The following is a 144,179-nucleotide window of genomic DNA, read 5'->3' on the forward strand; positions in this document are numbered from 1 at the left end:
TGTCAATCAATGCTCACTGAGGACTGTGACAGGAGGAAACGACTACTTCTTTCTTGGTTATTGACGTGTTGCATCTAACTTGAATAGGTGCATATTTGTACATATATGTACATGTTTTATTTTATTACTTACTTATAATAGCAAAATTAAATTGCAATAGCTGGCGTTCAACCCATAGAGGGCAGTCACTCTGACATTTTACAACTAAAAACGCTAAATTTAAATATGTAGACTAAAATGCAAAGTGTGGGAGTAGGCTCAATAAACTACATTACTACATACCTAATCATATATGTATTCAGCAGAAAAGAAAAGTGCTTTTAGGCTGTACTTACAGTTATAGTTCTGGGACTTTAGAGCCTCTCGTCTTATTCTATGACTTTAAATCTTGACTTATTTCCTTAGTGACTCACAGATGTTGAAAGTTCAAAACAGAAGTTGCAGAAGTTGATGCTGCGGAAATCCTCAAAGTTGATCCCATCCCACAGTGTCCAGCTCATTCCGGCTTGAGTCATGTGTAAACCAGCTCAAGGACGTGGAGCAGACAGAGTATCGATCTGCAGGATTTCCTTCATCCACTCAAAGCTGCATCGTCATCATCTCTGGGCCGCTGTTGTGAAGTTGCACATGCAAAAATAAACAGCAACGTTTTGTAAACATTTAGCAACAAACCACGTTTAAAAATGTATGTGAATTTTTTTTATGTTACTTTTGACCAGATTTACAGTAATTTGTGATATTTACTTTTCTCATAGAAATATAATGTCAATGATAAATCTAAATCTAAATGTTGACTTTAAATGTTAAATGTAAATCTTAAAATCTAAATCTAAATGTAAAATCTAAATGTAAAATCTAAATGTCACGGGTGAAAGTAAATATTTTGCTAATGTGCAAATTCACCCGAAGTACAAAAATCAAAGCTCACCTGTGACTTTTAGGGCCTATACTACGAAGCTAGATGACCTCTTATTGCACGAACTTCCGATATTTAATCAGTGTGTGCTGTTCTACAAAGCTGGCTAACATCTTACGGAGCTAAACCACCATGGAAACTTAGGCTGGACACCTAACCTGTTTATGACCAGGATTTGTTCTGGCTATGGACCTTAGAAAACGACCTAACCAATAAAAGGTCAGGTCAGGTGTTCATTGTGTCAACACGTCTCTGTGGCCATACTGCAAGGGAAGGGGCGGAGTACATCACCAAAATTGAATCACCTGTTCCTTGTTCCATTATCAATATTTCCTGAAAATTTCATCAAAATCCGTTCATAACTTTTCAAGTTACCAGTGTTTAACAAGAGTTCCACAGTGTGGATGGGGAAAGGTATGGGATGTACATATCTATATATTTTTTTTTCTGGTAGCCAGAACAACACCAAAATTGAATCACCTGTTCCTTGTCCTATAGTAATAGTAATCGTGTACAGACAGACAGCGTTGCACTGCATTAGCTTATAGCATTAACATTAGCATTAGCAATAACATAGGACAATCTCAGTACAAATGTAAACTCAGTCCATGGCACCATATTGAGTTTGTAACCGTACTAAGTTTGTAAGACTTTTTTTTTTTTTTTAAGCCCACAGTGTAGGCCCTTAGATTTAACATTTAAGATTTATATTTAACATTTAGGTATGATATTTAGATTTATATGCAACATTTAAGATTTAAATATAACTTTTAAGGTTTACATTTAACATTTAGATTTTTAGTGTAACATTTAAGATGTACATGTAACAATTAAGATTTACATTTAACATTTAGAAATTACATTTAGATTTAAATGTTACATTTAGATTTAGAATTAACATTGACATTATATTTTTTATGAGGAAAGTACATATCACAAATTGCTATAAATGTGGTCAAAAGTAACATTAAAAAAATTCACAAACGGTGATGGTTGGTGGGTTTTTTTTTCTCACCACCATCACCATCATCATCATCATCATCATCACCATCATCATCATCATCATCACCATCATCATCATCATGGTGATGACAGAGGCGTGGACCCTTCGTGCTACTGTCTCCTCCCACATGGACTGTCCTGAGTCTGTGGATCAGATTCGAACTACAAACAACTCTCATCCAGGTCTCAATGTAGACGCGGACGCACCAAGTTTTGCACATATTTCACGTGTTTAGTGTCGCGTGCTGAAGTTGCCATCGCGCACAGAGATGAGATGCGAACGGAAGACAACGCGCACAGGTTGTAGGTGAGGCTCACGCACGGATCCCACGCGCACGCTCAGCTTTGACTATACGGAGGACAGAGGATGAAGTCCAGGAGTCAGGACCACAGTTTGTCGGACTCCAGGGAGATGGACAGGTCCTTCGATCCACTCACAGGTAACAATAACTAGCGAGTTTCAACTTATATAACATATTCTATTTAGGCGATATTGAAAATTACAATATATATATATATATATATATATATATATATATATATATATGTATATGTATATGTATATATATATATATATATATATATATATATATATATATATATATATATATATATATATATATATATATATATATATGATTATCTTTCTGGTAAGACTTCATTTGAAATAAAATGATCAATATTTATATTGTATATTGCCATTTTGATAATAAAAATATCAAAATATAACTTTTGGTCCATATCACCCAGCCCTACTAGGTCACTGGTGAAAGGGTTACTTACCTCTGGTTCATTCATTCATTCATTCATTCATTCATTCATCTATTCATCTATTCATCTATTCATCTACTCACTCACTCACTCACTCACTCACTCACTCACTCACTCACTCACTCACTCACTCACTCACTCATTCATCCATTCATCCATTCATCCATCTATTCATTCATTAGTTTATTCATCCATTCATCCATCCATCCATCCATCCATCCATCACAACACGTGTGACAAACTCAAGGCCCGGGGGCCAAATCCGGCCCTTCAGAGCATCCGATTCGGCCCGCAGGAGAAAACCTGATTCATTGTGTAAATTGCCATGTAATTCAGTTGTAAATTTTTCTCAAATTATTGCACAAAATCTCCCCAAATTAAATAAAAAAAAAAATCGGTCAACAAAAGAAAAATAAAATGACATCTAAGTGTCTGTCACTTATTGCTTGGATATTGTTGATGCCTTCCATACTTTATGTCTAACTTATAACTGAAAGTGCATAGTTGGGAACATTATTGTTGAAATTGTTTGTTTTTCCGCCTAAAACCTGAGGTCCATATTTGGCCCTTGAACTGAAATGAGTTTGACACCCCTACAGTACAATGACACTTACTTTAAGTCACGTCTTCAAAATTTATATTGTGTAAAAGAAACTTTATGGGGGGGGGGGGGGGGGGGGGGGGTGGAAAAAGACTATAGAGGAATTTACTTTGGGAAAACATGCAAACAGTTTTTTTTTGTTGTTGTTAAAAAAAAAAAAAAAAGTAGCATAGAGGCAAACCATATAGCTTGACCTTTCACGAGACAGCAGTGCTAACCCATCTACCAAATTCATTCAAATTTCATTAATTCCATTTACATGGTTGTTGAAAACATGATACAGCTCTTAAAGTCTCAATATTTTTTGTTTTTGGTCTCCGTGAAGTCCAAAAACACACAAAATCTTTTCTTTTAGCAAGTGTGTGACTTAAAGTTATACATTAAAAACAAAACAGTGTGACTTGGAAAAACAGAACAGTGTATGGCAGGAGGATACCTCGGAAAAATTGAAAGTGGGAAAATAATCCTCTGTGGGTTTTTTTATTGTATTTTTGTTTTTTCAGTTTGAATAAGGATGTTGTGCACTGTATCATCCATCTGTTTATCCATTAATATGATTTAAGGCAGTATATAAAAGTCACCACTGGCCAAAGCCATTTTTTAGAAGCAGCATCACAACTGAGTGGTTCATGCAAACATTTAGCATTTTTACTTTCAGTCTGCTCTGCTGTCATTAGGATGACTGATATCAACTAGGGCTGGGTGATATGGACCAAAACTTATATCTGGATACTTTTTCTCAACAAGGCGATAGACAATATTAATCTCAATATTTCTAACTCAATAAAGTCTTACCAGAAAGACAATTCTTGGTTAAATTTGATGATTTATTAGCAAACAACTGCACAATATGTGCCACTTTGGCTTTTTCTCCTTTAAGGGACAGCACGTGTGAGTGAGTTCTGTAGTGTGGCTTGTTTAGTGGTAGATTTGGGATAAGCTTTTCATGTTGTTCTGACAAGTACCAAAATCAATAACTCCTAAAACGAGTATTTTATTAGAAATTAAGGTATAAAATAAAGATTTATTGTGATAGGCCATATTGTAATTTTCAATATCTCCAAATCAGAAATCTCGACATATTTTGACTCTTGATATATCGCCCAGACGCCCAGTGGAGGAGAAAAGTGAGCAAGCAAAACAGAATTAGTCACCGAAAATTAAACGTGGTTCCATGTGTGATCAGTGACGTTCTTTTATTTCATTGAACTTGAAAGACGTTTATTTTTTTCATGCAAACAATCCTCCTCCACCTCCATTACACACATGCTTCTGCTTTGTGTGCACATTCTTTAAATAGAAGCTTATCCCTAAAAATAACTCAAGAAATAAGTACAAATATCCAGTCAGTCAGTCATCACTCGTACAGTAGTTCAACGCTTAAAAAAAAACACTGCATCAACACTGAGGCATCACTTCAAAGGACAAGAACAAATCCTTTGATGAAAAGTGACGCAGTATGAGGCGCAAAAACTGGACCAGCTGAAAAAAAATGCTGACAGATTAAATACGATGACGTCCCACAAACAAGGCTACAAATATGTGTCGTAAATAATGACAATGCATGACTTTGACATCCAGGTATTGTTGTTAAAAGTCTGTGTTAATGCAATGATCAGAGGTGTAAAAAGTACTGATAGAGTACTCAAGTAGAAGTACTGATACTTGATTAAAATTGCACTCAAGTACAAGTAAATGTAAATCCTACATAAAATACTCAAGTAAAAAGTAGCTCAATTAAATAATACTCAAAGTAAAGTGCTTTGAGATGACTATTTAATGTAATTTGCACTGTATGAATAAAGTTGAGCTGAATTGAAAAGGTTAATACTTACTTTCACCCCCCCTCGTTTAATAATAATACATTTTTTTAATCATTTCAATAAAAAACATTTTTTCAATAAAAAACCAAAAATATTTGAAACCCAATTAATTGCATTTGAACATTTTTTTTTCTTTGATTGAAAATGTTTTTTTTTTTTTTTTTTATTGAATCTCATTTTATTTTATTTTATTTTTTCTGAGTCATATTTTATTCAATCAATGTACCTGCTGTTGTTTTTATGCTGTAAAGTGTCTTTGAGTGTCTCGAAAAGGGCTTTTGAATATAATGTATTATTATTATTATAAAAGTTTTTTTTTGATTGAATAATAAAGATCCAAAATCTCCCTCAATAGCACCCTTGCATACAGTAAACACATCATGTATAAAAAGGTAGGCAAAGTTTACATTGGATTATGATACTTTCGCCTTATACCTACTGTATGTTCTGGCAATGCTCTGAGAAAATAACCTGCATTACATTTAATCCGCTTGGTCAGCCATGATGTGCTGCATTTGATTGTTGTCTGGTCATTTCATTTTTTGTAGTTTCACAATGTCCGTTGATCATTTTAAAACAAAAAAAATAATAATTTACTGAGCAACGGTTGGGTGTAGAAATGTAAAAAATTACTTTACTTCTTTTAAAATGTACTTAAGGTACAAGTACAATTACTGATTTAGAAATATACTCCAAAAAGTACAAGTACCCATAAAAGCAACTGAATTACAGTAACATGTACTAAATGTAATCCTGATTTAAGGATATCACTGCAGTGTATCATCCTCTGATAGCAGAGAAGGACTTTTAAATGTTCTCAATGCTTTACTGTGTGAATAATGATTATAAAAGAGGATCAAATGACCTTAAGTAAGAAATATGAAGCCTAGGCTTTGTCTTCTACTGGGAGACTATTCCTCCACCTCTCTGTTCTGTGTGTATGGTAATAGAATTCAAGTGCCAGCTTTGGCACAAAAGGAATCTGATGTAACACATTTAAAAATGATATGATACAAGGAGACAAGATGTATCGACCTGATATAAGATTAACTGATGTTAAGAGTGAGATCAGACAAGGTATAACAGAATATGACTGCATAGAAGAAGACATCTTGAGATAAGATTAAAAAAAATAAAAAATCTTGGAAGGAGAAAATATATGATAAGACAAAGTAAGAAAAAGTACAAAAAAGTAGAAAAGAGAGGATAAGAAAATACTGTTTAATAGGGCTGGACGATATGGACCAAAACTCATATCTCAATATTTTTTCTCAAAATGGCGATATATGATATAAATCTCCATATGAAGTCAGACTAAAGAAACTATTCTGGATTATATTTGCTGATGCAAAATGCTACACAGGCACATTTATGAACAAACAACTGCACAATATGTGCCACTTTTGGCTTTTTCTCCTCTAAAGCCCTATTTGTACTGGATTAGTTTTACCTCGGGACCACATGCGATGTTTAATAATTGCGGAGAATGTCTGTGAAGTTAATACCATGCGAATCGGCCATGTCAGTCATTTGTAAAGTAAAAAATTACCCGGCAAATTACCTACTATATTCTGATGCACGCCGAGCTCCTGTGATAATACTAACCCAATGCAAATAGGCATCTGTGATTTTAACAGAAATGGGCGGGATCTGATGAGTGATTACACATTGTTCTGTTTCCGGGACAAACGTTTATTTACTTTTGGCCAAGAATGTTGTTTGTTCACCCGAAATATCGATTCATTTTAAGGTTTCTTCTTGCGTCCAGTGCCTACTTTTCTTCTTAGCGCCCGCCGTGTTGAAAATAATGTGAGCGAATGTTACGCAACACACAGCGCGTTGACATCATATCCGGGAGATATCTGTAAATTTCAGCAAAATCTCAGGCTTCGGTTATCCCGTGCGAATGCGTCACATAAAAAGCAGAAGTAATAATACTTATCCCGTGCGAATGGGACTCAAGGGACAGCACGTGTGAGTGAGTTCTGTAGTGTGGATGTTTAGGGGAAGGTGTGGGTTAGGATGCACTCAGAAATCCATCTAACTGTGCATTTTATGCTGATCTGAGCAGTAGCGAAAGCAGCGACTCCTAAAACTAGTATTTTAATACAAAATAAAATATAAAAAATATAAGCATCATTATAGGCATTATTGTCGTTTTCTTTATTGCTAGAATAGAAAACTTGATATATCTTCAATCTCGATATATTGCCCAGCCCTACTGTTTAATCTTTCAATTCAATGTGAATTTTCAATAAAGCTTTAGCCCAGGCCTCTATACGCTTAAACTGTAATCTGGGTGAAGCCTGTTTAGAAGATGAATGAATGATTTACCACAGATTAATACAGGGAAGAAAAAAACACGTTGCAGGGGCTTACCATTGTTGAAAACCAGTCAACAAGCACCAGAATAATCCCCAGAATAAAAAAAAAACCCTAAAAAGGAACTATAGGAACATTTTCCAACAGTTTTTAATCATTTGTTAAATCTGTCCAAGTACCCCCTGCAATGTGCTTATGCACCCCTAGGGGTACACGTGCCCCAGTTTGGGAACCACTGTATTAGAATAAACTCTTAAAATATCCATAGCTGTTTATCTGATATTCTGGTATAGGTGTTATCTGTGCAGCAGAATTATTTTGTGTATTATGTAATAAAAATCCTTTTATTTATGATGTCCAAGATAAAAAAAAAAATTAAAAAAATGACAGATATAATCCCTGTGACGCTCACTATGGGAGGAGAAAGATTCTAAAATGTTTTTAGGATTTTAGGACTTTCAGGATTTTTCCAATCAGTGTTAGTCTATTTAATTTGAATTAATTTAATTTTATGCAATTTAATGAAATTAAATTTAACTTGATTTAATGCAATTTAATTTAATTCAATTTAATGCAATTTGATGGAATTAAATTAAATGAAATGTTTAATTTAATTTAAAGGGGGAGAATTAGACAAGTTTTTAAGAATTTGAAGATGCGAGATACTGTTTTGTTGTTATTTCTTGATGTTATTTTATTTTTATTTCAAACTGTTTTTAAGTTGTCATTTACATGATCGAAATAAATAAACAAATCAAAAGAAATCAAATAAAAAAATTACATTTTATTTAGTTTTTTATCATCAAAAAATTTAATTTTATTTAATTTTATGCAATTTAATCTAATTTAATGTAATGCCATTTAATGCAATTCAATTTAATTTAATTTAAAGGGGTAGTATTATTAGATAAGTTTATACTTCTTCCCACTCCTTTTTGTTCATGTAAACTGAGATGCTTATGAATTTGAAGATGCAAGATACTGTTTTGTTGTTATTTCTTTATGTTAATTTAATTTATTTTATTTTAATTTATTATCTGTTTTTAAGTTGTCATTTCCATGATCAAAATAGATAAATCAATCAAAAATAAATCAAATCAAAATCAAATTTAGTTTAATTTAATTACATAGCACCAAATGCCGTGAACCCAGTGTAGGATTTTACCTTCAAGTATTAGTGTTGATCATTTCTATATCAGGATTTCTACACGTGTCATATACTGTATCTGCATATTGTGACCCATCAAGAACATGGAATTTACTAGTCACCTAAAGGTGTGCTGTGGTATCTGACAGAGATATATCAACAGCAGATCCAGCAGCCATTCTGGAAGGTGTGAGATGCCTCTAGAGAGCATCGTTGCCAGATATGGCAGCGATCAGGGAATACTGATGGCACTACATGTGAAAGTAATGTTTCACAGCCTCAAGTCTCCACAGCCTTGATTTTCTCCCCACGGTGCATTTCAGTGCTATGTGAAGTGATGCACATGCATTATTGACACACTGGGATGCACTGCACTTCTCAACCCTCTTGATTAGAACTAACTTCAGTTTATGCCTCCCAATGTCCTGCTTTGGAGAAACATCAGTTTTTATTCAGTTCTTACTTTAATCCAGGGGTGTCAAACTATTTTAGCTCAGGGGCCAAATACAGACCAGTTTTACCGCATGGGCACCACAGATTTTTGGATGTAAATGAACGTGCCCTCGTTTGCATTTCCATATATAAATGATATATAAATGATAAAGTATGTGAGTATATCAGTCCCTGCAGGATCTTCACTTAGATTTCCCTGATTTTGGGAATTTGGGGAAATTTTTTGTGAAATAATTTGAAGAAAATTTGCCCGATTTTGGAAAAACTTAGTTATTTCAACAATTTGAGATTAAAAATAACTGCTGTCTTGTGATATAAGAACTGGAAAACTGAACTCTGCAAATAATGTGGGTTTTAATTGAATTTGTGTATTTGGAGGTGCTGAAATATTTACAACTGAATTAGTTAGAAATTTAGAAAATGTTTCATGTTCTATCATAGTTGCTTTCTCAAGCGGGCCAAATTTGGATGCTCTAAAGGGCCGGATTGGCCCCCCCGGACCTTGAGTTTGACACGTGTGCTTTAATGAGTCATTTAACTGGTTTTCGATTTCATTCCACAAAGCAATTTTGACATTTGTTAAAATATTGTCAGTGTGAGTAAATGAGTGGGTGTGTATGAATAATTGTGAGTAGTTTAGTGAGACTAATCCACTGCTGCCCTCTGCTGGTGAAAACCCATCTTTGCGCTCCAAAGTGTCTTCCTCACAGAGCTTTAGTTTCTTCCTCAATCAGTGCCTGCCCTAAGCCATTTAGCGCCCAAAGCAAGATTTTAAGAGGCTCCCTTTTACATCACAGTAAATTACGCCGCTCATTTAGATTACCTCTAAAAAAAACCTTAATACCTTTGTCTCTGATCAGTTCTTTCATTTTTAGAAAACATGAACATCAAAAATAAAAATACAACTAATAAATACAAACTAAACATAGCATAGATGATAAGCCAGAAATAAAAAACTAAGCAAGTCACATAGTTTCCTTATTGTCATTTAAATAAAACTATTAGACATTTGTTATATGGAAGTTTGAACGTGGATATAAGAAAACTTTAAATATATATAAGAAAAGTCTGAATATACTGTAAATGGACTTGATTTTATATAGCGCTTTATCACCACACTGAAGCAGTCTCAAAGCGCTTTTACATATCAGCTCATTCACCCAATCACTCTCACATTCACACACCAGTGGGACAGGACTGCCATGCAAGGCGCTAGTCGACCACTGGGAGCAACTTAGGGTTCAGTGTCTTGCCCAAGAACACTTCGACACATAGTCAGTTACTGGGATCGAACCCCCAACCTCTCGAGCAGAAGACGACCCACTACCACCTGAGCCACAGTCGCCCTGTATATTATATATACTTAGACTTTTCTTATAAATATTCAAACTTCCATATACTGTATAAACACTGAACAAAAATATAAATGCAACACTTTTGTTTTTGCTCTCATTTTTCATGAGCTAAACTCAAAGATCTAGAACATTTTCTATATACACAAAAGCAAAAGACCAATTTCTCACAAATATTGCTCATATATCTGTCTAATCTGTCACAATGAAAGGCCACCCTGAAATGTGGAGAAAACCAGTCAGTATTTGGTGTGACCACCATTTGCCTCACACAGTGCAACACATCTCCTTCACATAGAGTTGATCAGGTTGTTGATTGTGGTCTGTGGAATGTTGGTCCACTCCTCTTCAATTGCTGTGTGAAGTTGCTGGATATTGGCAGGAACTGGAACACACACCGATCCAGAACATCTCAAACATGCTCAATGGGTGACATGTTCAGTGAGTATCCTGGCCATTCAAGAACTGGGATGTTTTCAGCTTCCAGATCTTTGCAACATGGGGCCGTGCATTATCATGCTGCAACATGAGGTGATGGTCACGGATAAATGGCACAACAATGGGCCTCAGGATCTCGATAAGCAACGCGCCCAAGGACGACGGCCGCATCCCCGGCCACCCAGACCACTAAGGGAACCCTGCAAGTAGCCCCACCAGACCACCCACCAAGCCCCCAAGCGCCCTAGATCACTCTTCATCAATGTTGCTCGCACGATTAGCCTTAGTTAATTGTGCTAGCCCCCCGGGGGCCCCAGTCAGACATCATACTGGTATGCAGCGTGCACAGCCTCAAAGCGGCGGTGCCGCAAACTCCAGCCCCTGCAGGCCACTGCCCAAGCAAGGACCACCCCACGCCACACCAGCAGGCATGCAAGGGCATGGCTGAGCCCACTGGACTCTGAGGGCTCCCCCCCGGCACCGGATACCCCAAAGGGTGAGCCTCCGGGCAAGGCCCCTCATGGAGAGCCCCCCCATGCCCATGAACTGGCCACCATCCAGCAGGAGACGGCGCAATGACAGAAGCCCAGGCCCCGCCACCCATGGGACAGCACACGCCATGAGGTGATGGCCTCCACCGCAAGAGGGAGGCACACCAATGGCACACACCTGGTGTGGTGCAGCAGCCCCCAGCCAAGGGTGCCCGTCCCACCCATTGGCCCACAGACAGCGAGACGGACCCAACAGGCGATCGACAGCACCCCCAGTCACTGGAACTCCATGTAGGAGGCCTGTCTGATGTGAGCCCGGCCCGTCAATAGAGCGGGCCACCAAAGAGGGTAGATAGCACTGACAGGTATGCAGCACTGCGGGCCCCAGGGACTCGCCAAGCAGCACGGCCGGAAACCCACCCCGTGGTACTATACCAGCCCCACAAAGCACTGCGGCACCCCCCACTCCCCAGGCACAGCGTGGCGCCAGCAACACACCCCAGCGGTGCAGAGGGTAACCCCCGCCGCAAGCCGGCCCCAAGAGGCCCGCCCGGCCGCAACAGGGAGCAACTGTGCAGCAGAAACCGCACCAGCAGGACTTACATATATATATATATATATATATATATATATATATATATATATATATATATATATATATTCAGACTTTTTATTCATAATTGCCTAAACGGTGTGTGTGTATATATATATATATATATATATATATATACATATACATATATACATATACATATACATATACATATATATATATATACATATACATATACATATATATATACATATACATATACATATATATATATATATATATAGATACTGTCGTGTGGGAAGTTAGTTTGTGTTCCATTTGCTCATTGGTTCCAGTATGACATCATAATGACTTGGAGATTTTAGAACCCTGAAGAAAAAAGTACCTTCAGTGTCTCAGTCACTCTATATTGCTGCTGCAGTAGGAAGCTTTTGCTGAAGGCTGCTACACACACTGTTTAGAACTTTAAACAAAACTTACAGGACTGTTATTCCAGCTATTCACATCCTATGACGAGATGGTGAGATATGGACAACCCAGGGCTTGTATGCCTGCACCAGTTACAGACCCAAATGTTTGGAGGGAGCTGGAATACCTGCGTAAAGAAAATGCTTCCTTGAAAGCAATCCAACAGTCAGAGAGGGTCAAATTTGCGACTGAAAAGAGTGCTCTTGCGAAAGAAATTAGCTCCCTTAAAGAAAATCTAGAAAAGCAACGGCAGGTAAAAGAGAAATATATTGCTAAGGACAATGCACGAAAGTCAGAACTGGACCGTGTACGCCTGTATGCGGATCCTACTGCGTCGGCCTATGCAGGCTTGGGCTCTCGCGTCTACCACTCCATTAAGCATATGAACCTGAAGATGCTGCAGAAGGAGCATGAGAGACTCAAAATGACCTATGTGGTCGGTCTGGGTGACCTTAGGGATGAACTGGAAGCAGAAAGAGCTAAAGTGTGGAATCTCCAGGGTAAACTGAAGAGAAGTGATTTTAAACATAGGCACATTAATCATCCTTATCAACCCAACATTATCAAGCAGCTTAGAACTAACGTGGAGTTTCTCCAAAAAGAAAATGAGTCTGCACTAGAAGAAGTACAGATCCTGAAAACTCGGCTTGCTGCTCAGCAGGCGGTTAACGTTAAGCTCAGCACAAAGCTACATGAAGAGAAAAGCCGTGTTCATCACCAGGGGAAAGCAACTTGAGTCCAGGGCTAGTCCTCGGTATCATCAGGTGGAGAAAACCTCTGAGGGGATTCCTTTAGATTAGGGCTTGTCCAAATGTCGGGTGCACCTCCACTGGGGGGCGACAGAGTTGTTCAGGGGAGGCGTGACATGCAAGAAAAAAAACCAGGGACCGAACAGCAAACTTTCATACGTAATAAGTAACACGAGTTATTACTTCATTGGCCATGCAATATACAGAGTGCCTGTAAACACAGTCATAATCAATGAAGAGTGCGTGAGTGTTATATAGCCCAAAGTCCCAAAGCTGCAATCATAAGGACGTGGAGTGCTATGCTATGTTAAAGATATTGTGGGCAATGTTTTTTTTGGCTTCAACTTCCGGGTGGATCATCTTAACTCTTGGTCCTCCTAATTTCATCATTCTGATGATATGTTTACGTAAGGCCGACGTACGTGCTCATCGGGTCCTTTGAAAATAGATTTTCACTTATCGATGGCGAGTCTGACATAGTGGGAAAAGTGCAAATGTGACTTGTTAGTTTTCTGTTTTTCCTAAATTTGCAAAAATATAAAAAAAAATAAAAATAAAAATCACACAATCATTATGGGTTATTTTGTGTAGAATTTTGAGGAAGGAACTTAATACAATTTGGAATAAGGCTGAAACATAACAAAATGCGGAAAAAGTTTGGTGCTGTGACTTCCAGCTGTCCCCAAACTAAGGGTTTCCACCAGGTGCTCTTGGTTTTCTCCCAGATTACAATATGATTCTAAAAAATGCTCACTTTAGCCCTTTTATTTTATTCCATTCTTCCCTTAATTCACACATTGTTCCTCATTTCTGGTCCTGGCCTATGACTGTCTCCTTTGCCACGTATTCTTCTCTGTTTTTTTTCACAAGGCTTTCTGGCTGTAGGAGAGAATCAGTGTGTGCTTTAAATAGACTTTAATAGAATAGACTTTAAAGTTCTGCTGCTGGTGTATAAATCTGTGAATGGGTTTGGTCCAGAACACATCAGTGACTTGTTAGTCAGGTATGAACCCAGCAGGTCTCTCAGATCTATGGACACAGGTCAGATAGTGGAGCCCAGAGTTCACAGTAAACATGGTGATGCTGCTTTTAGTTGTTATGCTGCAAAGAAGTGGAACAAACTGCCAGAAGAGCTGAAGTCAGCATCTAATGTGAACATTTTTAAATCAAAGTTAAAGGCACTTTTTTTCTCTACTGCATATTAGAGATGTAACGATTAATCGTAAGGCAGTTACAAATCGATTCATAGGTATCAAGGTTCACATCGATGCTGTGAAAATTGAATCGCAGTACTTTATTTAAACAGCAGAGGGCGCTATCCAGAGGTGTTGGCGGCGGGCGTAATCTGCTAATACTTTCTTTCTGGCCGCCTTCTACTCTTAAATATGTTCATAAATGATTCCTTACCCCTTTAGCACCGAAAGAATATCTGTAATGTTACGTGAATATCTGTACAGTCACGTTTTTCTATTAGCTCTGTCTGCTAGCATAGCATCTCTTCTTCACTGCAAGATATCTGCATGCCAACCGACCACTGGGTTACCAGCGCCCTCTGCTGGTCCAAACAAATATATGACGCATATACAATGCAGACTGTTTTTTTTTTTTTTTTTTTTTTTTAAAGTCCAATTGTTAAGGCACAAAATACATTTTAAGTTGCACTTTTAAAAAGAAAAAGAACTATTATGCAGTTTTGTATTGTTTACTATAGAACCATAATTTAAATTAATAGGCTTCTTCTTCATTTGTATTATTCTTTTATTTATTTCATTCAAGATTTATTTTTAGTTAAATTGCATTGTTTAAATAAAGGAATATTTTTCAGTCATTTATGTACAGTCCCATTTTGTAAAATAAATCGTGAGAGAATCGTATCGTGAATCGAATCGTATTGGGAGTTGAGTGAATCGTTACATCCCTACTGCGTATGATTGAGAGAGAGATTTATGGTCATGTTGTTGATGTAATGTGTTTGTTGATGATTTGAATTGATTTTACTGATGATTTTAAATGTTCTTATTGATTTTAAACAATTGAATGTTTTATCATGTAAAGCACATTGAGTTTCCTTGTGTATGAAATGCGCTATAGAAATAAATTTGCCTTGAGTTGTCACCTGATACTATCTGTGAGCCCTGCCATAAACTTACAGTGTTTCCCTCATGGCAACCAATCCACAGTCAGCTAAGGCAGTATAAACCAGTGTTTCTCAAATGGGGATACGTTGATGGCACTACAGGGGGTACTTGAGAAAGAGAGTGGAAAATTAATAAATAAAAGCATTAAAAAAAATGGGCTTTCATAATGTTTACTTTTAGTTAAATATGATATTCATAATAATGATAATGGAAATTATTTTGATTTGAACATGAACTAAAAACACAAGAGTCAATCTTGCTCACTCACTCGACAAGAGATGACTGGAAATGAGAACAACTAAAAATAAATCCATTCAGGAGGCACTAAATACTGTTTAATTTTAATTATTTACATAACAAAATCTTTTAATTCAATTCAATTCAACTTTATTTATATAGTGCAAATTACAACAAAGTCATCTCAAAGCGCTTAACAAAATAGAGTCCATAATAAGAAAGAAAGAACCCAACAAGATCCATGTGAACAAGCGTTTAGCAACAGTGGGAAGAAAAAATCCCCCTTTTTTGTAGGAAGAAATCTCCAGCAGAACCAGGTTCAGAGGTGGCAGCCATCTGCTTCGACTGGTTGGGGTTAGTGAACAGAATAGGATAGGATAGTCCATCCGAGTGTTCCAGAGTTGAGACGCGAACCATCGATCAGGAACCGCCTGCTCCAGCATCAAGACTGAAACTGAAAGAGGGCAAGGAGAAGGCACAGACTGTAGGAAAAACATGATACACTATGATACACTGTCTTCTCTTCTGCTTCTCAACGAAAGTAGTCGCACTCTCCGTTTCTCCCTCCCTTCCGCCCTTATCTCTCCCTGCTGCTGCTTTGTCTGGTCCTGTGAGTCTAACAAGAGCCTCTCTCTGCAACTCATCCAAAACTGGAATAATGGAATTAATTAGTTGTCCTGTTCTCCTACCCGCCTGGACCCTCTCCCCCAGCCCACCTCCTACCCAACTTTACCCACGTGCATGGTCTTGTGTTCTTTGACTGTTTTCTGCCTAAATTTACGTTTGCGGAAGCATTTTTTCCCCCTGGTTTTACACTGCCTTCTCTGTTTAGGGAAATCAGTTTCAAACAGGCCATTTTTCCCCTCACCTCTCCTCCTGTTTTTTTTTTCTATCCCTTTTTCACCTAAATATGAGGGCGCCGCAAATGGCTGCTCCGGTGTGTTGATGTGTGTTCTTTTGCTGCAACTACTACACTCGTTCCTAGTGTTTAGGTTAACAATAAACGTCGGCATCCTTTATGCTCTAAAATGCTACCACTACAGACGAGGTTTTGTCTTGTACTGGTTGCACGTAATGATATATGGGGTGGACATCAGTGTAAATGGTGTGAAGCAGTGCGAGCAGTATGATGGGTTATGCAACGAGGTATAGAAGTGGGGGGTTGTCTACAACCCGGCACAACTGTATCTGACTGGACATCATCCCATTGTAGCCCATTAGAGCTCTGTGTAGATCTGTGGATCGTATTTGAATATAATGTTAGTGTTATACTATATAATCTTTGTTTTTCATTCCTATTTTTAGGGATTAGGGCTTTGTTCCTTGTGGTTAGGTTAATGCTATTATACAGTATAAGCTTTAGTAAATAAGTAGGTTTTGAGTTTAGCCTTAAAGGTGGAGAGAGTAGCAGCCTCTCGTACTAAGACTGGGAGCTGGTTCCAAAGGCGAGGAGCTTGGTAGTTGAACGCTCTGCCTTCTGTTCTACTTCTAGACACTTTAGAAATTTCCAGAAGACCAGCAAACTGAGAGCAGAGTGTTCTGCCCGGACGATAGGGCACTAACACACAGGAGCTTGATCATGTAGAGCTTTGTAGGCAAACAGGAGGATTTTAAACTCTATTCTAGATTTTACAGGAAGCCAATACTGGAGAATTATGCTCTCTCCTGTTTGTACCTGTTAGTATTCTGGCTGCAGCATTCTGAATTAACTGGAGACTTTTTAGTGAATTACTGGAACATCCTGAGAGTAGGGGGCTACAATAATCTAATCTAGATGTAACAAATGCATAGATTCAGCATCACTTTGGGTCAAGATATTCCTTAGTTTAGAGATATTACCGAGGTGGAAGAAGGCTGTCCTTGTGATTTGTTTAATATGAGAGTTAAAGGATAAGTCAGTATCAAAGATAATCACTAAGGTTTTTTACTGTGGTGCTGTGTGACAGAGTAATGCCATCCAGAGACACTATCTGCTCTGATAATTTCTCTCTAAGGTGTTTTGGACCAAATAAAATGACTTTGGTTTTATCCTGATTAAGAAGGAGAAAGTTATGGCTCATCCAGGATGTGATGTCTTTAAGACAGGCCTGGAGTTTTAATAACTGATGAGTTTCATCTGATTTCATTGACAAATAGAGCTGTGTATCATCTGCATAGCGATGTAAATGTATATTATGTTCTCTGATAATCTTACCTAGTGGAAGCATACAGTATATAATGTAAATAGTATTGGTCCCAAAACTGAACCTTGTGGAACTCCATGATTAACTCTGGCGTGCGCTGAGGAGAGATTATTAACATGAACAAAGTGGGCCTGTCTGATAGGTAGGATTTAAACCAACATAGCGCCGTTTCTTTAATCCCAAAAACACTTTCCAGTCTCTGCAGCAGTAGATGATGATCCACTGTATCAAAGGCTGCACTGAGATCTAAGAGCAACAGAACTGACACCAACCCTCTGTCTGAGGCTAAGAGGAGATCATTGGTTACTTTTACTAAGGTAGTCTCTGTGCTGTGATGGGCTCTAAAGTCAGGCTTTAAAATGTGTGTTATTACTCATTCATTCCATCATGATGCTCTATAGTGGTTTTTCACAGTATTCTGAGCAAATGTTGTAGTCGGGTACTTGGACTCACAAATAAGTGAAAGGGGTACTTACAGAGTGAGTTCAAGTGTGTTCAATGTTTACACAACGTCAGTAGCTTCAGCTGTCTCTAATCTTTGCTCTGATTTGTTGTTGCCAGGCAACGCTGCATCCAAGCCAATCAAGAAGACGATAAAGCAGCGTTTCCTGAAGCTGCTGCCCTGCTTTCACTCCAGTTCTGGCTCTTCAGTTAATCAAGGTAGCAAGAGTCAGGAAACAGATTAAAATGGGTCTCATGAACTACAGCTGGTGACTTTCTGTGTGCAGGAAGCATCACGGATGAGAGTGACCTGGCAACAGTGAGCTACAGACCAGAGAGACTCGACCGACTCGTGCAGCAGACCAATTTCAGCAAGAAAGAGCTGCAAGTGCTTTACCGCTCATTCAAAAACGTCAGTTTAAGAGTTTTCAACCTCGTTCCATTGTTATTCAGGAATCCAGTTTCATTTCAAGTTCAACAATTATTGTTGCTGCAGATGGGATTGGATGCATAGACTGGGCTGAATCTGGCCCGTAACTTTAACTTTGACACCTGATCAAATCCTTTCAGAGTCCATCAGTAAATCCTAATGTGCCTCCTGAACAGGGCCGGCTGTAGGTCATTCGGTGCCCTAGGCAAGAGTGGACTTTGTCCCCCTCAAATAAATAAATAAAAATAAGTAAAGTTGTTTTGTTTTGTTTTTTAAGTCTATACACATTGTATACACCATAATGCAATTCTGCAACACAACAAACCTTTAAAAAAAAATACAACCAATTTAAAAAATTAGAATAATACACTATAATACAAAATAACACCTACAGGCATAGTGCAAATGTCCTGAGGGAAGAACAACAACAATGGCGCAAAATCTAAAAGCAATCCAAAACAGTGCACTCAAAAGTTTAAACGAAATATAAAAGCTTCAGTGCAAGACAATTTCTACTTTCCGGTTTGGTTTTACGAGTAAGTAACAAAAAGAATCAATCAACAACACTACTTCATACCCAAATACAAAATAAATTTAAAAAAAAAGTGGTTTGGAGTTTGAGTTACTTGAGTTGAGTTAGTATTGGACACTGGATTGAGTCACCTTTTAACCTGTCTCTCTAAAGTTGGGCTAGATGAATCGAATTGTTTTTTATTATTATTATTATTATTATTATTATTATTATTATGATTTAATCAAAGGCTAATAGCATTTATAAAATAAAGGAAACAAATTGAAAGTTTTCACTTAGCCACTGAAACAAGCTTGGGTACTCCAATCTTTTACCTGTTCACATCCATGGAGTGGAGAAAATGTTCACATCACTGCCTGATGCTTCTCACCTACAAGTGTCATGATGATCTCTTCATCTCTTCGCAGTCATTATCTGAAAGTGTGTTTGTCAATCAAACCTACTGTTGATCCATGTCTGATTCCTGCAGGAGTGTCCCAGTGGAACGGTGAATGAGGAGACTTTTAAGAGCATCTACTCACAGTTCTTCCCTCAGGGAGGTCAGTGACACTGACTTTTGGCTATGCATAATTAACTTATGATAACTGGTCAGTTTGACCCATGTCTTAAATCAGCTGTAAAATACACTAAGAAATGTCATCTATCGTCCAATTTGTTTCTCATCTCTTGTTACCTTGATCTGAAACATATTTTAATAATTGTTAACTACGTACAGTATGTGTAGGCCATAGAACTATAACATGGTTCCCCAGTTTTACGTTTCATTAAATTGTAAATAACAGTTTATTTATATTTTTTATCGTACAAAGTAAATTATCTGAACTCAGTTACAATTCAATTATGAATATAACAGCTAAAGCTTTTTTCAATTACAATACTAACTACAACATTTGCATTTCCTGAAGAAAATGCACGTGAGGGTGAAATCAGCATTAATTAGCATTAGCAATAATTTTCATTAGCATTAGCTCGCATTAGCATTGGCTAATATTATTTTTTAGCATTAGCTATCATCAGCATAAACATTAACTAGCTTTAGCATAGCATTAGCATAACATTAGATTTAACTAGCATTAGCGTTAACCTAGCAATAACATTGACCTAGCATTAGTACAAACCTAGCATTAGCACAAAACTAGCATTAACATTAGCCTAGCATTAGCATTAGCAATAACATTAGCCTAACATTGACATTAAACTTGGATTAGCTAAGCATTAACCTAGCATTAGCACCGATCTAGCAATAGCTGAATGTTAGCAATAAGGTTGAAAAAGGCTGAAATGGGTTGAAGGTTGAATGGCCAAAATCTGTTGAAGAATGGCTTGAGATGAAGGGCTTGAAAGTTGAAAAAGCTGAACTTTAAAGTTACAAATTCTAAAAGTATAAGCATAAATCTTGTGGACTTTTAAAAACAATTTTGGTAGCTTATTTGTCAAAATTGGACAAACGGTGTAGGAGGAGTTAGCAACGACGGAAGAAAAAACGGATGACAATAGTGAGGCTGCTTCATTGGTTCCGGTCATATCTTACTGATCGGACCGAGTGTGTGGTCCTTGGTGATGCAAAATCCCAGTTGCAGCAGGTCACAAGTGGAGTGCCCCAGGGGTCCGTTCTTGGTCCGGTGCTGTTCAACATATATATGCTCCCAATAGGCAACATCATCTCCAAATACGGACTTTCATTTCACAGCTATGCAGACGATATTCAGCTTTATATCCGGACGGACTCTATATCCTTCCCCTCAGCCACACCACCTGCCCTCTCACTGTGCCTGGAGGAGATAGAGGCGTGGATGACAGAAAACTTTCTTCAGCTCAACAGCTCAAAAACAGAAGTTATCCTTATTGGCTTCCCTCACCAGATTCAATTGACCTCTATCACCAGTATTTCATTTCTCTGCCAGAACACCACAGTTTCTCCCATAATCACCAACCTGGGTGTCAAAATGGATCATCAGCTATCATTTGTCCCACACATTCAACACCTCATTAAAATAGAGGCCCTTCCCTCTCTCTTGCTGATGCAGAAAGGTTGATTCACAAGTTCATCTCCTCCAGGCTGGACTATTGCAATGCACTCATCGGGATCTCTGGCAGGTATTTGCAAAAGCTCCAGCTCATTCAGAACAGTGCTGTCAGAGTCCTGATGAGGGTGCGGAAATACGACAGCATCACTCCTGTACTTCACACCCTGCACTGGCTTCCAATCCAACAACTCATCCACTACAAAATCTGCCTCCTCACTCACCAATGCATTCATGGATCTGCACCTCAGTACCTCAATGATCTCCTGACCATCCACACACCATCACGATGCCTCTGAAGCGCTAACAGCTTTCGCCTCCATTGCCCCAGGACTATGGGGAAAACCATGGGTGACAGGGCTTTTCGGTCATCGGCGTCCAGGCTCTGGAACACCCTGCCTGACCACCTTAGGGCTCCACAGTCTGTAGATTGTTTTTAGCCTTTTTATCTTGATTGTTCTTTGTTTGATTTTATATTACTGTTCTCACTCCCTGTAGCACTTTGAAATTTGTGTACAAATGTAAAGTGCGTTACAAATGAAATGCATTATTATTATAATTATTATTACATCATAATTGTAATTAATTATAAACTACACAATTACAATTATATATTACCCCAACCCTGCTCTGAGTGCTCTTATCTTATTCATGATCTCATTATTCCAGATTCCAGTTCATATGCACACTTCCTGTTTGACACCTTTGACATACACAGCAATGGATCGGTCAGCTTTGAGGTGAGATCACTTTCTGCTCACCAAACAAACAATATATCATTTTCATGTTTAAACGTTTACTCCCCTCAGTAAGGCACAACTCTAATACTGATGAATAGTTTCCTATTCGTGCTTCAGGACTTTGTTATAAATCTCTCCATCATTCTGAGAGGCTCCGTCACCGAGAAGCTCAACTGGACCTTTAACCTTTACGATCGCAACAAAGACGGCTGCATCACCAAAGAGGTACCGGTATCCCATCCCATCCCATCCCATCCCATCCCCCACCAAGTTTCATGTCACTCCCTGCTTTCTTTCTGTTCTGTGTTTGTTCAGGAGATGACAAACATTATCCACTCCATCTATGATATGATGGGGAAATACACATGCCCCTCCATGAAGGACAACGCCCCGGCAGAGCACGTGGACAGCTTCTTTCAGGTAAAACTCAAGCAGTTACACAACAGCAGCATTAGCAACTGGAGGCCCCGGGGGCCCCTCGGACTCCTTTTGTGCGACTTTTAAAGTATACGCATAAAATGACTGCAAAAATCCACAAAATGAGTCCAAAAAAACACAAAATGATTCCAAAAAACACAGAATATGTTCAAAAATACTCAAGGTGACAACAAAAACACACAAAAGACCAAAATAAAGAAATAAAATGTACTCAAACGATACACAAACTAACTACAAAATACACAAAAAAGTACAAAACAGAAAAACACACAATTTGAAAACTAAAATATACAAAATATCAATAACTACAACAAAAATAGACAAAAATGAAGATAGAAATACACAAAATGACAGTTTATGCAAAATTGAGGTAAAAATACACAAAATGACTCTAAAAACACACAAAACCACAACAAACACACAAAATGAGAAATGATATACAAAACAACAAAAACCCTTTGTACTCTGGCCCCTGCTGTGATAAAAGTTGCCCATCCCTGCACTAAAGTACATCAATGCCCACAACTGAAAAAAATCTAACTTACTCAAACAACACAAAAGATGACTAAAATAATAACAGAAAAATGTACAAAACAACAAAAACCACACAAGATGAAAACAAAGCTATACAAAATTACAATAATTACAACTGCCTGTTATTTTCTTAGTTAATAAATGTAGCTATACTTCAAGCCTGTTCATATTTAATTTAATTTGAATTGAATTAATTGGTGTTTTTGTTTTTAAAAAAAGAATTGTACATTTTGACAAAGCTTTTATTTTATACAGATTCATTTGTGGAAAATAAATTAAGTTCCAGTTGTGCAATATTTTGTTTCTTTCTTTTTAAGTTTACACATGAGATGCAAGATTTACAGTATTACCATAAATAAATGTGTGGGGTGAAAGTAACTAGTAACTTTAACTTTGAGTACTTTTTAATTGAGCTACTTTTTACTTGGACTGGAGTATTTTCTGTATGAGTTACTTGTACTTGAGTACAATTTCAATCAAGAAACAGTATTTCTACTTAAGTAGAATATATCAATACTCTTGACTCCATGGCTATAAGTAAGAGTGCGTTTGTTTTTAAGAAAATGGACAGAAACAACGATGGAGTGGTCACAGTGGAAGAGTTCCTGGAGTCGTGTCAGAAGGTGAGCTAAACCGCAATCGTCTTAACTCACCACCACAGCGCTCCAGAACTTCTCCTTTGTGTTTTTATCCAGGACGAGAACATCATGCAGTCAATGCAAATGTTTGATCATGTGATCTGAACACTGACAGAGATACAAGTTTTCCCTCCTTGAGGAACTCCTCTGAATTCCCAGCTCCCAGCCTGAGGGTTGCTGGTTCCGAACCGGGTGGTGCCAGGTTCCAAAGGTTTGGACTTGAGGAAACATGAACCTCCCCAAGTTTTTTTGTTAATAAAAACACGTTAGTGAAGAACATGAGCACAAGAAGAGAAATGATGCTGGACGGCGACTGAGTTTGTGTAGATGACCTTGGATCGTGAACGAGTGAGGCTTTAGAATGAGTCTGAACGTAAAGAAGTTCAAGATCAGGGGTGTCAAACTCATTTTAATTCAGGGGCCACAGATTCTATGTGGGGAAATTAGTTATTTCAACATTATTGGACCCTAGATTGCACTTCTACTTATACATAAAATAGAAAATATGTAAGAAACCAACAATATCCAAGCAAAAAGTGACAGATATCAGCCCCAACAGGATCTTCACTTTAGATTTCCTAGATTGTGACCAATTTCTATTTAATCAAGGGAAATGTAAAAATTTTGTAAGAATTTTGAGTTTTCCAACAGTTTAACATTAAAAATGACTGCCATCATGCGATATACTGTAAGCACTGTGAGCCCCTGCAAATATTATTGAGTTCTATTTATACAATGATTCATGTTTTCACTCATTTTTTACTTTCTCCTGCGGGCCGAATTGGACGCTCCAAAGAGCCGGATATGGACCCCGAGCCATGAGTTTGACGCTTGTTCAAGATGAACAAACAGTTCAACCTGTGACCATGTGTTCACTTCATAAATGTCAACTGTTCCAATAGTGCATGTCTTAGAGTTTGTCGTTAAATGGAAAGCCTGGATTTGCAAATATGCGGAACAAATGTGAAAACACTCAAAATGTTGTACACACACCTTTACACTGTAGCAATGATATAAACATGGCATCAGTCTTTAAAGGCATCACCACTCACATATCATGTGTTCATTTAATTCAGGGGTATCAAACTCATTGCAGTTCACGGACCAGTGTAATCTCAAGTGGGGTGCAGATTATAGGCGGGAAAAACTAGTAATTTCAACATTAATGTCAAAATGTAAGAACAAGAAACAAAGTATGTAAAGCACCAACAATGTCCAGCAATAAGTGACAGATATCAGTCACTGAAGGAGCTTTGCTTAAATTTTTCGTGATCAATATTTATTTAATTTGGGAAATTTTTGTGGAATAAATTCAGGAAAATTGCAAGATATTTGAAAATTTGGAAATTCTGACAGCCATCATGTGATACATTGGGAAACTGAGAGCCCTGAAAATATTGTTGCGTTTCATTGGATGTATGTATTTGGTTTGGAGGAGACACAATGTGATTCATGGTTTCACTAATTTTTATTTTCTCCTGCAAATGGGCTGCTCTAAAAGGCCGTATTTGGCCCACAGACCTCAAGTTTGACACATATGATGTAGTGTTTTGCGTGCATGATGGACCTGATTTGCCCCCTATTGACAACCTTAATATGGAATCAAATAAAAAATTTGCTATGCAACAAGACTATAGTATAAACAGTTTAATCAGATTTAGTGTATATTTTGTACTTTCTCATTTAATTTTAATGTCCCTAATGAATGCATGTTCAACATTGAAATCTGGGGTTTATTATTATCATAATATACTTTTAAATGCTACTTACTGCCACCTACTGACTTGAGAGGGTATTACTCTGCCTGTCACTCCTCGTTAGAAAAACTATTACAGGAAAATAATGAAACTGTTCCAACTATAATTTAATGGAATTAAACTATTTTACTCCAACAGATAACTCATGACCTCTGGCACAAAAACAACAACAAAAAGACACTAAATGAGTCCAAAAAAACAAACAAAATGTTAACAAAGCTCATTTAAACGACTACAAAAACACAGTAAATGACAAGAAAATACAAAAAGAAACACACAAAATTACAATAAAAATGCACTAAAGGACTCAAAAAACCCATGAAATGACAAGAAAATACGAAAATGAGTCCAAAAACACACAAATGACTCCCATAACACACGAAATGAAGGGAAAAAAATCCAACCCAAATGCCTCTAAAAACACAAATTGATAACGAAAATACAGAAAAGTCTAAAAACAAACATCTGTTGATCTTAACTGGAAAAAATCAGAGCCAATTTTATCTAATCTGAGGTGGATTTGACATTAAATGAGCCAATCAGGAGTTATCTAGAATTTAAGAGTTATTTTTACAAAAGTGAAATTAAAACTAAATTCAGTTTTGATCAAAGGACTAAAACTGTGCCAACATTGAAATTTACGCTCAAAATAATCACTGATGGGAGTGGAAACACTTTGACCTGCATTAAACTGCAATCCCTGCGAAATCTGAAGGTTGAAATTTTTCTCATCAAACTCAAGACACGGGAAAAGGTTTAATATATTCTTTATTTTTATTAAACAAAATTTCAGTAAAAACTCTTATTAAAGTAGAAAGACAAATTTCCCAGTCAGTAGTTTCGCTGCTGCATCGGTAAATGTGTGTTGACTAATGATTCTCACAATCCGCTGGACACATTCGTCACACCACTCGCACACAATTCAACTCTTTTTTTTTTTAAAAATTTGGTCTATAATCAAAGACATCCGTGTTAATATTTCCCAGTAAATGTGAATCTTTTTCCAGAAAATATCTTACAAAAAAGGTGAAACTTAAAAAAAAAAGAAAGACAGAATCACCCTGATGGCGGGCTGGAGAAGCATTCATGAGGTCGAAAATCTCCCACTCATGATAAAAAGGTTTAAATGGATTTTTTTTTTTAAGTATGAATGAATAAATGAATGCATAAAACCCAAAAAAACATGATGTTTATAATGTGTTTTGGACATTTCTGAGCCTAAACTGCTGTGACTTTAAAACACTTTAATGAAAATGATCCTAGTCACATCTCCTACTTATTATAACATTGTTTGAATTGTCATATCAACAGAAATTAAATAATCCATCAAAATGAATGCATATTTTAAAAGCAGGCTCACAATCTGATCTAACGTTATCTTTAAAAGTCAGGCGGACACCAAGACACCTCCCCTTTTTCCCCGTTTGTTCACTCCCATTAAACTACAGCCTCAGCAGGAGCGAGCAGAGCAAACAGTAGTTTGTGTTACAAAGGCGTAAAGCAGAGCGGTGAGAAGGTGCACGAGGAGCTCCTCTGGTAGTGTTTACAACTATCTTCTTTTTGTTTCTTTTTTCTTAAAAATAAAAATACAGTGAGAAAGCAGAAGCTCAACTCTTATCATAAAAGTCAAATCTCTTTGGCATAGATTACCCACCCGACAGCGCACGCGCACACACACACACGCACACTCTCTCTCATGCACGCCTTCTAACAGAAACCTACAAGCAACGTCAGCGGAAACAAGTTCAGGCAATAAAAACAAAAAGTGGAGCCCTGTTAAGGTTATGAGTCCCATACTCGGTGATAATTGTATATCTTACATCAGGCGGCGAGCAGAAGGAATAAATTCTCCTCCTCCTCTTTGTCCTGTTACACCTTTCTCTGCTTCTTCTGCTTTCCTATAAAAAACAAACAAACAAATAAACAAAACTTCATTAAATAACAACAGGTGTTTGTTCTACTGATGTTCTCAACAAAAATCTGATTGTGCTTCGATCTCGTTTTTTAATCTGTGGTGTTAAACTCATTTTAGTTCAGGGACCAAATATGAAGCAGTTTTATCTCAAGTGGGCCACAGATTTTATCCAGATTGAGTAATTTCAACATTATTGTGTCCTAGTTAGCATTTCTATGTATACATAAATTACAAAATATGTAAGAAACCGACCATATCTAAGCAATAGGTAATAAATACAGGATCTTCACTTTAAATTTCCTACATTTTATGATCAATTTTTATATAACTTAGAGAAATATGTAATAATTTCAGAAAAATCAAAGGATTTGGTAAGAATTTTGAGTATTTTCCAAATGTTTAACAATGAAAATGACTAATCATGCAATATAAGTGCCGGGAAAACTGTGAGCCCTGCAAATATTGTTATGTTTCTTCTACACAATGATTCATGTTTTCTCTGTCATTTTCACTTTCTCCTGCAGGCCGAATTGGATGCTCCAAAAGACCAGATTTGGCACGTGTCATAGTTTGACACGTGTTTTAAATTAACTTACTGCTAAATCTGGCGCAACGTTTGTTCAGATACAAAATGTCTTTATTAGGGGTGGGACGATACACCGAGATCACAATACAATAATATGCAATAGCATATTTATGGAAAGAAAAAAAAATAGCAATGATTTCATTATACTGGTGGGTCGGGATCCAAAAGTGAACCCCTGGTCTAAATGTGTTCCTGTATTCTTGATACTTTGCTCACTTTACTGTTGTTTTCTAATCAGGTTCCTTTGTTTTTATGTTGCCTGTGATGTAAAAATGGGACATTACACAGCCCGTCCGCCTGTACTAACCTTTAGTATGGATCGGAGTACATTTGTCTGTCGTAGTTCATGCTGGATGGGAAATCCTCCTGCATCATGTTTCCATCCATGCCGTCCATTGGATTGTCTCCTCCATATACTCCGTAGCCTGTGAAACCAGCATCTAACTCTGCAACACACAATGCTTTGGTTTAAAGACTACTTTGTACTTTTACTGCCTCTGTTGGAGATACAAATGTATCTTTTCCTCACATTTCGAGCATATTTTCAGGAGATTGTGGTCAGGGAGAGAGGTGCTGCTAATCTTTTAAAAAATCTCAGAAACAAAACATATTCCAACCATGTAAGGCAAAAAAAAGAAGTGGAGGAATTAAAGCTGAAGAGGAGCAGACTGATAAGGGAATGAACTCCATGGAGTGCAAGACTCTGCAGTAATAGTTGAGAGGTGAAGCCCGGTCATTTGGGCAAAGGATTATAAAATAAAATAATGATAATGGTTCCACATTGAAGGTGGTGAAAACTAAAGAAGATAATCTAAATCAGAGTCCTTCTTTATGGTGTCTGTATCATCTAAAATAGCTTTTTGTGTTACACGGAGGTTAAAGAGTTAATGGGCACAGCTTGGGGGTGCACTGTGGTGGACTCATCCAGGAATGTGCTGTACATGCACAGTTCACACACAGATACTCACCATCAGGGTAAGGACCATCCATGGGGACACTGTTGTGGGCCTGCAGGGAGGAAGCAACAGGACAAAGGTCAAAAAAGCATTTAAACACTAATATTTTAGCTGATTATTAGATGTGGAGCAGTGATGATAAGAATGGGATTTCGTTTTTGCAACATGTTTAATACTTCTCTAGATTAAAGATAAGAAATTAATTATCTCATCCAATAATAATGTGTCTTTGATTTCTCATCTATTTGCTTTTAACCTAAAAGATGAGATACTGGACTGATGAAGTAGTGAGCTGCGACAGACATAAGGCCTTAGGTCTAATTTTTTGCAGACCCCAAAACTAATCTCTCAAAAATTGTAATTCAAGAAGTGGGAAGGAATATGAAGTCTAAAAAACACACAAAATAACTCCAAAATCACAAAAAAAAAAAAGAAAGTCACAGCACAATGCACAACATGTCAACAAAAGTACACAAGTTAACAATACACAAAATGATAAAAGACGCACAAATGAACTACTAAAACAGAAAAAAATGACACAAAATGCCAACAAAATCACTGTAAAATACACATACAACAAAAAAACAGAAAAGGTCTCCAAAAACACCTTTGCTCTTTCGGGTAGAAATGAATGCTCAGATCGTTCACTATTTTAAATGATGACATGAATGTCTACAATGTGGCCATTGGAACAGACAATCAACATTTCTGTAGCCCACGCTGTGATAAAAGCTGCCCATTAATGATATACAATGGTAATATTGATATTTAAAATATGCATTTGAGGCACTAATAAGGCATGGGATTTAAATTTGGTGAAGTAATGAATAGATTCAAAGGCATATGAATTGAATAAAAGCCATAATGTTGACTTATAGGAAAGGACATAGTGTATGTGCAGAGAGAGGAGCAACAGGCTCACCATTTCCCAGGCAGCAGGGTCATGCTTGAACAGCGAGTGTGTCAACTCCACGGACACTCGCTTCTTGTAGTCAGAGTTTTTATCCTCAGAAATGCGGAAGAGCACAGCTGCAGCATAAGTAGCTGGAAAAAAGAGAAAGGGATGAAGCAGCAACTTTAGGAATGTGGAACAGAAGATTTACTGAAGTCTCAGAGGAGTTGCAGACTTCAAAGGTTCAGATAAGACCAGCTCATTTCTTCCCTTTATGCCTCACACACTGCCATAAAAAGCATAGTGGGGTTACAGGCATGCATGTCAAGCATCTGCAGTTTTATATGGAACATAATATATTTTACAGCTTTGAAAGTAGACAGTGAGGCTCGTGGTGAGTATGTGCTGACTGTACTTTTACATTGAAAGAAGCTACCGTATTCTCCGGAGTATAAGTCACACTGGACTACAACTCTCATTTATTTAGAATCTTATTTTAGAGAATCCAAGACCAAGAAGAGACATTTCATCTGGAAAGACTCTTAGTTTAAACTTTCTTCCGGCTCCTCGGCTGCATATTTTACTACCAGCAGTTTGTAATCTGTAGAAAAGGATTTTATTTCAGTCTTTCTTGGTTGTCTTTGACTCAATGGCTGTGTTCGAAATCGCATTCTAATGTACTACTATAGTATGGAAAGATGGAGTATGCAAGAAATACCCGGATGTATACTATATCGGGACATTTCTGAAGTATGCACAGTGGGCACACTAGTCATACTCAACCGCCCCACGATGCATTGTGAGTGGATCGTAAAATCGTTTTGGGACCGGCTTCAAGCTAAAAGTCAAACATTCCTTTTTCAAAATAAAAGCATCTCTTCTCATCTAACATTATTTTTTTTTAACCCTTTTGTAAATAGGGCTCTTGTTTTGAAGTTTTGTCAGTAGCACATACACGGGTCTCAGAAAATCTCCAAAATGTTGGAATGAAATGTGTTTCCGTGAGTTTTGTGTTGATTTTCTACTTGGTCACTTTCTCACTTTAAAGGTTTTCAGAACTTTCAAAGGTGGAGAATCAACAGAGATATTTAGACTCAGTGTGCTTCAGGTTTGTATCGTTGTAGGTTTGAAATGCATCTTGGGAAACTCGGAAGTATACTTCAGTGGGAATGGTCATCATCCTTATCCTAACCATACTTATAGTATATAGTAGACAGTATATACTCATTGAGTGAATAGTCTATAGTACGTATGGAATTTCGAACACAGCCAATGTTTCTGTAATTTTTTTTCTGTGTGCATACAGTTGTCATAAGCTTAGCGCGCCTTCTCACGGCTGTAGACGTCTTTGGTTCTTGTCAGTCAGTAAGAATTAACATTTTAAAACATGTTAAATTAGGTATATATTTTGATATATATAAGTTAAGTCACAGGACCAGCCAAAAATATGAAAAAAGTGTGACTCATAGCCTGGAAAATACAGTAATCTCTGCACACTATCAGGAAGTCGTACCGATGCCCTCGTTGTTGGAATGGAGCAGCTCCATCAGAGGAGCCGACGCCCCCTCGCTGTCAATGATCTCAGCTGATGGTTTGTCCAGTGCCAGCTCACACAGGGCGCCTGCAGCCACACGCTTCACATTGTCCACTGGAGAGTAGAGCAGCTGCAGGTCAGAGGACAAACAAACAAAACGAGTTAAGAATGAAGTGGTTACAAACACAATTGGCCACATGATAGTTCAGGCGAGATTCATTTTGTCTTCTTTTTGAACGGTATGCTCGTCGAAACATGTCGGGAGATTAAAATTTCCTGAGAAACCTTGTTTGAATAAACAAAACCTCAACTTAACCAACAATTGGTCACGTTTACATGAGAGCTTTAATTACCCTTTAATCCTCTTTAAACTGACCTTGTAAACACTTAAACACTTATTTCTAAATTAAACTGAAAATCCAAATTAAGTCGCTGGTTTATTCTGATTTTAATTCCGAATGAAATCATTTCTTGATCTCGAACATTTAATTTCGGTCGTTCTGCACATGATCGTCCTGTTGCGATGACGTGCTAGTGATGACAAAATCCAGGATGGCTGACAGGACTGGAGAGGAGACAATTAATTTAATAAGAGCATTAGAAGACAGGGATATAATAAAAAGAGTGGATGGACGGAAGCATAGCATTACGGACATTCACACGGTGTTATTACACACGGACATCGGAAAACAGGAAAACAGGCTTCATCAGGGGCATAGTACGGCCTTCTGCCTCCTTTCTCCTCCTTAGTGGACCAAAGTGAAACAGTGTGTTATTGTCGAGCTGCTGCATCAACACTACACTCAATTATGTTGGACTACCGAAAGCACCGACTTTCGACTTGGTCTTACTTGGACAGATATTACTAAAGAGGCTCGTTCTCAACCTATTTTCGACCCTTGATCAAGCGGAAAAGCTGTTACTCCTTACTGGCTGAAGTCTTGGTTATGTAGCCATTTTATTTGTAATTTTTTTTTAATATTCTCGTTATTGTAATAACATTTATTCTTATTCATGTGTTTTCATGTTTTTCGTTTTGTTGTTTCCTTTCTCCTCCCACATTATGCTTTTGTGATACACGCTTGCTTATTTTTGCATTATGTGGGTGGGTTATAATTTTTGCTTTTTCTTGCCTGTACTGTTTAAAAGCTGGTAATTGATGTAAATGTTTCTTGCTTTTTGTCTTTAAATTGAAAAATAATAAAGATATTAAATAAAAAAAATCTACACAAAATAAAACTGAAAATAGTTCTCATGTGGTCTTCTATGTTGTAGCCGAAAAGAAAAGGTTTATGTGTTATTCACACGAATACGTCACATTCACCCCCTGTCCAATCAGAACCCTTCCCAACCCCCAGACCTAAAGCGGAATTGAATAATGCCAAATAAACCTGTTTTTCATGTAAACCTCAATTTGTGATTACTATTTCTATGTAAACACAAAGCAGAACAATTACATTCTGAATAATTTAATTCATAATAGTTAATTCCTAATTAAAAAAAACATTATGTAACCGTGACGAGCGTCTGCCGTTGGTCACCTGGACAAAGAGAGGGATCGTCTGTAAGTTGGCGATCTCTGCTCTGTTGACGGGATCTCTGGCTAGGATGTGCAGAGCTCCTGTGCAGCCCTCCACGATCTCCTCCATCCTCACTCCATCCTTAGAGCAAAAACCACTGGATTACTTCCCAACGGTGAACAAAGTGACCAGTGAGCAGCTGGGATCAACCCGTACCTGGTATGTCTGCTGGTTAGAGGAGCCGTGTTTCTGTGCATCCTGGTGGGCTTTGAGCAGAAGGTTGGTCAGACGTGGGGGGGCCCCGGCGTCCCTCAGAGGGGCCTGGTTCTCCGGGCACAGAGCCAGGTTACGGATCAGACCAACCACCGCCTTAGGGATGGGGAAAAAGTGGTCAGATTAACTTGGACGTCTTCAGTGGACAACATTCCTGTAGCTACTTTCTTCTAATGACACCTGCTGTTTAAGACCCTCTCCATAGAAAAGCACTTATTAGTTTGCTCTTGAGCTTTTTCTGTCACACACGACTTCAAAGGAATGAAAAGTTCTTTGAAAACTTTAGTCATAAAAGATCTTTTTTCGAACCAACAGTCCAACATCAAGTGAAATACACTTTACATTGATATTCAAACCAAATTGTGGTTTAAAATAAATAATTTCCTTCAACCTAACGTTGGGTTTAATGTCACAGCTTTAAAAAATATTGTTTTTGTCTTCCTGCTTCATTTTAATCAAAGTTACCATAACTTGTGCCAAACTAATAATTCACCCATAACCCAAACATGCATCTCATTAAGGCGATATAAAATGGATTGATCGACCATTGTTTGGTTGGTGATAATGACGCAGAAAGCGTGACCTTTATTTCTAAATGTTAAATTTAAATGTCCAATTAACACATATAGGACAATAAAAAAAAAAACAGACTTGAACCAGAGGTCAGCGCTGGTTGTAATAAATGACGAGACCAAGCCAATGACATAGTGTCAGAGTGGACTGGGTTAGTTTACCCAGCACATGTAAAATAATAAACCTTTCTGATTTCATTCATCCTGATGTAGAGTGTGAGGTTTGGTAATTTTTCCTGTAAAATAAGTGAGTGTGAGCTCGAACACTGACGGATGTAAAAAACAGCACAACTGAATCAAACTGAATGCTCAATCTAAATGGTTAGGAAACCAAATATTGTTCATTTTCTATTTAAAAACGAAATGGTCAAAAACTGAGATGTGCTTTTACTACTGATGTTTATTGATTTTTAAGTTTGCTTGTTAGCAGGACTACGTCAAAGTACTGAATGGATTTTGACAAAGCTTTAACCAAAGACAGACCTAACGCCATGGAAGATTCAATTAAATTTTGGAGGTGTTCAAAATCAATATAGCGATTGTGGATTAGCTTGAAAAAAAAAAAAAATCCTCATCTCTCATCATTGATAAAATTCTAAAAATGTATATCGTATCTCAGTTTGTAACTGACCGATCGGACTCAGTTATGTCGGGTTGGTTCCTCAATTACCCTTCTAAGATTCATCAAAATCAGATCTGGATTACGCATTTTATTGCGATTTATTTAAAAAATCGTCATTAACAGGGACAGGAGTTTCTTCCAAGCCTTTGAAGTTTGAATAATCATGGTGCCATGATCAGGATTTTTTTGTGATTTATTTAAAGAAATCGTCATTAATCATTGATCCAGTAACTACCAATATCTGTCAAAGAGGAAATTTATGTGCACTATGTATTTTTACCTTGATGACAGGCCAGTAGTAGGGTTGGTTGAGCAGTTTGACAATGGCAGGGATGCCATAATGTCTCCTCACTGCGTTCTGAGCCACCTCAGCCTGCTGGTGGCGAGATGTCAGGTGGCGAAGTGCACACACTGCAGGTTCTGTCACGTCTGCTTTCTCCCCTGCTCTCAGTATGGCGTGGATCAGTGCCTCCACGCCGTTGTTTTGGGTGACCAGGGACTTGTTGTGGGCGTTGTTACATGTGAGGTTAGAAAGGATGCCTGTAGCACAGGTGAGCATGTTGACGTCATCGGAGCTCAGCAAACCCACAAGTATCTGCAGCAGGCCGTCCATGCCCTCCTAAAAAATGACAGACAAACACTTTAAGGAAGGGGTGGTCTGGGATAAAAAATCCGCCCTAGCATTTTCTGTCCAGACCAGCCCGCTACATTATCAGAGGACACCATGGCAGTGATGCTCAACATGTGGCTTTTTATGTCTTAATTTTAATTATTATTCCTCCAGAAAACAATAAAAGGGAGAAACTTTTCCTTTGTCCCATTTTTGCCCCTTTTTAAAAAGTTTTGACACTTTTTTTAGACTTTGGCTATTTTTTGCCAATAAATACCCCTTTTTTGTCCATTTTTTGCAAGTTCTTTTTAACACTTATTATTTTGGCCACTTTTCATCCCAATGAGCTAACTTTTGCCCAATAAATACTACTACTTTTTCCTTTTTGCCTACATTTCTATCTCTTTTGTTCCTCATTTTTGCCCTTTTTCACTACTGTTTGCCACATTTTGCTAATTAAAGCTATACTCTTTGCCATTACATGCCACCTGGTTCCTCTTTATTTGCCCATTTTTGGCCACTCATGACTGCTTTTGGCCAATTTTAGTCACTTTACACTCTTTTCTTGCCACGTTTTTGCTACTTTTAGACCATTTTTGGCCACCTGTTACCATGTCTGCTTCCACTCGCTCGTCAAAAAAAAATAAACGTAGCGGACCGGCCCGGCCCACCACAACGATGCCCTGTATGCAGTCCAGTCCACTACTGCTTTAAGGATGAATTTGTTGCGTCCAACGCTGAGGGACAGGATAGAAATACAGACAAAAACAAAAAGAGTTACCTGCTTAGTTGCAGCGTCGGACAAATTCCTGAGTGTCCACATGCAGTTCTGCTGCAGGCGCTGACTGCTGCCTGAGAGGTGCATTCCCAGGGCCTGCATCCCACCTGCAGGAAACAGAGCAGTAATCACCACCAGCACTCAGCAACATCTCATAAATCAAGCTGCAGTTCACAAGATGACAATCCACCACAGAAAGCTGCCACACCTGCGTGACTGTCTATTGCACACAGGTGCGTGCGCGTGTATGTGTGTGTGCTTTAACAGAAATCACAGATCACATACCAGCCTCCACAATGGCAGGTTTGTTGCTGGGACACACAGAGAGGACTTTAAGCACCCGGCTGGTGGTCCACAGCAGCTTCTCGTAGTTGTTGTTTCTCATGATGTGGACCAGAGCTTCAGGGCCGCCGTTGGCCAGGATGATCAACTGGTGTTATGAAAAAGTGAAGTCATTAAAATGCAAAGAAAAAAAATTATTATAGAATAGAGTGACTTTATTGATCCCGCAGTGAGAAAATTTACTGTCATTGCAGCTCAGATAAAGTGCAAAGAGGAAAAAAAAGAAAAACAGAAGGCAACACAGAATACCCAAAACACACCCAAAAATAGTGCAATGAAGGAGATAAAATAATATATGCATATATATATTTATAGGCAGGGGCAAGAAGAGAATTATTCTTTAGTTCCTTTGACTAGAAAAAAAAAACAAAAAACATTTGATGACATAACCGTCCAAGTACATGAACATAGGTTTTTTTTTTTCCTCAATATTCTCAGTAAACAACCACACCCATGCCCTCACCATGTAGCACCTGAACAGCTCTGTTCACATGACACACCCAAAACCGAGTGAAACTCATGCACACACAAGCAGAAGAACTTGAACAAGCTCACAATGCAAAACTTCCCCTCTGGAGGGCGCGCATACACGTGCGCACACACACACACACACACACACACACATACACACACACCTTGCTCTCCTGGTTGCCATACGACAACAGTTGCAGGCAGTCTGTGGTGATGGCCAGAAACTTTGGGTTGCTCTTCTTCAGCAGAGGAACCATTCTCTGCAAACCGTCTGCCAGACGCACGGCCATCTTAGCTCCCTCCTGGTGCAGCAGCAGGTTGTGCAGTGTTGTGATGGCGTAGAAAAGCACGGACTCCATGGGAGAGCTAAACAGAAATTAAAAAACAAAACAAAAACTTCACTCTTATTCTTTTCAGTTTGATTCCCCTCCCCCCGCGTAGTATAGGGCCTCATAGATCAATGAATCGAACATCATTTACTATAAAAAGAAAGGACAAAAGTTTGAAATTGCTGTAAGTAAGTATCTGTTTTACGTAGGATAGGCTGAAAGGATCTTTGTTTTGTTTAAAAACAATACTCATGAGTAAATACATGTTTTACAGAAAGTAAAAGTATTTTTCTTATTTTGCACTATGGTTACATCATTTTCAGCTTCATCTTATGTCTGCATTTGACAGCAGGCCAACATGATAGAGTATGAGAATAATTCCAGATGTTATGACACTAGATGATCTCTGCTATGAGTGTGTGTGTGTGTGGGGGAAACATTAGAATTGGTTTTGGCCAAATTATTTATAAACTATTGTCAGATCAGATATCGGCCAAAAAGCCAATATTGTCCATCCCTAGTATCCCGCTGAAACACACTGGAAAATCCATGCACTGCACACTAATGGAGAACAAGAGTAAGAACCTGAGTTATTTTGTCACTTATGAAAACTACCAATGATATACATCATTGACAGACTTTGTTGTTTTCTCCCAATACAATAAATACAAGATATCCAGTCATGTTCCAAATGTTTGTCTTTCGTTCATACCTGAGCATGCGAACAAGCGCAGGGATTCCTCCAGACTTGAAGATGGAGAGCAGGCCTTCCCTCTGATGGGACAGGTTGTGGAGAATGCTGGCCGTGGCCTTCGCCGTTTCCATGTCACTCGTGTTCTGCATGGCACGCACCACCGCCGCCACCATCTGTGGTGACTGCATCAGAGCGCGGCGAGCCGCCTCCTTTCGCGTCAGCTGGTTGACGATCTGTGCAGCTTTGCAGACGACCGTCTGATAGAAGAGGAAGTTTAGACCAGTAGACTCCAAGCATGCGCTAACTAAGCTACCACAGTAAAGGTTTTGGATGAAGATGAAACTTGTTAAATAGGTCAATGTATAGGGATTTCACCGCATGATATTTCATAAAATGGGCATCATCTGGCATAGTTTGCATGAATATAATGATGGAAATAAATATAGAAATATTTTGAAATCTTATACAGGACTAAAATATAATTAAAATAGGGCAGAATATATATATATATATATACATATATATATTTTAATAGACAGTAATTTTAAAGCTTCATGGTCAGACAGTCGTACCACGTGATATTTTTACAGTTTGAATAACAGAATAAATTACAGAAGTAATTTAGTAAGTAACTTTAAAAAAAAAAAAAAAAAAAATCAAATATACAGTACTAACTAAGTACATATTTGGTATCTTTTTATGCATTTAAACCTGTTTTTAATCAAAAGAAATGCAGTTGGACAGAATATTTAGGCGTGACCCATATATCATCAGAAAACAAACAGAGCTGTAGCACCAAGTTAAAAAAAAGTGAATAATTAGGGGAAGTTAAAGTTTATCCATCACCTCTCATCTTAAATTAGTCTACTATTACACATCTCATACATTGTCCTACCCTGACTCCCTCTTCCCTGTTCCTTTCCCCCTCAGCAAGGTGTAACATTGCCTTCTCTTTTTATATTCTCCATTTAATAAAGTATTTCTTACCCTTCCTTAGGGAGGGCTAGTGACAATTATGCAATAAAAAAAAGTTTTTAATTGCAATAATAAAACATGCACTGCCGTCACAAAAACATTGCACTACGTACAGCGTTGACCTTCGACAGCATGTTTAGACAAGGTAAAAAAAAAAGGAAAACAAAACAAAATCAGATGAATGGTTCTGATAGGGAGATCCTCACCTGGTCTTCATCATTGAGCAGTTTGGTGAGCTCGGGCACGGCGCGTGTAGCCAGCTCAGCGTCGTCCTGGTAGTTGATGAGGTGGATGATGGCCATCTTGAGCATCTGCGAAGGCTCGGCCAGTCGCTGGACGTTGGTCATTTGGGACGGGTCCGTTTGAGTGGACAGGATGGTGGCGCCCTCCTCCAGCGTCTCTGGGAACAGCGCCGCCTGCACGCGCTGCTTCCTGGTCAAGGCGTAGGTCTCCATGTCTAATTGGATGCAATGCAGCGATGATGATGTTGAACAGTTAGCAATGTCCTTAAGCGGAGTTATAATTACAGTTTTCCCAAATTAAATTGGAAAAAAGACAATTCTTAATATAATGTACATAATACAGAAATATTTTAAGTGCCATAAAACACAGTGACTGTGTACAAGTTATTTTTGGCGCTCGAGTCATGTGACTTGGTTGTTCTTCTGTTGCAATTCTTCTTCTTCACAATGTAAACGGTGAAGCGACACTGCTCCCAGCAGTTCATGTATGGTACTGCAGCAAAAATGAAGCAGAAAGTGGCCGCCGGCCTGATTTCATCACTAATTTATAACATCAATCCAAAAATGAAGATTTTTAATGACACGGTCAGCCTCACAGAGCTAAAAAAGTAAGAAGAAATCAGGGTGGAGCTGCTTTCTTCTTGTAAATAGATCATTATATTTTATTTTCTTTACAGCAGTTTTGCTTTGTACTAAAAGCTGGGATTTATTGGATTTTTGAATGTCCGGAAGATTTTGAGACCATATATATATGAATTCAGTAAGACATGGCATTGCTTTAAAGTCGCCATTTTCTTTCCCAAGTTTGACAAAATGATTGGCTGTTTGCTGTCACATCGCTTAAGGAGAGATAAGTTCAGGTCGCATCATTTACATTGTTTTAATGTAATCTAGTCGCATTCAGTGTGAAAACACCTTAAGAATGGTTTATATGGATAAAAACAGAAGATTCTAATCTTTCTGTATATGATACTAGTGATATACTGCTGCTTGAGAATCATTTAATCATTTAAGAGCCTGAATGAGTGAGAAGATGCCTTTTGACCCATATTGGGCACGATGGACATTATGATGTGTCAACATTATCAATTATGTTACTAATCATTTTTTCATTATTGTATATGTTACACACATTGTGGTTGGGGTGGGGCTGAACTCACCGGGGTCAGCGCCGGAGGTGACGGTGGTGGTCATGGTGTAGTGCTTGGTGGTGTACTCGCCGTCCCCTTCTCTGACTGTTGGCGCTGCAGACTGAATGCCTGAGTCAATGTCGTACATCGTCTCCTGCCACTCCTTCACCTTCTCAATATTAGCCACTGCCGCACACAAAAGGCACAAACCATTACATACAAACTGCACTAAAACCTCTGAAAATTAAACGAATGGATTAATGGGATTTAGTCATTTTAATAAAACGCTTTCTTTGACCAAATGAGTGGACTCGGGATTTATGATCCATAAATAAAGTAAATGTTTTCAGGTATCATTTGTAACCACCACTAAAATTGATGTACTATTTTCGCTTTTAAATGCCATTAAAAAACAAAAACAATTAGATTTTTTTTTTTTTTTTTTTTTTACATCACTGTGATATATTTAATTTGAAATAAATTATTAAATTAGCTTTTTTTTTCCATTGAGGTGTTTCCTTTTTTTTCCTTTGGAATCAATTAGTTTTCCAGCTTGTCTTTTGTAGTTCATGTTTTACAGGCTTGAGGAAGTGACCTCAATGCAAATGCACTGAAACAATAGTTGGAAGTAGGAAAGCTCAAAATTTATGAAGCTGCTCGGTAAACTGTTTGAAGAATGTGCTTAAACAAAGTTAAATATCACATAAAACGTAAATATAACAAAGGTACAGAGTCTGGATTGTGAAAGATAAAGAGATAATAATAAGTGACTCACTGGACATGGTGATCCTTGTCGCCCACTTTTAAAGCAACAATGGAGAAGACCTGAAAAACACAAACCAAGACAAACATGTGTCAAACTCAAGGCCCGACGGCCATTCAGAGCATTTAATTCAGCCCGCAGGAGAAAGTAAAAATGACAGAAAATAATGAATCATTGTGTCAATTACAAAATAAATAAATAAGCAAATATTTCAGTATCTCCTAATTCACAAATTCAAGGAAACTCCACAATATTTGCAAGGGATTGCAATGTTCCCATCCTTTAATTACACTACTGCAGTAATCTTTATGCGCAAATTATAAAAAAAATAAAACTGTACATTTTTCTAAAACCCTGCGATTTCTGATAAATAATCTTACAAAATTCCTCTAAAAAATTAAGCAAAACATTGATATTAGAAGTGAAGATCTTGTAGAAAATGGTATCTGTCATTTACATGTGAAAATGCAAACTATAATAGGGCAAAACAATGTTAAGATTGTTTTTTTTTCACCTAAAGTCTCAGGTGTACTTGAGATCAAACTAGTCTGTGTTTGGCCCCTTTATGAAAATGAGAATAAATCTACATTGCATTGCACACTCTGCTCTTTCTAATGAATATGATATAATTCCAGAACACTTATTAGCTGTTCAGAGTGTGCTGATAAGGACAAACTAAGAATGTGACCTTAATGCTCATTGACACAAGGCAGAGGCTCTGAGGGAAAAAGTGCAGAGCGACAGCTGTAAGTGAGAAATGCTGAGCAGCCAGAATGACCTTTCACCCCGAGGCCCCGCCCATAAAGCCGTGGGAGAGGCTCACAGCGACCGTACAAACCTGCTCGTCAGGGTTTTGGCTGTTAAAGTGTGTGAATGTGTGTGTGTGTGTATAAGTTGGTTTAGTTATTGTGCTCCCAATGAAAGAATAACGCAGATAACGCAAAGTGTGGGAAACACAAAATTTAAGTTCCGTCTTTTCTCCTTTGTTTTGGTCTAATTTTTATTTGTAATGATTATTAAAGTGTCCACGTCTAACAGATTCTGACATGGGAATCATTTTATTTTACAATTTTATGCAATATGTATGTACACATGCATTTTTTTTTTTTTTCTTGTCAGCACATGCTGTCAAAGGTCAACACTACAAGAAGTTCAATCTTTTTTTAGGCAGGAATGCATTTTATTTTTTTGTTATTGCAATTAAATAAATTACATTATTTTATTGCATAATTGTGACCATCATCAGCCCTCCCTAAGGAAGGGTAAGAAACACATTATTAAAGGGAGAATATGAAAAGAGAGTGCAGTGTTACACCTAGGTGAGGGGGTGGGGGGGAGGTGGAGGGGGAAGAGAGCAGGGAGGAGCCATTCAGGGAAGAGAAATGGAAGGGTGGGGAAGAGTTGATTACTGTAAAGTGAGATGTGAAGTTGTAGGCGTGAGGCTTAACTATAATGGTGGTGGCTGTGGGCAGAGGGAAGGAGTGAGTGGTAATACCTGAAACAGGTATTTGGGATCAACGTGTCTAAAGTTAAGCCCACTACAAGTTTTATCCCACAGTCCAAGGCATGCTAGTGCATCGTAGACCGATGTATGTGCAAGAAACTGCCACTGTAAACCCAAGCGCTGCCCCGGACGCAGCCAGAATAGCAGAAAGAGCGGGGGCCAGCGAGCCCAGGCAACCCCCCCCCCCGGCCGAGCAGTACACATGCATATTTGACACAGGTATCATTACCTTAAAAGAAAATAATGGCTGAAACTACATCAAAAGACTTTGGTATAAATGTAACAACAAAATCACTGTGTGCAAAACAAATGTTACATTTTGGATATCAATCTCATAAATATAACTTTTTGAACTTTCTGACTTTCTTTCTCTATATTGTCAATAATGTTTGTTGTCAAATCTGACAGCAATCAATTAATTAGCGGACCATTTATTTTAAATTAGTCAATCAATTGGATCACAAATTAATTATTTGGGATAATTTGGGATTTTCCGAAGATTTTAAGATGTAGTTTAGAATAAATAAAAAAAACATTGTGTTAAAGCGCACAAAAAACAACAAGCTTGCAAAATAATTTTAACTTTGTACCTGAGGAATGAACGACTGTGTACGCATCATTTAAAGTTGTATAAATGAATACCATTAAAGCATCATCGACATAAGCCTATGTTATACGCGTGTAAAGGCAACACTGACATGTCCTTATATCTTATTTATTGGGAAGTCATGGGACAATCTTTCTCGTTCTATAAACACTGTATACACTATAAATAGAAGCTCAGCGATAATAATCTCATGATACGTACGCAACAAAAGCTCACACGAGCTTCACACAAACATCGGAAGCAGCTCCAACACATCCTTGTGTTTTCCGTGGTAAAGAATAAAATACTATTGGAGAAAATGTGGAAAAAGGACTATAAAAACCTAAATAAAGAGGAAAATTGAAGAAAACCAATGTATTTTTATCTGTTTTTATCTTGTTCTGTACAGTATTCTTGGGTGACCTGAAAGGCTTTTTTTTTTTTTTTAAATTGAATGTATTATTATTATTATAAAAACTGCACAGGAATCAACAACATGTCGTCACATTTGGCTGAACATGGCTTTTTCCAATGAATTGTATTTTTGATTAAAAAAAACATTTTTACAAGTCTTTTCAACATCCAATCCCACATAAAATTATCCTTTTCTTCTTCTAAACTAATTTCCTGAATGACACCAAGCCAGTGAAACTACTAACCTTTCATTCCCTGAAAGATGTTTTTTTTCCCCTCATTGGCACAGTTTGAATTTATTTCCCCACCTAAATCCCTTGGGCACAAAGAAACCTGCATTCAGAGTCACAGCCTGTGACATACAACCAATGGCATTGCTACAAAGCTCTCACTGTTCTGATTACGCGTGGTTTTTTTCAGATGCTCCACTGTTACGGGATTCTTCGCTGGGAACGTTGCTGGGGTACGAGTGTGTGCACGGTTGCACATGCGCTGGAGAAATAAGGCGTGTGAGGTGGAAAGGGAAGGGAGGGGACGAGTGAGTGCTGTGAACCAATCCACGTCAAGAACAAGAATATGTAAATCAAGAGAGGGAAGCGTTGAAGCAGCTGTTTATGGCTCATAGGCAACTCTTCCGCCTCATAAAACAAGTCACGACTGCAAACAATCTGCAGCAGTGAAATAAATAAGCTGTTTACTTCTGCATGTACACCGATACAAGGAAATGAGAGGGACCGAATAATGCCTTCAATACTGGAATCCAGTTTAAGTGGCACAGGTATTTATTTGGTACTTAAATGAACAACGTTCAACCTGTCAACATGACAGAACATGCAGGTCTTGTATGCACCACTCCCTCATCCATTTACCCTCAAGCTCTGGGAGAAGACTGAGTCTCTCAACTGCCTCAGTTTGTCCAATGTCAACGGCAAACTTAGTGCTTTTCTGTGTCTTACTGAAGCTTTAGCATAACAATATACTGTATAATTAAACATCTGACCAAAGCAAAAATGTTTGCAGGCAATTTGATCTCAGAGGCTTTTTGACAACCTTCAAAATATTTATGTTCTCCTTTTTTTTTTTTTTTTTTTTTTTTTTAAAAAAGAAAAGTGTTTACTGGTCCAGGGGTACAGCCTCCATGCATTGCCACAAATTACACATGCAGAGCCCCCACATGTAGCCTCAGGCAGAGGAAAAAATCTCTTTAAATTAAAAAAAAAAAAAAAAACTGTTTGTGCTTGCAGATATACACCACTTTACACACAATCACACTGACTCATGAGACAGCAGAGAAACCACTGTTGATCCCATCATGCCACACTGAAGGTGGGGCCTCTGTATGAATACAAAAAGAAATGCCTATTTGCATAATAGGTGTCAGCAAAATGTCCATAAACTACTACCAAGTCTGTAGAATGTACATCATTGTTTGTTTAATTTATTTTAATACCTCCACCAAGAAGGTGATTTCATTTCAACTTTATTTCAGACCAATTCGGTCCATATAAAAGAGGTAAAAATAAGAATAAATACAATATATGCACAAAGGGCACACTTGTTTAAAACATATACAAACATTACCACTTATGCTTCCTATAATAGGAGGAATAGCTTGTTTCACTTAATGTAGGCTCAACCAAGGCCAGGATTAACCCATTTTTCTGACTTAGATATCCTCAACATAAATTTAAACATAACATTTCTGAGCACAGCATAAAATGTTGGAACATTATTCCTGACTTTTTCATTATTTAATATTTTCACCAGCGTTTATCTATTTACTGACTTTGACAAAAACATTTTTTAACCTAAAATAGACCCAAAACCATGGTAAATTCCATTAGATTTTGGAGAAGATCAGGATCAATATACTTTTTCTGGATCAGTTTGAAAAATCAAGAAATCCCATTAGTAATGATTGTCGAAATTTAAAAAAATGTTTGTAATAGACCAATCGTTATGAAATGTATGTCGGGTTGGTTCCTTTGATACTAACCGAGTTGATTACGCATTTCATTAAAATAAATTCTAAAAAAAAATGGTGGCGCTCATACATTTGGAAGTATTGTACTTTTATTGATGGGGATAGAAGTTTATTGGTGCCATGATTAACATCACTGATCCAGATTATGCAAATATCTGGAAATGAGAAAATCTGGTGCTTGGCAGAGATTTGTGTTCTCTCTGAGTGCTTTTGTTTCAAATATATTTATTTATTCATTCACCACTTTGTCATTTACCGGTACATACTGCTGGACCTGACCTCATTTTCTTCAAGTAAAGCAGTTAAGATACTAGGCTAACCAGTGTTAGCACACAGAGACAACTAGAAATTACATTTTGAAAGACTTTGTGAGGAAAGTTTATTTTGCCCACTTAGCACATTAAATGTTCATCCCTATATTCAAAGAAAAGTATAGTTGTGTTGTGTGACCATTATGTTAAATCTGATCATTGAAGTCTTCGTTCACAAAAATGTGTCCATGTAACAAGTAGTATTATTTACTTCACTGGTCAGAGGTCATAATGTTAAGAATGTGCAATGCCAGTGTGATATTTTTAAAATCTCACACATCATGTCACACTATAAATATATACTTTCCCTAAAATGGTGGTTTACTTTTTTTGATAAGCAATAAACTTTGTTTTAACTTTGAATATCAAAGTGAAACCCTATCAGGGGACACTTATTATCATGGTTGAAATGATCCTCCATTTTAAAATGAGTCTTTGAATAAAGAATAGTGAACATCATTGACACTGAATGCGGTTGATGGGAGTTTGAGTCTGAAGCAAACACACCCTCGCCCACCACACATAACTTTCCTGTTCTTTGTAAATCAGAGACAGTGTTTGTATAGTCTTTGTTTTGCTGGGCGAGGCAGCGAGTTCAGCCAACTAATGCAACGCTGGGACACACCCGCTCATCACCTAGGTTACCAAAAAGCCTACCCGGGCACTCGCGTACTGTACAGTATGTATGTGTGTGTTTGTGCTGACCCGTCGGTTGATAAGAGCTGCTCTCACTGTTAACTCTTCTCCCATCGGTGCAGGAGACAGCAGTTCAAAAGAAAACCACCACCATAGGGTTCTTTGTTTGAATAGAAAGCATGAGTGAAAACTCAAGTTTGAACGAAAAGTAGAAGCCATTTGTTACTGCAGGACCATTAGACAGCGTTGTCAAACTGCAAGTAAAGCACAGAAAAGGATCAACACAATGTGGGTATGCTCTAGGGATGCAACGGTACAGTTTTCCCACGGTTTGGTATGCTTCCCGGTTTTTGGGCCACGGTAACGGTACGGTTACGGCAATCACAATATTGAGGGAAAATAAAATTGCAATTTTATTTTCAAAAATCCTTCAGCCCTGTGTATATATATATATATATATATACACACACACACACAACACAACTTCATACATGCATATACGCAGACACACATATAAACAAACATACACACATATACATAAACATACATATATACATGCACACTAGTGATGCAGGCTACCCGCGGGGCAGTGCGGGTGAAGAAATTATCAATTAATCTCGGTTTGGGTTGGGGCGAGTAATTTTTTTTAACTGAAAGTATAGGTATCTGCTATTTTACGACTGTCCGTGAATGCATCGCAGCTGTGAACCAATGCTGATTGGTGGTGCAGCGTGCACATGCCTCGCGGCATATATATATACATACACACATACACACATATATTAGGCCTGAACAATTTTGGAAAATAATCTAATTGCAATTTTTCCTCAATATTGCAATTACCGAACCGTGGGAAAACTGTACCGTTGCATCCCTACTAACCAATCAGTGAAAACTATGAATTAGTTTGTTCTCGATGTATCACTGTTTCTTCTAAACAGAACCACACAAATTAGTCACAGCGGAAAATGAATTGCCTGAGAGCAAAATTATTTTCAGGCACAAAACAACTGCTCTCCATGATTTGTGTGGCAAATGTTGGGTGCACTGCCACTGATTCTAAAAGAGATGATTGAAATGGTATCATGCCCTGTGATGGACTGGCACCCTTTCTGGGGTGTACCCCCACCTAGCACCGTTTAAAAGCTGGCAATAGACACTAAAGAGGAAGGTTAAAAGATGAATGAATGAACTGTGCTTTCTTTAAGGGTAAATCTAATGCTGATCTATCAACAATTGATAATTAATAATTTCTAGTACTAGCGTCTGATTTTCAGTGATCCCAGAAAACAGACAGAAAGAATGGAATTCACGTTCTAAGACCTGACCCGTTTACTTTTCTCTCTTTTTATTTAAAACTGGATCCCAAAATGACACCGACATGCCTTACATGCATGTTTTGCGACAATATCACACATTTACACGCTATTCATCACTGTAAAATGTGAGATTGAATGACTATAAAGCGTGACAAAGTGAAAAATATGTCCAAAGATTCTGTTCAAAATCTTATATTACATGTTAAGGTTTGACTAGTGATCATGTTATCCTGTGTTTGACAATGAATGCAGAGCTTGATCTGAAGTGTGTTTTTAATGTGTTGTGATGAACAAGAGGTGTAGATGATTACATCTACGCTGCATTCAATTCTGTAAAGGCACTGGTACAAAGACAGGTTAATCTGATGGTGTTCTAGTTGAACTGGTGATGAGTTTACCTGGTGAAACATGATGGCAGAAGCAATTAAAGGTTTCATGAACAATGAGTTTACGTCAATTGAACAACGTTAGGCATACTGCTAGTCCCTGAGCCACCTGTTAAACAGAAAAATTATCATGAAAATGTGTAAATTGGTAATTTACGTAGCATGTATGATTTAGGAGAGTTTAATAGCCAGTAAAGTCAACTAAACAGGAAAAGATGATGAAACAGTAACAAAACTAAATAGTTTACCGTGATGCAGAAATGGGTAAACACTGAAATGGAATTTGACATCACTAAACTTCTGTGATAATTATGAATGTTAAATGAAAAATTAGATATTCTCATGATTGTGTCATTACTACTCCAGTCCAGTTGGTGGCAGCATTAAAGTCATTTGGTGACCTCCAATGAAAAGCAATAGCAAATGTTGTTATATGTTATTGGGTAGTTTTGATTGTAGTTGCAGTTGAATTTAAATCAAAAGTCAAATAGTTTCTTGTGGTGAGTCTGCTGAGATGTTTTTAGTTTTTCAGTGAGAAATCACCTGTTATATCTCCAACTCTGCTATCAGGGATTATATGGCGTTAAGTGTCTGACTAGACTTTGCTCTTTTCCAGTTAATCAGTGATGCACTTGTTCCCTCTCACTGTACTTTGCTCTACTGTTGTGTCTCTACCAACCATTCATTCATTCATCGACCCACCCAGAGTTTCACTCGCTAACACGAACTCCGTGCTTCAACAAAACACATAATAAACACCAGTCACCTCCCACTTTGCTGTTGGGCAACAGCCTCTGACTTCAGGAGGCTTCCTTAAAAAAAAGTGTAAAACAAGGAATGTGAAGCAGGGAAAGCTGCCAGAACGAGTTGTAACAGAACCGATGAGGCAGATTATATTCAGCTACGGACTCTCAAATACTAGTGTGACATTTCACACTGGCATATTACATTCAGACTGCGCTGCATGCTAAAGTAAATTCTGCGCAGGGGGGGAAAAAAGTGCAGCTGAATGTTGGTCCAAAAAAAAAAAAAAAAAACAAGCTCACTGACGAGTCAAACAAATTTGTCTTTGAACTAATCAGTTTTTAGTATATAAAATATTTTAAAATACAACTTTGTTAATGATATCTGCTGAGAAGTCACTGGCAGAATAAACTGATTCAGCGTGAAGACAAAATTATTGGTGGCTGTATGTATCTGACATAGAGCTAAAAGGGTTCTAAGTGTGAACTGTGGAAAAGCCAAATGTCCAGTGCTGAGAAACAACAAACATGTGAAGAAGTTTTAGTTTGAAATAGATTTTGAAAATAACATTTTCTTTTTGGGCAATTAAAGCAATAAAAAAAATTAAAAAATGCAGAAAAGGTAATGGTTTTGGAATGAAGAATGGATTTAATGCTCCGTGAGCATGAGTGTGTGTATAACCGCTGTAACAAGGTAACTTTACATTACACAGACATTCACTCAGAGGCGTGTTACAGAGTGAGGTGAGGCTCTCAGAACAGGGTGTGGTAGCCACAGGGTGTGAGGTTGTATGAGTGCATTGCTTCAGGGTGAATACACCTAATAGTGGCAGGAGCCCAAATGTAGTCCCCACTTGTCACGCTGCCTCGTCTTCTAATGATAACTGGTAAATTTGCACATTCTAATTAAAAAAATAAAAATAAATGCGACCAAGCCAGATTTGACTTTGCTTGTCTAAGCTCTTCTTTGTAGCACAGCAGGACTGAATGAGGTCAGGAAGGGGGGTGGGGTGGGGTTGGTGGGTTTTATTCTGGAGAAGCTGAGATGAACTCGTCATATTCAAGTGGCTGCAAACATACCGCAAACATACCGCACAGTGTTTGTGCTCATTTGTTAACCTGGCTTGTCTATTTGACAAGTAAAAAAGGGTGTAAATAAGGTTTCACAGACCAACATGAAAAATATTAAGGATGTAGATGAAGTATCAAACTCAGGGAACACTTTTCAACCTATTAACCAAATTCCATTAACTTTTCATTATGGGCCACATGTTAAAAAAGGAGAGCATGTGTTTGTGACAAAACCGTGTTGTCATAGAAAGTAAAAGATTAAGATGGCCTCGCTTTTTTAGCCCACTTTTAAAGTAGCCATGTTACACAGAATAGATCCATCATTGATGAATATCAGATGAGTATGAATACCAAGTGTGCAGTTTAGTCCATGTCTCTACTTAAATATTTCCATATTCATAAACACTTGCAGAGTGAAACACAGAGCTAAAAATTATACCATTCCCAACTCTATTTGTTATATCCTCCTAAATTTAACAGCATGGACTAAAAAAAATATTTCAAGAAAAGACCAAATACTCCCATCATATCCACTTATACAATACTTGACTTGCTTCCAACTCTGACTTAGTCACCAATCGTCCTAATACCAACTTTTTACAAATGTCAGTCTTTTTTAGAGCTTTTCACTTATGGAACAAATTGCCTAGGGACCTGAAAGATGTGTCAACTTTATGCATATTTAAAAAATGCTTTAAAATCATATTTTTACCAATCTTAATGTATATATAATGCATTTTTTTTATGTATCTGTTGATGTAATGAAACTGTGACTTGATGTACCGTTCTATGTAATTTTTCTGCACATTTTTAACAGTTTTCTTTTTCGTTCTTACATGTACTAGAATCTTTTTTATGGAACAAATAAACAAAGACTCAAGTCAACTCATTTGCTGACCATAGAATAATAAATGTAAAAACATGAGCAAAACATAATTAAACAATAAGATATCCTTACATTTTCTGAATATATATTGAAAATTATGGTCTTTTTTAACCAGAATTTTAGTGGACATTTTCATTTTATTATGAGTTTAAATAGATAATTAAAAAAATAGTACTGTGAATTATTTCAGCCATTACAAACGAACAACTGCTTTTTTAAAGAAAATGATAACTACACAATTTCTGACAGATGCTATTATCTAATATTTAGGGTCAAAAGCAAACGAAGCAGATTATTTCCGCACACCTCTGTAAAGCTTCCTGCACCATCTGGACAGATCAACTTTTTGACATTCGGGCCATCAACCACCACCACCACACACACAAGCTGACATATATATTATGTCTCCTGACACGCAACCCACACGATTCTCATTATAAACGGTTTCCCAGATGACTTTACCAGGCACCCTGCACTAAAGAAATCCTCCTGACAGCGTCAATCCAGCTGAGCCCTGAATACTTCCACTCGGCATCTTTCCTCCACACACTCGAGGTTCAGCCGCTCCACCGGGACACCTTAACGCGTCCACTCACCCCGCTAGGAGTCCTCAAACCGCATGTCTGTCAGTCTACGTTTGTGCAAGTGAATTTGTTACAGCATAGTGATGGCAGCCGCTCAAGTTAGTGGGAGAGCTGTTGGCGATAAATCAATAGGAGAGGAAGTGAAGTGGTGCACAGCTAATGGATATTTTTGTGGTGGGGACAGAAAGTGATGGTCAACATCATCTGACTCACTGGTACTGCGGGACATTCTGGCCATGATACATACATACAGAGGGCATGATTACAACTACAAACTACGAAAAGTGGACATGTGCGGCCCTGAGTCAAATTTTGTAAGGCCCCCAAAACAAACCCTCCAAAAATTGTAAATCAAGAAGTTGGAAGGAGTACGTAGCCCAACATAACATAGAAAACAACTAAAAAAACTACAGAAATACCCCAAATCACTCATTAAACACAAAAAATGACAGACACCTAAAACAACACATACTGTATACAAAAAGACTCTAAAACATACAAAATGACAACAAAATACAGAAAATAACCGCAAAAACACACAAATCAACAACAAAAATACAGAAAATAACTGCAAAAACACGCAAATCAACAACAAAAATTCAGAAAATTACAGAAAAACAGACAAAATGAGAACAAAAGCAAACAAAATGACAACAAAAAAACTCCCACAATAAAAAAAAATTACAAAAAATGATCCCCAAAACACAAAAAATTATGAATAACCAACAACAAAACCACATCAAAATGACAAGACAAAACTCTTTGTTTCACTTCAAAGTCAACTGATTAAAACGGCAGCAGGTTGGCGACAAGCTCTTGATTTTTCTATTGATCCACTGCAGCCACATTAATGAGTTAATTTAGGCCACTGGACACAGCGTGCTGGCTGCAAACTGGTGTACAGCTCCCTTTTCCCCCATCTCTCTATGGGACTGCAAATTAGAGGAAATGTGAGTCGTCTCAGAGGAGGTTTGAGTGCAGACCAGAATCAGATTACAAAAGAGAGAAAAATGATAAAAGCGGAGAAAATTAGCAAAACAGGAAAAGAAAGAGGGTGTTCCCATCAAGCAATAAACACTCATTTGCACAGTCTGATCAAAGTTCACAACATCTAGGATGACACACTGAGCAGATCCAACATGGGTTTAAATTCAATCTCCTCCACCTCGTATCAACTACTTACAGTTAAAAGGCGAGGGTTTCCCATAGAAGTCAAAATGATTATTTCCTCTTCTTGTGTTGCTTCACTGTTGGAAGGAAGAGGAAGAACTAATTCTGGGGATAGCACACAGTTACTGTGTTTTGGAGAAGAGAGGAAGAGAGTGGATGCATTGTCCCATTGACTGCTGCCAGAATGAAAAGGAAACCACTCAAGTGTCCCCACTGAATGCACCCACAAAGACCAAAGCACAGCAAGATGGCTCTGTGTGTTCCACAGCCAAGTTTGGATGGAGCAGCTCTTAAAACTCTATCTTAAGGCCTGGCGGAAGGGTTCTTCCTCACCTTCCAAAGAAACGCTTCAGTGTGTGTCTGAGCACTGAGATGATGTGACAGATGATTAATTTTTCAGGAAGATTAGAGACATGGAGTGGAAGGGAGAGCCTGAGCGTGTAAACACACTGAAGGGACCTCGTCTTTATGAAAACAAAAAGATACAGTAAGTCCAAAACCGTAAAGCCTGCCTTCTAATAAGTGCTTTTTTGACAAGTTTGTTTCAAATATAATCTTGTCAAAAACACATAAAAAGTCAACTTGAAAATATGAACACTAACCTAACAAAGAGCCACAAATGTCTAACCACATGTGCTACTTATTGTTTCAGGGCAACAAGATTGCACAACTCTAAAACTGAGGAAGCATGAAATCGTTTAAAACAAACCACGTTTCTAAATGTGTGTAAATCTGAATCCTCTGGTAGCTTTAAAGCTCTCTGTGCACCGACTATCAAACGAGTCGAGCTGGCCTGGCCATGTGATTTGTCTCTCAGCCACACCCTGACCATCGTCATCAAACTCTCAGACAGAGGTGGAATTAAGAGACGGGGAAGAGAGGGAATAAACACACAACACTAGCCCGAAAACAAGTCGGGTAAAAGCCAGCAGTAAAAAGAAAGTTTTGAAAGCCAGAGTCAAGCTTGACCTTATGTTGATATTCTGTCAGTAAAGAAAAGACCATCAAAAGTTCTTCAAGATGAAAACAAGACACAAGCCACATTCAGGTGTTTCCATGAGACTGTGAGCACTTTAAGGAGGGATGACTCTGTAAGACAACCAACTTGAATAGGTGCATATCGCCAGCTACTGTACATGTTTTATTTCATTAGAATCCCCCTCACATTCCCATTCAATCGATAAAGAAAAAAAACTGTTAGGCCGGTCACACTTAAAGAAAGGAACATTTTCTTGCCTTGTGTAACGACGAGGTGACGTTACTTATGGACTGTTACACTTACGAACTGTTGTAATTTAAATGCATTCATTCTGTTCAGTAGAGAGTGGAATGGAGATTGAAGTACACTGTGCTTGTGGTGCAAACTAAAAAATAAACAGATAAAACTGATGCATCAAAACCTGGAGCCTGGTTTCCTTATTGACTGCCTCCACTGCTACGGTTGATCCTTGACACCTTGCTTTCTATGAGGGAAGTAAATAATTAACTCGAGGGGCCGTTCTGGACCGTTTGGTTCAGCCAAGCCTCATCATCCTTCCTCGACCAACATTTTACCAGCATATGCTGATATAATCACCATTTTAACTCATTATGCTTCAGATAAACAGAATTTACTGCATTTACTTAACACATTAGATCTGATCTTTTCAAGCAAATTACCAACTTTGTTTGAGGATAAAGGGAGATCTGTCTGTCTGGTGGCTTCAGGGATGATTTAATCTGCATGGGCCTTGATGACAATATTGTTTTATGAGATTTTTTCTTGATGTGAACACACATGCCAATCCTACTTCACGTGGACCCTTATCCCAGCTGATAGGAAACTTTATCTGTGTGCATCCCACTTCTCCATGGGAACAGTGCAACACAAAGGCAGAGTGATACATGTGCACAGAGCAGGTCACACAGCGTGCCCTCCAACCGGCTGTAACTGAGCCACTTGGAAGTATTCGGGCTTCCCTAGACAGAGACCGACCCGGCGCAAGTCAAGATGGTGGATCCACGAGACGAAAACATGTTGCGATATTTAATACTGTAATCCTCAGTGAAAAGTGTGGAGCTATTAATAAACTGAAGGGTCTCCTGGCCTCTTGCTCTGCTAATGTAGGACAGTATCAGGGAATTAAGCAGGAGTATGGGCTGGATTATCAGCACGCTCGCTCTGAAATCTACAGTAAGTAACCACTGCTGCCATCCAGCCGTCTTTAGTAAGGGCAGACAGGAATGGCTTTCCAGCCAAAGCACTGCTTTATGTCCCACGATGGCACAGACTGAGCCATCATTGGTCACTTTGGATATGTGTCCTACAAAACAGACTTGTATTAAGATTCTCTGAGTTTCAGTAACCGTGGAAAATGGACGAAAAAACGGAGATGGAGAAAGCAATCTGACCTGGTTTTTTCTCTCTTGATTTAAAATCAGGCCCCACCATAACATGGAAATGGCTCACATTCATGTTGTTTGTGGACAACATCACACATTTATACCCTATTTTTCCAACAAACCAATGATTGATTGTCTATTAAGTGTAACAAACGGACGGATGACTGATGTCCAATTTCGCCAATAATGACATAAAATCTCTTGCTATGTGTTACGGATCGAGTAGTGAAATTCACATCTCTATATTTTTTCTCAAAATGACAACATAAATATATATATCTCAATATTTTTAACTCATTACAGTCTTATCAAAAATTCTGAGTTAAATGTGCTGATTAAAAATGCCACACAGGCATGTTTATTAACAAAAAGCTGCACAATATGTGCCACTTTTGGCTTTTTCTCCTAAAAGGGACAGCACGTGTGAGTGAGTTCTGTAGTGTGGCTTGTTTAGGGGAAGATCTAGGTTAGGACACACTCAGTAATCCATCTAACTGGGCTTTTTATGCTGTTCTGAATAGTAGCAAAAGCAGTGACTCCTAAAACAAGAATTTTAATACAAAATAAGCTATAAAATAAAAACATATTGATACTGTAATTTCTTTATATTGCCAAAATAGAAAACTCACTACATCTTGAATATCAATATATTGCCCAGGCCCAATAATCATGCTATGTTGTGATTGAAAATGCATGCAGAGCTTCATCTGAAGTGAGTTGTGATGAACAAGCAGTGCAGACTATTATGACTACACATCAAATTTGAAAAGCCACTGTTACAAAGACAGGTTTAGCAGAAGTTGTATCAGTTTAACTGGTGGCCATTTTACCTGGTGACATGTCACGGCAGAAGCATCTATAATCACATGACTGAGTAAGGTTTCGTGCAAAAAATTGAGGATGACTCACCAGTTGCCACCGTTAATTAAAGTTTTCACAAATAATGGTATTTTCCTCCATTAAATGGGTGGCTGAGGGTCGCAGTTCGGCAGCATTCTCTCTCTGTGATTATTGAATCACTAAGTAACATAACTTAACCATAAAAGCAGCTTGAATAAAAGGTCACTTGTATTCTGAAATAAAATGAAGCTCCATTGTCATCTTTGACCATCTGCACAGGTGATGAGAATGTAGAGCGGGTGGCATCATTACTGAAACTGTCAGCAGCATGAGTCAGCATTAGTTACAGGACAGCCTTTTAGCTAGCAGCATTCACAACCTTTTAGACATAAAAGACGAAAAACATAAAAACAATTACCGTAAATCAAAATATAAATGCATCTCAGAGGATCAAAAAGGGACCAAAAATATTAGATAGATTTAAAAGACGACAGAGTAAAGATACAAACAAAGCTCAAGCAATCTGCCATTTTTGAGAATCCATTAAATGTGTCACGCATTTTTTATCCGAGCTAAGTTTGCATTCTCTCACTGAGTGTACAGGAGTCTATTTTTAGAAAGTCCTCATGGTCCCAAATGTGGATGTGAGGGGTCTTAACACTGACTACAGAAGATAATCAGTCTGTTTCGGCAAGGGACCCCACTTGGGGTACAGTATATGACCTGCATGGAATCCTGAACACACACCTGTTGTACCCAATGCTTGCGTCATTATTCAGATATGCACTAAGCCAGACAGGGAGTCTCTCACTACTCATCAGGCGAGTTTCAGCAGTAACATCCAAAACCTGCATGAAAACGGCCTTTTCTACACCTGGTTCAAACATGTGTATGTTCACAAAAAGTAGGTGATTGGCATAGTTTTCGTTGATACTTTATAGGCTTCTAAGAAATTTCTATTTTTATCCCCCCCAATAACGATACAGTAGGTCCAAATGTATAATCTCCCTTTTTTTAAGAGGGGGGGGGGGGGGGGGGGATTGTGTCAAAATGTGCAATCCATTCCATTCTGAATGAAACTGAGTCAAATTCCATAAACAACAGTCAATTATGAAGATATAAATTAGATAAATGATGAGTGGAATGATAGGTGGAAGTTTTACTTTTTAAATCCAGAATCAGCGCATTGATCACGATCCCCTCCAAAATTTAACATTTGGTTATTTGATGTAATCCTGTAAACACACCGGTAACAAATAGATACATCTCAGAGGAAACAAATTGATTAGCACCACAATTATTCATACTTTAAAGGCTTGTAAAAATTTTCTATCCCCGTCAATAATGATACAGTACGTCCACATGTGTGGGAACCTCCCCTTTTCTGGGGAGGGGGAGGAAATTATGATGAAATGCACAATCCATATCCATTCTAGGTAAAACTGAGTCAAATTACATGAACAACAGTCATCTATTAAGATATAAATTGTATAAATGATGAGTGGTAGGGATTTTTCTATTTTTATAATTCAATTTTTTTCTTTTTGTTTTTAATCCAGAATCAACGTGTTGATCCGAATCCCCTCCAAAATGTAACTTTGGTTAAAATGTTGTCAAAATCCATTAAGCTTGATTCATGTAATCCTGTAAACAAACAAACAAACAAACAATCAAACAAACAAACAAACAAACAAACGGCATTGAAAATATTACTTGGTAGAGATCATTAAATTTAAAAAATAAATAAATAAAAAGAGAAAAATAAATGCACAATTTTCAGTATCTAATGATAGAGGTGGGAATAAGGAGAACTATGTGCTTATATAAAGTAGAAAAGTCTGTGGCTTAACTTTTAGCCCTTGGGCAAAGGTCTGCAACGCATCAGAAACGGGTCTGCGACCCACAAGTTGAAAATCCCTGCACTACAGATCTCATCTTAGTTACTTACGCATTGCAGGTAAACGTCTCCGTGAGCAATATGAGTTCTAAACAAAAACATATGTTGATTTTATAAACTAGCTTCGCCCTTGTGTTTTTCACCTGCCTGAGAACACCTGAGAATCCCAACAGTGCGATCAGTGATCCACAAAGCACACAGGCGGTAAACAGGGTGACTGGACATGGACTAAGAAGCCTGTTCATCAACCTGTGACTCACTAAAATGGTGTTTACTGTGTGAAAGCAAAGAAAGTTTGTCTGTGACAAAGAAGAATAGAGGAGCTGCTGCTGGGCTGTAGCAGACAGTGGTGCGGGCTTTGGCATGCGGAAATGAAATACACAGATACAATTGTGGACAACAATGTAAACCTTATCAACTAAAGTGTCCCCAACGTGATTCACATGTGTCTACGCGGTGTTGTAAAAGTTTTAACGGAAATTGAGAACAAAAACAGCGTCAGTGACGGACTATACGCACTTAAACGCAGTGAAAAATGTCTGAAATCGTACAGTCAGCTGGTCTCACCTGTTGAAGACAAAGTATTTAATCCAGATGTGTGTCTTTTTCCGTTGGAACCGGATTTATTTTGGGTGTTTCTTCTAACTTTGTGTCCCAAATCCGCCACCGCCGCTGGCAGACCGTCCTCTGGACTAAACAATCAGTAACAGGAGTGTCACCTCGCCTCAGGCTCCGCCCAAATCCTGCCTCTGCCCCGCCCACTGAGCGAGTAGGGAGTGGCAGTGTTTCACACCGGCGAAAACTGTAACCTGATTATATTAAACAAAAACAAACAAACAATCAAAAAACAACATTAAAACAGGAGTGTTAAACTCATTTTAGTTTAGGGGCCAAATACGGAGCAGTTGCATCTCTAGTGCAGGGCCACAGATTTTGTGCAGGAAAACGAGTCATTTCGACCAAAAAAAAAAAAAAAAAAACAATTTAAAAAGTATTTTCATAAAATACAAATGATGTAAGAAACCGACAATATCCAAGCAATTTGTTTCCTAATTAAGGGAGATATTGTGTCATAATTAGGGGAAAATTTAAGGTTTTTGTAAGAATTTTGTGTTTTTTCAATACTTTAACATTTAAAATGACTGCAGTCATTTGATATAAGCACCGTGAAAAAAGGCGTGAAGCCCTGCAAATATTGTTGAATTTTATTTACACAATGATTAAAAAATAAATACATATAAAATTGCACTCCTATTTTTGTGTCTTATTTATTTTATTTAAAATGATTGTTGTTTGCACTAACTGAAGGGCTTTTGCAATTTTGTTGTACTTACAATGACAAAAGAAAAATATATTCTACTATATTTACATTGTTTCTGTCATTTTTGCTTTCTCTAACAGGCCGAATTGAATGATCCAAAAGGCCGGATTTGGCCCCCTAGCCTTGAGTTTGACACACATGCATTAAAACATCCATACATACAAATATATCTACATCAGGGATAGGTAAATGGCGGCCCTGGGGCTTCATGCGGCCCTCAGACTAATGTTGTGCAGCCCTTCCAACAAAAAACAAAAGGATAACAGAAATACACAAAACAATACCAAATGTACACAAATAACAACAAAAATAACACAAAATGTACAAAATTCATGTGCAGTTTTATTAAATGTCTGCCCAGCTGACTGAGGTGATGTGCAGTGTTTTGTTTTTTTTTTAAACTATGACATATATTGGTTCTAAAGGTGTATGATTCGACTTTTGTTTTTGGAATATTTGTTACTATCAAATTGAAAATTGTAATAAAGCAGAATCACAATATATTGAATCTACACTTAAGTACCAAAATCAAAGTGGGACCAAAGCATATTGTTCCATCCCTAATGAATCTAGACCAGGGTTTCTCAATTGGTCTCACCCTGGGACACATATTTTGCCATGGTCATTTAATCGTTTTTTTTTTTTAGAATTCAACCAACCAAATTTAGTTTTTCAAAAATAGCTGTTGAAAACACACATATATAATCTTTTTTTTTTTTTTTTAAACATAAATCTATATATTTTCCAATGCAACATGCATTTCACTGCATGCCTGTCAAAATAAAAGTTATTTTTCAAAATAGAAAACAAGAAAGACATGTATTTATTTTGACCCCCCGACCCACCTAGAATCGGTCTATGACCCACTTTTGGGTCCTGACCCACCGGTTGAGAATCACTGATCTAGACTATTTATAATATGAAATTAGCTCAGAGTGAGTGGAACGTAGTAATTAGCTCAAATACACTCAAGTCGGCGTATCCTGATGTAACATTTCACTTCCAATATAATACAAGAAAAACCTGGTATAGATTAATTCATTGGTTGATATTCAAATGCAATTTCAAGATTTACACCATAAGTGTACATAATGTTTCCAAGCTTAAAAAAAAAAAAAAAAAACACATATACCAGGTGAAAACATCATGTATTAGTTTGTAACGCACTTTTGTTTCCCACTCCATTCTCAGACTTCCACCTCTGAGTCCTCAGTCAGTGTGTTCATGCTAAGCCACACCTTAATTACAACTCGAAACTAAACTTGTCAAGGTGAGTCAGTGCAGACGGGAAGTGATAAAAGCATCAGGGCGTGACGTAGATAACCACCCCTCAGCCTGAGTCATGTAGCTATACACTGGGATGAATTCCCAGAGATTCAATAGCTATATTATTAACAATAAATTGAGCGATACCTACATAAAAGGAAATGTGGATTGTGTTCAAGTTTTCAGTTGACTTTATAACTCACTTTTACTGGATTGAAAGCATTGTTTATACTCTCTCAGAGGTGGAGATAGGAGGTTTTGTGTGTGTGCGTGTGTGTGGGGGGGGGGGGGGGGGGTTGCTAGAAGAATTATATACCAAACATGTTTATAATATATATTTGAAAAGTAGCCTAAATATTTGGGTGTGATGACTATACACTAACTTCACAATACAATACAACTGACAATAATAGACTTGCGATAGCTAGATATAGAAAGGGAAAAATATGCAGTTGTGACAATAACCCTGCTTTTATTTGACTCTCACTCTGGACATACCTACATACTTACTGTGGGTATGACCTTTTCATCTGAATAAAAATATTATAAAAAATAAAATAAACAAACATGACAATGTGGTGTTTAGTAGATTGTGTGAATTTTTTTAATCCAACCCACCTTTCAACACCACTCGTACCCTCGATGATACATCTTGTGACATTTTAATATCTTGTTACACAATATATAGTCTCACCTTTATTAATAAATAGATTATGTAACTGAAAAAACAATTAAAAAATATGTCAAGTACCAGTTGAAAATTTTAATAGATTTTTGTAATACAGTACTACAAGAATAAATTGTAAAAAAAACTAATGTTGGCCTTTTGTCTTATGCACATGCAGTAGCACAACATTGTACACCCTCAATGGTCAATGCATTCACATAATTGTAGAGGTAGGTAACACATCTGCAACACAGTCTTGTCTTCTATGACTCTGCATATATGACAGAAATATAATGGTTCACCTTGTCTTTATTTTTCATCTTTTTTTAATCTACATTATGCTTCAGTTTCTTTATCATTTGCTTGAAGGAACGTATACTGATGCAGAAATGCACAGTTTACCTCAGCCTTTCTGATGAGCTATACGGCCGCACCCACGGAATGTCTCCACGCCAAATAGCACATACCACCTTCCCGAGAATTCAGTGAAATGACTCGCTTCCATCGAGTAAAACAAATTAAATTGTGCAACGTAAAAACGTAATCTACGTTGAATTGCCTTTGAAACAATGTATCACACGACTATGTTTCGATAAATTTAAAAATTACCGGAAAAGGGGGTGGGCGCCGGGCCTCGTCCCCCCTTTCAAAAAGGTCTCAGGAAGGCTCTTGACATCCGCTCATAGAATATCCATGTCAAATTACAGCCCGATTCAACGAGCATTAATGGAGGAGTAGTCGTTTGAAGAATGGGGCCCCGTGGCGCCCCTGTGGCACATATGGAATAATGGCCCCCATTCATATATTGGTATGTGTCAACGATTCGGTACCACTAACCATCATAATATTTGACTCGCAAATGAATGAGAAATCAACTTTACTTTTTTTTTTCTTTTGGGGCCCCTTGGTGCCCCCCTGGGCCCAAATCAAAAATTGGGCTTTGAGCGTCAATGCGTACACATCTATAGATTATACCTACCGAATTTCACGTTCACGAAGAACAGAGGAGTAGCGATTTTAACTAGTGTACACAACAACAAGAAGTGGAACAAGAAGAACAACAAAGCTAGCGTTTTGAGTCCGGTAGCCAGGCCTAATAAAATGCATAATTTATGGAGCACAAACATGTTCACTGCCTGACAAGTGTGCACCTTCACAGATTTACTAATGTTTCATCGTGATATTTCAACAAAGTGCTGGAAACACATACATTAATTGGAGCCAAATCTCCAACATGGCTTGTTCATGTGGATCTTGTTGGGTTTTTTCTTTCTTATTAAGAGCTTTATATTTTGATAAGTGCATTGAGATGACGTTGTTGTAAATTGCTTTATACAAATAAAGTTGAATTGAATTGAATTGAATTAATTAATGCACCTGAAAGCTGCAGCTGATTTGTCGGCTGCACATCCATGATGTAAATGTCCTGTTCCATCACATTCCAAAGGTGGTCTATTGGATTGGGAATCTGGTGACTGTGGAGTCTACTGGAGTACAGTGAACTCATTGTTATGTTCAATCAACCACTTTAAAGCTATTTTAACTTTGCAACATGGAAGTGGGAAGGAGACTTAAAATGATGGGGCATTGATGTTGTAAAGGGAGGGATTACTGTCAGCAGGAAATATTCAGCTAATAACAAAATAAATCCTAACATATTTTCATCTGCCACTTAATGTTAGTTTTTTTTTCTTTTTCTTTGATCATTTTCTGGTATATGACCAGAGCGTAACATCACATTTACCCTACATTCATAAAGTCACATGAAAGAAAAATATATGCAAGGGTCGATAAAACTCTTCCAGGTCCTTCATTCTGACTGGTCGTATCATTTGATCAACACTCGTTCATTAGGGGGATTTGACGTTAGAAATTAAATATCCAGTTTTTTAAGACTATTTGAATGCATCTCACATGATTATATCTTTGACTCCTCTAATAATTTGATATAAGACATCAGAAGGTCGCTTTATATGGAGATGGACAAGCATTTAGGTTTATTTGTTCATTGGATCCCCATTAGTTTCCGCCGTGGTGCTTGGTAATCTTACTGAGATCCATAAAGAAAATAAATCAAGATTCTAGTACATATAAGAACAGAAAAAAAATTGACAGTTAAAAAAATACAGAAACATTACAAAAAAGGTACATCAAGATGTAGTTTAATTACACCAACAAATAAATAGATAAAAAAATACACGATATACACATTAAGATTGATCGAATACAGCAGCTAGCCTGAAAAAGGGCTATAGGCATAGGTGTTTCTGGCTATAGGTGGAATAATTGCATACTGCATAGGACCCCATGAGCAACTGTTTATTTATTTTTATTTAATTTTTTTATTGAACAATAACAAGATACAAAGTCTCACAAAGGTGATAGCAGTAGAACTAGTACTGTACACAATATATCACAAACCAAGCAAAGAGACAGTAAAAACAAAAACAACAACACCCAAACACACACAAATCACATACATTGTAAGGCAGAGAACAATGGAAACCAGCTTGACTTTATAAATTAAAAACAAAAGTAATACAGGTTAATCAGACCTAATGGGCTACTAGCAGTCCTTGGCCTTATCCATAATGTCCTTCAAAAGAAATGTAGGACGTAAAAAGAGAATAAACTGCAATCATAAGCGATACACCCTTTCTAACCATTCATCAGATTAGTAATCTAGTACTGGTCTTTCTCTCAGCATAGTGATCTGATGGCCTGTTTTACTCTCTGCTGCTGCTGCTGCTTGGTCCTGGAAGGAAATGGCCTCATTGTCCTGGGGAGGGGAAGTGGCCTGAAGCAGACCACTAGCTCAGTGGGCTGATGGAGATGTCAGTAAATTATTAATCATCGTCAAACAACTGGGAGACTGTGGTGTTGAATATCCAGACAGGAATGTATACCAACAATGGACAGTAGAGCTGCAGCGTGCCACCTGAATATAGAGTACGCTCTAGTGCTCTGAGATCAAACAGAAAGTTTGATCCTACGATTACAATTATAGACCATAGACACTCAATAACATTGGTTTAGGTTGTTATAATCAAGGAAGGATGTTTAAAACTGACATTTATTAGAGCAATACATGTAACAAAAGTTAATATTTTACATTATTATTAATATCTAATATCTATGTCTTTTTTTTAACCTTAGAATAACCAGAAACAGGCTTCACTAGCACACTGTGTGATCCTGAAACAAATGTTTTTGCTCACAGTTATACAATAGATAAATTAAAAAAAATACTTAAGACTGTAACTATTAGTTTAGTTGAAAAATTCAGATTAATGTAGAAGATTTGCAATCAGTGAAAGACAAAGAAGCTTTCACAAAAGAGCAAAATAATATTAATAAATACACATTTTTTAACAAAACAAGCATATTTTGGACATATTGTTTGACGATTTCATGCATATACCAAAGCCTTTGTTTGGCATTATAGCCCTGCAGTTACCATTATTCAGGTATTTAAAGTTTTATTGTATTTTTTTAAATATATTTATTAATTTTAATAAACAAATTAAAACTGTTCAAACACATGATCTTAAAACATGAGCTTATTTTGGCCTATTCATTCAACTTGTGGGAAGAAAAAGTTTTTAAAAAAAATGAAAAGATACAAGGAAAGCATTTATTATTTGTTAGAACAAAGTACTGATCACGATAAAACCGAAACAATTTATACTTTCAGATTTATAGAAATGGAAGGATTCATACTAGAGCACAACAATGTTGAAATTACAATTGTATTCCCAAAGATAGGGTGTCAAAGGTGTCAAACTAAGATGATTAACACTTCCGCAGTAATTTAACATCAAAACTGGTTTTATTAAAAAAAATAATGATAATAAAAATACAATTGTAATGTTAATAGTCAAATAGAACAAATATTATGAATCATAAAGGCTCCATTTCAGGCAAAAACAAAAGCAAAGATATAGCAAGGGAAGGACAATGATACACACAAGAGCACATTCACCTTTGGGTAGGCACTGCCTAACCTGCCTACCCTGACTGCACGTCACTACATTAAGCTGGTATTCATGCTAAACACATAGGCTAATTTTAATGTTTCATCATATTTCAAAAATATATTACAGTAAAGAGGCTTACTCGAACGTAATGTTCTGTTCATGTTGTGTTTTGCCACTAGAGGTCAACAAAGACTCGATTAATCCGTTTTCTCACATCAGCAATTTATATATATATATATATATATATATATATATATATATATATATATATATATATATATATATATATATTGCTACTTTGTGAAGATCTAAGCAAGGAAATAAATAGAAGGGAGCAGAAATATTATTATTTTTTATACCTTTAAAATGGTGGTACAGTATTAATATTTTTTTTAACATCTTCTTTGTTTCTTTTGTTCACATTTTTGTCTATCACACAGGCCAGATATGAAGAAGTTGAATTATAACCTGGACAAGATTGAGATTAAAAAAAATATAAATAAATAAATAATAAAAATAGCAGTTAATCTTATCCTAAGTACAGTATATGGTGGTAAAGTGGAGGCTAATTTAGGGTATGTGTGTCACCAGTCAGACTCTGTGTGTTGGTGGAATGAGTGTCAGATAAAACAACCAAAAATATCTGCAACATGTGATTTGATTTCTGGAGCTGGAAATGCCTTTGGTCATAGGACCAACTGCTGCCTCTGTCTGCGAATGTCAGTGGTTCCTATTTATTGCACAAGATACAGTTTGAAAAAAAGAAATTATTTTTTGCTTTGAAACTTTTTTTTTTTGTTCTTAAATCATATCATGTGGTTTATCCCTTTGCCAAAGAATTAGAACTTATTAATAATAATAAAAAAGGATCTTAATCTAATGATGTTATCTGTATTACCAAATAAAATTGAAGTGCAAAGAAAAAGTATGTTATGAAATAACTTTTTTTTTTTTATTTTTTTTTTTATCAAAGTAATCTAAACAAACTGAACTTTCCTATTGAATGTATGTTCAACTATTGCACTGCTCCAAATCTCATTTACATGAGTTCAGTTAATTCGCATACGACTTTAGAAAAGTAAAAATAAAATAAAACAAAACCCCATAATAATCAAAATTATTAAAACATGTTACTTTCTTTGACGTTTTACCTTTCGGAAATTTTTTTTACTGGCGGGAATGGGATATGCCTAAATATCAGACCCACGAACCGTATATTTGGAAACGCAAGGCTTATAATTCTCAAAAACTACATCTCCCATGATGCCTCGCTCCCAAGATGCCATACAGCACATAGGCGTTTAGACAGCTGAGCTTCAAGTTTCCCGGAGGTGAAATTTCGTTGGCTTTTAACAATAACGGAGACGTAAACATGTAAGTTAAAACTTTTAAGCCTTTTATTTATCTCGTCCTCACACTTAGAACACATTTATGCCACGAGCATGTCGCTTTACTGCTTCTTTAATAACTGAATACGGTGAGAGGAAATGTTCCATAAGAGCATTCCTCTCCGGGCGGTTGAGATGTGGATGCTGCGAAAGAACTCTGAGTGTTTTCATCATCTTTTAAACAGCATTATTTGGTCTAAAAACTCAATAACTCTTTGGTCAAATAGAATGAAAACAGTTCGTTATACACTGTGTAACGGTTAGCGCTGTCCCGATCCAACTTTTCCACTTATCTTCCGATACGATACCAATATTGCAGCCTTGCGAAATCAGCAGGAATCAAACATATTTTATTACATGTATTTTTTATTTATTTATTTTTTAATATGGAATGTTAAAAAAGGCTCCATCAAGTGATCTTACTCAGAGAACAATAGTTAGCAACATTAGGTATGAGAAAAACTAACTCATGTATTATTAATCAAGGTTAACCTTAAACATAAAGAACATTCTGCAATAGAATAGTATAAAAAAATTAAATAAGAAGAATATTACAGCAGTAAATCCAATAATAACAAAAATAGATTTTTAAAGTGCAAAATATATCAGCATGAATCATATATACTTTTCTCTCTCTCTCTCTCTCTCTCTCCTTTAATAATAATAATAAAAAAATAGTAATTACCTACTTTGTATTGTGGAATGTTAGAAAAGGCTTGATCAAGTGATGTTACTCAAACAAAGAACAATAGTCAACAACAGTAGGTATGAGAAAAACCGACCTATTTATTACTAACCAATTTGTTACATAATTTTTAACCTTCAACATAATATATACAGTATTTTACAATTGAAGAACATAAATAAAAAATAAATTAAAAAGATAAATAATCGGAAAATCTGGAAATTTGAATCCGATATTCGTTTTCAGGCTAATATCAGACTGATATTCGATATCAATATTGTATCAGGACACCCCTAGTTCTGCAATTGAATAGAGTAAATAGAAATAAAAAAAATAAAAAAAATAACTTCAAAACCAATAAAAACGAATTATACTTTTAAAGTGCAAAATAACAATTCCTGTTCACTTTTAGAATTGTTTTAACTGTTAGTATTTAGTTTAGTTAGGATAGAAGTGCTGGAATGGACTGCTTGTATCAGAGATTTTAGATGCGGGCCGATATAATCCAATCTATCTTTTTTGTTTGGTGATATCGGAAAAAGAGACACCCTTAGTAATGTGTAATTAGTGTGTAATTACCTAAGTGTGTAATTATAAGTGTATATAAGTTTGTGTACATACAAACCAGATTGTGCATCCTTAGAAGTTGCCATTATTTCCGTATTGATAATCTCAGATCTCATGCCATCCAAAGTAAGACACATGGTTTAACCAACAGCACTCTCCTCCAACAGTCTAATTCTATATTTACTAAGTTAAATATTGTGTTTGTCATCAGCTAATTCCCGTGAACTACATTCACTATTTAGTGTACACACGTCATCTGGCCACATTATTAGATACACGTTTAAATTACTGTGCTTGGCTTGGACTGAGTGTACTTAGGCATGCAGACAAGGTCAACATGACCTGCTAAAGTTTGAACCATTCATCATCGTCATAGAAAAACGATTATCCGAAGCATAAATTGGGACCATAAATCAACCTCATTTATGTTGCAGTTTGAGTCTCAAAGGAATCATTGAAAAACATAACAATGTTTAATTGTTCAGTAAAAGTGTAGTGTGTTAAATACTCAGTTAAAAACATCCTGACTTTCTTACCAAATATAGAAATTCTGCCACCTGGAATAATTTTCTGCTATCGCTTTTAGACAAACAAATTTAGGGCCTTATAAAATCCATTTTATTTTTTTTCCAAATTCCGTGTTCACATTCATTTCTTAAAATTCAATTTTGTATATTGGTTTTCAATTCCTGTGAGGAAACAAAATATATAATGATAAAAGAAAACCCTAATTAAACAAATGTATAACATGTCAAAGTCAAAGTGTAATTTATAACCATGTGTAAGCTCCAATTCAAAGGTAGATATAAGTTGTAGTGACATGGAATATTGTGATTATTTATGATAGGTCATGCAAAGATCTGAGAGCAGAATTAATGTCACCCAATGTCCCCTCAGTGATCAACGGTTTACTGAATCTAAGCAGGTTTATTGATTAAGTTTTGATCAACTTCATTTAAAGCAGAACTAAGTAACTTGCGCTTAGTGCTCCCCCTAAAGGTCACTTTTGGTTATGTCACTGTCGTAAACACTCCACACCCCCGCAGCCTGCCCCACCCCCACAGCTACATGCGCTCCTTTGCTCTCCCAAGACAGTAGCAACCGATCACTGAAAAATCCTAATACAACAGTGACACTAAGGGTGTTTTCACACATATAGTCCCATGTGACCATGTGAACAGTATGAGGAAGAGAGACAAGCAAAATAAATGAATGATGTGGGAGTAATACGGAAGGGAGTGTGGAAATGTGTGGATGGATTGATGGACGGATGGATATTTGTGTGTGTGCTGCCTAATGGAGTGTTGGGTTGTGAGTGTGTGTGCGTGCATGTTGCCGTGACGACAGTGTGTGTGATTGCTGTCGGTTGCTGCTGAGCTGTCACTGCATGGAGTTGCTCCGTTCCTCGGACAAAGTTCTCTGCCTTTTTTTTTGCTGGCTCTGCCATGATATAAGTTTGAGAAAAGTGAATTTGTAGACAACCGTGTGCAGCCACGAGGCTGGTCATAATATAGCTTTAGTTTGTATTGGGCTGCCGTAAAGCAGTACGTCTTGCCACCAGGTCGGAGGCAATAAAGTTGCAAGTGTGGTTTTCTGGCCAGAGACAGCAGGGGGAGATGAAACCCACCCAATCACCCCATAAACACTTGTATTACCCTCACAGGGACTATGAGAAGGATTTATTAAGGTGAAAAAGTTACTTAGTTCTACTTTAAATTCATTCACATTATGTCACTTCCCAGTGGTTTCCGTATTAATTGGTCAATTCTGCTCACTTTGTGTTTTATTATTAGGAAGTAACCAAACTCAAATATCAGTCATTGCAGTGTGTGTGTGTGAGCGTGCATCGTCCATTCTTTTTACAGTCTATGGTCTTAGCCCTCTGAAAAGTCACTTTCATGACGCTTCTAAAAACATGCTGTTTTTTTAGCCTTCATGCATATTCATGAGTGGGCGTGTCTATAGACACTGACTTCATGCCTCGGTCTTGCGAGGGAGATCAGTGATCACCATCTCTATGTTCTGTTGCCATCTACACACTCTTGTTATTGTTTTCAGCCAAAAAAAAATGCACATTACAGTAAAACACATGGCTATTTAACTGGCTATTGTGATTGTGAGTCCAACAAACGTGTGTGATTTTCTCTCTCAGCAAAGGGCGTCTTCACTTTGTCTGCCTATGTCGACATTGCTGATTGATCGCTTAGCCATTAATTATTGTGTGTAAAGCTGAGAACTTTTTGCGTGAACTTCTTACACAGTATTGTTCTGTTCTCAGCATTAGGTTAAGCCTGATTTAGCAAACAGTGGTGTGTACTGTGTGCTTAGGGTTAAATGAAATATTGCGCTGTTGTCCTGTAAGTAAACACATGGGTTTATAATAGATAGATTGATCCCTCAACAAGCATGTTGTGCAAAGACAGTGCCAGTGGCAAGTTGAATCAACTCATAATGACCTTCATGTAAAAAGTGCTTTGGGTTTAAATGATAAAAACTAAGAAGTAGGTATTTTCGAATAATAGATTTTGCATTATAAAAAACAAATATAAACCACCATTAAAACCTTTAAAGTAAAATACAATTAAAGTTGATTTGTTAGGGTTACTGTACAGAGCTGTATATGTTCTACAGATATCTGATAATAACTAAATCTGCATCTACTGGTCAGATGTTCTGCAACAGAAAGCTGACTTTGATCAAATTTAACTATGAGAAATATACTAGTCCTCAACACGATGCTGTCATAATTACTCAGTAATGTTTTCTTATTTAAATGAAACATAATGCTACATCATTGGGGGTGGGGGGTCCATTTTCAGTGACTGAATTAGAACCCGATGATGGTCTTTATTCTGTGAGACACTTGTCATCAGTCTAGACTTTTAGTTTAAGCTGCTGCCAATGATCATTTTATTTCAGATAAATCCATAGTGTAGGCCTCTTAGATCAATTAATCAAAGAATATTTGCTGTAAAAAAAAGAAGTAAAAAGTTGACATTGTCGCTCTAATGTTTGTTTTAATCTCCACTGTAAACACTCAGTTTATTGACATCATCGGAAAAGTTTCATGCATTGTATTGTGGGTTGTGGAGTCCCGTTTTTACTTAATTCTTCCTGTGATTTCTTGTGTTTGCCCATAAAATTTTGGGCCTTACGGAAAGATCAGAATCCGACTGGAACAAAATGTCATGCAGAGTGAGTTGATATTACGGTAGGCCACAGGCCAGATATGCCCCTCGTGCACCCACCCCACAACTCTATAAAATTGGTATCACTGGATCCTAGGATCTCTAGAATACAAAATCAACTGATAACAGTAAAAATCTTAGGATGCACTATATGAAACTGAACTTTCTGTTGACCTAATCTTTAGGGAAAATCGGGAACCACCATGAAAATGTCACGATTTTTGAAATTGTACAAACTCTTCCCATATTACATATTGAGAATAATATCAATATGTTCTTGATTTGGTATTGAATAACCTTTCTTTTGGTGTATCATACTGTATGTAAAAGTACGTCAAACATTGTGTATTCTATGAATTGTTATCTTCAACATGAATTTGTTGCCCTGTGATGGACTGGCGCCCTGTCCAGGGTGTACCCCCGCCCAGCGCCCTATGAGAGCCGGATATTGGCACCGGTAGACCCCTGCGACCCTGTTAAACGGGAATAAGCGGGTATGAAAATGGATGGATGGATGGAACATGAATTTTACGGACTTCACAATTGAAAATGTAGTTTTTTTTTTTGGGGTAAGTCAAAAGAAGGACTGGGCAATATTGACCAAAACTCATATGAGGGGAATATCTGGCCTGTGGCCTATGTGAACAAATCAGAGCGAAGACGGAGTCAAGCAAATCACTGCATGTACTCCTTATCTGATGAACAAACAAGAAATCACGGTAAAGGAAATACTCATCTAGCATCTGTCGAGGTGACTCCACATCCCACAATGCAGTGTGTGAAATTTTCCGGTATGTGTTTGAAACAGCTGACTCACAGACACACACTGTGTTGGACTCACAATCACAATAGCCAGTTAAATAGCCATGTGTTTTCCTGTAATGTGCAGTCCACAACTGTGTGGATAGCAAAAGAACATAGAGATGGTGATCAATGACCTCCTTCGCAAGAGTAAGGCATGACGTCAGCGTCTACAGACACGCCCACTCATGCATATGCATGAAGGCCCAAAAAACAGCCTGTTTGTAGAAGCGTCATGAAAGTGGCTTTTCAGAGGGCTAAAACTCTGGAAAACAGGCCAGTGGAAATATGCAAAGCTTGGCAAGTATTATGCATTGAAGTTGGAATCGTTTAAAAAATTGTGTTGTGTTCTTTTTCAACAAAATTGTTAAATTGGAAGGTGTTGTGTTTATATATATATATATATATATATATATATATATATATATATATATATAAACTGAAAAGATTTGTTTGGTATTTGTGTAGGAGTGTAAGGTTTTGTATGTATGTAAATGTCTACAATATTACACAAATCATTAAAAAAAATGGACATATTGTGCAACTATTTGTTAATAAATGAGCCTGTGTGGCGTTGTGCATCAGCACATTTAACCCTGAATTGTCTTTCTGGTCAGACTTTATTTGAAATAAAATTATCAAGATTTATATTGTATATTGCCATTTTGAGAAAAAAATATTCAGATATTGAGTTTTGGTTCATATCGCCCAGGCCTAATATCACATATCATGGTTAGTGCTGACTCAGATCATAATAAGTCTCAGTTCTCTTTATGTTGCTGCTGGCCTTTGGTCCCTCCTCCTCTTGATCCTGATCCTCCTCCTCTTTCAGCCTTCGGCCCCACCTCCACCCCTGACAATGTTTTCCTTTCTGGCAGGACGCAGTCAGGCAGAGACATGAAGCCGGCCGGTGAAGCAGCACTCAGCAGCCCGAGACATTTAGTTTAATGGAGACTCAGTAAAGCACAAAGCATCCAATGTTTGAACAACTACGCCCGGAGGAGCACGGTAAGTCTCTGCTCACCATCTTGTGCTGTATCACTGCTGGTTTCAGTTGTTTGGATGCACTCCTGGTACCTGTCACATCAACATGGTTAAACTTGCCCCCTTTTGTTGCTTTAATAGTGGCACTCCTCCTCGTTAATGAAACATAATACACAGGACGGTTGATGCCAAGCCCTGATTATTGGTTGTGCTGTATGCAAATCACTTTAATGCTTCTTGTAAATGTATTTTTCTTAAACGTCAGCACTTGTATGATGGTAATGAGTGTAACGTCATTATATGACCGTGCTGGCCTCCTGCACTTTCAATATCATTTTTTATGTTAGGTTGACTTAACCTTTACAGGAAAAAGTTACAGGTTTAGTAGGAAAAACAGACATGCAGTAAAAATATTTTTTTAAAGACAATATAAAGCAGTCACTACATTTATTGTTTATTTACCTCTAACAGCACAGTTAATTAATTCAATCATGGACTTTAGTTTGGCTCTGAGTTACACATTCTGAAGGTTTTTCTCACAAGGTTGTTCATTAGCTAATGGGGATGAGTAAAGTTGTTCCTAAACGTTGGTTAGATACTGGAGAAACTTTTTTCTTTAAAAAAGAAAATAAATGTGTCTAATTAAGGTTTAAAATAATGCACTATTTTAAAGCTAAACCTGAACTTTAAAGTGATTTTTAAAGGGAATAGTTTATATTAAACGTATAGAGTCAAACTTGCTCTAATTTGATAAGTTTGTCAATAAAAGTGGTCCAGAGATGGTCCAAATGCGCAGCTGTCGTGTGGTGTTCCTCGTCTGCAGCGTCCGTGTCCAAGAAAGGTTAAAAGTTAATAAACAGCTTAGAGTCAATGATGCATGCTGTGAGGAGTGAATTGTGGCTCCTGTCGTCTAGGCCTGGGCAATATAACAAGAGTCAAGATATCTCGCAATTTCTGTTTTGCCAATATAGAAAATTACAATATCGCCTATATTGATATATTTGTATCTTTGTATCTGAAGTCATTAATTAATACATTCATTCATTCGCTAGGGCTGACATTATCATCAGGAACGTGCACAACGTGCTCTCATCCCAGTTTGTGTGATAGAGGTCTACTTGAATAGAAACACCTGTGAGCTGTAATAAAGTTTACCTGATTAGAGCGCTGTCCGTTTATCATCCAATGGATTAATATCATAAATAATCTTGTGCTTTTACACACTAACAGTGTCAGCAGCTTCCTGCCTGGGTTCTCTCATTCCTGCCTTTTCTGTAACAACAGGGTTGTTTTTGGTCTGAATTATGGATTTTAATTATTCATCATTTTAAACTTAAGCAACATCTAACCTGGACCAAGTTATGAAGTGGATCAGATCTGAGCGAGTACAAAAGCTCCGCCTCCTGGTGCGCGCCACACTAATTCACTGTTTCTCTTCACTGTCATCATGGATTTTATTTATATTCATTATATTTGTTTAAGATCATAAGCTGTTCTTCCATTCATTGTAAAGACGCTCAGTCTGCCAGTTCTCTCCAGTGATTGGTCAGACACTGCAATCTCCACCCCTTTCATGTGCATGCGTACGTACCGAGGGTGAAATCACTTGGTTTAAATTAGCGTGTTTATGATGCCAGCTAACGGAGATGAATCCAATCTAGATTTATAACATAGGCCCTTGAGGCTCACCTGGTGAAGGCATCGTCTCCTTAACTCAAGAACAGCTGCAGGAGTGTGGAACAAAAAATGGAATTTTTCGATTGGGTTAAAATGATCACCTGACTGAAATATTTTCATCACCATATGAATATCCTTGGAAATCACCACTTTGTGATATTTATTTACAACTACTGGAATAAATAAAGATAGCATGGAAATCTCAGGACTACTTTTACTTACTTTGTTTGTCAGACGCTGTCAGTGCATACGGTGTAATAATGACGGGTCATTATCACCATTGCCGAGTGAAAGTCACCCCAACGTGCGCCTGTAAGAAAAATGAGGCTAATAAGTAAGAGAAGATCCACACCTTCTAAAACATCAGAGACAATGCTGAAGCTACCCCAGAACCCAAGATACTCTGACAAACATAACTTAGATTAATGTAGATATGTTTGCTTGGGTAAAAATCACCCACCAATAGTGTTCTTGGGTTAATGTTGCAGAAAACTAGAAAAATACCTAAAACCAGACAGGCATGGTTACCTTGTTGCAGATTTTTTTATTGTTGTCATTTTGTTTATTTTTCTCTCATTTTGTGTGTTTGTTTTTGGGTTTTTTTAATCACAAGTGTGTTTTTGTTGTGTGTGTTTTTGAAATAATTTTATTTCTGTTGTTTTATATAATTTCTTGTAATTTTTGTGTATTTTAGTTGTTGGTATATTTTTCTGTCTGTGTGTGTGTTTGTGTTTTCTTACGGTGTGTATTTGGAGAAATTTTAGATATTTTTTTGGAATAATTTTTTTGCATTTACTTTAGGGGCCACACAAAATGTCTGATCTAAATGGTTTTGAATTAGTAGGAGTAAATGACACATTAGCTGAACATCCAAATAAAAAGACGATATGAGGAATATTGCAATATGTGATATTCAAAAACATTCGGAAAACGATAGAAGAGTCATAAAAGACATAAGGTCAGGACTCAAGACTGTGTTAGGGGTTGGCAGACAGAATGTGTAAGAATATAAAATGCTTAACATTAAAATCCATCCATCCATCCATTTTCAGACCTGCTTTGTCCTATTTCAGGGTCGCGGTAGTCTGCCGGTGCCTATCTCCGGCTCACACTGGGCTCTAGGTGGGGGTACACCCTGGACCGGTTGCCAGTCCATCATAGGGCACATTAAACTAATTAAAGAAAACTCTGTGCATATTGAGCATTTGTGGTTTATTTTAAAAATAAAAATGCGATGCACGACATTTGTTGTTTTCAAATATCCTCATGGACAAAGTTCAGTGTGACAGTTCAGTCATGGGGTTCAATATAGTTTAATAGATGGATGCATAACTAGATCTCTGTTTTTAAAGCACTAATTGAGAATGAGAGAAGCACTTTTTCTCCCTGAAATCTAAAAATACTCCCTTAAGATTGATGTGTCAAAGAGCTGTCAGGTGCAGCTCTTGGAGCAGATTTAGGGGAACACATGTAGAGTGGTGAAAGCAGGTTCTTGTTGGTATTTAGGGTTTCCTTGTTAGCACTTTTCATTTTCTGGTGAAATTGCTGTCCTGATTTAGCGCTTGCAGTTGTTGGGGTGGCATTCTTGTAAAGCCCTCTGTTGTTTCCCAGGCTTCTTCTGTCCAGTTATTTCTGTTTCGTGCGTTCTAAATCTAGTGAGCTATTTAACGTAGTAAGGTAGACTGCTTCCAAGTGCTTGTAAAATTGTACCCTAAATGATTCCTTCTGTTCTCTAAAATGTCATTGAACCATCATCTACTATTATTTTAACATCCAGTTCTCGTTAAAGTATGATATTTGTTTCTTATATCACCCACTGTAGTCTTGATAATTGAATTACGTGTAGGAGTGTAGGAGCCGTCATATCACCTGAAACTTTATGCCAACGGAGAGTCGACAGTTCAGACGTGTTTAAAGAGAATGATAAAGCTAAATATACTTTAAGGAGGATAATGATATGAAATAAGTTTTCTTATCGTTTGTCTTAAAAGAGCTAAAAGTTAGAGGTCCCGAGCCGATATTGATGTCATATTTCAGTTCGATATCAGCAAAAAAAAAGTTCACCTTTGTTCAAAATGGGAAATACCCAAAAAAGTTTGAGAACTACTGATATAGGCCAACGTGCAATGCTGCAATATCGGTATCGTATTAGAATTGAAAAAGTTGTGTGCGGACAGTAAAAAAATAGAAAGAGATGGGAAAAGACGAATAATTTTAATAGTTGTATCAGTGCACCTCTAGCTAAAATAGACCAAAAAGCAGCTCAAGTGGAATTTAATAATTATGTAGATTTTGGATTTGCCTCAAATCTAAAATTTTGATTATCGGACAAATTAAGCCTGAAATGACAGCTCATAGTTCTTAGCTTTTTATGTTTTTACTGCTGATGTTTTTAGTTATTTTTAGACTGCTGAATGTTTTCTCTTGCACTTTTTGATCACGTAAAGAACGTTGAAATGCGCTATACAAATAAACTTGCCTTGCCTATAGCTGTTAGCTCATATTCCTCCATTACTATTCACACATTTACCGAAATTTCACCAGTTTGGTGGGACAAGTATAAGTTGCTAATGTTAATGCAAACCATACAGATTCCCCACATGGTAGCAGGGGAGGAGCAGCCATTTAAAAGCTGGTGAAGTTTAAGCATGTACCTCAGCTGTCAGGCTGATGTAGTGGTTTGACTTTGTGCATTTTTTCTCCATGATCTCTTTGAGGTCTTGTTCTGCCAGTCAGCAGTTTTGCATCTCTGATAAGTCGTCATTTAGTATGTGAACATTCACCGCTCACACTTAAAGAATCATTGATCAGCTACAAAGCTTTGTTAGTAGTGTTATCACGATTGTACGCTCATTTTATAATCTTGTTTTTGCTTTTTTGTCTTGCGCAAAAAAGTATTTGTAATTTAGCATTTTCCCTTTTCTAATGAAGCAATATTATACAGTTTGATTAAGTTTGGGCTGGGTGATATGGACCGAAATGAATATTTTGATATTTTTTCTCACAATGGCCTATACGATATATATCTCGATATTTTAATACAAAATATGTGCCACTTTGCGCTTTTTTCCGTATACGGGACAGCACATGTGAGTGAGTTCTGTAGTGTGGCTTGTTTAAGGGAAGGTCTAGGTTAGGACACACTCAGTGATCCATGTAACTGTGATTTTCATGCTGTTCTGAGAAGTAGTGAAAGCAGCGACTCCTGAAACGAGTGTTTTAATACCAAATGAGCTATAAGAAATATATATAAAAAAACATTAAAAAAACAAACAATTATTTTATATAGCCTCCATACTCTCCCAACAAGATATATCTAATGACAGTGCATCCGCTGTTTGTGTTGGAAACACAGAGAAAATGACAAAAACAACTCAGAACAGCCTCAGTGAGGAACATCCACAAAGCCAATCTTTCCTTTTGTACCATTCTCTGTAGAAAGTACCAACAATTTTCTGATCTTACCTTTGCTGAAGCTCTGGTAGCTCAGGTGTTGGTCTCCCATCTTTTAAAAGCTGTCGTTTTTCCCTCAAAAAAAAGTTTCTCTATCATCTCTAGCGCTGTCACCCTGACTGTAGTGTTATCCCAAGAAATCATTTATAATTATATTATAATTAAAACAAATAATCAAAATATCAATTCACCCTTGGGTAGGCACTGCCTACCTTGCCTACCCTGACGGCACGTCACTGGTGTGCACTGGTTGTGCACACTAACTGGCATGCTATGGGTTGGTGCACATGACTTTTCAACTGATAAGATTCAAATATAAAGATCAAAATCAAATATTTCATCTTTACTGATGTGTTAATTATTTTTATTTTTCCAAGTTTTTTGATTTTTGTTTAACTTACTGTACATAGAGGAACTTGGGGCTATTCTTTGGTTTTACTGCCTGTCAGCGTTGATTATTTTGGAATGAGCCAAAGAGCCCAATAAACCTCTAAGTACTTTTTTCCCTCCAGACACACTTGATAATGAAATAGCTGCAGGAGTCTCTAAGGTCTTCATGCACTTAAATCCTAGTTAACGTGGTTAACCTCAGAAAAATTTGATGGATGCCACTATTTTGAAATCACTTTTTAAAGTGTGCATTTTTTTTTGTTAAGTAAATTAACAATCCTGTTAATTAATGCATGTATTTTTAGTGTTAAAATAACTATAGTCATTGAAATGTTAGGTAATAAATACTCCCAGGAAAAAATGCAGCATTATCAATTATACATTACATCTTTCCTGTCAAAGAGATTTTTTTACATTACTATAAAAAATAAAATTAAACAATACTGAACCCATCACTTGAATGTTGAAAGCTAAATAATCTTTGTTTGTGTGTTAGCAACGTATCAAACACTCGTAATATTCCTTTATATGCGGGCATCGCCATTTTGGAGATTTCAACCAATTAGCATTTTGTCACATCAGGACTACTCTTTGTATTACCGTTACCGTAGAACGTCTACAGTGAATTTGCATTTCAATCTTGCTATTTTAGTGTTAAGTTATGTTTTACTGAAAATATTTTACTCTATAAAGGGGGCACGCAACAGAAAAAGTTTGAGAACCACTGTCTTAGTTTAGGCATAAATCAAAAATTAAATACACTTAAGTGAGTCATTGAATGTTGAAGGTAAAAGTATTCAAATATATGAATATGTCACAAAAAACAAGACAAATGGATTTTAATATGAGAGAAACCCTTCATCATAATTAATGTGAATAAATAGCGTGCAAAACTGGGCTAAAGGACATTTACACTTCATTTATTTTCATCAGCACAGATTTACAACACTGCTCAAGCCAAATGTGGAAAAATGCTAGTTTTCACTTCAAATACATTCATTAACTTAATTAAACAAATACAATTCTTGGTATTTCAATGATTTTACATTATAACCATTATACCCATTGTCTTAAAGGGGCCATATGTAGAATGTGCAAGACATTTCTGCCACCACTAGGTGGCATATTACTTGTGACAGTTTATTTATTTATTTATTTATTTTTTAATTGGATAAAACCTATTTTTTTGTTATTGTAAGTTTGCATTCATTATTGTTTTCATTAAAACTAAAAATAAAGTCCTAGTTCAGCTTTGCTGTAAATAGGCTTATACTCACCCAACCGGTGGAAAAAAGGTACTACTGGTTGGCCGGGCTGACAATATTTATTAATGTATATATAACTATGTAATCTAAAAAAATAAAAAAAATGAATAAAAAATATCACATATAGCATGACAGCTAAGGACATGTTTCTTAACACTCACATTTTGATTTTAGGTATTTCAGACATATTTAAAAGTTGAAAATTCACAATAATTCTATATATGGCCCGTTTAAGTCCGTACTTAAATTACATAAATGTCCTTTACAATCAAACTTCCTGCCCAGTTTGGAAGAAAGTGTCTTTGTTCTGTTTGGCAGAATGTGGGCATTAACTCTGCTGGTGAAAGGTTGAATAGAGAGTGTTCACTAATGTTGTCCCTCGAGCACCCTCCGATTGGTTCCCCTGTCTCAAACAAACCCCCTCCTGAAATCCTTGCGTGCAGCCATCCTCTCTCCCTTCCCCCCTCTACTCCAGCCTCTCTATCTGTGTCTGTGTGCCTTAGCTCACGTACACACCCTCCTGGAAGGGCATTGTTTGCACAGAGTACCAATATAGGGCAGTGCAGACACCGTTTTACGCCTGTGGAGTTCACTTCAGTCCAGACTCCAAGGTCAAAGGCAACAAACAGGCAATAGAAAAAGCCACCACGTCTCCTTTTTGTGCTTCATTTAATATTTTCATATTAACTCAAACATCTGTTCTTGTATAAGAGAGACAAAGTTAAAAACCTGTAGTGCTAATCTTTCCCGGTGCTTTATTGTGGTTTTTACAAATGATCTGGTAGCTTCTTACGGTACATAGCTAACTTCAGATGTTTTTCTTCTCGTTGGCACTCTGCCTAGCATGCTGAATAGACTGGACACACAAAGGAGGAGGGACATAATAACCATGACACCTGAGAGCACTTGTTTGGGAGCTTGGTTAACCAACTCATTTTGTGTTTATGTACCAGGTAAATCAAAGTGACAATTTATTACTGTAAAATGATCAAATCTACCTTCTAATTGTCCCCATTACTACCAAGTATACGTGTAAAATCTGGATATTTTCAGGGTTGGGGTCAATTATAATTGTAATTAAGTAATTGATAATTAATTGTGATAGAAAAAATCTGTTGCTGTTATAATCGTAATTTAATTGTAATTGAGTTCAGATAATTGAATTTGTAATTGGCATGGAAATTCTATTTAAATTGTCTTTTACAATGTTATTCAACTCAAACCTGGGAAACCATGTTACAGTTCTATGGCTTACACATACGTAGTCAGGGTTGGGCTCAATTATAGTTGTAATCGCGTAATTGATAATTAATTAGAATTATGGCATTATTATAATCGTAATTTAAAAAATCTGTCGCCGTTACAATCTTAATTTATTTGTAAGTGAGTTAAGATAATTAACTTTGTAATTGTGATTACCATGGAAATTAACTCAAAACAATTTAATTAAATGCAAAACAGGTCTATGGTTTACATGTATGTAGTTAATTATTAAAATATGTTTCATATTACATGTCAGAAAATTTTCCCACTCATACAGGTGATCAGGGTTAGAATGTTAGAGAATTAGAGTTAGGATATGATATATATATATATTTTTTAATAGGGATGATACAATTTTACAGAATAACAATACTGTGAATGCAACTGATGTTTATTTTACAAATGTTTTATAGCTATTGCTAAATTACAACTCTTGTCCCTAGTTGGGCTTTTACATAAGATATCACAATAAATGCACTAAAATATAATGTAAAGATGCTAAAACGACATTGTACACTAAATTGTAATTGAACTTTAGTAATTGAGAATGTATTTGTAATTGAAAAATGTAATTGACCCCAACCCTGGCTATTTTACACTCGATGTTGATAGCTAATGTGATTCCTCCTTGTGTTAAACCAAGTCAGTTTTGGGGTGTTCAGCTCACGGACACACGCAGATTTCCTGTCAGAAATGACAAGGGTGAGTTTGCTGTGACTCTTTTGACATCTGCTAGAGAGAGAGTGGATTAAAGGAGAAGTGTTGGCCTCAGACCAGTAGCACTCAGCTGATTGAATGGGCTGTGCAGCAGAGAGTAGCCAATCAGGAATAAAGGGTCTTGGGACCTGGGGGTAGTCAGGGGTTTATTTCATGTGTAATCATTAGGGTGTGAGCTGTGTACACAGCTGTAGTCCAGGCTCTAGCTTCATTGATTGACTATAGTCGCTGTCTCTTTAACTGGGCTTAACTCTCTGTACTGCAGCTTTTATGGACTGTAATAACCAGGCGAGGTATCAAGTGTCCTTTTGTTAGCAGCCGGTGTCACAGATAAAGACTGTGTGTCTCCAGTTTATAAGAGAGGGTGTCATTTTAACACTGATCCAGTTAATAAGGTCGTTTTAGGTGTGATTGAGAAGTATATTAGCGTTAGAATCATTGGCTTAGTTATAAGTTAGAATTATGTCTTATTTAAAATCATGTAGGCCTCAAATCATTAGCAAACAGACAAAGGACAAAGGTTCACACATGGAGGAAATTTTATGGTAATATATTATTATGAGCTCTGATAACGATGCATAGATATTATTACGTTATATAAATGAATATAATACCATTACTTTAGCATCCATTTCACTGTTGACATTAAGTCTTTCTTTACGCACAAAAACTGTTCTTATCATTCATGAAAAACCTCCCCATATCACACATTTATTTATATGTACACTCTACTGTTATTATGTGAAACATTGTCATTTTTTCTGTCAAATATTGCCGGTACTTAAACTGTTAAAATTCTTTGCTTTGTTTAAATATGTGCTGCTGTAAAATGTATCTGCCATACTCTTTTACATAGCTCGTACTGCACTTGCTGGTTTATTGTAAATTGTTAACATGTTTTTCTTTTCTGCGCAGGGTAAATTGTATATTTTTGCTTTGTTGTTTGTCTTTTTACTGTTGTAACGAGGGCATTTCCTAATTGTGGGATGAAGTATAATTGAATTATATTATTATTATTATTATTATTACTATGCGAGAGGTCTCGGTTGCATTTCTGGTCCAAGAGTGTATAAACTAGCCAAAGTTAAGGAAATAAATTGCATTTATTAAACTTATACACAAACACTTTTTGCTTCATGCATGTAGTGCTTCTATGTGAAACGACTCCAGATTATAAAACGCAGCTTGCATTGAGTTTGTATCCAACTGTGTCTCATTTTTAAAAGAAATACTGAATGAAAATCACAAAGACAGGCCAACTAAAAGACTATGATATGTAAACTTTACTAATAGGAATGAGAGGAGATTTAGAAGCTGCATATATATCTTTAAAAGCAAGAAAGTTCTGTATGCATGCGTGTGTGTGTGTGTGTGTGTGTGTGTTTGTGGAGCGAATATCTCTCCGATGCGGTCTGTTTGACCTGAAACTTTTAATAAAAATCACTTAAAGTGTTTTTAAGTCAAAGTCCTCCTCCTTCATCTCTCAGATATGCAAAGTTAGACGGAGTCCCTTAAGTGTGGTACAGCAAAGGAATGAACAATAATTGCATGAATCGATTAAGAAATGTTGTCGTATTTATACTTAACAGAGCTCTTGTTTGCATTTTACCTTTGAATGTGTTTTGTATGACAGATGTGGGGGGGGGCTATTGGCCTTATCTCTAGCAGTACATGTGTCTATGAAACTTTATCATGAGAAACCCTATCTTTGTTTAGCTTCAGGCAGCGATATCTCTATTACTGTGACCATAAACCCCTGACATGAGGCTGGGCAATGCTTTGTTAAGGGATAGAAGACTCATTTATCAAACAAAAGGCTTGCAGTTCAAAGAGTTAACCTAGTTTTGTATCTGTCAGTTTAATATAAAAAAAGCTATATTCATTTGCAGTTGAAATGCAAGGTAAGTCTCTAAATGTGCTGATAATGAGTATTTTGAGAAGATTTGTGTTTGTTTTCAAATAAGAGATTTACATGTAATTTTAACATAAAGGCCTCTGACGAGCAAAGGCATCATATGGCATGTTTGAGTCAGAAGATTTATTATGCATTTATTAAATATGTATTATTTATTTACTATTTAAAAGAAGAGAAGAAATATTGAGAAATGACATTTTGAAAAAAAATGATGATGTGAGAGAATATTAGCTCATGTGTAAATCTGAAGTTGCCAGTATTTATCCAAAGTTGCCAAAACAAATAGGTCCACAACTGGAAGGGAGACAAGGTGGTTGCCAGGCAACACGTATGGCAACACAACCGTTTTATAAACACATAAAAAAATCCCCAAAAATTGTAATTCAAGAAGTTGGAAGGAATCTGAAGCCCAACATAATACACAGAGTAACACACAAAGCAGCAGCAAAATGCACAAAACCACAAAATGACACACAGACAACAGCCACTTAAACAAACAGAATGAGAACAAAAACACACAAAACAACACCACATTACAGAATAGCTCCAAAGACACACAAATTGTTAAAGTATTAGACAAAATGACAGGAAAATACAGAACAACAACAAAAATACAGAAAATGACTCAAAAAACTCACAAATTGTCAAAAATGCAGAAAAATACACAAAATTACAACATGTACACGAAAAAACAACACACAAAACACACAAAATGACCAAAACAGCAAAACCACAGACAAAGGCAAAAAAAAGAAAGAAGATAAAACCCTTTTCCCCCCTGCATTAATCTTCTGATTGATCATTATTCTAAATGCTGACATGAATGTTGATCATTTGGCCCAAGAAAACAGATCACATTTTTGTGGCTCCTGCTGTGATAGAGTTGCCCATCCCTGCTCTATATCAGCACTCATGGAATGGTTCTTCTCCAATCAAATTATTCTGCCCAACTTTTGAATCCTGATCAGTAATAACTACTGTATCTATTATCTTCCTCAATGTCATATGGGAATATATTTGATATATTATAACATAGTCCTTCATCAAAAAGACACTCCAATTTTTTTTAATGTTTTACCTTTGTTTTCTCTCTCTTTGTATTTTTTTCTCTGCAGCCACACCCTCACTGTCCATCTGACTTCATTTATCTCCATCTTCCCTCAGTCCTGTTGGGATCATCAGCTCTTTGAGGTCATCTTCACCCTGAACACTCCAGCCTCAGTCAAGCTGTCCCACCCTGCCTCCTCCCCCTCCTCTGCCTCTGATCTAGCATCTAGTTCTCCTCCCTCCTGGCCCCTGCAGGCCCATCTGGACTCCACATCATCATTCTCCCTCCATGAGGGGCAAAGGGAGGCACCGGGGTCCATGGATCTGGATCCCCAGCCTCTTTATCTTACTTCAACAGGAAACCTCTGTGATTTTGGACAAAGAATCTGTCATGATGTGTCTACACTTACTGGTAGGTGTTTTTTTGTTTTGTTTTAACTAAATGTAATGCTATAACATTCTTTTTAGGTCATTTAGTTCTGATTATTTAGTTTTATTTCAGCTAGCTGTTCATTGTTCAAATTCAGAATTTATTGACATTGTGTAGATTAATATTACAAAATTACAATCGTCAATGATGAAGAAGTTTATGATACTTTATACTATATACACCCTGTTTACTTTGGTTAGAGACAAATCACTATATTTTATTTCACAAAGCTAAAGCAAACAATCACAAAAAAACAACAAATCATAATAACATAGAATACATTAAAACAAAAATGATAACTGAAATGTGTCTGTGCCACATTATCAATATTCATGTCAGCATTTAAAAAAATGAACAATCTGAGATTTAATATAGGAAAGAAAAGAGGTTTTCATGTGATTTCATGTATTTTTTGTTGTGGAATAATTTTATGATTTCATTTTGTGATTTAGAGTATTTTTGTTTTGTATGTCTTGTAGAGTCACTTTTGTGCATTTTTGCTTTTATTTGTGTATTTTTCTGTCAGTTTATACATTTATTTTGGAGGCCGCACACATTTATTATTTGTTTTCTACGTTTTTGTCTGCATATGTTGTCAAAAGTTAAAACTACTTGTAGTACAAGCTTTTTGCAACAATTATGCATGTTTTAGGAAACGTTAACTAAACTTTATTAGACGGAACTATTTAAAAAGAGAAGACAGTTGCCTATGTTTGTTTCAGAATCAACCAGTTGTGTTCAGATCTTCATGTGCGTTCATTCCTCTGCCAGTAGAGGGCGGTGTACAATACAGATGGCGGCTGCTATTCCTAGTCTTTTCAGTCTATTCCTCTATGTATCTTATTTAAACCTTTTGAGTCATTAACAACATTGCACACTTGTTCTCTGCTCTTTCTCAGAGCTCTGCTCAGACCTGCCTGAGCTGGAGATAGTGAGCCTACTGTCTGAGGGGAAGCCCAGCTACACTCTGCGGGCCGACAGCGTGTTTGGCTATGACAACGACGACTGGCTGCACACACCTCTGTTACCACCAGAAGTCGTGCTGGGACTCACACACGAGCAGATTGAAGAGACATTCAAGTACTTCTGTGAGTTCAGTTTTTGTCTCCATGTGTCTTTGTGTTTTCATTGAATTAAGAGTTATTTAAGTTCTCTACAATAAGCCTTCAATATGAAATGAGTTGAAATATTAATATCTGGTGTTGCCAAACACTCTTTAAAAGCCACCTTACTTTCTTTAGCTGTTTGATGGGAATACATTGTTTAGATGTAATATGGCATAATCCTTTTTTTTCCCCCACAAAATCTTTACATTCTGTGGTTTGCTGAAGACATATTTGTATTCATAAAAAAAAATTCTGTCAGTCTGCCCTAGGGCAGCTGTGGCTACAATAGTAGTTGATCACCACTAAGTGTGGAGTGAAAGAATAATCCCTTCATCCTATAAAGTGTTCAAAAAACAGGTACTTGAGATAGAGTGGAAAATTAACAAATAAAAGCATTAAAAATATGGGGTTTGATAATGTTTATTAATGCTGATATTGGATCAGATCAATATCGGTTTTGGCCAGTACTATAGGCTGCAGTATCAGTATCGTATCAGAAGTGAAAAGTCTGGTCTGGACTCCCTTAATGAGCTCCACTCGACCTCTGAAGGTCTGCTGTTCGTTGGTGGAGAGGCTTTAATGGTTTGTAACTTGAAGTTGGCAAATTATCCTTTGATTATGAAATACCTTTTACATAAAACATTGTGATGCTTTTGTTGTTCTGTGTGAACATAACATAGATAACAGCCAATAAGGATTTTTTATGCATGGTTCTACATGGTCTTGCTGTCTTGACTTATTATTCTGCATCCTGGTGCCTTTAATTGTTTATATAATCATTGGACATGACCTTCTTCATAAATCCATTTTCTTTGATTATTTCCTGGTCTAATTCAGATGACACTGACCAGTCCATGACAATGAAGCCACATTTGCCACAAACGTTAATGCACTGTAATCCTAAGAGTTTCTATTAGAACCTGCAGTCTTTTTTTCTGATATCTGAAACATCATTATTTGTTTGTTTGTTAGACTACAGGGACAAGCTTCTGATCACTGACGATAAGCTTTGGTGGTTCAAGTCTCTTTAGTTTCATGACTTTTCCTTTCTTCTAATGGATGAATACTGAAACAAGAGAACAGCCTTCAGAAGCTACGGTCTAATGGTTCCAGTTGGGTCACTTTGAAGCTCACTCCATTTCTCAGATCTGCAAAGGTTTCAAATAGCGGGGCGACCGTGGCTCAGGTGGTAGAGGGTCATCTTCTGATCGAGAGGTTGCCGGTTCGATCCCAGTACCTGACTATGTGTCGAAGTGTCCTTGGGCAAGACACTGAACCCTAAGTTGCTCCCAGTGGTCGACTAGCGCCTTGCATGGCAGTCCTGTCCCATTGGTGTGTGAATGTGAGAGTGATTGGGTGAATGAGCTGATATGTAAAGCGCCTTGAGACTGCTTCAGTGTGGTGATAAAGCGCTATATAAAAATCAAGTCCAAGTCCAGTCCATTCCAAATAATAGCATTTCTCATTAATGCTGCCTTTCAAGTGTGGAATATAATCTCCCACTCATATCTCGTCCACTCAGTCAGTCTCTGATAGAGTGGCTCATATTTAAACCACGGAGGCTAAATATCACCAAGCCAATTAACCTGTGGTCAGTTTTTATTCTGAGCTGTATCACAGACAACACAGGTAGTCAACAACAATGTAGAGATAACAAGTTTACATTTAGAATCATAGATGGTCAGGATTCCGGACGGGATGGAAGACTTTACATTTTGTGAACTTTAAAACAATGTATTTGTGAGTTGTTTTTAAAACCATCTTTCTCATGTCTTTTTATTCTAAAGGAAGCTCCGCTGGTTTAGTGCAGAGCCACATGTTGTTCTCAGGAGGAGCAGCACACCATAACCCAGTGGTTCTCTAATTTTTTTTGATCGTGACCCCATTTTAATATCACAAATTTCTGGCGACCCCAAAGACTTTATTTTGATTTTTGATAGTTTGTTATGCTGTGTTACAAACACAGAGTAGCCTGTGATGAAAACCCTTGTTATGTTATATTTTTATTTATTATATGTATTAGGGATGTCCCAATAAAAATTTTAAATTTCCGATATGATACCGATATCAGCATGAATTATACACACTTTTTTTTCTTTAATAAAATAATAATTACTTATTTTGTAGTGTGTAATGTTAGAAAAGGTTTGATCAAGTGATGTTACTCAAACAGAGAACAATAGTCAGCAACAAACTGACCCATTTATTATTACCCAATTGGTTACATACATTTTAACCTTCAACATAATATCTACAGTATTCTATAATTGAATAAAATAAGAAAAATAAAAAATTGGAATTTTTTTTAAAATAAAATAAAAAAATCCGATATTCATTTTCAGGCTGATATTGATATCTGATCGGGACACCCCTATTTATTAATGAATTATATTATTTATTACATAGATATTTTTTGTATTATATTTCAGATTTATATTTGAGAAAGTGAACATATAGAATACAGTTATTTAAGATTGTGTGTTGTGTTTTAAGTTTGAAAAGAATAATTGTTAATTAATTACAAGACACTTCAGGTGACCCATTTTAAATTCCTGGAGACCCCACATGGGGTCACGACCCCAAGGTTGAATAACCGGCCATAGCCTGATTGTAATTTGTTCCACACTGGCTACGCTTTAGTGTATTTAGCTAGTGGCATATGGTGCTGTTTACCAGTTTAGTCAGTCCGTCCGTCTGTTATTCCTGCTTTAGTTCTATTTTTGTTCTGTTTTGGTGCCTATTACTGTTTAAGGTTTGTATCTTCTTATTCTCAATGACAATTAATAGATTCATGTAGTATTATTATTAGAGTTATTGTTTATAAATGACAGCTCAGAGTTACAGACTTAAGATACAGTATAAGGTATTTTAGATGTCTTTTCTAGTTATTTGGTTGAAATGATTCATCCTGCAAAGGATTTTCATGTCATTTAGGGTAAAAAAAAAAAAAAAAAAAAAAACAGTTACAAAAGTGACACGGATTGCAGGAGCAAAATAGCTAGAGTTGCATCTCTTGTGTCATTTGTAGGAGTCCCTGTGAGGGTGAAAAATTGATGAAGAGTTTAATATTTGATTAGAGGAAACTCCTGTGTCTGGAGTTGCAACGTTCAGGCTACGAGACTGAGAAACTGTAGAGTAGGTGCAGACAAGGAACCATGATTAAAAAATGTCTTTCTGTTGCATTAAATAAGATGTGTGGATATAGAATATATCTGAGAAAAAGAACATCAGAAATCATTAGTATATACTGTATAAATACTAAAGTGAGTACATATGGAGTAAGTGTACCGTAAGGCTATGCAATTAATCAAAATTCAATTGCGATTTAGATTACACTCATTTACAAAAACAACAATTAAGAAAAAAGATTTAAAAAAAAAAATTATTTTCTAGTTCAACTAAAATGCAGTAAAAAAAACAACAACAAATCTGAGCTCAAACATGATCAAGAAAAAAAACGTGTCTCACCAGAAATTCTTGATATCAAAATGGGGTCACAATCCAAAAAAGGTTGGGAACCACTGCATTAAAGCTGCAATATGTAACTTTCTTTTGGCATCATTTGGTTGCATGTAATCAAAGTGATCTGTGTTGACAATGAATCTCATCTCCTTCTCCTGACTCTATAAAATGAACTTTATAAATCCAGGAACGTGACGCTCATAGAATTTGGATGTCAGCCAATCAGAGATCTTTCTACAAACACGTGCGCTCCATGAGCTGTTTTTGGCGTTACTATTGGCTGCTCATTTGAAGTCAGACGCATTCAGGTACCCTTGGTAGTAAAAGTGAACTGACTGACGTCCAAGCAGAAGTCTCCATAACAGCGTTAGACACAACAGTTGCACAGCAAATCAAGCGGAAAAAGGCAGACGGAGGTGGAGAAGCAACAGTTTAAAGCCACAAACACTGAGGAGGAATGGATCACTTTCTCTTTGCGTCTTCGCGGTCAGAGAGAGAGTGAGAACAGAATCGCATATAAACCAAGAGAAGCTTATTCAAGTTGAATTCATTTTATAGTCTGGATGCTCAGAGCAGCAGTCAGCTGGGATCACAGCTACCTCTGTGTGATCTCTGGCGGGAACGAGATGACTGCAGCAGCCGCTGCTCAGGATAGTAACTACAGAGTGATACGTGTATTCATGTTAGAGTCTCTAAAACCCCATAAAAATCTCCAATAACAAGACAAAGTCCATACACTTGTAACTAGTCTATATTGAGAAAAAAGTTGCTAAGAATGTTCACAAATGACACCGGTAAGGGAGGTTGAGTTTCGATTTTGGTTTCAAAACAAAGCGGTGAGAGGATCCTGCAAACTGCAGCTTTAAATACTGTTTCTTTCCACTTATTTACAAAATGAGATTCTTTAAAATGTGTGTTATCACTCATTCATTCCATCATTATGCTGTAGTCAGACAAGGGTGGTACTTGGATTCAAAAATAAGAAAAAGGGGGTACTTGAACCTAAGAAGTTTGAGAATCACTGGTTTAATGCACACGCATGCAAACTCATCTGCCGCACCCCTCTCAAAGCTAAAGCTAAAGCTAGCTAGCCTGCAGGCCAACATGAGGAAAGTTGTTGCAAGCAATCTTTAAACATGGCAGAAGAAACGCAGCAAAAACGCTTGGTAAATGAGCAAGGCAGGTCAAATTCTCTTATATGGGATCACTTTGGGTTTGATGATGAAGACCTAGAGCACAGACATCACGTGCAAGAAGTGTTTTGTTTCGTGCAAAAATGAACATAATTGATTTTAGTGTTTGAATGATTTTATTTATGTTTAAATAATACATTTGACATTGTTTTGTACAAAAAAATAAGCAACATCTTGGTTGACAAATAATTGTGATTTTAATTATGACTAAAATAATTGCAATGATGATTATTTTTTTCTTTAATCGAGCAGACCTAGTGTACAGAGCAATGCTTTTCCTCAGACCCTGAGTGGGCGTGTCTGTGTCTGCAGCAGTGTTACGCAGCCTTTTCTCTCTGTCTGCTATGACGTATCTGTGGAGGAAAAAAAGAGCAGCCATTGCCAGGAGAGGACCTAACCATCTTCCTCAGCTCACAGGGGTGGGCGGGCTTTCTGCAGCATCCTTTGATAAATCAATGGGGTTTTAACATTGAATTATTTCATCATTTGTAGCTGCATCACACTCATCTATCAGTGATTAAACGTGATTAAAAAGATCATTATCTGCTGTTTGGGTTCCATAGTTAGAATTTCTACCCCACCGTGTCCCCTCTGCGTATTCTCTACACTTCCCTACCCGGTAGTCCAACGTGGCCAGGTGTACGAAGGCAGGAATGACGACAGATGGCTCTCACCATCTGAGGGATTATACATTACAGCCAAGCAGCTCAGATTCCTCAGCACACTCCAACACAAGCGCTCGCTCCAGCTCAGCTACTGTTCTACTGAGAGGATGCTGCTGCGCTACACCTCAGTGGACACGCACTAATATCAAAGGAGTTTAAACGGTTTTTGATTCATGCAAAGCAAGACGGAGGAAAGCTTTTCTCCTGTCACCATGGAGGTGTGGAGCTCGTCCGCGTCTGAGGAGGATGAAGAAGACAGGAGCATTTCTAGTGTTGATGAAACAATGGAGGAGATGAGAAGTCATAATAGCAATAATAATAATAACAACAACAACAAGATGAAGAAGGACAGTCTCTGCAAAGAGGTGAAACAAGGTGAGGACAGGTGCCATTCAAATAGAAATGTAAATATCCTTGGAAGAATTCTGCTGAATAATCACGTCATTTGTTGTTGTTTTGTGCATTTGAATGTTAACGTCTCAAATATCCAAGGGCTTTAATAGTTGATGATGCAGAGTACACTGCAGGCTGCTGGGATGTCATTGAGAATAGACTCTATAAAGTCATAGAAAAAGGTTTTTTTTTTTTTTTTTACTATTTCTGTCCTGAAATGTAATTCAATAATACATTTCCCACATGGTGATGAAAATTTCAGTTTAAATGATACATTTCATGATGTGTTTGAAGGTCATGTGGTAGATTCGTGGTGCATGTGTGTGCATACTGCAGGTCAGCGTTGCATATCATATAGTGATGTTGCATGTAAGCAACATCACTATATGATATGCGTTTGACTTTATATTGCGCTGCATTTCATGTCTTTGCAAATTCAATATTTTTAATCCTAAGGGGTAACCTGTGCTTTTGGAAATGGAGAAATAAGTCAATAGAATAATGAACGACAAGCCTGGGTTTTTTAAGCTCAAGCCTTTTTTTTGTGTTTTAAGTTTTAAGTGTTTAAGTGAAGAAATGGTCCGTTGTAATTGCTACTATAATTACTATTTTTTTTTTCGTTTGTGTTAATAACCTGTTTTTATTGTTTATTTCATATTGTTTTTACTAAGCTGCCTTTTAGCATCTATGTAGCTGCTGAATACTTTTCATTTTCCTCAGGATGAATAAAGTATCTATCTAAATATCATGAGCAAAAAACAAAAAAGAAATCAAATACTACTTTTTTTTGTTCCTTTCATGAAAATGCAAACCAACATAGATTACTACATCAAATAATATCACAGTCCAAATGAAACATTTTCATGATTGGAAAGGAGCAGAAAGAAGAATAAAATTCTTAGATTTCTGCCCCTTAACTTAATACATAATTAATGACCCCACCAACATTCCCCCATCAGTCCACACAAATTTCACTATTCTCTAATAAAATCACACCCGGAGATGACTTTCTAAAGCTTATTGACAGATTATTTTTGCCCTATACATTTTTTTAAATTGACAAATATTTGTACTGACCTTCAAATAATTTGTTGAGCATTCCACACTTTTTAGAAACACTATGTGCAAATGCTTTTATTTTCAGGAATATGACATCATAGTTTGATCACTGACTTATCTTGAACCAGTTTGGGCTAAATTGCTATTTTATTGCTCTCTTTTTTTTAATAAGTTTTGATTGTAAAGCTTCACACACTGATCTTTTCCGCTGCCTGAGCAGACAATCCTCAATGGTGGCGTTCTTTGGTCAAGTAGATGAATGAATGCTGCAAGATGGGAAAAAAGAAGCGTATTGGCCCATCGTCCACTGTATACACACAGGCAGTACATTTGTTCACATTTATCCTCAGTGTGACGTCTGCTTCAGTTACTCATGCTAAAATTAGCATTTTAACTAAGTCCAAACATGATCTCCAGCTGATATTGTCAGGCTTAAACATTTAAAACAATACAGGTTATATTTTTGGAGCTCATCCACACCTGTCTGAGCCCCGCAGCATCACCCACGTCATAAGCAAAGCTAAGTCAGTGAGGTTTATCCACTGGAACAGTATTAGGCTAGCAGTACCTGCCTGGATTTAGCACAACCCAGACCCTGAAAGCTGCGCCTGGCATTGCAGCGCGGCTGTTCCTGATCTGTTTAGTGCTGAGGCAGTCAGGTCAGCAGGATATGGATCAGGGTTTTCAGCTGATGAGGCTTGGGTGGATGTACAGGTCATGTACTCACTGAGGGATTGTTCTCAATTGTATATGTTAAAGGTGAAATTGTGATAAAATGTTAACGACAGAACTTAATTTAGAAGTATTTAATTTAATGAAGCTACAACATTCTTTTTATGATTTCGTAACTTACCCACCTTCATTCTGACTATTACATTGGGTTGCTTTAGTAAACGTAAACATGATAAAAAATCAGGCCCTTTAGAGCATCTAGTTCGGCCCACAGGAGAAAGTTAAAAATGACAGAAACCATGAATCAAGGACATTTAAAGAGAACATCCTACAGAGACTTATATTCATCACTTGTTGGATGTTGTCAGTGCCTTGCATATTTTACATAATTATCATTAATAAGTGGAACTGCCACCTAGGGCACAATAATTTAAAACTGCTGATTTTCCCACCTAAAATCTGCTGCTCGTTTGACCTCAAACTGATTTATCTCTTTAGAACGAACAAATAAAAAAAAATTTGATGAAAATGAAAACATCCATAAAATTAAAAAAAAAAGTCAATTTCAGTATAATACATTTGATTCATTCGACAATGGACAGGAAGAAGCCTATGTCCTACCCCCGTCCTTCACCATTAACAACTGAAAAATCCAATGAAAAAACTGAATTGACAATACAAATAAATTCTCCAACAGCATCTTTGAATGATATACTGAAATGGCTTCTTCCAGCTGCCACAATCATATCCAGTCCCAGGAAATAAAGGTCAGTAGCTGTTCCTATTTATCTCAGGCGTGCTACATTCTAAGGTGCTATATCCATCACTCGGCTAAAACACAATCAAAAACGCACACATGCACTCCTACAGTCAATTGAAAGTACTTTTCCATCAACTCCTGCCCAATCCAGTTTCATGACAATAGGATTAAAAGATAATGAGCTATTATGTCATTACTCCTCACCCATTTAAAGAATACGTTTCAGAAGTTACATTAATCACCTGCAGTTTCTCTCAACTTCAATTCATTTCTAGTTTGTAGCAAAAATACTTTCGTCCTCGCAGTTGCTTGGGAGTCAGTGAAATAATTAAATTTAAAAAAACAACTATTATTTATGTTGTATCATTACAAAAGTGCATGAATACATATGGGGTCCAATGCACCAATAAAAACAAACTTTACACGTACAGTAAATGGATAGTTAACATTAGGCAATGTCTCAACTAATGCAAAATTGTGTTAAAAATAGTTGACTTTTTTTTTAAATATATGTGCATATTTTGTTAATTGGTAATACAATCAACACATTATAAGTTATATGTATCCAAGACCAGTACAGGTACTCATAAAGTTCATTTCTACAGCAAAGATCTTGAATACTTAAGTTGAAACGTTCAAACAATAGATCATTCCTGTGGTATTTAGGGCTACAAATGGCAGTATATTGTGTTTAATTGACGTGAGGGTTATCATTTAAAGATATGTTCTTGTAGCATCACACCACAGTTCTGTTGCATTACAGTGATCAGAATATTCCTCTAGGCTTTTAAATGGAGGGTTTAGTGAGTGGCTCATGTGAACCGCAGGTGTGTACTTTGTGTAAAAGTAATGCATATATTCTCAGTGCGGAGGTGGTTGTTGGAGCTTTTTAGCATCAGATGAAGTTAATGCTTAGCTGTTGGTCACTTAATGTGAAGGAGAATGTTTCATCTTTACATTTACTCCACATTAGGGAAGTTTGATATCAGATTTTTTGATGATATCGGAGATGACAATATTGTCCGATTTCCGACATTACTCGATACAGATAAACAGATCCCATCGCCTCCAACATAATTTTAGGTCACATAATATATCCATGGAAATTACAGGTTGCAGGATACTTTCACAAATAAGAATTCTTACTCAACTTTTGTTATGGACAAAGCACACATTGGTTTTTCATTATCGGTGGAAAAACCGATACCAATGTCAATCGATATTAGATTTTATGGTGGACCGATAATAACGCCCATCTCTAGTCAATATGTTGGTACGGTATACTAAATTTTTTTTTATAAACCCTAAATTTGTTTAACTCTTTCTTTTTGGTTGTTTTTTTATGTAATATACAAGACAAAGGAAAATCAATCTCGCTGTCAGAGACTGAACTTCTGTAGCAGTTACTGTAATCTACTGGGACATAAACCTGCTTCAGCAACCAACAGCAGGTGGTAAATTAATATAATTAATAATATAAACCACCACAGACTGACGGATGGACATGATTTATATCATACTCGCAACCATTATTGAGCATAGTGGTTATTTCCCCCCAGATGTGGTTCTCTCCATCAGGTTGATTAGATAGATGCTGAAAGATTTGACCCATCTGGAGACCAAATTCAGAATTTCATTAAGAGCTACATTTCATCTTTACTGTCAAGCTAAAATGTATTTCATAGTGAAGTTAATCCTCAACTATTAATGCATAACATGTAAATACACTTGTTGCAAATTAAATATGAATTTTAAATGTTTTTAGACTAAAATTATACATGTTTAAACTGACTTATTTTTCCAAACTATTTTAGACGATGAACAAAACAAAATTGTTTTTAAAACAAATGTCTTGAATCCAAAACCATCCAAGTCAATAATAGATCCGGCTTTACGCTTCAAAGAAAATGACTCATTAACCTTTTCTATCCCTTCAGCCTGATTAACTTTAGTGATAATAAACAAGCCATTGTCTGGGATGTAAACAGAATCTGCAGCCACCGTCATCCCTTCCTTTGCTTGCGTTTGTGTCCCGCTGTTGTGAACTCTGTGCGTTCATCCCTTCCCGGCTCTCCTGTGGAGCTATATAAGGAGAACGAGGCCTCTAATGGCATCTTATCTGGACTGAAAAGGATCAAGCTAAGAGGATTTCCATCTCTCTGACCGCATGGAGATGTTGCCGCATGGATGGACACTTTGGAAAAATAAAGAAATGACAAGAGAGCTGTAGACATGTGATAAAGGTTATGAATATTACACAAGTATTATGTGATAAATATGGCATGAATATATTTTTTGGGAGCTTGATTCCATATTTAATCAGATTGATTCTTCCAGAAAAGTCACCAAATACATACAATAGGAAGGTTAAAATGAACTGGGACCTTCAGAAATCTTGTTTAGAATGAAAAACATGGGTAGATGTTCTAAGCATGGAGCAAATGTAAATGTATTAGTCAGGAAAACAAATTTTGCCTTATTGCCTCATCAGAATAAACTGTGCTTTTATTTATTTTTTTACTCTGTAAGTGTTTTTCCAGATATTTTGGAAGAATTATTTAAAAATCCAACTGTTAAACAATGGTTTGCCTCTATTGTTTACAACCCAGTCAAACAAATAACATCTATCGATTGTAGGTGAGGCTATACTTGTCCAACATGAGCTTTATGTCCTCCCCCCATTCATGAAATCTTCTCCCTCCTCCCACAGTGCTTTGCTCAGAGCGAGTGGGCCAAGTCACCAAGACGTATCATGACATTAAAGCCGTCACACACCTGCTGGAGGAGGTAAGGGAGAGACACTCTGCAGACGAACCACATTAAGGAGGATTCAATATGAGGAGAGATTTCTATCAAAACTAGTCACACATTTTATTTATTTTTTACAAATATATCCACAATTTTAGAACTTTGTATGAAACACGTAGAAATTGTGGATCATATTTGTGGATTTTCAAAATAAGTGTTTTTTAAAAGGTTCTTTATATGTATAGTTTATTTTAGAGATTTATATTTTTTTCAACATACAAGACACAGAAAAACAAAAAACAATATATATACATGATACATAGACAGTACATAAGGACAGTTGCTGAGGAGTGGATATTAACACATTTTCACTGTATGTGTTAATAATAAATGTCAAAATAGGGGGGGGAAAAAATAAAAAATCTAGCTCCTCATTTTCAGTATGAACAAAGTTGGATAATAATCTCTCCCCATATTTAACGAGATCTGACTCATTAAACTGTGAGTTGTTTTTTCTCTGTCAAATCAGGTTTTGAATTTTATAAAAAAAAAAAAGAATTGTTAAATGTAAAAAATTAACTAAAAAAAAATTATATTTTCCCTGTAGATATAGATTTACCAATTCCTGAAAGTTTACATGAAATTGTTTATCGTAAAGCAGTTATTAAGCTAAATTTGAACCAAACAAATTCATGTTAATGATGTCTTTTATTTTGCAGAAAGAGCGAGATCTTGAGTTAGCGGCACGTATTGGTCAGTCCCTCCTCAAGCAAAACAAAGACATCACGGCCCACAATGAAATGCTGGATGAGCAGCTGGAAGTTGCAAAGGAGGAGGTGTGTTAAGTTAATATCAAGGCATGAATGCATTCAGACTGAAAAACACAACTGATCTGAGTTATTTTTTTTTTTTTTTTTAGATCGCTCAACTTCGACACGAGCTGTCAATGCGAGACGACCTCCTCCAGTTTTACGCAAGCACTGAAGAGATAGAAAACACACAGTCTCACTCACCGTGAGTAGAAAAACAAACGCTCACACACACAGCGATAGAGATTCATCATACCAAAAGTAATCTATTAAGTTTTTATATTTATGTATTCATACCTTTAAATAATTAATCTATTCTTTCCCCCCTAAAAAAAAAAAAACAATAATATCACAAAACAATGAAACAAACAAATGAAATCTGCAGTGCCTGCACTGATTTAGTATGTTTTTAGTGTTGTCTTACATTACTTCACTTATTTAGCAATATTGTTGTTTTGTAAAGCTCCAATAATGTTTTTAGGCATTGTGATTTTTTTTTTTTTTTTAATATTGATTTATTTTAAATAAATAAAGATATAAATTAAGAATTTGTACTGCAGTTGAGGTTTGCTGATGAAGCACTTTTAGACCAACCGCCTCTCAGTGTTTGATTTTTTTCTTCATGTTGCTTTTGGATTAAAGCTTCTGCTCTAATTTTAATTTAGTATGATTGAACACAATTAATTAAGAGAAGAAAATAACATTGTGCTCAGGGGTGTCAAACTAATTTTAGTTCAAGGGCCACATGAGACCCAGTTTGATCTCAAATGAGCAAACAAGAAAAACACACAAATTCAAACAAAATCCTGACAGTTAAGCAATTGGTGAAACTTCCTTGACTTTGCACAACACTTTTTCTTAAAATTTGCAATGTAATGTAAAAAAAAAAAAAGTGCAGAAAGTGCATTGACATTTAATGGAGAAGTGGCAGAAATGAGAAGGATGGAGTAAAATGCAGTAAAAGGAGCAAAAATATGGCAAGAAAAAGTAATGAAAATAGGTTAAAATATGGCAAGTTTGGTGCAATTGGAGAAAAAGGGATAAAAAAGTAAAAATTGCCTCAAATTGTAAATAATTGCTGCAAATAATGTAGTGTTGCAACCTCCATCAGATTTTATTTACAACTTGTATGATAATTTACAAAAAACTTGTTTTTGCTTTGAACAAAATCATCCTGCGGGCCGGACTGAATGATTTGGCCGGCTGAACTTGGCCCGCTGGCCTTGATTTTGACATGTCTGTTAAGTCCTCATTGACTATACGCCTGCAAGAGATGAATAAATACATATTAGGATCTGTATCTTTAAATCACAATGAGAAAATGTGTTTTATACTAAATATGGTAAAATGTCTGAAGCAGACTGATTATCTTTCATTTTTCTAGAGTTAAAAGAAACGAATCCTGCACATCGCTCACCAACTTGGTTCACTATGACTTCATGCAGCAAAAACTCAAAGGTTTGGAGGAAGAGAATCGACGACTGAGACACAAGGTAAACAATGGTCACACACATTCTTGTCCTTTATTTAAGTATTGAATAATAGGAAAAGTGAATTCTTTGGACTCCTTGTTCTGTAGGCAAATGAGCTTTCAACAGAAACTAGTAACTACGAAGAGCAAGAGCAGGAGCTGATGATGGTGTGTGTGGAGGAGCTCAGTAAGTGAAGTCCTACATTCACCACATTAAGAAGAAGAAAAGGTTTTTACAGTACAGGGAACTTCCTGTTTCAGCGTCTGTCAACAAGCAGGTTGTCGATCTGTCGGAGGAGCTCGCAAGAAAAGTGGAAGATTCTCTCCGTCAGCAGGAGGAGATCAGTTCGCTGCTCGCTAAGATTGTTGACCTACAGGCTCGCTGCAAAGGGGTGATTGTCCTACATAACGTGTTATGAGTGAAAGTGAGAAAGTAGTATTGACGGTGTGTGGTTCCTTATCGTTCCAGCTCAGCCATGAGAATGAAGAACTGAACCAGAACCTGACTGCCTCCCGTGAGAGTCAGCTAAAGCTGAAATCTGAGGTACAATAAATGCACCAACATGAGTCTTAAATATCTAATAGTTACACCTGAAGTCCATTTGTAGTAGGAGCTTTCCATCGCCAAAACAATGCAAATACAGTAACTTTTCTGTATGATGTTAGCATTTAACGCAGCACAACGTCGTCTAGCCACACCTCTGTCAGTCGGTGAAAACCTATTAGTACTTAATTATCAGAGGGGGCAAAAGTACTAGTCTTCAGTACTCAAGGAAAGAAACTGATAAAAGTCAAAGTTTTGAAGTTTCTCCTTTACTTGAGTAAAGGTAAAAAGTACATGCTACTAAATGTACTTACGTAAAAAAGTCAAAAGTAAAACAAATGTCCCTTCAATAATAAAACAGGGGTTTTAAACCAGCAAATGCCATATATTTTATTATTTTAAGAACTGGTAGGATAATGGTACATGGAAACAAGTTAAATCTGTTATGTTTGAATACCTGGATAATTTAGCACTCATTATAGATACAATTTGTAAATAAAATGTGTCAAAACAAAAACTAATGCTCAAGAAAAGCCAGAGCAGCTTTAAGTTTAATACTTTTAAGAACTTGTACATGGCTCCTACAGCTTTGACATTTTTGGTTTGTTTATTTTGACGTTGTGACATCTTCAAAGGTCCTAAATGTAACAACTTCATTTTTAAAAAGTGAGTGGAAAGTACAGATATTTATTTTAAAAAGTAAGGAGTAAATGCAAAAAGTCACCAAAAAAAATAAACAAGTACAGATACCAGAAATAACTATTTAAGTACTGTAAATGCATTTGTAATTCGTGACTTGTCACCTCTGTTAATTATTAGTGGTTTCTCCTTTTTTGCTGATGATTTGAATTATGTTTCAGTGGTTAAATACTTCAATAGTCATTCTGCTTTATTATTAAATCATTTTATTCTGCATTAACTCAGGTTCAAACTACAGCATCTTTTTATTAGATTAATTGATAAGTTTGATGGTCTTAGTTTGCAACCAAGGAGTGATGGTGGATCCCAAGGCCTGACCAGTTAAAACCCAGTGATTTAAAAAGTCTGCTTACTTATAATCCATGTTCTTTGACAGTGTGGGTGTAAGAAAAAAATTGATTTGGCGATATATTGCAATATTTCACCACACAATTATCGTATCGATCCAAAAAATGTCCAAATTGATTTTTTAATCATGTTTTTAACGAATAATAAAAAAAAGCTACATATACCATGCAGTTTGCACTCAGTTCTGGTATTTATTTTTTTTCTTTGACATGAGTTTGGTAAGTATCAAAAAGAATTCAAATTAGGTACAATAAAGCGTAAATATAAAAATAAATGTCAAATTGTAGTCATAATGGTTGTTATCGTTTAAATGTAGATAATTCAGATAATATTTTGTAAAATCAAATTAACCAGATCAAAACTTCTTTACAGTCGACTTAACGCAAGAATCAACCATTAACTTAGCGTAATCAAAAATATAATCCTCACTAATAAATAAACTTTACTTACAATGAAGCCTTTCAAAAGACACATGGCACACGCCACCAAACAATTCCAGCTGCAGGGAAAGAGGAAGTCCCGCCCTTTCAGGGCTGTGTGACTAGTGGAATGATGATTGGCTGACTCCACCATGTGGAGTGGAGGGGAAAGGAAGTTTCTAGTTTTTAACAATAAACATAGCATCTAAACGCCCGGTCAGTCACTATGTGTCAGTGAACCACATCAGACCTTGTTAAACTACCTCACTCCTCTATGCATTTTAATTTGGAAGTTGTTTACACTTTATTTTGATAAAACATACTGGACACTTTTATAGATGTATGTGGATACTTCAGAATCAGAATCTGTAATTTGACAGTTTGATAAACATACCACTTGTTGTTGATATTGGTTGAATTACAGTTAGTTACCATTTACTTGTTCTCGCACGTTAAAAAAAAATGAAATAAATTGTATTTCATACCATTTTGTACTTGTAAAGGTGGAATTTGTAGTTATTGATATTGTGATATATTGAGATGTATATCGTAATGTTTATCGGGATGTATCGTATCGTGACACGCAAATCGTGAATCGTATTGCCAGATTAATGGCAATGCACACCCCTATTTGACTGTGGAAGGAAACCAAAGTATTCCAAATGAGTTTCCATTACAGCAGTGTTTCTCAAATGGAGGTAGGTGTACCCCCCAAGGGATACAGAATGGCACTATAGGAGTGGAAAATTAACAAATAAAGTGTCAGTCTTTGTCCTACCTTAGGCGTGATATGACTGGAAATGATAAAAACATATAGAAATAAATCTTTTCAGGAGCCACTTAATCAGTGTTTTTCAACCTTGGGGTTGGGTCCCCATGTGGAGTTTAAATGGGGTTGCCTGAAATTTCTGAAAAATGTAAAAAGGTTTTTGAATTTTTTTGAATTATTATTAATTAAAACAACACAAAACCCGAAACAACTGTATTTCCATACTTTAGTTCAACAAAAATGCAGTAAAAAAAATATCTGAGCTCAAACATGATCAAAAATTTACTCTAGCGAAAGAAGGTCTTTGGAGTCGCCAAAGATTCTTCATATCAAAATGGGGTCACGATCCAATAAAGGTTCCACTTAATTACAAATTAGTATTCTTTAAATGTGTGTTATCACTCAATCATTCTGTCATTATTCTCTATAGTTGTTTTTAAATAGTTTTCTAAGCAAAACATTGTAGTTGGACAAAGGGGGAACATGGATTCAGAAATAAGACAAAGGGGGTACTTGAGCCAAACAAGTTTGAGAACCACTGCATTACAGTATAGACCCTTTGATTGTTTGTAAACATTGTGATGTCGTATTTTGTTGGGCGTGGCTTAGCCTGGAGGCCAAACCACAATTGTCTTAGTTTTTCTGAGCACGAGTGTTCGCTGGAATCCTATAAAACTTTAATTTACGTCCACTCACATTATTCCTCCTATTCTGGCACCCAAACACACAACACAACATTCTAAAGCTGTAGCATTACTAGCCTCTACAGTCTTTAGCCAGTGGCGTTTCCTAGTTTCCTGGTGACGTGGGCCATTAAGGGGTCTATAGCAGATGTATTGTTGCTGCCTGCACTTTGTACTGCTCTATGTCTGTTTGTAAGCTTTGTCTTCCTCTGTTGGCAGCTCAAAGACTTGCAGGACAAGTATTCACAGTGTGAGGACATGCTCCAAGAAGCAAGAGAGGACAATAAGAACCTGAGAAACAAGAGCCTTCCTAACAGCACAGTGCAGCGGTATACAGCGCTGGCCTCCGTCCTCCCCATGGACTCATTAGCAGCTGAGATAGAAGGAACCTTCCGCAAAGGCCTGGACGTCCCACCTCCCTCAGAGTACAAGTGAGTCTGATCACTGTAGTTTTAAGGTTGGGATTAAATTGTATTTTCTACTTGTAAGCATCTAAATTATATAGTTCTTATATTGAATTAATGTATATTCAAGGACCAGTCCCACTGATTACACCTGCAATCGATTGCAGGACCTTCTTTTCGTGTCAAACCATCATGCTGCTCATGGTTACTGCAGGTTAGAGCTGCAGCCGTTAATTGATTATAGCCTTTATTTGATTTCATTAACGATTGTTTGAATTCCTGAAAAAAAATGTAAAGATTTGAAGAAAAAAAAAAACATGCCAGAAAGAAAACAAATAACTCATCCCGGAACATGCTAAAACAACAACCATAACGTCCAAGTATGAAAAAAAAGTTTATAAAAACAAGTGTATAGAAATAACAAAAAGCCAACAGTTTAAAGTATTAATAGGTACAGTGAGAAAAATGACCAAAGAAAGAGTCAAATAATCAGATGTACCATTGGAAAGAAAAACAAACACATTACAATCAGCTTTGGTGCAAAAATACTAAAGTTTAACTAATGTTTAGCAGTAGCTAAATTAAGAAAAGACTCATGGATTCAAAACTTTGATTTTGAGGATTAATATTACTGCTAATAATAATAATAATAATAATAATACCAATACTACTAGTAATACTTAATACTCCTAATACTACTAATACTCTCTGACTACTAATAATAATACTCATCATAGTACTAGTACCACCACCACCACCACTACTACTACGACTACTACTACTAATACTACTACTACTAATATTAATACCAATACTACTAGTGTTAATACCCCTAACACTACTAATACTCTCCTACTACTAATAATAATAATACTCATAATAGTACTAATACTACTAGAAATACTACTAATTATAATAATACTCCTAATACTACTACTACTAATACTACTAACAATAATAATAATACAAATACTACTAGTAATACTTTATCCTCCTAATGCTCTTAATACTACTACTACTACAACTAATAATAATACTCATTATAGTACTAGCACTACTAGTACTACTACTACTACTCCTAATAATACTGATACTACTAATACTCCTAATATTACTTCTAATAATACTCCTACTTCTAATACTACCAACACTCCTTATACTCATAATAATACTACTATTGCTCCTAATACTCCTGGCAGTTGCTCTGTATAAATGAGTGAAGTGCAGCTCACTCACCCGTTGCCGTTTCTCCGCGTAGGAACCACCCGTGGCGTGTGTTTGAAACGGTGAAGCTGGTGAACAAGTGTGGGAGGCTGCGGTCGCGGTGTCACTCTCCGTGGTTGCCAGGATCCAGCCCGGCGTCGACGCGCTCCAGCTGCACCAGCACTCCTCGAACCAGCTACTACAGCTCTGATAACGCCAGCCTCACCTTGGACGACAAACAGGCGTCCAACCAGCCTCAGAAGGAGAACAGGTGAGATAGTGGGTGATTTCCATGGGAGAACTAATCACAATAATAATAATAATAATAATAATAATAATAATAATAATAATAATAATAATAGTAAAATCAATTTGTAAGAGGCACCTTGAATACTTTCAAATGTAATAAATAAAACATTTACTACTACCAATAATAATAATGGTAATGGTAATATTTTATTGGTGATAATTAGAATTCACAACGATGATGACGCTGATCATTGTTTCTCAAATGGGGGTACGTGTACCCCTAGGAGTATGCAATGACACTAGAGGGAGGCCTTTGAGAGAAATAAATTGGAAAAATTAACAGTGTAAATCTTTTAGTTAAAAATTATAATAATCATAATATTGATGATGAATTGATCTTGATTAGAACATGAACTGAAAATACATGAATCGGTGTTGGGAAAATTATAAAACTATGGAAGTTTCATTCCACTCATTTACAAAATAAGATAATTAAAAATGTGCGTTATCACTCATTCATTACATCATTATGTTCTATAGTTTTTTTTTTTAAGTATTCTGTGCAAAATGTTGGACAAAGGGCAGGGGTACATGGATTCAGAAATAAGAGAAAGGGGGTACTTGATCATAAAGATGCCAATAAAAATATTTTCTCAACTTTCTCATTGTCGTTAGTGGGCCGAAGCGTCTGGGTCAGCCGGGCACGCCGGGGAGTCAGGACCTGGAAGCCGCCCTACGCAGCCTCTCGGCTCGTCAGCAGAACCACTCATCGGAGCGGCCCTTCTTTGATGTGGAGCGCGAGCGTAAACTCCGTGCCTTGGCAGCCAGCTGTGAGGATGCAGATTGCTCCAGTGGTTTCCTGACTCCCAACGACAGTCTGACCTCTAGCCCAGCTGCGTCCACTAGCACCAACTACTCAAACGGCAGCTCTCGCCATTCCTACAGCTCCTCTGGAGGATCCAGGTCGTACCTGCCCGACCGCCTGCAGATTGTCAAACCTCTGGAAGGTAAATGCCAGAGGTGTAAAGAGTACTGATATATCCTTCTCAAGTAGAAGTATTGTTATTTGATTGAAACTGTGCTTAAGTACAAGTACAAGTCATACATAAAATACTCAACTAAAATACTAGTTACTTTCACCCCCCACATATACAGTATTTTTGGTAATAAATCTTGCCACGGTTCCCTTGCATACAGTAAACATCTCATGTATAAACTTAAAAAGACCAAATCTTGCACAATTGGAACTTTCCGGTAATTTATTTTCCACAAAGGTATCTGTATAAAATAAAAGGTTTGTCAAAATGTGCAGTTCTTCTATAAATAACACCAAAGAATTCAATAAAAAATAAAAAAAATAATTCACAGGCTCTATGTACAGCTACATTTACAACTACAAAACTGAAAAAATAACAGGCATTCAATGCTGTTTTGGTGCCGTGCATTAAGTCTAATCTGATTGGTCGACTGTGATGTGATGCATTTAATTGTTGTCTGGTGATTTTATTTTTTTGTAGTTTCACAAAGTCCGTTGATGATTTTAAAACAAAAAATAATAATTTACTCTCTAACGGTTTGTGTAGAAATGTAACGAATGACTTTACTTCTTTTAAAACGTACAAAGAAATATACTCAGTACACAAGGCAACTACTCAATTACAGTAACGTGAGTACTTGTAATCCATTACTTTCAGCTCTGGTAAACGCCACTTATTTTGGATATCATTAAAATGTTACAGCTGCTGGATATAAGAAAAAAATAAAAACAAATCATTTTAAAAACACTTCTATGCATCCATCTAAGAGACTCCACATCCCACAATTCAATGTGTGAAACTTTGCCGACAATGTCAGTAAGAGAGTGTTTACAGTGATGACAAACTTTTGAGCGGCAATGTCAGTCTTTTACATTTGTTTGCATACATTTGATCTTTGATTTATTGATCAAAAAAATTATTAAAAAGATTAGTATCCTGCAGCTTTAAAATAAGAAAAGTTCACACTGATAAATGAAATGCTTGTTCCTATAAATTGGGTCAGAAAATTAAGCAGAAAAGGTGTTTTTATTGGAGCGGTGTTAGCTCACAGCTGATTGGCTTCTGTGGCTCCAGGCTCCGTGACACTGCATCAGTGGCAGCAGCTGGCCAAACCCAACCTGGGGGGCATTCTGCACCCCCGCCCGGGCGTCCTGACTAAAGACTTCAGGGAGCTGGAGGTGGACGTACAGCACGTTTACAGCCTAAACGACCTGGAGGAGGACGAACCTGACCCAACACACCTGCCAGCAGCTCACGGCATGGGTGAGCTTTACTTTTATATTCTCTGGTTATGTTCCAAATCACATACTAACACACTATACACTGCTCACTCAATGAGTGTATACTGTCTCTACTATATACTATTAGTATGACCATTCCCACTGAAGTATACTTCCAAGTTTCCCAAGATGCATTTCGAACCTACGACAAAAACCTGAATCACACTGAGGCTAAAAATCTTTATTTGCGACTTTTGAAAGTTCTGAAAACATTTTAAGTGAGAAAGTGACCAAGTAGAACATCAACATGGGCTCATTTGATCCATAAAACTTGCGGAAACACGTTTCATGCCGACTTCTCAGAGATTTTCAGAGACCCTCCATTGTGCTACTGACAAACCTTCTGGTTAACTTCAAAACAAGAGCCCTATTTACAAAAGTGTTACAAACTATTGGAAGACAAGAAGAGACGCTTTTATTTTGAATTAGTTTGATTTTTAGCATGAAGCCGGTCCCAGGACGATTTTACATTCTGTATCATGGTGCGGTTGAGTATGAGTAGTGTGCACTGCCCACTGTGCATACTTAGGAAATGTCCCAATATAGTATACAGTACATCCAGATATTTCTTGCGTACTCAATCTTTCCTTACTATCTAATGCAGTGTTTCTCAAATGGAGGTACACGATGACACTACAGGGGGTAGAGAGAGAGAGAGAGAGAGAGAGAGAGTGGAACTTTAATAAATAAAGTGACCGGCAGTGATAAGAAAAACTATAGTGATAAATCTATACCGGCGTCATTAATTCAGTGTTTTTTCAACCTTGGGGTCACAATCTTGTTTCTATACTTTCACTTTGTGAAATATGAATTTAGTTAAAATTAAAATGCATTAAGATATATATATACCAGATATATATCTGAGCTCAAATCTGATCAAAAACTAATTTTAGAAACAAAATGTCTTTGGGGTTGCCAGAAATTTTAGATTTTAAAATGGTGTTATTCGTTCATTCCATCATTATGCTCTAAAGTGGTTTTTAAATAGTTTTCTAAGCAAAATATTGTCGTCGGACAAAGGGGGTACTTGGATTCAGAAATAAGAGAAAGGGGTACTTGGGCCAAAAAAGTTTCAGAACCACTGATCTAATGTGAACGCACTATATTTTAACGTTAGACATAGTATGAGTAGTGGTTTAGTATGTCATTTCAAACACAACCTCTGTTTGTTGTTGGTGCCCTCATCATCAAACCCAGCCTGTGTGTGTGTGTGTGTGTGTGTGTGTGTGTGTGTGTGTGTGTGTGTGTGTATAACGTGTGTTTCTCCCTTCATGATCTCACAGTCTGTCCATCGGGTTCCAACCTCCCTCAGACCTCTCCCACACATACCATTACCACCTGCTACGTCCTCCAACCCTCCCCCCTCATCCCCTCCTTCTCCCCCAGGTAAGAGTTTACACACTCTCAACTCCACAAAAATATAAACCTCCACCAAGGAGCCATTTATTTGCTTGTTTGTCTGTTTACGTCAAAAGTACTGAACGGATTTGAGACAATTTTTAACCAAAGATAGAAATTACGCTACGGAAGATTCCATTAAAATTTTGAAGGGGATCCGGATCAATATACCAATTCTGGATCAGTTTTACAAATCAATCTCAAAAATTCACATCTTGATTTGTAATTCTCAATCTTTATGAAATTTGACTCAGTTATGTCAAAAGTTATGTCTCTTGTTTGTGTTACTTTCTATTGACGGCAGTATTCATCACCTTCTTCATCATCCCAAATGAAGAACACTGTTGAATTTAAACCACACCTTCAGGACATGCAGTGGACCCGAGTGCATTTAACAAGCTCCATTAAATCATTTTCCGTCTTTTTTTCCTTAACACTGCACTTTTCCTGCGAGCTTCATTTTGAGGCTTTAGAAAACCTCCAGATTTCATATCATTTCTTTCCTCTTAATCTCTTTCTGTTTCCTAATCTCTGATTTTTCTGCCTTGCTAGTGGCAAAAAACTTCTGTCAAGGCTCTTTCTTCGTTTCTAGAGGAAACCTCCGTGTCAAAGTAAGCTCTAGGAGTCCTGGATGTACTCTGACCTACACAATAATGTCTCATAATAACAACTCATGCACAATTCATTTATGTTTCAGGTTTTATTAACAATTTAACTACATTTTTTTTGTTAGTTTTGCATCCCTCAAAGCCAAAAAGAAATGCAAAAATGTTTTGTTTACAGAAATAAATGTTGCTGTTGCTATGGATGTGTGTTGGCATTAAGGTCGCATTGTATATTAAAGTATGATAACAAGGAAAGAGACAGTAATCCGATATTATTGTATCAGCTATAAACACAGTGTTGGCTTCATAGATCAATTAATTTAAATATCGTTTGCTTGAAAAAAGAAAGAGACAAAATGTAGAAATTGCTGCTCAAAGTTGGTTCTAATCTCCACTGTTAACACTCGGTTATTACCATCATTGTAAAAGATTGGCACAATGCATTGTGGGATGCGGAGTCCCACAGAAGATCCATAGAAGTGTTTTTGCTACATTTTTACCGTGATTTCTTGTGTTTGCCAAAGTGACTTCTGAACAAATTGCCGGTGTTTTCATGGACTGAAAGTTGTGGTAAAAACAATGGCGGATGTTTATTTTGGGGCGTACATGGAAAAAGCCATAATTGAATGTCTTGTGGATTGAGGTGGTATCACTGGGAATACTCTAAATAAATCTCCTCGTCCAGAGAAGAAACACAAGAAATCACAGTAAGAATAAAGTAAATACACTTCAATGTATCTGTCTACAGGACTCCACATCCCACAATGCACTGCACGACACATCCCTGTCTACAGGGGTCATTTACCTTTTTGCAATTATCATTATCGTCACCAGCGGCTTTATTAAATAAGTTATGATTGGGGTTAATTTCTGTTTTTTTTATATTTTTTTTGCCACACACAACACAAAGACAATTACAGAAGAAAAGAAAAAAAAATGCTGACTGGTTACTATAGACAATATTTACAAATCTTATACCTTATAAGTGTCTCTGTGTGTGTGATATTATAATAATTATAATAATGGTATTATGCTATTTGTGGTTGAGGGGAGGAGACAATAACAAGTTATTAATAGACAGATACGTGGTTGAAAGGATTATATGCATATATATTTATACATATACACATAATGTACATACATATATAAAATAGATATAACAAAATTGAGAGATAAATAAAATGAAAGCTGCAAGCAACCACACGCATGTCGGGACGTGGCGCACGTTGAGGTGTGTTACATGTCGGGGTGTGGCAGAAATGTTAATGTGTTGAGACGTAGCTGACCATTTTCAAGGATTATATCCCAAACTTTCCAATGATCTGTGCAAAAAGGAATATTTCAATTTATAAACTTTATGCCAGCACAGGCTCATCAGTCTTACCTCCACAGTGATGATGTCATCAGTCCCAGCTGGGAGCAATTACATTCCAAAAGGACAATTTTCAAGGGGGTGCTATAAAATATTAAGTTTTTTGCCATTCCTCTAATATATGTTGATGAGGATTAATTTTATGAATAAATTCATAATCTGCATTCCTTGTTCTTCTTTGCATGATTTACTCCTTCTGCTCTTGCTTTTTTCAGTTTTTTTTCCTTTTAACTCATCGGATGCTATTGTACACTTTTGACTCACTAACGTCACATCTGTCACATCTGTCCATCTCTCAGAGAGGAGTGAACTAACCAACCTTCTTAACGTTGTCTCATTTGTCTGTGTTATGAGTGTAGTACACGCTGATGTAACTCTACATGTGTTTGTTTTGCAGCCTTCGCCCTTTCAGCCTGCCACCTCATCGGAGCTGTGAGCATGTGAGGACTTCCCACCAGGAGCACCTGGGAGGTCCGACCAACACCTCCACCACTACTACTTCATGTGTGGGACTAGTGCAGCTCCTGCAGGAACGCGGCATCTCAGCGTCCCCGAACCCCCTCCATAACCCTGCTTCCAGCCACTTTACAAACCCCTCAGTCAAAGACAAACGTTTAGGCTCATCGTCTGGGAAAAAACACGAAGGCGGCAACGTTTTTAGCTTGAACTTGTTGGAGAAGCTACAGAGTCTGGGTTTGCACAGGGTGGCAGCCTGGGGGACGATGGGTAACCCTGGACATGTGAGGGAGGGGGATCCATATCCTCCAAAGGTTTAATCACTCGCTCTTTCCTAATTCATCCCTAGGACTTTACATCAAGTGTCTTCTGGTGTTAAGTTCAGGGCCCACTGCAGCAAACGTGTCTTGATGATAAAAAGCCACAGAATGTGTTTGAGCCATAGTGTAGGTAGTAGGGATGTAACGATTAATCGTAAGGCAGTTAAATATCCATTCACAGGGATCACGATTCACATCGATACTGTGAAAATTGAATCGCAGTACTTTTTTAAACAGCAGAGGGGGCAATCCAGAAGTGTTGGCGGCAGGCGGAATCTATGAAAACTTTCTTTCTGGCCGCCTCCTACTCTTAAACATGTTCATAAATGATTCCTTACCCCTTTAGCACTGAAAAAATATCTGTAATATTATGTGAATATCTGTAAAAGTCACGTTTTTCTATTAGCTCTGTCTGCTAGCATAGCATCTCTTCTTCACTGCAATAATATCTGCATACCAACCGACCACTGGATTACCAGCACCCTCTGCTGGTCCAAACTGACCTAAATACAGTGAAATTGTTTTTTAAGTACAATTGTTAAGGCACAAAATACATTTTCACTTGCACTTTTAAAAACAACTATTATGCAGTTTTGCATTGTTTACTATAGAACCAGAATTAAAATGAATAGGCTTTTCTTCATTTTTATTATTCCTTTATTTATTTCATTCAAGATTTATTTTTAGTTAAATTGCATCGTTTTGAATAGTTTATCAAGGGATTATTTTGACAATGAAAAATAGAAGGAAAATAATACCATTTTTTATAGTTTTTTTCCCCCAAAAAATAAAGGAATAATTTGTCTACATTCCCATTTTGTAAAATAAATCGTGACAGAATCGTATCGTGAACCCAGTATTGTGAATCGAATCGTATCGTGAGTTGAGTGAATCGTTACATCCCTAGTAGGTAGTGTTGGTTTTTATTTTATAAGGTCATACACAATTATTTATTGTGTTGTGTGTGGCAAATCGCTAACACTTTACTTGCAGTTTTATACATAAGGCTGACATTACGCTGTCATTTGCATGAATAAGGTGTCATGAAAGCTGTCATTAAGTGTTGTTCGCTAAGTTATGACACCATTGGAGCTATGTTGGCATTTTTTGGATTAGGTGGAGGGATCAAGAGGAGTTGGGGTTAGACAGAGGTCGGCAACCTTTGTCAGTCACAGAGCCATTTGGATCCGTTTCCAACAGAAAAGAAAGCATTAGGAGCCACAACCCACATTTAAAATGAAGATAAAACTTCATATAATGTTTAGGCTGTATATAAATAAACTATAATGTGTTGCGTTTATGAAATCAGTTAATTGTTAAGTTACATTTGTGGATGTAACTGAAATATTTTGAACTCTGGAAAAAAAAAAAAATACTAAATGTTCATTAGAGTCGTTTTTGTATTTAAGAAAAAAAGCCGAACTTCAGTTTTATGGTCATTTAGTGGAAATGTGTGGGTTCAAACCCCGCGAGGGGACTTTTCTTCAAAATGTACTACTTTAGCTTGAGTATAAAATAGTATTAAAAGCTCCTTCATGGGGTATGACCAGGGTAATCCCCAAAAGGTGATTGAGTGAGGTTTAGGTTCTATGGACAGTGTTCAGTCCTACCCGATATATAGATTCCTCTCCAAGTTAAAGTTTGAATCTCCCTTGATGAATAGATATACACACCTGATTTGTTTTTTACACAAAACCACTAGGAGCCACAGTGGAGGGATGAAAGAGCCACATGTGGCTCCAGAACCATGGGTTGCAGACATCTGGGTAACGAACAACACTCAATGACAGCCTTCGTGACACCTTATTTATGCTAATGACAGGTGTCATGTCATAATAATGACCGCATGATATCAGCCTTTATGTGTAAAACTTCAAGTAAAGTGTTACCGGGAAACCTTTATCTCAGGACAGCATCTGCGTGACTCACACGTGGTCTCAAGGAAAGAAAGGTTTTTATACGGCTTTGTGTCATTTTAGTTTATTCATTGAACGTTTTTTTTTAAGTGTCCAAAGTGCAGCATCATTAATACGTGTAAATATTGTGATGACTACATGCAGTAAAGTATTGGTCGGTACGTCCACACACTGATCCTATCACACTGAGGATGGTTTGAATGCACTGGAAAAGTGGTTCCTAATCTTTTTTTGTCCCGTGTACCCCTTCACATTTTTGTCAAATCACGTGTACCCCATCTTCATATCGTACCATCTCCATGTCTCTCACATTGGTACCCTAAGGCTTAATCTACAAATTCAAAACAATGAGTGGAATTTAAAGTGGAATTTAGTTAAACTACAACTTTTATGTGATTAATTTAATAGTAAGTAAATACAGTCTCCTCTGTAAAATGTAGCTAATTATTGTCTCATATTGTCAGAAGTGTGATAAAATGGCCTCTACATCATAAAATAATCCTGTTTCAATAAATTACAAGAAAATATAGTATTTTATTGAGCGATAGTATAGTTAGTTTGTGGTGAATTGGTCCAAAAAAATAGCTTAAAAAAGAACTGGGAACATTTTCCGATTATTTACAGTATCTTTCAGAGTGCCCCCTGCAATGTGCTCCTGTTCCCCTAGTGGTACACATACCCCTGTTTGGGAACCAGTGCACTGGAATGCACACAGAGTTTCCTACTCAAAAATCCTGCAAAGACTGAACTGTGTCATACCTGAGCTGCTGAAGTTCATATTTTTGGATTTCCTGATCAAACCAGAACTCAAACCCAAAGCGGGTTTCATCCAAGACGGGAAACCACATGTTTAGAAGCGAAACAATCACTGACTGCAACATGAGCTTGTGTAAATCTGCTGTGTTTTACATCATTGTGTAACTACTGTTATTGATCAGATTCATGCTGGACATTGAGGTGATTCTCTGGGGCCACAAGGATGTATTTATTAGATGATGTAGTCAAGTGATAACTATTTAAATATAAAGCATGTTTTTTTTTTTACATTATTTGTAGCAAATTGCATCGCATAGTCAGGATTCAAAAGGGAAAATAAAATAATTTGTAATTAAACTTTAGAAATCAACCAAAATCCTCACATTTCTGCACAGTGTTGGCCTGCAGCCGTCTGTCTCTGTGTGTGTAAACTATCCCACATTTGAATAAAAGCAGGCTTTCATCCTCAATAACTGTGTAAATGACTTTTTGTTCATCACAAACCTAAAACAATCACACATTCTTTCAGTTTCTGCAAAACGGTTCATTTATTTTTTAACATGCCTTGAAGGAAGAGTGTGACATCGATGTTTGGGGTCTTATTCTGCGTCTCGCCGTCCAAAGTCCACCCAGCCCTGGTAGTCCCGATCTGACATGCACTCAGAGTTCATCATCTCTGTGAACACAAGAGTCCTTCATGATGAACCACACACACATACACACACATACAGAAGTGAACACACAAATAACACATCCCAGATGCAAGGAAACAATTGCACAGAATACACACACCATCATGTAAACACACAATTATAACGCAAACAAATAATGAATCATGATGGACTATTCGGGTAGTCGGGCATCTGTGTAAGTTGTGACGTTTCTGCCTAGCAACGCCAGTCACAATATTTGTTTGGTGGAAAACCAACGTGCTGACTATCATTGTAACAGAAGAGGTTTCACAAAGAGCTGCTGTGTGCTTGTCTGTTCAATCTATGGCAAAAATAATTCAGATATAAAGTTTTTAATAATTCCAAAAGAGAAAAATCACAGAAAATGCTGGCTTTCTTTCAAAGGACGGTTGAAAATGCTGGAGTCTGGTATGGTGGACAAGGGTAAAATGACATACATGTGCTCTCTACAACTCTTAAATGAACAGTAAAGATCTGAAATGAGGATTTTAGAGTCATCTCGGTGGCGTTAGTTTTCATTCTAAATGGCAAAATGTTGTATTTATATCCAGTGTAAATTGTGATTAATGGCATGTAAAGATTTTACCACATGATATTTCATAAAATGGGCATCAGGCAAAGTTAAAATGAATATTCTGATGGCTGGGACTATCTATGGGCACTCAGATATCCCTAGCACTGTTAACCTGTCCCCTGGCTTCTTCTGGTAGTGTGTCTTCATAATTGTATGATATTTTATAAGAATACAGAGAAATAAATCACTCCAGTATTTAAATAAAGTCAGTTTTGTCATCAAACATACAGGAAGTGGACAAGTAATCCCATGTATATCTAACTGCAGCCGCGGGTAAAGTACAAGCGACGCCCCCTACAAACCACTCCCACACAAGCAATGTTTCAATGTGCTGAGCCGTTAAAAAACGCCCACATGTACATTTTCAATGTAGAATCGAATTTAGCCAGGAAGTGACTGTTCACCTCTCATGATGCCATTTTGCTAAAACGTCATTCTGATCGACTCGGGCTGCTTGGATCCTGCCCGAACTCCCAAATTGCAAGGGCCATTTTATTGCACTTTTCTGATTCGTTCTGTCGGATTTATCGGGGTTCAATTGAATGCAGCATAAGCCACACATGAGCCACACATAAACCTCAACACTTAAAGCTGGGGTATGTGGAATCGTGAGGCACTCCACTCTGCCCCCTCCCCTCCTGAACAAAACTCTTGTGTGCATGCGTACACTGTGGAACTCTTTGCGACTGTTTTCTTCATAGAGACTAGTAACAAAAGTAGGAACTTTATCTTGTGCTATTGGATAGTTTTCTGATATTTAGTATATAAAACGATTTTTATCGATTTTTGACCAAATAAAACAAAAAAAACTTACATACCCCAGCTTTAATGCAAATGTGAACAGACAAAATCTAACACGAATGAACCCAAAAAGAGGAAAACACACATACATTCTCTAATATTGGCCATTGCAATCGCACAATTATTTTTCAAGCACACACAGCCTCCAGCCTACCAGAGATGGCGTGCATTATTTGCTTGGTCATCATCTCTCGGTTGTCCAGCTGTGCACGTCTAACTGGGTGCCCAGTTGTTGGAGCTCCGCCCACCAGCTTCTGTCTGCTGGCCAAAGCTCTCTGTCTCTCCTGACGCCCAAGAAGCTGCTGCAGGACGTCAGTTTGTTCCATCTCCTCAACATCTGTGGAGGCTGAACCAGACTGGACCAGTGCAACCAGTAGGGACAATACCAGCAGAAGGCTCCCTGACATGATCTGTAAATAATAAAATAAAACTGCTAGAGAAAGACATGATGACAGCAGCTGTTGATATGAAATATGATTCATTTATTGTTTCATTAAGACATACTATAATTACATATTTTTGTATTAAATGTCTATGATATTGAAAGCCAACTTTTTCTAGGCCTATTTTAGGGAACAATGACAAAGTTTCAAAACATCTGATTTCTACTAAATCTGAAAAACGACACAAGCGTTACGTAAGCGATGAGAGAAGTCAGATAAGACTGCCTTTCTTTTTTAAATACTATTCTTAATACACATTAAACTTATATACACATATCAAATACACCATATACTCCTAAACAATAATTAACTGATCAATCAATAATCGTATACAGAATTTGTATTGCTTTAAATCAGCAGTAAATGTCATTTTTTTAACAAACAACAATAACTTATTGTTTAATTTTCACATGTAAAAGACTGAAGTTAGATATAAAGTTTTGAATCCATGCATAGCTCAAATAAAATGTGTTTTGACTCTGACAATCAGAAATGTCTTATGTAACATAACAAGACACATGGTTAAAAAAGAAAAGAAAAAAGCCATGCTCCATGCCAAAGTGAGGAGGTCCACTAGATAACAACAAAACTACGTGATACTACTAGATAAGTACCTGTTTTCTTATTGAACTGATATTCTTGTTGATTCATTTAAAATCTGCTCTTAAATGATTGATCGAAGCAGAACAAAACCTCTGACTCTGTCTCTCTGATGCATCTCAGGGTTGAAAGCTCATTGTCATACCTGTGAAGATGAGCAGCAACACACAGGAACCTGTAAGAGAAGATGATGCTTCAGGTGTTCACGCCTCCTCCTTTTTATACTGTTAGTGTTTAACAGGATCAATATGGTCACAAATCAAAGACTGATAACAGTGTTTCTCCTCAGAGCTTTTGATTGATCATGGAGACGGATCATTTAAGGGATGTGCGTAAAAGAAAGGAGGAAGTGTGCTCTGAGGAAGCCATTACTGCCTTTCTCTGTGCAGCAACAACTATAAAACTGCTCAATATGCTTAGATAGGAAATCCAATAGTTCATTGAAACCATAAAAAAGACCTGGTGTAACCATCAAGCCACTGCAGCAGCAGCTGTGAAAACATCAGGTCCAGGTGTGAAAAGGGTTTGATTTCCCCAGATCACATTGAGCATCACAACCAACCAATCACAGCACACACACAAAGCACTTATAGTACACCTGTCTGTGGTTTTTACTTGATTCCTCTCAGCACGTGACGTACCAAAGCCATCATACAGTCTGCACTAACGCAGCACAACATTATAGACTATTGCATCGATTTGTACTGCGGAAGATTCATGCAGGACGTTACAAACAAAACAAAACATAAAAAAAAACAGTATTTTGAATGTGTCAAACATCAAAGCAGCTGTAGAATTAATCTATGATTCGATCTTTTCGAAATCAAATAAAAAAACAATTTTACTGATTTAAAGCCAATAAACGGAAACAGAAAAGAACAAACAAACTGATAAGCTGTGTTTTAAAGTTCCATCCATCCATTTATCCATTTTCTGGTAAGGTCGGGTCACAGGGGCAGCATCCTAAGCTGCAAGGCCCAGACTTCTCTCTCCCAAAGGAGTTTAAGTATACTTCAACATTGAACTCCTCCACATGGGGCAAAATTTCATCCCCAACCTGGAAAAGGCACTCCACCTTTTTTCGGTTGAGAACCCCAAACTCAGATTTGAAGATGCTGATTCGCATCTCGGTCACTTTACACTCAACTGGAGGTCGCTGCTAAAAAGCATCTGTTTTTCACTTAGGGAGGAAATAAATAAATGTTAAAACCAAATGACCAACATATCCATGCTATATATCTAGATGCAACTAATTTATTTTTGACTTTTCAGAAGCTAAAACTCTAGAAAACAGGCAAGTTTGGGAAAAATAAACCTCAAATACTATGTTTTTGGGGTTCTTAGAACAAATGGAGATGGGTGATAATTTGCATAAAATGTCCCCTTTAATAACTGAATTTTTGATAGCCGTTGAAATCTGCCTTTAAACTCGAACAGCTGCTGTCTTGATTTGCCTTCAATTGTCTGGCCCTGGCCATTGCTGCGCAGCAGCTATAATCTACAGTTTACATCTATTTGTGAATGAGAATTATTAAATAAATAAATAAATAAAATTTCAAAAATGGTTTAGGTTGTTTGTTTTTTTTTTGGAAAAATGAAATACTAAACAGTTTGTGGTGTAATGTACCTATAAACAGCTAGATGTCAGCCTATACTAATTCTGTTGAGGTTTCTGTACACCTCCTCTCTGTCTCTGAGTGTGTGTGTGTGGGTGTGTGTGTGTGGGGGGGGGTGTGTAACTCTCTCTTGCTACATTAAAAACAGATGTTTGCTACCTAAGCCACATTTAGAAACATTAAAACTCCCTCACGAACACTGACTCATAGTTTTTAGAGGTCTAAAATGAATCCACAGAACACATGCCCTTTAAAGACGTAGAAAGGCAGCAAAAAGTCAGAAAAAAAAAGCAGCTCCTCCTGAACATGCATGTGTTATGCAACAGTTTGCTTTTGTCTGTGTGAGTTGCTGCTCCTTGTGTTGGTCAAGTGTTGGATGGAGGTAAAACAAGTTCAGGCTTGAGACCTTTGAAGAGAATGCAGTGACTCACTTTCTGCAGGATTACCGGTATATTAAACTCTGCTCATTGTTTGTGCATGGCGTCCATTGAGGTCATTGATGACGTTTATAATGAATGTAATCAGGAGGGAATTGTACTTAAGGTTAAGTGTGAAGCTTTGTGCCAAAGAGTTCAGGTTTGGGCAAAGAGGAAAGAACAAATACATGAACTCATTCTGCAAGACAAGACAGAAAGGCTTGTTAGGAAGGAACATGATATGGACACAACCAAGGAGAACGAATTCTAATATTAATACCACATAGTGCATAATAGGAACCTATTGTAATCATTTTGCCATGAAAAGCTAAAAGGTGACGGAGGCCGAAGAACAATTAAAGCTGCTGGAGACGAACATTGTTATCAGATAAAGACACTCGTTTATCAACCATTAGTACATTCAGATCTGAGCGTATGACGTGCGTTCCACCAAATTCACACAAGCTTTGGTATTTATCAATTCTGACGTGAATGCAAGCTACGATCAGATCTCACTTCAGGTCCAAGCTTGCGTACGCAAATCTGAGTGTGTGGATTAGTGGTTCAGCACAGCAAGATCTGACTGAGTCTGAAAATAAAGTATTAAACACGTCTCAGATGTCGTACTCGCCAGCCTGGCTCGTCTACTTTTTCTTGGCCAAAATGTAAAGAATTGTCTGTTCACTGCCTCCGTGAATCTCTTCCACAGTGTTATTAATACGAGTTGTTAGAATTACAGAAAATCACATCTGATTTTCATCTCGGAAAGGTTTATTTTCTTGCCGGTGTTTGTTTAACTTCAGTGGACGGAGCCTCCGAACCTGGAATATTTAAGGGCTTGACATGTTAATGATGATCAAAGTCAGCTGTGGCATTTATCAATGCTTGATCACGATTGCTCCAATACGAATGTTTTATGATTCCTACGTTGGTCCTGTCGTACGACCAAATGTGCACTCAGATTTGCACCCATTTTCACGCAAAGTTGATAAATGACGGCCATAGTGGAGGCCTCATGTCATGGATCAATAAATTGAAGATCATTTGCTTAAAAAATGCTCAAAATGGACTTCAAAAGTGTCAAAGTGACTTCCCAACACATTTCTGGTGTTTTCACAGACTGAAAGCACATGACTGATGTTTATTTTAGGGTTTACACAGACATACAGTATCTGCAACCAAATGAAATTGAATATCTTGTGTTTTATTTTATTGTGCGCACACACATTTTGGTTCACTTTACATGGACTATTTACTTTCACTGCAAAGCAATAGACGAGGGTTTTGCTCTGTATTTCAAATTTTCATAACAAGAGATTCTGTGACTTTCCAAACCTCCCTTAAAGCTGGAACTATTGTTCTTCACTATAAAAGGTGTGGTAGTGACTCCAGGATCCACTGGTACCAGTTTGAACCTGAAATATAACCACCATCACACACACACACAGGCAAAGAAACCACTCCAAAATAAAGAAAGAAAGAAAAAAAGAAAGACGCAAGATTAAACAAAGCATGGCATTGTTTAGCCTTGGTTCACATGACAACCACACACCCCAGGCTGTGTGTTGTGTCGCAGCACATTTCAAACATACCCATACCTGGTCTAATGAGAGGCGGCAGGTATTCCAGGCAGTTCTTACTCCAGCTAATGAATTGCTCCCATTGTGGAAGAAGTGTGTGAGTAAGTAATGTGTTAGATAATATACAGTATATAATATATAGTGTTGGCCTTCGACAGCATGTGCACATAAGATAGAATACATTTTTAAAAAATGAGGAAAAACAGTAAATATGTCAGATAAGTTAGAGCAGTGGTTCTTAAACTGGACTCCCACAGGTCTATAAAATGCTTATAAATATTTTACTATTATTCATGTGGTATCATTACAAAAGTGTATATATGGGGACCAATGCAAAAACAAATACACATTACATGTACATTTAATACCTCATGTGTCAAACCCAAGGACCGGGGGCCAAATCCGGCCCTTTAGAGCATCCAATTTGGCCCGCAGGACAAAATAAAAATGACAGAGAAAGCATGAATCATGGTGTAAATGACTAAATAATCAAGTTGTAGATATCTCACATTCACCATTTTAATGAAACTCTACAATATTTTAAGGGCTTGCATTTTCGCTTTGTTTAAATCATATAAATGCAGTCATTTTTAATTGCAAATTGTGGAAAGAACTTTCAATTTTTCAACAAATCTTGCAATTTCTCAAAAAAAAAAAAAAAATTCTATAAAATTCCTCAAAATTACCGGTACACAAATAATTGTTGACATAATCCCCCCACCTATAAACTTCGGCCCAATTGAGATCAAACTGGTCCATATTTGGCCCCTGAACTAAAATAACCCCTGGTTAACACTTGCAAAACAGTACTCTGATTTTTTTTTTCAATTTTTATAAATATACACATTTTGTTTATTAATAATACATTAAACACATTTTATATTATATACAAGACTAGCACACAGTTACTCTTTAAGTTCATTTCTACTACAAAGATCTTAAATGTTTTAGTTGAAATGTTCAAAGAATAGGTCATTACAAGAGATGAAATAGGTTGGTGTGAGGAAAAAGTTCTCCCCTGCATCCAAAAAGTTTGCGAACCCCTGAGCTAAGGACTCCACCCAGTGCATTCAATAACAACTCAAACAATGCAAAACTATCTGCATTAATGGGAAATATTATCCTCTTTAGCGTCACATATTCATTCTTCAAAATAGAGCACGCATCGTGTCTCAGGAGTATTGAGTTCATCCTGGATCTAGTTCATTCCCTCTACTTCACACATGGGAGTCATAGTTACGGCTCGCTCTGCCCTGCACATGCCGTCTGCATGAGTCACCACTGAGCTACCAGAAACCACAATGAACACTTAACTGGTCTCAGCAAGAAGCAAAAAGCCTGCAAAAACATGTGGAGCAGAGACACGAGTCAGGAAATGAAAAGGTGTGAAATAAAGATATGATCCATTTGCACGAGCAGGCAACAGGCAGAGGAGTGGAAGCTTTGCAACAACTAACCTGGGTATGATCAAACCCCAGGGGTTCCATGAGTCTCAGGGGTTTGACACACACTGTAGAAATGTGTTACACAAAATAAACCTCCATGATAAACTGGTTCATCAAAAGATAAATTACAATAACAATGTTAAATCAAACCATGTTAAATAATAAAAGCATTTTGAAAGGGTAAAAAATTAGGCCAGGCTTATGTCAGTGTCTACAATTAAAATATAGAACTATGTTTTAAAAAAATCATATTTCATTTTTCCAATTACGAAGCGTTTGGTGAATGCACTGATGAAGGTTAAAGCCTCTGAAAAGTCATTTTCTGAGTAACTCTACACAAACAGGCTGATTTGAGTCCTACTTATGCATATTCATGAGTGGGCGTGTCTATAGACGGGACACTGACTTCCTCCTCTCTGCACGGTGATGTAGGGCCAGAGGACGGCCCGCCCTCCTCCCACCCACTCCGTAGCCGAGCTCATGCTGCTTTATAAACATGAGACAGAGCTTGGGGGCGGGGCGTTCACCGGTACATACATAGACTGTAGAAAATACATACATAGCACTGCGCGAAGGACGCTGACATGCTCACCTTCGTGAGGCGTGTCTGTCTACATGTCAATCATGGCAGAGAGCTTCCTGGAGGCGTGGCTTCTCCAGCTCAGTGCCACGTCAAATTTGTCATCAAAGTGGGAACGCGTCATCAAATTGGAGCGAGGTGTTTGGGCTCGCCCTACAGTAAGAAAGGAACCCTACGATGTGACACGATTCTCAATTTACACGTCACAATATGATATATCCCCATACTAAACTATATGATATATTGCAATAATAATAATAATAAACAAATTTCACCTTTACAAAAACAAAATGGTATGAAATACAATTTATTTCATTTTCTTTCATTAAACTTGCGAGAACAAATAAATGGTAACTAACTGTAATTCAAGTTTGTACCAATATAAAAAACAAGTCTTCTAAGCTACAAAGCATTGAGGACTGCGGTAGATTAATAAGGTCTTATGTGGTTCACTGATACCTAGTGACCGAGCGTTAACGTGCTATGCATTTGTTAGCGCAATTAAATGCTTTTTTTCTTTATAAAAAACATGATTAAAAAAAATACGTATTTACGATAATTATGCGGTGAAATATTGCGATATATCGACAAATCTATTTTGTCTTACACCCTTAATACTCAATATACCACTCTATTCTCTTAATCCAACCTACTCACCACAGATTGCAGAGTCCACAGAGGCTAGTTTTTACAGGAGGGGCGGGGCTAACAGTGATGGTTGGTGACTTAAGAACCCATGATTAAAACATTAACCACCATTCTCAGCCAATACAACAACAGACCAAACTTAAAAACTTTCACTAAAATGTCAACAGTTGGACACAAATCAAACCACGACACTACTTCATACCCAATAACTTTTGTTTTGGGGGTTTAGTTACTCTTTAAAAACCACTGCGCTAACCACAACACTGTCTGTTAAGTTGGTGCAACTGGTGCAAGTCATGCATTAATACATGAAAGCAGGTATATCAAAGTCCTAATTGTATTATGCCTTTGTACCTGTAATCATATCTATACGTGCTCAGCTCACGTTGACCATCACTTGAAATAAAGCCTTCTTATGCACACAAACTCACACTTTGTGGGGCAGTGGCTTAAAGAACCACTATGTAATGAGGGATCATTGGCTGTTGGATCATATGTGTTGTCATTATTTAGCTTTTAATAGAATCTAAACCGCTGTCGGCAAGGTAAGTAAACATAGGTTGTCAGTTTGTGGTCGGAAGTCGCACAATACGACAGGAATTAATGACTCTCCATTTGTTTAATGTGCCGCAGAACTAGATCTAAAGCATGAGATGTGTTTGGAAAACTTTTTCATCATGGGATCCCTTAATTATTAAACACACAGATTTTAAATTACGGTTTCACTGCATTCACTGAGGTCGTTTCTTCTTTGTGAGCTTTATCTTTAGCCCTGGACTGTTTCCTCACAACATTCTTAGACTCTTTGTTCTATTTTGAACTTTGGGTGCAGGTTATAGTCACTCCCTAAAGAGTGGAAACAACCCTAAACATTTACACCATCATGCTTCTCAAAGCAAACATCACAGGCCCAGATTGTGACGTTTGTTTTGCACCAAACACACCAACTTGAACATATTCAGTGAATCCATCTCTGTTCAAAGGCTTAAAGAAGAACAAATGTCTGTATCACTGTGTAGCTGAGAAGTAGCATTGATAACCACTCTTCTAGCAATATAATGACATACTGTACATCCTTTCTGGTCTCAGGGTGATGGGGCTGATCCAGTGTTAATTTAGACTAAGAATTTTAATTTAGTTTTAGCATAAAATGCAACTTAGTCCTGAACTATTTCAGTTCTAGTCAAGCTTTGGTCATTTAAAATGACACTAATCAACCTAAATATAAAGCATTAGCTTATGCATTTTTTAATTTATTTGAAAAAACATATTTAATTACATTGATCAACCTGATATGGGATGGTATCTGATGCGATCTCTGCGTAAGACCAAAAGAGCCGTTTTAAGGGCTGCAAACACAATCTTTTACTTCCTATTTCATCACTTACCAGATTTTCCCGCCTCCCACACAACAAAAGTAGTTTTGATTGGATACCTTCCAGAAAAGAATACATTTCTTCCCATATGAACATTTCATTTTTACAAGTGAACAAAAATAACAATATATTTGGATATATTTCTCGCTCATGTATTTTTGATGAAAATTGATGAAAATCTTTTGTCAACAAAAATGTCTGGGCCTATCACAGATTGCACAGATAAGCACTTACACACACTACACACTGTTTATATGCTTAGACTATATAAAGGAAGTCTGCACTCGCTCATAAAGTAAGGGATTATTGTGACTTATTGGCAGGGTACTGCCTGGATGGAACTTTAGTCAACAAATGCTGTGATGCAACTCTGTACTGAAGCCACAGAAAAAACCTATGCAAACACGTGGAGAACATGCAAACTCCAAGCAGAAAGATTCCAATGGTCCAGTCCACAATAGGAGTCAAACCCTGGACCTTCTTGCTTTGCAGAAACGCAAACCACTCCACCACCTGCTGCCCACCTGAAGTACAAATGTTAAAATACAAATATCAATGTTGTTGGCAATTATATTGAGTTGAGTTGATTTGATTTGTCATTGCACATGTTACAGAGCAACAAAATGACATTACATTACATTATTAATCTGAGGTGAAGGCCTTGGGAAGCTAATAATTTAATGAGATGTCAATACCGCACACCACACAAGCAAACAAATCCCTTTTAGAAGAGTCAATTATAGGAGGTTTTTAAATAAAAACAGGCTCCTTTGGTCCCTGCAGGAGATTCCCAACCGAAATTCCAAGTAGTCTCAACAACATGCAGATCCTTCAGTAAATTTCCACTTGAAATACCTTGCAATGTTAATAACACAGACATGCATGTGCACATTGTATACTGGAACACATACAGTATGTAGATAATACCTGCCAACTAAAATAAAATATCGATGGCACATTGTAGGGCTAATGCACAGATTAACAGTCACACAAACACACAATAACTTCAGGGTTTAATTCAGAGACTCCAATGTTCACAGAGTTCATAGAGTACAGGGGGTGGGGGGGGGGGGATTGATGTGAACATTGACTTAGACACAGTCTACTTAGCATCTTCTCCTTCAGGCCTTTAGAACTGTTGACACGTCTATGTTTTGTATCATCTTTGCACTGCCTTAAAGTAAACTGTACCCAAATGATCTCTGAAGTGACAGTGTGAGGGGGTTATTTTATTAGTAGGTTTCATTACATGTTTGTTTACGGGCAGCTGCATCGATGCCAAGACTAAAAAATATTCACTGAGGGACAGTTTCAAACCAAGCAGAACATTAGATACATTTTGCTGAAGTTAAGCAGGTGAAAGTAACAGATTACAAGTAAACACGTTACTGTAATCGAGTTGCTTCAATGGTTACTTATACTGTTTTTGAGTACATCAGTCATTTTTCTTGTACTTAAGTAGATTTTAAAAGAAGTAAAGTCATTCATTACATTTCTACACCCAACCTTTAGTGAGTGAATTATTATTTTTTTGTTTTAAAATGATCAAAGGACATTATGAAACTACAAAAAATGAAATGACCAGACCACAACCAAATGCATCACATCATGGTCGACCAACCAGATTAAACGCAATGAACGGTGCCAAAGCAGCATTGAATGCTGTTTTTTTTTTTTTTCATCAGTTTTAGAGTTCATAAATGTAGCTATATTTACTACGTATACAACTATATGGTGTTATTTTTTCTAAAAAAAATAATTGTACATTTTGACAAACATTTTATTTTATACAGATGCCTTTGTGGAAAACAAATTTCAATAGTGCAAGATATCGTCTCTTCCTTTTTAAGTTCATACGTTCATTTATTGTCATGTGCACAGTAAAGAAACATGTTTCCCTGTACAATGAAATTTCTATTTTTCTCACCACACTGGATGCCACGAAAACAAGAAAAACAAACAAAAAAAAGAGAAAAGTATAGTAACAATAAATGTAATTTAAAAAGTAATAAAGATAAATTTAAACATGTACAAGGTAGAAAAGATGGAAAATTCAAATATAAAGTGTGCATTGTGTTTACTGTATGCAAGGGAACCGTGGCAAGATTTATTACCAAAAATAAACGTGGGGGGGGGGGGGGGGGGGGGGGGGGGGGGGAAGTAACTAATAACTTTCACTTTGAGTGCTATTTATTGAGCTACTTTTTACTTGTACTTGAGTACAATTTCAATCAAGTAACACTACTTCTATTTGAGTAGGATATATCACATGAGCAAAGATGTCCAAGGTTGGGATGAAGAAAACTGACATCAAAGTGTTTAAATCCTCCTTTTTTAGTCTAATCCAGCATTGGTAATTTGCTCTAATAATGCCAAACCTCTGAAAAAGGGAACTTTCCATTCATGTTTTGATAACAGATGCTACAGCACACCTTCAGAGAGAGAGAGAGAGAGAGAGAGAGAGAGAGAGAGAAGTAGGAACCTACGCATTTCTAGAAGGCTGCTGATTCATGTTTGAATCTGAAAAGTAGATACCAATGTGTTTGTTATATTAGGTTTATAGTTTAACATAACTATTGAAAGAAAGGTTTTACAACGTTAATCCTAAAGAAAACAGAAATCAATCATCCTTTTAAGACATGAGGTTTGAGACAGTTTCAAATCCTCCTTTTCTATTGAAAAAGCAAAGCTGGAGCTCGTTGGGCCTTGTGTCCTCAGTGCAAATCTGAGGTGAATCTGCAGCTTAGCTTTGCAGTGAACATCCAAGCACTGAATGTTTGGACGCCACAAAATAACCAAACAATGATAAATATGTCAGCAACACAAAGACTGAGGTATGGAAAAAATGTGCCAAGTTGACCGAGAATAAAGCAAGAACAGTGCAAGGGATGCTGGTTCATTTTCGGCTGTGTTGTGCTGCCCGTCGCCATGGAATCAAAACAGGTTTCGCTCGCTCGCTATTGTAAAGGTGTACAATTGGATTTGGCATCGATTCAAGAGGGATTAATCAACTGACAGAAGACTGACAGCTTTTTGTCACCACATGATGTTACTGAATAAACAGCAGATGTCAGTCAGCGGGTGTGGCTGCTCCACACAAACTAGAGATAGAGTGTAATTTATTTAGAAATGTATATTAACATAAACAAATCAAGCCTTTCATAGTGCATGGCAGAACAGGAGCTGCAGTGAAAGGCAGCATTTAGGAACAGCTCTCATCATAATTCTGTGTAAAAGTGCTGGAAAACATAAAATCATATCATTGAGAAAATTAAATAATGATGAAGTTTAAAATTATCTTCAGAAGTTGCTTTTGATTAGCTTTCCTTTCATTTGTAAAAAAATAATAATAATTGTTCTTTACTTTAGGTAAAATCATCAGTTTTAGTGTTTGAAAGGACAATAATTTAGTTCAACCCCAGCTTATCTGAGGGAATCCTAAGGTGCTCCCAGATGACCAAGCTATGCACACTATCTCCCAGGCTGAGCCCGTTCACCCAATCTTATATTTACATGAGACTGATCTGCTGGAAATATTATATTTTTCCATTTCAGTTTGCACAAGTCACCGTGAATAGAAAACTCACTTCAGCTGCTTCTACTTAAGTTGTTGTTTATTCTGTTATTAGCCAAAGCTCGTGACCATAAGTGAAGCCTGGAACTTAAATCAATTGGTAATTCTCAAAACTGCTGGTGGACAAATAAATGATTGCATTATAACTACTCTTAAAAATACTGCACCTGCAGGTCATATTTTCATTTTTGTATTTCCACAAAATTAAAAAAACAGTAAATGTATTTTATTAAAGTCATTCTAAGGGGTAAGAAATGATCTAATGAGCTGGTTTAGGCCCACGGACTACATTTTGACACTGTGGTTTTAGACTATTTAGTTTGTTTAACATGATCTTGTGCCGTGTGACACCTGGGTGTGGTAAGGTGTGTGTGTTTGTGTTTAAATAAGCTCTATCACCGTAAACCTGTATCATGTTTTAACATCAAAGGACCAGAACAGGACCAGTGAAATGGACAAAATGCTAAAATGTTTGATATCTAAAATCCTTTTCAGGTATAAAGTTAAAAAAAAAAGGGAATAAAGTAAAGTAAAGCTTCTGTGCAGGCTTGTGAAAGTGCTCAGTAAATCTCCTTGATAAACTTTGTATCATCTCACCTTCTCCTTCCAGGTTGAGCAACATGTGTCTAAAAGATGGGTGTGGCTGCTGTAGATCAGTTGCCTTTTAGGTAATGCTCCTCCTTTTGGGGATGCGAGCCTCCAACCCACTGCACAGGTAGCAGGATAAATAGCAGCAGGAGCCGAGCCCTGCAGCTCAGTCCGCTCTCTCCTCTCCAAAGCAGGCGTTCCTCCTGAGCAGTGTCAAAGATGAGTATCACCCTCTCCAGATCCAACCGCTCCTTTGCAAGTCCTGGGCTGGTGCGGAGGCAATATGCTGCAAGTGTGCATGGCACCGGTGGACCAGGATCCAGGCTGTCCATCTCCTCTGTTGGCTTTGGGGGTATAGGTGCCAGCTACAGCAGCTATGGCTCAGGAGGCGGTGGAGGTTATGGAGGAGGCTACGGTGGAGTCTTCGGTGGAAGTGCTGGTGGAGGCTTCGGTGGAGGCTTCGGTGGAGGTGCTGGTGCAGGCTACTCTGGAGGATTCAGTGGAGGCTTTGGAGCCATGCAAGGTGGTCCTATCGATGTGACCATCAGTGAAAAAGCCACCATGCAGAACCTGAATGATCGCCTGGCTTCCTACCTGGAGAAGGTGCGCAGCCTGGAGAAGGCCAATGCTGAGCTGGAGCTGAAGATCCGGGAGTTCTTAGATAGGAAGACTGCACCTTCAAGCCATGACTACTCAGTTTTTGAGGCAACCATTGATGACCTGCAGGGACAGGTGAGTCCTAATGCTACACACCCGCAGATACATGCTCTTTGGAAAAATCTGTATTAAAACCTTTGTAATCAATTCCATTCTCTTGCAGATCCAGAATGCTGTTCGTGACAACGGGAGTGTCTGCCTATCAGTTGAGAATGCCAAACTTGCAGCTGATGACTTCAGGATCAAGTGAGTATCAGTATGAGTCACTGTGCTCCAAATAGAAGGTGATTGGAGATGTAAAAAGAAAAAAACTATTTATATTTTTCTTTTCTCTTGCAGGTTTGAGAATGAGCTTGCCATGCGCCTGTCAGTGGAGGCCGACATCGCAGACCTGAAGAGGCTTCTGGATCAGCTGACACTGGCCAGATCAGATCTGGAGATGCAAATTGAAGGACTCAAAGAGGAGCTGATCTTCCTCAAAAAGAACCACGAGGAAGTGCGTGAGTGGTCATGTGAAGAAATGAAACTCATTGATTTTAGAACCAAAAGCAACTTTCATCATTTTAATCATGCAGGAACTGCTGGCAATGAGGGATCACATGAGTGGACAGGTCAATGTGGAGGTGGAGGCAAAACAACAGCCAGACCTGTCCATCATTTTGGCTGATATACGTGAGCAGTATGAAACCGTAGCAGCCAAAAAACAGAAAGAACTACAGAACTGGTTTGAAACAAAGGTACTTTTGATCATTTTGTCTTGTTTTTTTTTGTTTGTTTTGGCTCTGACCAGTTTTTCTTTTCCAGTCAATAGAAGTCAGCAAAGAGGTCGTAGCAAGCACAGAAACACTGCAATCATCCAAAACAGAGTTCTCTGAGCTCCGTCGTACGCTGCAGGGCTTGGAGATCGAGTTGCAGTCACAGCTCAGCATGGTACAGTACCATAGTCAACCTGATCACCTGTTGGCTCCACCCACCTCGCCTATGGTTAATTCAGTACAAACTATTGTTCTTCCTTTCTTCTACAGAAAGTAGCATTTGAAAACACTTTGATGGAAACTGAGGCACGATATGCAATGAAACTCCAGGGCCTTCAGATGCAGGTGGTGAGTCTGGAAGAACAACTGACTCAGCTGCGCAATGACATTGAGTGCCAGAGCCAGGAATACAAGATGCTGTTTGACATCAAAACACGCCTGGAGATGGAGATCGCTGAGTACAGAAGGCTAATAGATGGAGAATCCAACAGGTGAGGGAGTGGCCATTGCAAGTGTGATTTGATTCAACACATTCTTCAATTAACTTTATATTAAAGTGGTGTATGGTTATTTCAATGCAATGTATCATCTTTCCTCCTACAGTTTTTGTGCCAATGACAATTCTCCATCCAAGACAGTGGTTGTAGTCGCAGAGGTGAGGGATGGCAAATAGGTGTCATCCACCAACTCCACTGCAGAACCTGTAACGCACAGCAAAAAGCAAACACTCAGAGCTGCACCTGGATGACAAGGGCACATCCTTTTCAACCAGTATGGCTTCAAATGCTAACATCAACCTAATAAAGGGCTCCCAGTTAGCTGAAAACACCCTTGTCCTGTTTTTGTTGTTTAACATTCACATATTAGTTTAGATGATGTCTCATTTTCGACATTAAACCTTAGACATTTATTAAAAATGTTGCATCTGGTGGTGTATAAGGTGATGACAAAAAAATGTGGTCTAGAAGAAATCTTCGGAACAACTGAATTGCAAATATTATGACATTTATTGTACAATCAGAGTCCAAAAACCGGGTGTCAAAACCTGCTGAGAGCTGCTGGCTAGATCATTGCAAACACAGCAATCTCTGCAAACCCTAAACATTCCCCAACAAGCTAGTGCCTATATAGACAACAGTAAGGTCATCCTACAGGGTCATAACTCTAACCTTAGCTCATCACCATATATGGAATCACCTGGCCCTAGAAAGAGTTGGAGAAATAGACAACCTTTCAATCAGTGAAACAGGGAGCTTGCTGTTTGACCCCCAAGTTTAAATATATCTCAATAATGGTACACTGACTCAAAAATGAAGGCCTCTAAGCTCTTCACTGAAATGTATTGAAAACAGTTAACCTTAGCTGAAAAGAATATAAACCTCATAATATTGAGATGTTAAATACTTCACGATACACTTCAGAATAAAAGGTGTTTTAAGTAAAGTTACAACAAGAACTTTATATTAATATTTATTTAGACAGGATAAAAAAAAACACCCCACTTGAATGAAATGAAGTTACAGCTCCATGCTGCAATGTTTGTTACCATATTTCAATATTTTTTCAAAGCCTTAAAAGTTTCCTTAGCTGTCAATCATTACAAAAAATTTGATTCTTGCCTTAATTTCTCCCTGATGTTTATTTTTTGTGAGCTCAGAACTAAACCTCGTTTTCACACTGCAAGAGCAGCCTGACTCCAAAAATACTAATAGTGAATATGCAAGCTCAGCATTTGAATTGAAAAAGAAAGATTATGATGCATGATGTGTTAGCAAGTGTTCACTTGTATATTAATGATCTATTCAAAACAAACCCTTAAATACATTCCATTTGCAGAGGATACTAATATTTTATATTCAAGTGATAATTATGATGGCCTAATTAATGTAATGAATAATGGAATAGAATTAGTTCTGTTACCCTGCGGTGCACACACACACAACTCTGCTGCACTCTTTACAAATGACCTGAAGTCCAGACTAGAGATGCTCATTGTTAACCGGTTAACCAATAACAAAAACTTAAACCGATTAAAGTTAACGTCACGTCAACTTGTTACTGAGAGTCACACATGATGGATGATGGATTCATGTTTTATTTCTACCTGGCTTCATCGCAGCCCACAGGTAATCTGGTAAATGGACTTGATTTATATAGCTCTTTGATGCCTACACTGAAGTAGTCCCAAAGTACAATATCAACTCATTCATCCATTCACACACCAATGGGACTGAGCTGCTCAACCACTGGGAGCAACTTAGGGTTCAGTGTCTTGCCCAAGGACACTTTGACGCATAGACAATTACTGGGATCGAATTCTCAACTTCTCGATCAAAAGACGACCTGTCTACCACCTGAGCAGAAGCAGAGAGGCGGAGCTTATGGTCAACAGACAAGGCTGTGAATAACGTTGCTTTTTCTGAATGAAAACAAATAAAAAAGCAGTGCTGCACTTTCTTCTCTCGATGTGACTCGCTCTCATATAATATAGTTTACACAGTGACCCGAAGCAGTGTTGCTCGCTTGATATTAAGGTAGCTCAATGAAGCCTTAATTATATGTTCGCCCCCTGGTGGTTGGCTGACTACTGGGGCAGAGTAAGTGCATGGTTTGATGTGCAGCAGAGCTCGCATTTTAAATGTAAAAATCGCCCACGATAGTTCCATTTAATCGTTGAGGCCAAAATCATAGTCACGATTGAATTATCTATTAATCGTGCAGCCTTACTAGCTGGGTAGGTTTTGTGGTGAACAATCTTATCTGTGTCAAAGTGAGTAGATATCTGTAATCTTCAATGTGGATCCCAATCTTCATTCACTGTCGATCGCCTGGCTCGCCACTGAACCGCCAAAGGTCCAGAATCGTACCGATCAATCCCTGATCCAGCGATAAAACCAATTTACACTCATTGTGCAGAAAACATTTTTATTACAACCGTATCCATATTTATCACATGACTTTCTACTACTCCCACTCTGATTCTCTGCATGTTCATAACCAGATTCAGTACAAACACTGTTCCAATCATTGTAAACCGTGGCGTACACACTTACTGTAGAAATATTTGAACACAATCATTCATCAAGAACTTGTATTTAACAGAAACAGACCTAATTATATTTATAGTGTAACGGTTTGGTGGTGGTGTGGACCCAAATGCAGAGAGAGATGGAGGAAATAAGTCTGTGTCCAAATACTCAGCTAAATAGTGAAGGAGGCCTGATTGGGAACGGGCCACACCTGGGTGGAAACATGAGGCAGCTATTCAGTCACAACCAAACACACTGACACCACTGGGAGGCGGAGACACAAGCAGGAATTCCTGGAAACACAAAGACAAGAGTAAACACAGGAGATCATGCTCAAAAATATAATAAACAAACATACTCAGAAAAACTAAAAGAGGACCACAAGGGCTAAACACAAACAAAACTAAATAATAATCTAAATAATCACAATGAAATAAATCACATTATGTGCACAGTACAGCACAATAATGTACATAATGATATTATTACAAAATGACATCACATTCCATCCTTTTCTCCTCATTAAATATAGGGGTGGCATAATAGCATAGCAAGATACACTATTAACACCTGTACTTTACACCAAAGTGTATACCTGAGCTAGCTTAGCGATGCTTCCCTGCAAATAGTGTTATCCCGTGTTGCATTCACACCAGACGCGTCACAAAATGTTTGCGTGACCAGATTACATACAAAGTCAATGGGATGGATGCAGTAAGAGGTGAATTCTTCTCCTGTTGGGCGGCACCGTTTGATCTGTGGGGCAAGAGCGTTGGCCTCGGCATGCACGTTCCCAATTTTCCAAGACATTCGAAAATATTGAACTACAGCGAATGTTCCGTGTGACGCGAAAGCCAATCAGAGTCCTTGTTGACAATGACGTCAGGCCGTCAACACGGACACCGGTCTTTTCACCCATTTCAGCATGAAAGAGAAAATAATAATCATGGTGTACCAGGACCAGACCAGGAAGGATTTGGCACATCTTGTGAATAAAACAGTGAAACTCACTGAGTTGGATGTGTCGCTGGTTAACCTGGTGAATCTAGGAAATCCGGTATCAAGCGTTTTGACGGCTCTTCAGCTTCCACAGAAGGTATAGAGCATTGATTTTACTGGGGTCCTCCATAGTTGATGGTGAAAAGAAAGGGAGTCTGGTTGGCGGCGCTTTTATGTTCGCTTCAGACGCGCATATGAAGCAAATATGGGGAAAACTTTCACGCGGTGCCCGCATCTCAAAAATTCATGCCGCGTCCGGTGTGAACGCAGCATAAGTTAGCAATATTTCTAAAGTCCTTTTTTCACATGACAGCGTCACGGTGGGTTAAAACATTGGGAAACATTTCTACAACTCCGACTTGTTTTATCAAAGTATCTGAGTAAGCAGCATTTTCACATGAGCTAACATCAACAAGCTAATAACGAGGCCTAGTCTGTTAGCGGAGTCCAAAAGAGGGCTTACAAGGTTGAAACAGCTCCTCTCCCTTTCTCTCAACAACTCACAAGACTCTCTCCTGTGAAACAAAAGAGTTATCACCAAACTACGCAGGTTTACATCATGTTTCATACCCAGATTTGTCAGCTCACGTAACGAGTGGCGCACAAAATTAATGTCTCGAGTGAGTCTCAGGATGCACTCACTGAGTGACAATGACCATGAATACAGGGAAGGTGCACCACCCTGTGGTTGGGCATGGTAAACTCTCTAATTAAATAATAGATTACACCTTCACCACACAATATGCACAACTACAGCATTACATTACACTTCAGCAAAACCAAAAAAATGTACTCTTACTCAACGCTTCCATTGTCCCACCCTAACTCCCTCTAACCTGTTCCTTTCCCCCTCACCAAGTTTTAACACAGTCCCCTTTTATATCTTCCCTTTAATAAAGATTTTCTTACCCTTCCATAGGGAGGGCTGGTGATGGTATGAAAAAAAGAAAGACGAAAAAAAAATAAGGTTTGAATAGGTAATTTTTTAGTGTTTTTGCCATCTATGAAAACTCCATAGGACAGCAGAGATGTCCTGAGCATTCTGAACATTTTGACACCTTAATTGTTAAAATCAGACTTCATTCGCAAATAACAAAGTACACAAAAAACTGATGCTATTATATATACAGTATGACCCCAACACCAACCTCCACATCAAAATGTTGATTGTAAATACCGTATCAATCCATTAATTTTCATACCCACTTATTCCTGTTTTCAGGGTTGCGGGGGTCTGCCAGTGCCTATCTCCGGCTCACACTGGGCGTTAGGCAGGGGTACACCCTGGACAGGGCACCAGTTCATCGCAGGGCAACACACAGACAGACAACCACTCACGCACACATTCACTGCTATGAGCAATCTAAAGACTCCAATCAACCAAACAGTCATGTTTTTGGATTGTGGGAGGAAGCTGAAGTAAACCCAGCATGGGGAGAACATGCAAACTCTGCACAGAAAGGACCCAAGTGTCCACACCAGGGCCTGAACCCAGGACCTTCTTGCTAACAATTGGTGTCAATGCAAAAATGTCATTTTCACTAACGTAGCTAATCAGTTATCGTTAAAAACAATTTACCAACTGCTGTCTAGATGCAATGTTGTTCAGTTTATTGGGATTTTTGCTGTCTTGCACACATGTGACTAACGTAGTCAATTAGTGAAACTACAGATGCTAATTAGTTCAGTGACAGAAGATGTTCCATCATGAAATAGTAGTGGATTCATGTTGTGTTAGAGTCATTGATTTATTGACCAAGTCATTGCAGCTGTAGTGTTCCTATAATGAGCAAGAAGATGTTTTAGAAACATGAGTTGTCTCTTGCTAATTAACTTAGTGAGATAGAGCATCATCTCTTGTGTCAGAAATCCACACTCTGCTTATTGCTCAGAATTGCCTAATGTTGCCTAAAATTGCCTGCCCCCAACCATTGCTGCACAGTAACTATAATTTACTGTCTCAGTTACTGTAGAATGTTACTAGGCAGTGTATGTGTACACATTTGATCAAAATCATATTGCTTAGGATAATCTTTAAAAAAAAAAGAAAAGAAGAAGAAGTACATACACAGTAACGACACACATCAACCTTTAGTTCAACTGCACATTCTTTATTGAAATTGAAATTCTTTGAAGTTTCCAAAATCTCACTCCACCTCATCCACATCCACATCAACGGTCTTGCTGCTCTGAACCACTTTTCCATCCACGACAGTCTCCACCACAGTGATGACCTTTGTGACCACTGAGAAGAGGAGAAACAACAGGTATAACCTTTCCAACATCTCTTTAACGTGTAAAGCATGCTTTGTGGAGGGGCTTACCTTGTTTTGAGCTGAGAAAGAAAGTAGACAGAGAAAGGGAAGAGATCATCGGTGAGATACACAATGCATTGGCTTCAAAATAATAAAACAACATTTCTGTGAAGTTTCATCACAAGCACCAGTCGTCACCTTTCATCCTCCCCATCCAGCAGCCTCCTGTACTCGGCAATCTCCATCTCCAGCCTTGTCTTGAGATCAAGCAGCATGTCGTACTCTTGCTTGTTGCTGGCGATGTTGGCGTGGAGCTGAGACAGCTGGGCCTCCAGGTTGGTCACCGTGGCTTGGAGGTTTGCCAGCTGTGCCCCGTAGCGAGCCTGGGTCTCTGCGAGGGTTCCTTCCAGGGAAGCTTTCTGTTGGGTTGCAGAGAGAAATGTTTTTGGGTGAAAACAGTTGAGAAATTGGTCCAGGCCGAGCACTGTGTGTCCTTTTTCTAGACTCTGAAGCTGCTGTGGCGTGACTATCCAGCTTCAGGGCTGTCATCAATTGTTATCATTTGAAAGCAAACACTTGTTTGTTTTGATGTATTGTTTGTTCATGAACACATTCACCTAGTGTTTGTGGATTTTTCTTTGTCCGTTTGTATTTCAGTGGCTGTTAGTGTGTGAATATGACAAACACTACAATGCATTTTGGGCAATTAAAGATGGAGATTGTATAAAGCAGAGGTGTCAAAGACATGTCAGTTCAGTTATGAACCAGATTGATCTCAAGCACAGAGTATTGGCGGGTAAAACAAATACTTTAACAACATTATTGTGCCCTATAATTAGCACATCCACGTATAATTGATAAAGTGATGCATCCAATCAATAGGTACCCCAGAGGTTCCCAACCTTTTTCGAGTCGTGAGTCATGTGACACCATTTTTATATCACAATTATTCAGCGACCCCAGGGACATTTTCATTTTCTAGAATTTTTTTGTTCATGTTTAATGAAGTGTGTTACAAATACACAGTAGCCAGGATTAGCACACAAAGTGACAAGTGCACCACCTCAGATGTTTTTATACTGCATTTTATTTGAACTAGATTTACATTTGAGAAAGTTTAAGTATAGAAAAGTTATTTGATTTTGTGTGAGTTGTGTTTTTGAAAAATATAAATAAAGAAAAAAAATGTAAAAACAGAATTTTAATCCATTTTCACCTCAGTATTTTATTTATTTATTTATTTTTACCAATTATTAGACATTTTAGGTGACACCATTTTAATTCCAGCATCACACAATCTTTTATTTACATTTCCTTGATTTTGTGACTAATTCCTATTTAATTTACTGAACTTTTGCAAGAAAAATTGAGAGTTATTTCAACAGTTTGCGATTATGATATATTACGATGGCTTATATTGTAGACAGTGTTTCATTGAACTTGTGCATTTGGGGGGACTGGGTGGGATATCTACAACTGAATGAGTTGGTAATTTACACAGCAAGTCATTTTTCTCTTTCATACTTTCTCCTGAATTGAATGCTCTTAAGGGCTGGATTTGGCCCCCTGGCCTTGAGTTAGACATTTGAATCAAGTAAGGTGATTTAAAGACATACTTTTATACAGATTAAAAAGATCTGTAGGCCTACGTGCTGCTTTTTCCATAATTCTTAACACATTTGGGATTTCTCTGTTATTCTAATTGATGACAAAACCAGTGCTTTTGATGACCATATTTCTTCTGGGATTTTTGACGAGGAACTATGAAATAATAATCTGCTCAGTAATTGACTCCTAAACATACTCATTCTTCATTAAGGTGAACGTACCATGCTGAGATGAGACTGCAGTTCTATCTGCAGCCTCTGGAGAGTGCTCTTCAGTTCTTTGATCTCTGTGCGGGATGACACCAAAATCTCAGTGTTTGTTTTCACTTCCTGTTCCACTGCTACGACCTGAAGCCAAAACACAAGGTGCGTTACTCCCCACTTTTTATTTGACCTCTTCAGGAAGTTGCCCCTCAAGTTGCTGCAGGTTCAGTTGCCGCAGCTTCACCTCTCACCTTGTTCTGGTACCAGGAATCAAGTTCCCTGCGGTTTTTGGCGATGGTGGCCTCGTAGTGCTCCCTGATCTCTGACATGACCTGGTTCAGGTCTGGGGATGGAGATGCGTCCACAGCAACGTTCACCTGTCCACCCATCTGACTCCTTAGCAGATCCATCTCCTGCAGAGCACAAAGGGCAACATTTCAATCCCAGACAAACTCAAAAATTAATCCTAAGTATTATTGTTTAAGACAGTGAGATCAGAAGTTTAAAGAGTATCTAAACCCTGCAGTTTTGGCTGATGTGCATCTAGGCAAAATATGTATGGGCTAAGGGCCTCCTGGAGCAGTCAAGACACGCCCACCAACACAATAAAATCTGTAAAGTACAGTCTATGCTATGCTAACTAGCAACTCAATACTCACTATACCTCTCTATTCACAATTATATTAATGTGACCGACTCACCACAGATTCTAGAGTCCACAAGTGCTAGTTTTTATAGGTGGGGCGGGGCCAACAGTGGTGGTTTGTGATGTAAAAAGCCACCAAAACGTCACAAATCTTTTTCAGCCAATAGCAAAATCTGATTGTAATAGCGGGGTTTTAACCCAGAATGGGCAGTCACTCTTACAGTTTTACAAGAAAATATGCCAAATTTAAATACTCGAATGTCAAGAATTGAACAAGAATCAATCAACAACACTAATTCATAGACAAATACGTTTGTTTTGAGTTTTGGTTTAAGTGATGAATGGTTGGTTAGGTTCTTTGATCTGAATGGCTGTACTTGGTGATGGGGGTCAAAGGTGAAGTTGGATTAACAGGAGCTATGAGCTCATGGAAGGAGAAAAGAATACATGGAAGTGTTGAGAGTGGAGAGGAAGCGGCAGTGCTGGCTATTTCCTCAGAATTACTCAGAGTTCATGTGTGTGAGATTAGGACACAAAAGCTGGCGAAATGTATCCACTTTGTACCACGGTGGATAGCTGCAGCTCCATAGTGAAGAATGATGATTACTGATCAAACATTCATGGGTGCAGTGACATGTTACACAGTGTAGGTGTGGACCTATTGACACATGTAGACCAATCACTGAGGAGGTTACACTGGAGCTTGTTGCTTTCACCTCTTCATGGTTTTTCTTCAGCATGATGAGCTCATCCTTCAGGGACTCGTACTGGCTTTCCAGGTCCATCCTGGACAGGTTGATGTCATCCAAAAGCTTCCTCAGTCCAGCGATGTCGGCCTCCACAGCCATCCTCATGGACAGCTCGTTTTCATACCTGAAACATCAGAGGAAGAGATTAGGAAAAGATGCAAGATTAGGGAAACTTGAGATGTGAATAATAAGGTGTAGACACGCACAGGTGGGATACAAACACAGAGACAGCATACTCACTTTACTTTGAAATCGTCAGCAGCTAGTTTTGCATTATCAATGTCCAGGACTGTCTTGGCATTCAGTCTGGAGGCGACACAAATCTGAGAAAATGATAAAAACAAGGGACAGGTGGTGAACAAAAGCCTTGAATCTCATGAATCTTAAGAGATTTGTAAATTAATATATGACATTTTATGATAGAAAGTTCACTAATAGATAAATTATTACATAATGTCTCTAAACGCAACACAAATCTTCTGAAACACATCAGCTTCTCTCCTCTCTGTCTTACCTTGTCCTTCAAGTCCTCAATGATAGCAAAGTAGCTGGTGTAGTCATGGCAGACCACAGTCCTGCTCTGGTACCAGTCTCTGATCTGCTTCTCCAAGCGATCGTTCTCCTTCTCCAGTGTGCGCACCTTCTCCAGATAGGAGGCCAGACGGTCGTTCAGGTTCTGCATGGTGGCCTTCTCGTTGGCACTCACATGGAGGTCCAGACCATCAGAAAGGTTCAGACCCCCGTAGGAAGAGCCATAGTTCTGGGATGAGGAGATGCGGGTGCCGTGGCCTCCTGCTCCACCGTACACACTCATGGTCTTGCTGTAAGCTCTGCTGCTCAAAGACATGTTGGAGGTTGTGGATCTGAACCAGGTAGGATAAATGGAGTTGATCTGCAGTTGACAGTGTCATGCTTGTCTCGCAGGTTATATAGACAACATGGGGTGGCAAAGTGGGAAGGGCTTTCGTGGCCAGTTGAAAGAAAGGAATGCAACTTCATGATTAACGCCTCTCCATCATCAGGGGTGTGTCAACCTGTAGGTAGGGGCTCATTCACCTTTGTTCAGGTCAAACTCGTGGTTCCACATTTTATTGTTATCTGAAGGAAGAGCAGTCATTCCTAGAATACCTTAGTTTTTCAAGACATCCCTGCTTGCTCGCTTCGCTCAAACAGAACCATCAGCGCTAAAAAGACATGTAGTCTGAAACAACGCATTCTTTTTTTCATTTTATTTTATTTTTTCAAAAACAACGCATTCTTGTTTCAGGGACAGTTGTGTGTGTTCTGTCAAATATTCACTCAGCCCAATTAGTCATAGAGGTGACAGAAGTGGCACATACAAGTGACAATTTCACCTCCGTGAAAGCTGAGTGTTAAAGGAAGAGGGCACGTCAGTTAAAGCTATCTTTGGCACCCAGACTTCCACGCAATGTGGTAAAGGTTCTGTTTTATGGGGTTTACACTATATAATTATACAACTGAATACAAAATATGTGTGGTAAGAAGTCTGAGGTGATGACTAGCTCCTCGTGTATTCTAGAAGACGCCACGGTACCCCAGTTCCCCTGAAAACAATAAATAAGTGTGGATGGGTGCAAGAGCAATGTTTTGGTGATTGGATTCTGTACAAAAAGGGAATCTCATGTCTTTTGTCTTCATGCATTCTATTTCTATTTTTCATTTTTCAAAGCCACACTTCTTTTAACGCTATAGATGAGTCTTGGTTTGGTGGGAACCGTACTTGCCGGACTGATTTGGGCAAAGTTTAATGTTTGTTGCAATTCCTGTTTTCTCTGTCCCAAACATTTACAAACACAAGAACACGACAATGTAGAATATGTAAAGTATAAAGACAGAACAACAACAACACAACAAGTATTTATAATATGTACAGTAAGAGTGAATATATGAATATGGTAATAAATATAGATAATTATAATTATGATATATTGCACTAGTGCAAAAGCATGAATGATAACCCAACTTTGTGGGAACAATATGGTCTTAAAGCTGCAGTATGTAGAATGTGTGAGACTGGAATGGTAACAACCAGGCTCCTCCCTTCTCTCCCTGTTTGGAATCCACCGGCATCCTTGCACACAACTCTCAAGGTGTTTGCGGTGTTGCCAACTTGGTGACTTTTCTGCCAAATCTGGCAACTTCCCAAATCCTCTCAGGGACTTATTTTCTAAAAACGAATGGTGACAAGTCTACCAACTTTTTCTGATGTTTCAAGGCGGGCATACACTGTGCGATTTTTTCAAACATTGTACTCAGCTCCAGCTCAAATTGTGCGACTCAATTGCAGAGTCCGAACGTGCACAGCTCACGATTCATTTTCTCACACAATCTCTAACACTCTGACACGATCCCGATTAATAGACTGTAGATAGACACTTGCAAATCTCAGCAAAAAGAGCTTTAAAAAACAAAAGGTGGCAATGTGATGGACCAGGAACTGACTGGACAGACGTGGGCAATACGGTCCGTCAATTCTGCAGCGGTCCTACGGTGTTCCCGCATCCACATTGTGAGAGTTTGAGGTAAACCGGTCCGTGGCACTGCTTCAACAGTGCGATACCCTCACGATGAGTGACCAGGATTTGAAACATGTTTTATTTTATTGCAACCATGCGATTGCTGATCAGGAGCTGGTCGTGTTAATCACTTCTTGTCACCCCATGTATACTACACCATGCACGACACGATACTGCAGCTTTAATTGGATTCTGACACCAACCTGATGAAAGACATTTTGAATAAATAACAGCAGAACCTGAGAGCAAGACTTTCTCTTACTGGAAACATACTGGAAAATTCCACTAAACCGTTTCTTAAAGCTTGTGAAAAGCTGACTCCACTGTTAAAAGATGAACATCTGCTTCTTTCTACCAGTGAATGGCAATATGTTAAAGAGTTAAAGTGGTAAAAAACAGTTTCTAATGAATGGTGAAAGAGGTCAAACTTTCCCAGCAGATCTCCAACTTGTTTGGTTGGTGACTAACGTGTTTCACTGGTGTAGATTTACAGATAAGCCTCCATGAATGGATTTTTCTGACGTTTCCTTATCAAATAATTCAGTTTTAATTTTGTGGGATTCCACATACAGTATATAAGTTAGCACTGCGAGAAAAGTGTGTACACTGACGATGCAGAAGACTAAAATAAAATATGCACCGCAGTTGCCCTTTGACGCTAGAGATGGTAAGAAACCCTTCAAATCAAATTGTAGGTAAATTTGCTAAATTTGATGACTTTGCTGTAACTTTAAAAGTGGCTGAAGAGAGAAAATCCTAATCATGTTTTCAGTAAGCGATATATAACACACTGGTTTACCTTTGGGTAATTATTTCATATTTTTCATACACGTTTTTATCCTCCTCAAACCATGACATAGGCTACTGTTTGTGACTGAGTTTTAAACCTGAATTTTAAAAGTGAATTGAAAAAGAGATGTGAGTGAAATGGTAAATTGTATAGTTGTTTTTTTATTCAGGATGTCAGAAAACATGTAAATATTATGTCCAACTGCATTTATAAATATAGTTTAAATGCATAAAAAGATACCAAATATGGAGTAACTTATTATATAGAGTATGTGCTCACTTTGATTTTTTTTTTCTTTTTAAATGTTAGCTACTAAATTACTTCTTTATTTTATTGTGTTATTCAAAGTGACAAAATATCATGTGCTGCAACAGGCCATGACTTCTTTAGAATTACTCTAAATCTATTCATATTAATTTTCTGCCCTATTTTCATTATATTATAGTCCTGTATGAGATTTAAAAGTATTTCTATATTCATTTCCATCATAATATTCAGGCAAACCTTGATGCCCATTTTATGAAATATCATGCTGTGAAATCCTTATACGTCATTGACCCATATACAGTTTATCTACTGTGTATATACACAAACATATGCTAAAACAGGTTGAATATTTTGTTTTTAAGTGAGTTACACTTAAAAAAAGAATGGTTATGCTTTATAATAAAAAGATGACGGTTTGGTAAATGTGGGTAACTTTAAAGTTGAGTTAACATTTTAGCAAACTGAAACCTTTTATGTGATAGGTTATGACAAACATTGTAAGTATTGTCAGCTTGTTGAGGGTTTAATGGTTATTGATGCTTCTCGAGGATTGTAGGGCATCTGCATGCCTGTGAAAACACCAGGTTCACCAGGAGTTATTTTACATTCTTCTTTCACTGCTGTCATTCAGCAGATTCACTGATAAGCAGCAGGGCGAGGCGTCACACATGCACCGATGACTGATGGTTTGATTTGTGTGTTGAGGAAAGGCAGTCGGATGTTTACGAGACGAAACATGTAATGTTTTCAAAGACAAATCAAGTGATTTATGGGAACGTGGACTGTCTTTTAGATTTGACGTGAACAACTCATCATTTAAATTGTTCCTTTTTGCAAAGTGGCTCATTACGGCAGTCAGTTAAAGCACAGCTGTTCTAATGAATCATATAAAGGCAAAGAGGATTATTGACAGACTACACCTGGGCTTTTTCCTGCTTCTACATGACAAACTATCTGCAGTCAGATGATTTGTTATGGAAATCAGATCATATTCCCCAAAGCCTCAAGTTACATCCTTATACTTATACCTTCACTGAGAGGTTTTTATATCAACTAAAGCTTCCTCTGATTTATCAATGAGACCTTAAATCTGTCCGGTCAGGTCTGTTAGTTTTGATTTACAGCTTTTACCCTCATTTCCACAAAGCCTTGTGGGCCTCACAGCCTTCTGGTGATGCAATAACCCGACGTTCATGATTGGCTTGAAAAGTCACGTTTCAGAAATAAAGCCGAGTCCTTTTAAAATATTAACCATGATGTCTCGCTTTTGAAAAGATCCTTTGTTGAGGAAAATGCCGCCGTGCTCGTCGGCGCTCTGAAGACATCATGCCCTTCAGTGCTACTTTCAGGAAACGGCGCATGTTTGCAAATGGTTACAGATAAGTTGGGCGTGGTAACATACCTTCTTTACTCGTGCTCATACCGGTGCAATTTATCAGATCATGTATGTAATAAAACTTTGCACGCAGTAAAGGTTTGTGAGGGGGGGGAAAAAAAAATCTGATAAAATGAGGATGGATCCGCCCTCATTGGGGGAAGTACTGTTGAAAAATTGGATAAAAAGAAATTAATAAATGTATGCAACACTTGTTTATAATACTGCATGGTGGGACTTCCCAATGCTTACCTCACAGTTCACCAAATGTGTAAAATACTCAAGTAAAAAGTAGCTCAATTAAATAGTACTCAGTAAAAGTTAAAGGTGTAAGAAAAAATCGATCCGGCGAGATATCGTGATATTTCACCGCACGATTATCGTATCAATCCAAAAAATGTCCAGATCGATTTTTTTTGTTCTTCCAACTTTCTTGAACTATTGAACTTTTTTTTTTTTAACAGTAAACAGACATACAAGTGCA

General features: G+C 37.4%; 6 protein-coding genes across 9 annotated transcripts; 3 read left to right on the plus strand and 3 right to left on the minus strand.

Annotated features, from left to right (window-relative positions):
* The first annotated feature begins 2,054 nt into the window (after positions 1–2,054).
* LOC114469540 (Kv channel-interacting protein 2-like) lies at positions 2,055–24,025 on the plus strand. Its single transcript, XM_028457119.1, has 9 exons — positions 2,055–2,358; positions 18,206–18,304; positions 18,373–18,497; positions 19,517–19,586; positions 21,741–21,811; positions 21,929–22,036; positions 22,127–22,231; positions 23,344–23,406; positions 23,479–24,025. Exons 1-9 carry the CDS (start codon positions 2,286–2,288, stop codon positions 23,524–23,526), a joined length of 762 nt encoding a protein of 253 aa, XP_028312920.1. The 5' UTR covers positions 2,055–2,285; the 3' UTR covers positions 23,527–24,025.
* Positions 24,026–25,949: 1,924 nt separating this feature from the next.
* On the minus strand, positions 25,950–57,818 carry LOC114462269 (junction plakoglobin-like). Its single transcript, XM_028444981.1, has 16 exons — positions 57,663–57,818; positions 40,395–40,444; positions 39,650–39,805; positions 38,454–38,704; positions 37,291–37,529; positions 36,414–36,615; positions 35,722–35,866; positions 35,440–35,543; positions 34,329–34,667; positions 32,798–32,950; positions 32,603–32,722; positions 31,041–31,191; positions 29,558–29,679; positions 28,648–28,687; positions 27,987–28,125; positions 25,950–27,076 (listed from the first exon to the last, which is right to left on the minus strand). The coding sequence occupies exons 2-15, from the start codon at positions 40,399–40,401 to the stop codon at positions 27,989–27,991; spliced, it is 2,166 nt and encodes a 721-aa protein (XP_028300782.1). The 5' UTR covers positions 40,402–40,444; positions 57,663–57,818; the 3' UTR covers positions 25,950–27,076; positions 27,987–27,988.
* Positions 57,819–65,586: 7,768 nt separating this feature from the next.
* hap1 (huntingtin associated protein 1) lies at positions 65,587–110,476 on the plus strand. 4 transcript variants are annotated; one of them, XM_028458893.1, is made up of 17 exons: positions 65,587–65,700; positions 71,834–71,963; positions 83,735–84,078; positions 84,996–85,184; positions 96,117–96,193; positions 96,874–96,990; positions 97,074–97,168; positions 98,348–98,456; positions 98,543–98,621; positions 98,696–98,826; positions 98,904–98,978; positions 102,116–102,327; positions 103,559–103,774; positions 104,428–104,759; positions 105,864–106,052; positions 107,353–107,455; positions 109,842–110,476. In XM_028458893.1, exons 3-17 carry the CDS (start codon positions 83,985–83,987, stop codon positions 110,218–110,220), a joined length of 2,397 nt encoding a protein of 798 aa, XP_028314694.1. In that variant the 5' UTR covers positions 65,587–65,700; positions 71,834–71,963; positions 83,735–83,984; the 3' UTR covers positions 110,221–110,476. The 4 variants fall into 4 exon arrangements, with proteins under 4 accessions (XP_028314694.1, XP_028314700.1, XP_028314718.1 ...); XM_028458899.1 differs by having other exon boundaries at positions 83,784–84,078; XM_028458917.1 differs by lacking the exon at positions 107,353–107,455 and having other exon boundaries at positions 109,842–110,032.
* A 2,939-nt stretch (positions 110,477–113,415) lies between these two features.
* LOC114466589 (cholecystokinin) lies at positions 113,416–116,175 on the minus strand. The gene is made up of 3 exons (XM_028452144.1): positions 116,148–116,175; positions 115,114–115,369; positions 113,416–113,568 (listed from the first exon to the last, which is right to left on the minus strand). Exons 2-3 carry the CDS (start codon positions 115,364–115,366, stop codon positions 113,492–113,494), a joined length of 330 nt encoding a protein of 109 aa, XP_028307945.1. The 5' UTR covers positions 115,367–115,369; positions 116,148–116,175; the 3' UTR covers positions 113,416–113,491.
* Positions 116,176–127,964: 11,789 nt separating this feature from the next.
* Positions 127,965–130,065, plus strand: LOC114470416 (keratin, type I cytoskeletal 13-like). The gene is made up of 7 exons (XM_028458617.1): positions 127,965–128,557; positions 128,646–128,728; positions 128,822–128,978; positions 129,058–129,219; positions 129,287–129,412; positions 129,508–129,728; positions 129,841–130,065. Exons 1-7 carry the CDS (start codon positions 128,045–128,047, stop codon positions 129,908–129,910), a joined length of 1,332 nt encoding a protein of 443 aa, XP_028314418.1. The 5' UTR covers positions 127,965–128,044; the 3' UTR covers positions 129,911–130,065.
* A 5,290-nt stretch (positions 130,066–135,355) lies between these two features.
* krt98 (keratin 98) lies at positions 135,356–139,645 on the minus strand. Its single transcript, XM_028458631.1, has 8 exons — positions 139,241–139,645; positions 138,967–139,049; positions 138,694–138,850; positions 137,583–137,744; positions 137,350–137,475; positions 135,719–135,939; positions 135,590–135,600; positions 135,356–135,510 (listed from the first exon to the last, which is right to left on the minus strand). Exons 1-8 carry the CDS (start codon positions 139,571–139,573, stop codon positions 135,413–135,415), a joined length of 1,191 nt encoding a protein of 396 aa, XP_028314432.1. The 5' UTR covers positions 139,574–139,645; the 3' UTR covers positions 135,356–135,412.
* Between the last annotated feature and the right edge of the window lie 4,534 nt (positions 139,646–144,179).

Source organism: Gouania willdenowi, chromosome 1, assembly GCF_900634775.1.
Source record: "Gouania willdenowi chromosome 1, fGouWil2.1, whole genome shotgun sequence".
NCBI classification, from domain to species: Eukaryota; Metazoa; Chordata; class Actinopteri; order Blenniiformes; family Gobiesocidae; genus Gouania; species Gouania willdenowi.

What these genes read in the sequence shown, in the direction of transcription:
- LOC114462269 (XM_028444981.1), bottom strand. An exon ending in ATGGCAACCAGGAGAGCAAG is followed by an intron (nt 35,867 to 36,413) that starts GTGTGTGTGTAT and finishes TCATAACACCAG; the next exon opens with TTGATCATCCTGGCCAACGG. An exon ending in CCGACGCTGCAACTAAGCAG is followed by an intron (nt 34,668 to 35,439) that starts GTAACTCTTTTT and finishes GTCATTTTTTAG; the next exon opens with GAGGGCATGGACGGCCTGCT.
- hap1 (XM_028458893.1), top strand. Translation starts at nt 83,985, where the DNA reads ATGGATCTGGATCCCCAGCCTCTTTATCTTACTTCAACAGGAAACCTC. An exon ending in AGAGACATTCAAGTACTTCT is followed by an intron (nt 85,185 to 96,116) that starts GTGAGTTCAGTT and finishes CTCCTCCCACAG; the next exon opens with TGCTTTGCTCAGAGCGAGTG. An exon ending in ATCCCCTCCTTCTCCCCCAG is followed by an intron (nt 107,456 to 109,841) that starts GTAAGAGTTTAC and finishes TTTGTTTTGCAG; the next exon opens with CCTTCGCCCTTTCAGCCTGC.
- LOC114470416 (XM_028458617.1), top strand. Translation starts at nt 128,045, where the DNA reads ATGAGTATCACCCTCTCCAGATCCAACCGCTCCTTTGCAAGTCCTGGG. An exon ending in TCAAAAAGAACCACGAGGAA is followed by an intron (nt 128,979 to 129,057) that starts GTGCGTGAGTGG and finishes TTAATCATGCAG; the next exon opens with GAACTGCTGGCAATGAGGGA. An exon ending in AGAACTGGTTTGAAACAAAG is followed by an intron (nt 129,220 to 129,286) that starts GTACTTTTGATC and finishes TTTCTTTTCCAG; the next exon opens with TCAATAGAAGTCAGCAAAGA.
- LOC114466589 (XM_028452144.1), bottom strand. Translation starts at nt 115,366, where the DNA reads ATGTCAGGGAGCCTTCTGCTGGTATTGTCCCTACTGGTTGCACTGGTC. An exon ending in AATAATGCACGCCATCTCTG is followed by an intron (nt 113,569 to 115,113) that starts GTAGGCTGGAGG and finishes TTGTGTTCACAG; the next exon opens with AGATGATGAACTCTGAGTGC.
- krt98 (XM_028458631.1), bottom strand. Translation starts at nt 139,573, where the DNA reads ATGTCTTTGAGCAGCAGAGCTTACAGCAAGACCATGAGTGTGTACGGT. An exon ending in TTGAGGACTTGAAGGACAAG is followed by an intron (nt 139,050 to 139,240) that starts GTAAGACAGAGA and finishes TCATTTTCTCAG; the next exon opens with ATTTGTGTCGCCTCCAGACT. An exon ending in TGCAGTCTCATCTCAGCATG is followed by an intron (nt 135,940 to 137,349) that starts GTACGTTCACCT and finishes GCAACCCAACAG; the next exon opens with AAAGCTTCCCTGGAAGGAAC.
- LOC114469540 (XM_028457119.1), top strand. Translation starts at nt 2,286, where the DNA reads ATGAAGTCCAGGAGTCAGGACCACAGTTTGTCGGACTCCAGGGAGATG. An exon ending in TTTACCGCTCATTCAAAAAC is followed by an intron (nt 18,498 to 19,516) that starts GTCAGTTTAAGA and finishes TGATTCCTGCAG; the next exon opens with GAGTGTCCCAGTGGAACGGT. An exon ending in ACAGTTCTTCCCTCAGGGAG is followed by an intron (nt 19,587 to 21,740) that starts GTCAGTGACACT and finishes TCATTATTCCAG; the next exon opens with ATTCCAGTTCATATGCACAC.